Source organism: Melanotaenia boesemani, chromosome 14 (assembly GCF_017639745.1).
Source record: "Melanotaenia boesemani isolate fMelBoe1 chromosome 14, fMelBoe1.pri, whole genome shotgun sequence".
NCBI lineage: Eukaryota > Metazoa > Chordata > Actinopteri > Atheriniformes > Melanotaeniidae > Melanotaenia > Melanotaenia boesemani.
The window spans coordinates 11975807-12081755 of NC_055695.1; the positions used below are offsets into that span (position 1 = coordinate 11975807).

Sequence of the window (105949 nt, forward strand, 5' to 3'; positions counted from 1 at the left end):
CACTGGAAAAACAAAAGGTCACCATGACCATATCATATCAGTTAATTACAGCTGTTATTGATCATCATTCAATGATTCATGCTCTACGGACTGGATGGATTAAACCACTTTTCTGTAAAACTGTCAACCCCTGAACCCGCCGGCTCAGATCCCAATCACCGTGACTCCTGCACAAATAGCCTGTTCCATTTATGGGCTCCCAGTACTGGCTTGGCAGTGCGAGGACAATTCGCCGCCTATTCGTTTCAGTCCCCGCCCTTCGGCGTCCCCCTGCCGTCTCGCGCGGCCACACCTGCATTAAACGGGGGAAGTCCGTCCGGCGAACAGACAGAGAGACGGTGAAGCTGTAAGGAAAGCGGAGGCAAGAGGCTGAACATCCACAGCATCCAAATGCAATACCCCTAACCCTATGAGCCAAAGGGAGTAAAGATATGCGCCGACAGGCGTTTGTGAGACTTTGTGGTCGTGTTCACACGCTGGGGATTAAAAGGAAACGGAGCAGCGCGGTGCGGAACAAGCATCCAGACTGGACAGCTGAGCGCGCAGGTAAGACGCGTTTGACAAGACATCTAGAAAAAAATGCAGCTGCCCCATTATAACTTTTTATTTCTTATTATGTCTTATAATTCAAGCAACTCTGCTTTTAGTTTAGGCCTTTGTATTTTTTTAAGTTAGATGTGAGTTTTCAAGTGCTAAATTATCAATATTCCTTTTATATTTTAAATTGAACGACTATAAAGATGTGAACATTCCTGTATATCTAAAAATCAATAACCGTATGAGTTATTAAACAAATTAAACCTTATTGATCATTCAGCTATACGTGTGTTTGTGTGTGTTTGTTGTTAACTTTCAGCAGCCTTTTCATTTCAGGAAGCAATATATCAAAATATATTAACCTGCAATTTTCCACAGAAAAGGGTTGTGTTAACAGAACTTGATCTGGTATTGTTGCCACTTTGCACAGTGTAGCAGCATACAGTGTCTGTGTGTTCTGGACTTTTCCATTTAAAAAAATCAACTATTTCTTTCCGTTAAAGACAAGGAAGTAAAACACTGTATCACACCCTAACCTTTGTACCTATACTGGGAAGGATTGCATTTACCCCTGAAATAGCTGTAGATCATCACGTCACAGCGTCACTGTCATATCAGTCTTGCTGCATTGTGGAAAATCCATAAAACACACATAAAGGAAGTGTTGCTAAAACTGTTTTCAATATTGTGATTGGAGCAGATCAATACACTGTCCAGGCATGACCTCATATAGATCATCTATAACAGAGACTACAGATAAATCATGACAGGAAATTTGATGTGAGATGCATGCTGCCACTTTCATTACACCATAAACAGTTTTAGGATCTTTTTAGATTAAATCTAACCCTTAAAAACAAGTCAGGCTGAAAACAACATGTGATAGACCTCGTTAAGAAAGAGCCTGAAGTCAACACAGTGCACAGGATGAAAGAAAAGGAAAAAAAAACAAAGTCAGTAATTGAGTCAGCAGTGCAGTTATGAGACCTGTGTAAAGGAGTGTATGTGTTTGCGAGACAGTCACCACACACAGAGAGAAAGATCACTTCAGGAATAAAGTAAGCATATGCACACAGTCCACCATGTAGTGTCAGTGTGTTATAAACTGCAGCTGTATGGAATATATCCACTTGTGTTTCTAGGCATATTGCATATCCACCTATTAGCAGAATCAATTCCATTCAACACTGGGACTCACTGAAATGCTACATTGCCAATTTAAGTTTAAAAATCTTAACTCTAAATTGCTTTTTACATCAATTTTATTTTGCTTAATGTTCCACCACATTACCAATTTCCCAGAAGGTTTTTAGCATAAGTTGGCCAGCTATCATCTCTAGCCTCATATTTAGTATAAAAAACACGAGGGTTTACCTTTTCATCCTTCTTTTGGCAACACAGAAAATAAATGCCAAACTAATAATTTAATTATCCCGATTTTCAACACAACCTCATTTGTGAAACTTGAATATATGATATGTGGATTCATCAAGCGATTGTGTTGATATTACACCGTTCTGTAAGTGTTACCCATAAACACTGTTGGCCAGTAAATTCTGGTGTGCTGACTGAAAACTGTCCTCCCTAAAACATGCCCATGGGTCATATTGTGGTGTAGGAGGAGACAACTAATAATTACATTTGAAAAATATTTGACCTCCAGTGAGTGTGAGAGTTGGTGTAAAGTGAAGTGTAAAAACTGTTTCTGGGAGTGTGATGATTGCATCGTAAAAAGAATGTATTTTAGCCCAGATCATGATTGTTTTCTAATGCTAAGTAAGGTTGTAAATCAATAAGCAGATGATAAAGGTGTTTTGATAAAGCATTATAATATTACACAACTCCACAATCTCAAACTGACCACTCTAAAATGTCAGTTTTATTTTGCTTGTATTGAATGAGTTTTGCCTTTTTTCTTGATGTAATGGTTTGGTCACATGTCCTTGAAGGAGCAGAAAGCCTTGAACAAAATAGTTACATGGTATTCTCGACTGATTGGCAAGTCACTGGTCTCACCAGAAAGACCAGCAGACAGCTTCATCTATTCTGAATGATGACTACCATCCCGTACACAGCGAGTTCCAGCTTCTCCCCTCTGGATGGGGGTTCTTAGTTTTAAAATGTATGAGTAAATGTTATGGAAACAGCTTGTTCCTGCTGCCATTACTGAACAGAACAAGCGGCTGTGTTAGTTTGCACAGATTTGTCAAGCTTGCAAAGACTTTATTTATGTATTTATTCACACTGTGCAGTCTTTATTTTGGTTTTATAAAAAAGTTGTTTTGTCTTTTTAAGGGTTAGAGCTTTGTTTACCTTTTGCTTGTATTTTTCCTTTTGTGTTTTCTTCATTGTGTTGTTCCGTGTTGGATTTCTTGTACTGTATAGACACTGTTATGAGTTTTATTAAAGAGTAAACAAATAGTGTGTTAGAATGTAATGTTGAAACTGTCATGAATATAATTTTGCCTAAACCACAATCTTTTCCTAACTTTAACCATGAAATTGTGTTGCCTAATCCAGTAGTTGCAATATGTAAATGGTGAGTGAAACCGAAGGAAAATGACAATAAATGAGAAGAGGGAAAATAATAAACAGTTGTATTGTGGTATTGAGCAGGAGCCCCATGGCTGAATGTGCTTCACATACTGATGACATTCTGTGGTGGGAGGAGGAGGTGGTTCAACACCTAGGATTGTCATGTATGAGACTAAATTTTATCTTCCATATGGATTGGTACTTTAAAATGCATGTTTGAATCATTAAAAAAACTAAACTTTTGTTTATAATTAGGCATCTAAATCATTTGGTTAAGGTTAGGAAAACATCATGGCTTATTATATTTTTTAACAATGTTGTTGCCTGTTCATCTCCATTTTCTAGTTTACTGGGATGATCCACAAATGACCCAAAATGTGATGTAAGTAAGAAATCACATCTGTGATTCAACACTTTGAAATTTCAACTGGACGTCACAAAAAGTGCAATGAACAATACATGTCAGTTTGCCTCAATATTTGATGGTTTACATTGTGACCAGGCAGAAGCAGGATTTTTTTCATTTCAAAACACAAATATCAACATCATGGCAGGACTAGAAGAAAAGTCAGTGGCTCATCAAAGTTTTGTTCTCTCAAATCACAAGTCATGTAAAAAAGTTCTTCAGGCAGTCACAAGGTGCTGCTGCACTGTAGAGATCTTAGATCAGGTAGTCAACAAATAAGACAGACAGCCATATTCTGAGGCAACCATCTCATTCATTACAATCTTTATCACCAGACAGCCAATATTAAACTAAGATTTGCTCAGCATTACCTCTACATCCACAAGAAGAGGAGAGCAGGGTTAAAGGAAAGAGACAGCCTCTTTCCCATCGTCAGCAGGAGTGAAGCAGAGGGGGACCAGCATGTTAATTGGTGATTTGATTAGTGTTTTAATATTGCAGCTGTGCACAACACAGGAAAGCAACTGGCTGGCCAGAGATTTTTCCTTTTTTTTAAAATTTTTTTTAATCAACAATCACTCTATCACTTCAGGGATTAAGGGGGTTATTACATAGCTGAGACATCATAGAGTTTCATTTTTACAACTTTAAAAGAAAAAAAGTCTTTTTTAGTTTGACATTAGCACAAATATTCAAGTTATTTTGTTGTGCTCAGCATCTAAGAGCCTCATTTGCTTCCTGTTGTACACAGAATGTTGAATAGGACCTGCAGTCTGTGCATAACTGAACTAGACTCTACTGGGCTTCATTTTTGTCAACAGCAGAATCCTCTGGAAAAAAGAAGTTCTGTTTAAAAATATGGAAATATGTACCATAGTAGATAAGATACATTTTTGCATTTTCATAAACTGTGTCTGGACTGTCTTGGCTTTTATTGTTAAAATGTGTTTGTGTCTGGGATTACTGAGGCAGATAAATTTGTGTTATTTTAATGTTGACACTGCAGCACGAAAACAAGTGTATGTATGTGCCTGCATACATTATGCCACAAGGGCATCTGAGTCAGACAGCATCTTACCTGGATTCATAGGAGGATCTGTGGCAAAGACGAGTAATCTCACCCACTTCATACACCGCTCCCTCGCCATAAAACTAAGACACCAGTAGACAGGAGAGATAAGAAGTAGTCACACAAAGAAGAGCTGGTGGTGCGACAGAGAAGTATATGAGCAAAGTAGTGGAAAGGCACCTAAAGCTGGAGAGATAAGCAGGGAAAAACAGATGGAGATGAGTGTTTCTGTGTGGATAAGGTGTCAACTGGCAAGGTCTTGGCTGTTTGTGCCAGTTGGGGTGATGTTGCACTATAAGCTGAGAGGTTAACTTTTTCTGGAATCTACCTGGCTGAGATGGTGAAATAAAATGAAAGTGATGTGTGTTTTTTTTTATCTTAATTATTTAGTTGACCTTCTATACCAAGAGTCAGTAGCTGCACTAGCACCTCTACGAGGCTGGTAAATGAAACAACAGTTTACTAAAATACTGATGTTAATGAGGTGTAATTTTTATCTGATTAACTTCAGTTAATTAGCACCAAAGTGCAGCTGGGGTTGGTGGAAATATCATTAACATGCAGGTATTTGCTGACAACCAAAATAAGCACTGAACTTGAAAAAGATGATGCGTGAAAATTCAATAGAACAACCAAGTGTGTAATATTTTATCTTGTAAGGTCTATGAGTGATTGAACCAAATGTAACAGTCTTCCATTAATATTGGCTGAAGCATTTCAGTATATACTATAAATGAGAAGTTGAGTTTGTGAGATTTTGTTGCATTCAGCCATATATATATACTGTATATATATAGCAGGTAATGATGGTGATCATCCACTTTTCATCATTGTGGCTGTGTACTAAATCTGTTCGCTGAGCATTCATTGATGAGTACTACTGAAACTAACATTCCCTGAGAAAGTGCATTGTCTGCCTTTGGCTTTTCACCTAATTAATGCATGGTTTGTTACTCCATTATGGACATGTGTGTTCAGTTCCCCAAGGACCAGTGTGGGAGATTGTTATCTTCACCCTTCAGTCCACCAAGCTAAGCGACCATGGTTTGGTGCTGGAGTAATCATCTTTTAATCAGAGGACTGGCGACTCGATCTCCATTCACGCCGTATGCCCCATAATCTCTGAGCAAGATACTGAACCCCCACGTCAATCCCAATACCCTGCCATCGTTCAACAGAGAACAGTTGGAAAAGAAGACTTGCATATAAAAAGTTTAAATATGAAAAGCACTGAATGAGGAAGACTTTAAAAAGCACTTAACTGAATTACAATAAGACTTAAAGATGCAACATAAATGTGGACTTGTATCCATTTAAATGTATCTAAAATAGCTGAAAACTGTTAAACATCAACTTTAGAATTCAGTGCAACACCAGTCTTGTATACTAGCCTGTATAAAGTGTATAAAGTGTTTGCATGCAAATGTTGGAATTTGCTTTACTTCAAGAGTGCTTTCTTGTTGCTTCAAATCTAAAGGCAGGTGGATGTGGTTTATGCAGATAAACAAACCCAAAAATGTCCATGTGACAGTGACATCGATATGCATTAAGTCAGAATATAAAAATTTATCTAAAAGCTCTAATAGTTGTAGAAATAATCTAGTCTGAATTTTGTAGTCCAGCCTACTTGCAACAGCGTCATCTTTAGAACTGAACCACCAGCAGATAAAAAGAAATAATTAGTTTGGGAAAAACAAGCTAATCTGTGGTTTCCCTCTCTTAATACTGTATAGTGGCTTGTTGTGCTAAGCTTGGTAATAACGTTACAAAGATTCTCAAAGTCAAAGCGTTTTGGTATTTGTACGAAGTCATACAATCGTGTTGGAAGAAGTCATGGGATAAGAACAAGTAGATTATAAGCTAAGGTGACAAATATGTAAAACTTTGTCTCTCTCTTTGTCTTAGGTTTTCCCATGTGATCCATGACAGTGAGGACAGTGATACTGACTCAACCATTGTCTCCTCTCTGTTTCCGGACAAAGTGAGGCTTCCAGAGTGCCTCGGCTGTCCATTGTGACTGGAAGAAAAAAAAAAAAAAGAAAAATCCAGCTTGTCTGCATAAAGACTTATTCAGCATCATTCCTCTTGACCAGCCAGAGAGCTACCCCAGTGGTGAAATTTCAGCATCATCTTTAGCCCCCCAGCATTTCCCTTATCCCTATCCATCTCCCTCAGCCCCTTGTCTTCTTTTCCCACCTCAACTTCAGTCTCAGCCCCATTCAGAGTCCCACATGACAGCTCAGAAACATCCGTTACCCTCCCACTCTACAAGAGCCTTCTTTCCTTTCCCTCCAGCCCCTGTGGCGCTTGGCACCAGTGCCCATCACATAGACAGATGGAGCCAACCCTGACCCCTCTCCTCGCCTGTGGGGACGCCGAAAGAATCAACGCCTGACTTGGGGAGAGGGGGTGAGTGCGAGCGTGAAGGGAAAGACAGGAAGGGGCGAAGCATTGCTTTGTCACCCCAGCAACACATTTCACTAACTCCCATGTTCTCCTCTTCAGCTGTACCAAAACGCACACAGCAGCAAATTCAGCAGCAAGAGCAAAAAGACATCATGCTTTCCTCCTGACATGTTTTTGTTTTTACTATTTTGCAGAGATATTTTCTTTCGTCTTCTCCACACAGGAATGAAATAGGAAATATAAGAATCACCATTTTAAGGAAACAGGAAACCACAGATGTTGAAAAAAAGCCTGTTGTTCAGTTTAAAGTCTTGAGCTGACGTTTCTCCGAACACCAAAGAAGTTTCACTCTAAATGCACACTTCAGAATCTCTTGTGCATCTGAGACCCAGTTGAAAAGTTGCAGTCACCAGGCAAAAGCAAGTCAACCCTAGAGGGGGATTTTTTTCATCATTGTGCTCCACACACCTGAGAAAAGAAGAAAAAAGACTTCCACAGCAGCAAAAAGGAAATACCTGCGAGACTCCAGTCAAAGCTACCTCAGGTGTGCCTTTAACGTCTATAAACCGCAACGTCCAGCAGTGAACCTTTTCTATCAGTTCGAACGTGCACTTTGTGTCGGGACGTTCAAGACTGAATGTCCCTACATTTGTGTTTTAAACAATAAGCAGGGTTGGAGTTTTTCCTGCTTTCTTTCCTTGGATTTTACCTTCTCTGCTGATAAGCACATAATGCCAATTTTGAAGTAGCCACGCATCAACGATAAAATGAAGCACTAATAGCTGGTGAAATGAATTCAGCTGGCCAACATAACAGAGGGGGGAATACCGGCGTCCCAAAGCTACCCAGGTAATTGGAGTGCCATATACAGTTTTTTTACTCGGAAGCACAGCTCCTCTGGTGACCTTGCAGGCTGAAAACTTAGAAGAGGCAGACACAGCTAAAGAGTGATAGAAAGATACTCTGTGTCTAAGGTTTACAATTACAGTGTCTTAGGGATTTTTCAACATCACTCTTGGTGCATTAGCATAACAGTTTGGACTGTTCTTGTCAGCCTGCTTTTCACTGCAGGGCTGAACGTCTGCAGCACACTTTTTATTCCTACTGCAGCTTTCTAGTATTTCTGTGGGGCTTATTAGACAAATAAATGTGCTGATATGATCATTAATCTTTAATGTGTAAGTAACTGCCAAACCCATAGGTCACAGCAGAAGGTAAGATTGTCAGTCCAAGTTACTTTTGTAGTCAGATACATTAATACATCTAAAGATACATCCTTTAGCTGTATGGTAAAGAGTAAAATATGGATAATGTTCAGATTTTTTATTGTCAATTTGAAGATTAATGTGGTAAACTGGAGTCTCATGAGTCAGTGCCACAACTAGACACACAAGTTTGGAAATAGATTAATATATGAAAGTTTCACACAACCCAGCTCCAAAAGCATATCTCTGAGCTGCACAATGGCCCCGATATTTTGTGTAGCATCTGATGTCGAGTTCAAAAGTATGCGTCACCACTGAGGTTAAGAAAATATCCCTACAGTATTTTGGTCAAATGTCCACCATGAGGTCAAAAATATAGAAATTGAAATGAACTGTTTGCTATTTTTAGTCGCTGTTTTGATATTTTATTGGTTTATTCTCTTTTTATTAACTCTCCAGTGGAGCATGGTTTTCTATCATCAGATGCATTACTATATGAAATATAAATGATCATTACATGTGTGCTGCAATGAATGATAATGAATGAATATAGGCATCACTAATTAATTTAAAAAGAAATGCAGGTGGTGTTTGAATGTGTCACTTTATTCTCATGTCTTTATTTCCATCTTTTAAGCCAAACCTAACCAAATAGTTTGATTCTTAAATGATAAAAAAGCAGGTATTGAGAATTAAGAGGACGACAATGACAACAAAGTACTTATTGTTTATTCCACATAAGCCTTAGCAATGGCACAACATGGCAAGATAAATGTAATAAAGGTAGTAATAGTTAAATGTGGTAAAAATGGTAAATGGCCTAATAATATCTTGGTTGACCACGTTAGACAGTATGAATGATCACAGTGCTGGATTTATAGATTTGTTTTTAGCTTTTATTCATTGTTATCTTTGGGCCCTGCGGTGACTTCCATATGAGCAGAACGCTGTAGTCCCTGGAAAAACTAAATCATGTGTTGTGTAAATAGTTTATGCCTTTATACCAATTTTCTTTTACTTAAAAGAAGGCCAAGGAGAGTAAATTAGCAAGCCAGTGCTTTCCTAGAGATATTTATGAGGCCAATATGACATGGTTGATGTGACAGAGTTTAGAGGTTATATAATTTTTGAAAGTAGAAAGCCAGACACAGTTCAGCAGTTCTGTCTCTGTGTACAAAGATCTGTGTGGATCAGAGTGCAACAAACACAAGACAAAGTAAGATATATTTGTGTCATTAAGGGTTCGATTTCATCCTATAACCTTTGTTGCGTACCACTGCCTTCAGTTCGATCATCCAGTGGTTTCTCTGCTCCATGTTTTTTTTTAAAGATTTTCAGTAAAACAGAAATAACATTTATGGGGAAATTCTGCATGAATCAAGATCATTTACAAATCTTAATAAGATTAAACTTTGGATGATGGTGCAGTTTTTAAGACTGTTGTTGCCTTAACACCTTTCATGCCTCAACCTCTTAAAAGAGATGCACATGCACACACATACATGCCTCAATTACTGCGCTATTTCTGTGCTCCTACCTGTCAGGGATACTGTGCTGAAACCAGCTGAGATTAATTAGTAGCTCACAAACATACACACACAAGTACACCAAATACACGTCTCTGTCTTTTTGCAAGAAACATGCAAGCCATGAATGACAAAACACACATGTTTTGTTCATATCTTCAGTTTTTACTTCTTATTTACACCTGTTTGTTGTTGTAAACACACACAAACATATGCGCGATCCCAATCCCTCACCAGACACAGGATTCAGGACAGCTTGCTACCAATAAACACCCTCCTCCCCTGTTGTAATTACCTCACTCTTCATTTCACACCTTGTGTGTGCACCCTATATCTCCCCATGTCAGGGTGCTACTGGTCTGCCTCAGTGCAAGGCCACACCTGTCCACGCTAACGAGAAATGTGAGCCTGCATTTAGTTTTTTTTTTTTTTTTTTTTAAACAGCAACAAAAATATCTGATTGAAACAGCTTCCAAAGATGCAATAAGTAGAAAAAAAACCCCTCAATCTCAAAACTGGATGTGAGATCATGTTATGTTTGCTCAGAGTGTTATACTTTCTATTTGCCAGCGTGGCGTGTGTGTTTGCAAAATCCACAACCGGTGAGGACAAGCTGTAACTCCTGTCAGCTTGTGTTTGGGTGCTCAGGCTCATGCTGTGCACTGCTGACTTTGATAAAAAATAAAGCAGCTGACAGGTTTTTAAAGAAAAGCTGTTGACTGCCATAACCTTGAGGATGTTTGTGGGTGTGGGTGTACATGTGTGTGCTGTATTCGTTTACATGATTGTGTTAAGGGGTTGTAATGAGGTTACAAACTATAGTGTGGATGGTGAATATGCTGAGGTAAGGATGGGACCAAAGAAGAGAGGAGGAGGGATAGAATATATGTCACACAGAGGGAGACTATACCCAATATGTAACTAAACACAAGACAATAGTATAGTGTTAATAATCTATATAGGAGGGAGAAATGAAGCTTAAGTGAACTCAAAATGTGAGGATTTGTTGTGTGAGTTTGTGTCGGTCTATGTTTGGAAGGATAAAAGAAAAAAAGTTATATTTTCTGTTTGCTCTTAGATGGGAATTGTTTATTCCATCGACAGCTGATGCTTCCTCTTAACAAGGCGCCGCTGTAGTGGCAACTCATTACCATAGTGATAATGAGAAATAAAAAAGGTTGCAAGTGTCAGCAGTATTTTTTTTCTTCTTTTTTTTTAATGCAGTCACAGCAGCAAGTTTGAGATTTAAGAGAAACTGTGTGAATGTATGTGTGTAGGCGTCTTTGATTTGGTGGATTTTTTTTATCCATTACGTACTGCCGGGTTACACAAAGTTAGGATTTTAAAGAACTTCTTCACTCAAAGCCCAAGTGATATTGTTTCTCTGACCTTTTCTGATTTTCTATGGCATCTTGAAGCACATTCAACAGTGATCAGAAAAAAAAAACCTTGCTGGTGAACAACTGGAAGTAGGCACAAACAGGATTTTTTTTGCTTCTGTGATGTTTCAACTCAGTCACGCAGCAGTTGGTGAAACTGTCACAAAACATGACCTATTGATTTGTGTTCTTGAATACAATTGACTTTTTTCATGGTTGTGGATACACAATGTATAACAAAACAGTCCTGCATCATTAATCATGTTTTAACAGACATAAAAGTTGGTATTTGGTATCTGGAGGCCGTTGGACTCATGACACATGTCAGAACAGCCAAGTTTGCCTCCTTTTTGATCAATTTAAATGTCTCTTGCATAAATATAAGCCATGAGGTACCCTTATCACAATTTTAAACTAAGAAATTAGCAATCAAACGTGAAGGTTTGAACAATATTAACTCATGCCTCTTCTTCTACCTGACCTAGCAACAACTCTCGCTCCATCTGGAAAAAAAAAAAACAAAAATGCAGCACAGACTTCAAATAGACCTCCTTATTGTAATACATTATTTTGCATCCTGTGCTGCTTGTCGATAAAATGTACAATTTACTATACAGTTATTTTCTTTTAATACTTTTTACATGATTTACCATTAAAACAATCTGGAAGTTACACTTTAACTCCATTAATGTGCAAAATATAAAGATTTAAACTGCATTGTTGATTCTGAGAGCTTTAAATATTCTAAACCTTCTCAGTGCTTGTGTGAACTAAAACCATTCCTTGTCTCTGTTGGGCTGGGGGGAGTACCTGTAAGTCATTATAGTCTCTTAGTCATCTTAGATCTGGTGATGGAGAGGGGACTCATGAGAAAAAGAGCTACACTGCTGAATAAATGTCTGTCTTATCTTCCAGGTGACTGTTGCCACACTGAAGACCTAAACTGGAAACTCTGCTACCGTTTGGATTTTTAGCTTTGAATACTGATGCAGGAGGAACAATTTGTATCCAGTGAGTGTGAGCTATAAAGATTTTCATTCCTACAGAAGCAACAGACCAGAACTAACTTTGTGGAACCCTTAATACACAGTGGTGCAGATAAAAGCACAAAACACAAAGCTCAATCAAGTCTGTTTGGACATCTGGGGACTGAAGTTATCTGTGGATTCTGCTGTCTCTGTGTTGGCATCATCTTTATTCAGCAAGCTGGGAGAGGCATCAGCATGCCAGAGCTGGACAATTTCCCCCCCCTGAACGAACCCAGAGGTCCTGATGTGGGCCTCAATGCTCCAGCAGACCCAGCTCAGATTCAGCACAGCATCCTGGAGGAGCAGGTGGAGCTGTGGTGGTTCAGAGATCCAGGGAAGTCTTTACTCTGCTATTGTATTGCTGTGCTTCTAATTCTTGGCTGTGGACTGGGTGGCGTCGGCCTTCTCTCCACCACCACCAGTGTTTCAAGTGAATGGCGGCTGGGTGCAGGCACAGCCCTGTGCCTACTAGCCTTGGGGGTCCTGCTGAAACAGCTGCTCAGCTCAGCTGTGCAGGACATGAATTGCATTCGAAGCCGACAGCGGATTGACATGCTAAAGAGTGGCGGTTTGTCCGACCTTGTAGTGGTTTTAATTACGGGACTGTCGCTGTTGATTTGTGGAGGGGTTCTTCTCCGCCTGGCCCTGGCTAACCACATGCCAAAACCTGGCCAAGCCCTTAATGACATGTACATCTCTGGAGTGGTTTTGCTAGCTGGAGGGGGAGCAGCAGTTGTGGGTGTTGCAATATACTTTGTTGTGGTCATCCTGCTTGAGAGGACAAGGCATGGACAAAGGCTTGTGGACCGGGTTTTGAATATCTTTACTGTGTCAGGACACATGAACCAACAAGCTCGCAGAGAGACGACCTCCAGCTTGGCTAACCTTATATGAGACGCAACCACACTGGAGCTGTGTATTTTGCCCCATGGCTCAGCTTAATTAGAACAGGCTTCATGCCCAAATATTTCAAGGAAACTGATTAAAACAATATTCACACCTTACATGCCTCACCAGATGGCTAAACTATGGATGAAACAAAATGAGTGGAATTTGGAACATTTGCTTGGTAGGTGTGTTAGCTGTAGGCAGTTAAATATCGGTCACAGAATGAGGGGAAAAAAAGGTAATTAAAGAATTGATCACAAGGATGATTAAAGTGCTAAAATTCCAACTTCACCTTCATGTAGCCAGCAATTTATGTTCAGAAAATCCTTGAGATGTGGCAAAATTTGTGTCTTTATAACGAGCCTGACCATTCATCCAAGAGTGTGTACCCCACCTCTTCCTGACAGCCATTAACACAAAGGCACAAATAAGACTTTTCTTTTTTTTTAAAGTGGTATTTAAGTACTTCTTGGATATTCAGAAATAAAAAAGCACAGATTTAATCTCAGAAATGATTCAACACACTGTATTAGAACAAAATGAAACTGTGATGGAAGATGAGCCTGTGAGTGAACAATTCATTGCTGTCATGGATTAAACACAATTTTAAAAGAACCTACAACAGATTTATCTTGTCTTAGAGGTGACATGAGGTTGTTAGAGGGCTCGTTTAATTTGGAACGCAGCACATTTCAGATAATGTATGTGTTACATCTATAATCCGTCCTGTCAAAGTGACCTTGTACTACATATCTGACTTTACCGGCTCGATGGCTGCAAGCTGCTGTGGATAAGAGCAGCAGCTGAAATACAAATGGCAAAAATATGGAATGCATTATAGGTGAAACAGTATAAACATGGAAAAAGTCATAATATCAAATGTAATATCCATCTCACTCTCTGTGCCCATGTTTACACAAAGATGCTAGCATATACAGCCGATGTATTTGAGAGCATTTTTGGTCATATGTAAGGCTACATCAATTTATTTCCTCAATTTCATATTAATTTCAATTAACTCAAGCAGTACAACAACAGTTACTGTGACAGACTCTCAGAACATCACTGTAACATTGAGCTGCTTGTACATAGAACAGAAGACAACATGATTGTTGGACAATGAGTCCATCTCATGCCATTTTAGAATGTATTGATAATGTGTGTATTTGCAACACAGTTTTATTTCAACTGTAAATCTTGCAGCATTTTTTTTAATCCAGTGTTAATCAGTGTTTTTGATACTGTCACTGCATGATATTCCTATGTGTGTTGTAAAACGATCATCATGTTGTGAAAGTAGTGAAGAAAGATCAACCAAACATACCTTCATCTCATTGGTTTGACTGTGCGGATCATTTTGTTCTCAACTTTCCTCAAAGTTTTACCATTAAATTTTGGATAAACCCTATGTTGATACACCACAGTGCTGCCAATTTACAGAATTAAAGTAGCAAACATCTGCCCAACTTGAGATCTTACATCTGCAGCTGGTGAGTACTAAAAAAGAATTGAAATCCATCAGAAATCAAACTAAATTGGACAAAATTAAAATATTTTTATGGGTTCTTTGCTGTAGTTCAAAGAAAGTGCATTGCATCTTTATAACTGTCATCCTGCATAAATATTGCATCTAATATAATTAAAATATTATATGCATTAGCTGTCTTTTTATCCATTTATTATACAATTAGCATGTTCAATAAAAGCTGCATTCAGTTATTTGTGTTGTTACAAGTAACAAATCATAAGCATCTACTTATCTTTGCCATATCAATAAATATGCACTTTCTTTGAACACCAAAAATAATGATACATTACCAAAAACATGCAGCTTTTTTATCAAAATAGCTAAAAGATTGAAGCTATTAAGAAATAATTATCCAATACTACACAAGCTAGTTAGCAGGTTACAGCAGTCAGGTCACTACCTATAGTGAGTAAATAATTTTTTTCTTTCTAATTGTGTAAGACAAGCATACTTTTTTTATTAAAAGAAATACTGTCATCTCGAGGTAAATGGGTATGTTGAAGGATCATCTATTCGAAAAAGTAGCTTGTCAGAGTACTGTGAATAATGAAAGAAAAAAAAAAAGAATAATTAGCACTGCCACAATACCTTGTAAATACACATATTGTCTAGAGCAGGGGTGCCCAGGTCCGGTCCTTGAGATCTACCATCCTGCAACTTTTAGACGCAACCCTTCTCCAACACACCTGAATCAAATGACTGGCTTGTTACCAGGCCTCTGCAAAGCGGAATGGCATGCAGATGACATCTGATTCAAGTGTGTTGGAGAAAGGTTGCATCTAAAAGTTGCAGGATGGTAGATCTCGAGGACCGAACTTGGGCACCCCTGGTCTAAAAGGTGTATACAATTTCAACCACATATCCAGCAGCTTGTTTGCTCATAGTTCACCTGATTCATAGCTGAACTATGAGCTGATTGGAGATGCATAATCATCATATCTCCCCTCCTCCATCTTTCTTATCTCCAATAGGTTGGAGCTGTGTTTGCATGAGCATTGTTAAATATGAGATGGAGCTTCTCATCAAGCAAAAAGTGTCTTTGTAATGTTGATTAATTTCTTTAACTTCAAAATAATGATTAGTAATCCAATTTTGGGGCATTGAAAGAGCAAGTAATTTACTACTTAAAATGGAAAACTAGTTTTACCTTACTTTTCACTTCAAAAAGTTAGGTTAAAACTTTGGATTTGTTATGATTTATTCCAAACTGTTCTTCAAAGATTTATTATAATTATTGACTTCTATCAGCCCCTTTGGAGATCAACACTGTCAGTTCCTTAAGGTCTTATATTGTGAAGACCTTTCTTCGTTGATTATAGGACAGATCTGGATTCCTAATGTGTTTACATAAACCTGTCCCAGTGCTGTCCCACAGATCCTACAGTGGTACTCCAGAAGTCCATTTTCCAGAGTGGTTTTTTTTTTCCATCTTAAAAAATCAATATTACTGGCAACCAATCCAGGGTGTGCCCTACTTCCTGCCTATCAGCTGCTGGGAAGACTTCAGCCCCTGTGACCCTGGATTGGAATAAGCAGGTACATACAGTAAAAATGAATGATGAATGAATAATTAAAAGTAAGGTAATTTCTCACAAAGCAGAAAGAAAAATATGTACAATATAAAAACTCAGTTTTTCCCTTCATAGATTTATAGTACACAATACGCTCTGCAGTAGGCTTCAGTCTACTAAAACAATACTACTGAATTATTAAATCTATATGCTGCTAACATTGCAGCCTTTTAATAAATCACTTGTTTCCAGAAATATTTAAGCATTCACTTTGAGACGTAGTTATGTAACTCAGTGCTGGTGAAATGAATTGGTTTTCACTTCATCTCACAGAAAAGCTAAAGTCACACATTGTGTTTCATTTGAGTGTTTATGTAAGTCACGCCTCTTATCTGTCTGCACATTCACAGGCTGTTGACTTGAAACAAAAGAGGTCACACAGTTAACCATTGTTGGTGTGATGACAGGCAGTAAACTGAGGGACAATGCACAAGGCAGTGATCTTTAGGGGCTGGTATTGGCTAGCACCACTTTCTTCCTCTTGACACAAACACATAAAAAAGCTTGCCTCTTGTAGCATTTTTTCTACAGAATCTGAATCAAACTGTAATCTTCACTTACACAAATTTGTCTTCAGACCTAAAGTGCACACAGTAACAACGTCAGGCTGTGTATCAATGCATAACAGCCAGAGGACATGAGCACTGCAAAAGGGGGGCTGGTCGGACACCAAGCAGAGAGGACCGTGTGGGCAGTGGTGGAGTGTAGTTTTTTTTCACCTCCCATAATTTAAACCAGATATTTGACAACTAAGAATATGAAGAAGGTAAAATAAAATTAAAATACTTAAAATGGAGTGGATTGACTATATTAGGATTACTTTATATACAATTCATTGTGTTGTATGGGCATGATGCTCTTATTACAAGCTTTGATGTAGCACTGACGGATGTGGTCTGGTGCACCCTGTTTGCTTTAATTAACTTTTAGATGGGTGGAATTTGAGTAGAGTCCAGCTGTGGTAAAATAAATTGGCTGGGCTGACTTTAGGAGGCACACACCTTGTGTTTATAAGTCTTTATAAGACATTGCCTTTCAGGAAAAAAAAAAGCTGCTAGGTCAAAGGAACTCTCCAGACCTCAGTGACAAAACTGTTGAGTTGTAGTTTTATTTTGGGGCATTTCGGCAGCACACCTTCAATCAGACCTGAACACAGAGCCAAAGGATAGCTTTAAAGAAAATTAGTCAAAAAAATCTAACACTTCGAGCCGTAGAATTATTGCTGTGAAAGTGCTGATCATTCCTTGCGACTGTAGCATGACCCCTAAAATGTAGCATGGTGGTGGTAGTGTTATGATGTGGATGGAAAATGGTACAGAGTCTGATCAGAGCTGAGGTTGGAAGAATGCACAAAACAAAACCAAGTATTGGCTATTTTGTGTGGCCCACCCACTCAGTCCAGTAGAACTCAACGTATTTTTATCTGCCAGGAAAAAAATATAAATTCATTTCCAAATCAGACACAAGGCTATGATTAATGCAAAAGGAGTTTCTAAATTAATGAATTTATAATTCAGATATTTAAACATACTTTAGAATCGAACTTTAGAGTATGTTATGGATGTAGCTTGAAGGAGTCAGAAAAATGCAGTTTTCTTAAAAGTAAAACCACATTTAGAATTTAATGTGCAAAAATTAAATACTACAATATATTTCTGATATACTAAGAGCAGTGAATCTAAGGCTCATCAAAATGGATCACTATCTCCATTCTTTGAAACAGGCCATAAAACAATTGTATAAAAACTATTTCGGCTGTCACACATTTCTCCCATAATTTGAGACCATGCATTGTGAAGTAACTGCATAAAAAGGCACATTAGTATGCCCATTAAGGGTAGTTGAAGAACATTATTTAAATAATGTTTTGTTTTTTCATTGTTTTGCACTCATTACTCAACTCTGAAGCTGGAGTACAGATTTTAGTACCTCTAGGTAATACAAGTTGGCTTTTCCAGTGTTTTATGCAAAGATAAAACTCACACACACTAGAAAGTATTTAGTCTTCTCATCTAACAAGAACATCAAGCAATGATTTAAATTAATATATTCCCCAAAATGTCAAACAAATCCTCTACAAATATTGTACTGTGTAACATAAAAAACCTTTTACCTTTTACAAATTTGCACAAAGTTTACTACAGATCTGTCCTTACATTGCCCATTTATTACAATTTAATGAAACACACCAAAAAGGAACCACATGCAGAAACTTCATCCTTTAATTAAAAAAAATAATAATAAAAAATATTCCCAAAACAAGTTACAAAAAATGTTTATTTCCAAATATATCCCTTTTTTTTCTATGGACAAACAGTAGTAGATAAATTAATAAGAACACATGATAAAATACGTTTAAAAAATCCCCACTGCTGCCTTAACTGGTCTCCACATAAGAAAATGGCATGATTGTAACAGAGGGTTTTAAAAGTGGGCACATCTTAGGCTTGTAAGGTACACCACTGCTGCACAAAGAAAATACAGAAGCCAAATTAAAAAGCTTAAAGAGACTGTTACTTCAACATATTGTAAATGTTCTCAGGTTCTGCAGAAATCACAAGTTATTTGTAGTTCCTCAAAAATTTTATCCATAGTAGAGTAACCAGTGCAATCTAAACAACAGATAAAAACATTAACCAAAAAAAGAGAGCAACAGATCCGCACGATACCCATTCCTTAAGTCTCTGCCTCTAAGCTGATTTTGAGAACAAGGACAAGGTTACAAGACCCACAGGTCTAAGTATTATGTTACACTGTAAATGCCTCGGACAATAATGTGCCTTATTAATCATTGACCTGGATGCTGGTATTCGTTTCAGTGCACTGGGTATTATGTTCACAGTGCTAATAGTGAATAGACATTTTGTAGGGCACTAAACTTTTGTGAAGGTTTTGGCAACATAATGTGTTACTGAGAGCATGAAAAGTTAAAAGGGATCTTACTGATGAAGAGGATATTAAGAAATAAGCATATAAAGAATAAAAACCCTGATTCTTTGAGATACGGAGGGATTTGAATTAGTTATGGTCCAACCTGAAGCAACATATGTTTTTAAAGAAAATAAATCTATGACACAGTTTCAAAAATTTAAAAGAACTAAAATACTTTTTGCGCTTTTAACTATAAAAACCTGCAATAACTCTTTAAAGCTACTGTATGCTGGCATTACATAATGAGCTGAATTACATGTCAGACGATAGATCATGCTTCAAACTATATATATGTTTGGGTTTTGCCTAAAACAAACAAAAAAAAGGTATCATAAACAAAGCTGGATGTATATGACATTAGAAAAGAAGAAAAAACAGAAGATGATGTGTTCATTATTATCACAGTTCATTATTCATATTCTAAGATGTTTTAGTGAAATATGGAGGAATTGTTGAAAGAGATTTCAGGTTAGAAGGGATTCAACACTCTAACCTGTCTGAGTTTAGTAACAGACAAGGGGATGATGTCCAGTTTCCGATCACAGTGGGAAAAAACTTCATATGTCCTGCACCTGTCCTCAGCTGTCAGCTGTAGACAGGAAGCTGAAGAAATGGAGAGAGCGGAGACGAAGACAGACTGAGGGAGAAAATATCCATTTGCCTAGCAGCATCTGTGCCCTTTAGTTTGTCCGGAGCTGGTAATCTGCCAAGAAATTTAACAGCAGAGAATTATCGCACAGCTTTCTTCCCCTCATTGCCCCTGCACATCACATCGGTGCCATTAGAAGCTCTATCACCTTAAATCCCTAAACAGAATTTGCACAAGTTTTAATGGGAATTTAAAGAAATCGTCTCATCAATGGAAACAAATCAAACTGAAGGTTGCTTCTGAAATAAAATCTAAACATGACAATAAATAAACTTTAATGTGTCAGATTCTCAGACTACACGACAAGCATCCTGAAAATCCCCTCACAGCTTGTTCAATAAGGAGTGACAGTTCTTACTTCCTGTAACAAATCAATAAGACGTTTGATACATTATTTACACTGATTTAAGGATTTCTTAAAGATTTTTTTATTCAGAAAACATAGTTTGCAGCTGGTGGTGATATTCAGCCTCATAAAAAAGAAATGCAATACTACTTGTAGGAAAATGTTTTGGCCACAGATTGGATGATAATAACCACAACAGGTACTCCGTCTTTAGTGTCTTGCAGCATGAGGAAGCACAAAATATATGATCATTTAAATCTGCACCATAAATCTCTTTCCTCTGCTTCCCTGCTGATGTTACAACATGTAGAGAGGGACTTAGCATTTGCACAGTGACACCCTGGGAGGCCCCCCCACTCATTGGTATCATTCAGCCTCTGCAGTCCCTAACTCAGACCTGACAAGGCAAGGTAATGAAAATAATGTAATGGAGTTGGGTTTATTCCTGCAGATGGCAGGTATGAAACTTAAGGATTTCTGGCAGTAGACCAGCAGTGGGATTAGGTCCCCATCTCCATTTCATTTCCATTTGTGCCCCCATTGAAACTAGTGAGCTAGAAAGGAAGACACTGTTACAGTGTCATTAATATTCAGCTGCTTTAAAAAATCAGTATTATTAAAATAAATAAAATAAAAAATTAATAAAAAGAGAGAAAAAAAATGTTTAGCAGAAAGATGTTTCAACATATTTAATGATGCTGAAAAGGTAACATCTTAAGTTAGCAGGCTTAAAGCTGACAAGCATGTCTTAGTTATTGCTGTCCTTGGTGTCACCTTTGTGTTTGACAGATATGGGTTCATTCTAAGGCCAGCGACTCATTCTCAAGAACCCAGGTGGGTAGCATTGCTACACAAATTTAACTTCCACTTCGGTTCAAACAAAGACAGCAGTGAAACATTTTAACAAGCCCAAACAAAGCCAGATAGTAATGTTTTTATCCTTGACAACATAAATTTTGTTACTCTAAACTCCTTATGCCACGGCTCGTGGTGTTAGAGTCAGGTAAAAGATATGATGGATGTTAAAAAGGTTGGGTTCATCAAAGGAGCATACAGTGAATATTGATGTAGAAAAAAATGTCTGATGTCTCAGGAAAAACACATTTAAGATCAAGTTAACCTCTGGTTCTCTAATGATTGAGGCTTAAAACCATCCTGCTTTAAGGAACAAAGGCCTAGGACTGAAAAAGCTGAAAAGTTTTTTTATTAAAGTTTTATTATTTTTTTATTATTATTATTATTATTACTATTATTATTATTGCCGTTTTACTTTTGAATATTTACTTTTAATATAGGAACATTCATTTAAAATATCTATCAAACAAGTTTCTGCAAAAGAGCCACATCAAACACAAGCTCTTGTACAAATTTATTATTTAAATTTCCTACCAATAAAACCAGTCCCAAGTGGCTTATTAGCAGTTGTTTTGATTTTACTGTTGAGATGTTTTATATTCAAGTATCATATTTTCTCACCTCCACTTTGTGTTATGTAGCGCACCCATGGCAACGCCTGGTAGCCACTCTTCTCTATGATCTTCAGATAGCGCACCTGGGGAACATCAACATTGTAAATACAATGACTTCATTCACAGACACACACACAATCCCAATTTGTGATTTTCATTCATTGCAGTGGCATTACTCCCAACTGTACATAATATGTCTGCAGTAGCATTACCAGCAGTCTACCTACAGTAGAGCTGATCTCCTGAAATACTGATTCATTTCACCTCTTTGGGATGAGATCTGCTTAAATGTTTTAATCCAAATGGACATACGGATTAATTAGATCTGAAAACTCATGATTCTCTAGATTTTAAAAAAAATCCTCATGAAATCTTTCAGTAACAGGATGGTGACAACAGAGGGGTAAACAGACACATCTTGAGTCTACTGTAGATTTATTGCAAATCATTTACAGCATGGATACACCAACAAAACTGCTTTCAGTTTGCACAACATAAATATCAAGATATTATGATTTCATGGGTTTTGCTGTACTGGATTCAACAAGGCCACAAAACACATATGAGGAAATAAATGCTAAACTCTTGTGTCTGTGAGAAGTCCTCATTATGTATTTGGTCTAGTATTTTATAATCTAATCACTGTGCACCCATGTGTAAAGGCCAAGCAGTGTAATATTTAACTTGCAGTTAAACAAATACAAAGAACAACAGTCTGAGTAAGAGGTGTTAAAAACAGTCCTACCTGAATGCCAGAGACAGTGAAATAAGGGATCTCAAAATTAACTGTGACTGGTCTCTTTGCCTCCAGCTCATCACCCTCCACGCTGGGTAGCCCAAAGTGCGCTCGCATCACATACTCCTTACCCCCCTACAAACAGACAAACAGAGCACAGTGAAAGCAACAACACTCTCACTGGATCTGGTAAACCATTAAATTCAGTGTCTAACCTCAGTTAACACTGGGTAATTTTGTTTGAAAACATGAATATTCATAGCAACACGAGACAACTGCCTTGTCATAACAAGGTGAATCGATTTATTGGACTTCGCGTCTGCCAAACCAACTCCTCCAGAAACACATAAAACAGGTTCATCATTCTCCAGAACATCACCAAGCATTGAATTTATTAGTTTGTACTTTGGATTTATTTGCTGCACATCAGTTACTGACAGTTTTTACTTTAAAGCCTATCAAATCAAGTATTGGGCATTTAATATTCTTGCCTTCTGGAGTCGTCCCCACCCGCACCGTCCTCAAATTAAGACCAACTCCGACAGAAAATTGTGCATTCATGCAGGTCCCCATCTGTCACAATAAGAGGCTGATTTATAGATAAATGATGAGCTTTTAGCGTCTTTGCTAAACTGGAATTTTAAATACAATTTACAAAACCCCCACTGAAGTGCAGTTAAAATAAGTTTTTTAAATGTCATTCCCAACTAATAATGCAAATATGGAAAATCGATTAATTTGTAAAAGTTTTATTCACTGTTCCTTCGATAAGATTGTAATGTTTATAGAGTAAAATTGAATGTAAATGCAAAGAGTTGCAAGTTTGTTTGCTCAAACTACATTATTATTTACTTATTAACCAGTTTCCTGTCGAAATTAGTAATTTCACAGCCTTCAAAAGTAAATAGCGATGGGGAAAAATATCTGCAGTCACGCACAAGCTGGAAAGCAAAATGTCATCAGTAATTCTTGACCCTCCTTAACAGGCTGAATGTGTAATAAATTACGGAGGCGACAGCAGAAGTTGACAGATAAAAGGAACCTGGACTGAATTAATGTGCGAATATTTTTTGTCTTCAGCCAGTCATCCTTTTGTTTAAATAGCCTTTAGAGACTCATACTGAATCTGGAAGAAACAACAGAGCAGAAAGAGGAAATGTAAATGTGTGTGGTTGTGTGTGGGGAAGCCAATTAGGCAGATACATGGCTGCTGTCTAGTATTTGACAAAACTCAATTTTATTTTATCACATTAGGGTTGGTTCAAGCTTACGTGGCTCTGTATCACTGTGATGTTGCTCTGCTTTTTAAACTTCTCATTCAAGTAGGAAGCTAAACATTGAGCAACAAAATTAGAAAGACAAGTAGCATTTGCACCACCTGCTGTGGAAAATGAGCCTAACACACTATGTTACGCTTAAAGTATTGATCTTAAATAATTTAATCTACCCAGGTTTAAAGAAAAAAGAATGGTGGTGGTTAAACAAGTTAACAAGGCTATTTTTGAACACCTAAATGGACTGTGGGTAATCAGCTGTGATGGCGTGTTTGTACGTCACACTAACAGGGAAGGATTTGATGTTCCACTGCACCACGTTCTTCTCGGGAACCCACTTAGCGCTCCCTGTGCTGGTCTTGAACTTGGGTGAGTCAGCGTCACTGGGCACTGGCACCAGAATAGATACATTGTTGGCAGTAGACCGACTTTTAAACTGACTTCGAGCCTGCAGAAGGTGACAGAGGACAGGTTCAGATGTCACTGAATATCTTTATGATAAAAAAGCAAAGATATTGACGTTTGATGAAGTAAATCCTAATAATCATGCAGTAAAAGTTGTACTTGTTACTCTGTATGACCACTGAGACATCAAACATGTTCAACTAGAATCTACTTTAAATAGAAAGATTTGTCATTGCACAAAAAATAATATGCAAAATACATAAGGATAAAATTACAGAGAAGACAGTATATGAATATAATTATTTAAAGGCCTCAGTGCTGTCCAATTTTACTTTCAAATATACTAAATATGTACACTTATAACCTTGCAACTGAGCAGGGCACATAACCCACCAAACACGTCTCAGTGGAGGGACTACTACAGAGAAGGACAAAAGGACATGGAATGCTTTTAAATGTGTGTATAATTATATTGGTGTATCACTCATCATTACCTTTACTTTGATCTCCACACGGCTGTGGGAAAACTTTTCAATAACACTCTCAATCCATATGAGAGGCTTCACCTGTCAGGGACGGATTAGGAGACAAGGTCAGAAACGTGAGCACAGAGCCGAGTACATCAATGCACACATCACTGCAGTGATAAGAGCGGACACAAGAGACAAGAAGATGCTGTTTATACAGCACTTTATTCTGGGCTAAAGGACCATGTTTCTCAATAGCTTGAAAAAAAAAGACTTGGCTAGCCTGATAAGGACGTCCTGGCTTTATTCGTTCAACATCACAGATAAAAGGATTTAGTCAGAAATAAGTGGGGACAGTGGATGTGCAATAATAATAAACATAATATGGATGAAAACTCAAGTTTTTAATCTAACCATGTGTCTTATTTTATACACTACCAGTCAAAAGTTTGGACACATTTTCCTTTAAGATTTAATGGGAAAGTGTGTCCAAACTTTTGACTGATACACACATTTCTACTGAAAGGTGCTGAAGATGAAGTTATACATGTTTTATTCTATTGAGAGTACCGTTTAATACATTTATTTTACTTTTATACCTACTAGGTATTTACTAACTTAAGCTCAGCCATTCAGCCAGACAGCGGACTAAACCCCTGAGAGCCATAAGCATCAATCCTATTTTTTTTTTAGATTTCAAGAGCTCTGTTTTGTGTCAGTAAGACAAATTCAGTGGACCACGTAGGCCTTTTTTTCTTTTATTTATATAGTAAATTTATATATATATATATATAGCTGCTCAATGAGAAGAGTAAATGTTGCATGCTTCACGTCAACTATCACCAGAAAAGGTCTGTAGATTTGCTGCTAGTCGCTTTTTTGGGATAGAAGCTAGAGGGGTGTGAAAACTCTTCTAGGTTCTGGAGACATGGCCTGGTGCTTGTCGCAGCTTTGGCACTTGAGTGTTATATAAACTGAAATGAACTATGAACTAGAAAAAAATGAAAATGGTGAACTTGAACTGTTCATTTTCAACTGAATGAACTGAACTTTGAACTAGTTCATGAAAAGCATGAACTTGCACAACACTGACCCCATCTAACCAAACTTTATAATGAGGAACAACAGCTGTGGAAATCTATAACGCGTATTACCCCAAAATTACCATCTTTCCAAGAATTTTGAGACAGCGATATATGACTGTGTAAATTGTTCCATTTCTCATTATCCTTTTACTTCCCATGATGCATACCAATCTCTGCAGATTTTTATCCAATTATATGAGCTTGTCTTCTCACTCAATGATACATCCTATACATCACTTTAGAAATACCATCCGTCCTAACCCAGGTGTCCGTTTGTTTTTTTCTAATTTATGCATCCTACTGTGTATTCAGTTATTTAATTTTCTTTTCTTTACTATATAATGTTATAGATGTTGGTGTATATGTGACTAATTGCCTTTTTATTTGTTGAAAAACAATACATTTGAAGTTAAAAATAAAACAGAGCACTAATATTTGCAGATCCTAACAGCTCTATGCTACATTAATATTTTCAGGAGATGTGAGCATAAATCCCTGACATATAGATATTTCATATAAATATTCTGAGACGTCCATTACCAGGTGCCTGAATCCCTTCAACTTGTTCCAATTAAATGACTCTGCTCCTCATCCCACCTTCAACTTAGCCCAGACACTGATTTTTGGCAGAGATCCCTTTAGCAATCTTGTTCTTTCAATTAATATGTGCAGCTTGTGTTTATTAACCTGACACACCAGATGGTTTGTTTCACAGAACCATCTGTAAAGTCCTCCACAGGCACCATTTGGAAAAGTGCAGGCACTTTCAGAAATATTTAGCAGGGGAGTGAATAAAGCATCTGTCTTTCAAAGTCATATGTAAACTTCAAACAGTAGTCGACTGTCGTCACAATCAAAATCCACCCTTAGCTGCAGGGCACTGAATGGTCTGAACAACAAACAAACAGCCGTAGAGCAAAAGGACATTTTCACAATACTGCATATTTCTTCAGAAATACCAATAGTAAGCTACCAGCAGAAAACGGTAATGATCAATATTAGGTGAGAAACCATAAACTTTGCAAGTACTTCAAGTTAATAATAAAAAAAAAAAAAAAAAAAACACAAAAACAAACAATCAGAAGATCACTGGTCAACCCCTAACGTCAGCATACAAAATATCCTGAGTTGAAATACTGAATTACACAATCCCCCCATTTGTTCCCCACTTGTGGTCACTTTGGATAACAATGCCTACAAATATGGTTAAATGTATTTATATGACACATCTCCTACAACTTATACTGACAAAAATGCTTTACCATCTAAAATACAAATGAAAAAGTAAAGAGTATTCTAGCAAAATGCCAGTTAAAAAGTATGCAGAGAGCAAGAAGGAGGAGGATAAAAATATTTAACTATAAACAAGTGAAGTTGTGATGCAGGTGTTTGGGACTTACATCCTGTATGAAACAAATAGTTAATGTGTTCTTGGCACGTAGGTGGCCTCGGTATGTGATCTTTAAGAGGACTGATTTGTTTGTGTGCCACTCACTGTTGTGTTGAGGCGGTACGACATGAGCTCGCTCTCGCCATCGGGTGGGATGAAAGAGATGGTGCGGTCATTCTCAAAGCGTGACAGACGGACACACTGATGAAACTTCACATCCTCCAGCTCCACTGTCTTGCTCTTCTCTCCTAGCGCACACAAATACACACACAGACAGAAACACAAAAGATTGAGAGAGTTCCACGCAGCCTTGAGGGAAATCAAGGTCAAGTTAATAATCACTGACAAACATTCACTCAATCTTACACACTCAAATACACTGTACAAGCAGTGTGCTACCACATCCATCTGCTGCCCCCCCCGTCCCCCACTGAACAATTATTTTGCTGCCATACACAAGCCTATACACGGTTTGCCCTCAATACCTGCCGCCATCATCTTCTCCCCCACTGGGGCCCAATCAGCTGGCTCACAAACACAGCCTCACCTGCACTAACACTCACAGACCAAAATTAATGAATATTGTAGGATAACCTAGAAAATACAAAACAAAAACACAGTTCCTGTTGCCAAATATTCCCACTCTTCTCCACTGTTTGATGTTTACCCTGAATATACCAAAGGAGGCCAATAATAATTACATTGCAGGTAATTTAGCTAATTTTGCAAAAATCTTAAATCCACTTATGAATTCTGTGTTTTACCAATTAATCTATTTTGTAAAATATTTAAAGTTTTCTTTTACACTTAGCGCATTCAAACAACTTATTTTGTCTGATCACCTCAGAGCACACACAATTTTCTTAATCTTCCTCTCACAGGCTGAGCAAGACGGTGCACTCTTCCAATAGACATTTGTAAAGACAACCTCTTTAAGGGCTAAATCTGTAGTCTGCTGGAGAAAGTCCAGCGTTCCCCTTCGCTGTGGTTAATGGAAGGTGCTGAGCAGTGGAAAACAGCTGTAATGACTATGGGCCCATGGGCCTTCGCTAAATCTTCCCATTCAACAATCAGCTCAAGTCTGCGTTACCTGCTCTGAATGCAGCCCTGGTCCAGCGCTAAGGCCTTTCAGAGAGTGTCTCTAAGTGTGTGTGCATATTTGTGTCTGCAGCTTCCTGATTCATTGTTCCCTCTAGTGTCTGTACGTGCAAAGGTTTATACATGCCTATAATAAAAGTGGTGGGAAACTTGCTTGTTTGTCTTTTGGTTTTGTGGGTGTTTGCTTGTTTCTGTATGTGTGTGCACATGCATGTGTGCAACATTCCTGAAAGTTGGGACTGGATAAGATGAGGTCTAGAAAAAAAACAGAGCTGCTGTCAGGTAAAGCAAGGAAGCCTTTTAGAAATGTCCCTCTCTTTTCAGTTGGTTTTTAAATACCACAGACACAATAACCTTTGCATATAGCATTATCAACACGAGAGGGTGGGAAGGTCATCAGGGACACTCTGCCAATGCTTGGACCTAAGATGCCAAACAAGGAGGTGTGTGTTTATGCCAAGAGGAAGATTTAAGACAAAGCAGAGTCACCTGAGGCTCGCATATAAGGTCACTCTCACATGTTTCTATGCTTTTAATACACTGCAGTAGTTCACTGGAACTCAATCTGTTCTGTCCATTACATGAAACCAGTTTACAATCGCATTTAATACCTGTCCAAAGCATTTAACGCTTCTTTGTGTTATCATTAAATCTTCCAAAATGGGAATACTTGTTGTAGGCCATTGTGTAAAACTGTAAAAAAAAAAAAAAAAAAAAAAAAAAAAAAAAAAAGAGATATCTGGATGATTTTCATTTAAACACAAGAGGAAATTAGAAAATGTCACATAGTCACTATGGCATTAAATGTCTGGAAAATGACAAACAAATCTAGTCATAGGAGAAGAAACCGTTAGTTGCAGTCCTTGAGTCCTTGCAGCCTGCACACTCTACCATCAAAGTAGCTTTAAAATGTTATTATCATTATCATTTGAAACAGTAAAAAACCAACCACATGAAATTACCTCAGTCTAGTTTACAGACTGGCCATTTCACTTATGGCAGCCTGGAGAAGTCAGTTAGTGTGAAAAATCTACAGTTATTTTACATTATTTGACTTTTAAAAGTGATGCTATGCACCACATCTGAATTAGTACATAATATTACTGGAATGTTATTTATCAAACGTTACTGTGACAGTTCTGGACTTCTGCCAGTGGAGGGCAGCATTAAATGATTTATAATCTCTTTGGCTGCATCCGACTGGAATAAAAAACCTAAACAGTGCAAGTATGATAATTACAAATTACAGGTGACTGATGTGTAAATCCAGTCTAACTGTTCAAGATGAGAAGAATTTCAATTTTTGTATTAACATGCACTGCGAGTGTGTTTGTATCTGCCAGTGTGTTTGATCATTATTTGTGATCAGCATTTCTAGGGATACGTTATTTCCCACACTGCAACACTCAGCAGGGGGGTTGTGGGCTGCAAACACAGGATAGCCACAGACCCTCACCTTTCATCTGCAGGGCTGTTGCCTGGGGTGAGGATTAAATCAGAGGCAAAGAGGCTAGACAGTGATGGAGCCTTTTCCCTTCAGTGAGGAACAGTGAGGGTGGGAGGAGTAGGCTAAGGGGAAGAAGAAGACATGGGGGAGGAGGATGTGAGGGAAAAGGCAAAGGAAGATGTAGCAGTGGGAAAAGCTGATGGAAAAAAATAGAGGGTGGGGTAGAGGAAGGATGAGAGCTGCGCATAGGATTTAGACAGAAAAAGGAGGTAATGTGTGAGGGTGAGTTCAAGGTGAGACTGAGAGGAAGAAAGCTCTGCCAACAATCAGCTAATATTTTTAACAGATTTAGATTTAACAGGAAACATCTTTCTTCAAAATTCAATAAAAGAGGGTACAATTTGCAAGTTCTCTATCAAATCAAATCAAATTATGGAATCTTTAGACCCTTGCATACAAGTTTCCCGCAACTCTCTGATACTGTTTGCTATATGCATGAAAAAAAAGTGTAGTTTTCATTTTATGGACACATCAAATAAACATTTGTAAGGTAAACTCACCTAACTGTGCTTTTTATGCACATCACTGGACTTGGCTAAATAAAGCTTCGCTTTGAAGTGGACATGACAATTCAAGTTATTTAGTTCCTAACCTCTAGTTTGGGGCACTCCAATTAATATCTATGGCTGTAAACAGTATTAAATGATACTTACTGCCTGTGATCTCAAACAGCACTTTGTCATTGAGACCCAGTCTTAGTTCAGGCATCCCTGACAGGACCACTTTGAGCTTGATGCTGCCCACTATTTCACTGCGCAGGACACTGCCGTTGGCACTCACCTGGAGACAAAACCATTACATTTTCACACTGTGTACACGTTTAAAGTGTTGTGATTTTGACTGTTCACCTTGATGTGTGTACATAAAAATAAATTCATGATGTGTCATGTAAAAATATATTCAGTACATATACATAAGAATCAGAACCCTAAATAAATCAAATGAGCCTTTCCGATGCCTTAAGCAGACTAAGAGACAAAACTGGAGGCCTTCTCTGCATACAGTTGGACAATGATGAAAATGTTTTTAAGAAGTCCCTGTTCACAGTAACGGAGGTTGCAACTGCAGCTTTAAATATCTTCCTCTCATTAGTTTCCTCCTGATTGGTAATCACCTGCAGCTGTACGTTGTGTTGTCCCTGAAACATTTCTTCAAGGACAAGACATTTGAGAGAAGAGCTGATTTTAGGTTTAAGACACAGCATGTTCGTGTATATAAATGTGTTTAATTTCTTTTGCTGAAGGACATTTTAGACTTTGAAGAAAACAAAGCATCCCTCTACTAAGCTTGCTGTGTAGCCTAATAACATTATCATACTTCGTCATTGTTTATTATAAGTTTCAGGAGGAGGGAGGGTGACATGTAAAATGAGTAAATGCAGAGGAAACTTAAAGGACAGATTACTATGACAATATATAAAAATGATGCCTTCTGTATTACAGTAAAAACAATTCTAGAGGAGTCCGATTACTCCAAATGACAGTAAAAATATACCATCATCTCACTAGTTAAAGATACTCGGTATTCTGACTTGCAGAAGAAATTATTCCTTGTGTACTCTGACTTTATGCTTTATTTACTTACTACTCACAGAACACTATGGAAAAAAAAGTAATGCTATAATGAAACAGAATGGAGAGTTATTGACATTAGAAGCCATTTCCTCAGCAATTCAATTCAAGGAAATAGGAAAACTGCAGAGGAGTGCAAACAAGCCAGGGCTTTGACACAAACGATTTTACCACCAACACACCCGCTTAGCTTCAAGAAAACAGTTTGAACATGCATTTTAAGACATGACTAAGAAGACAGAAAAAACAGCAGTTACAGATAATTGATGATGAATTGAAAAAAAAAACTACAGCATACAATACTTAAGTGAATGGGAATTTAATTTGAATTGTTTTCTACCTGATGTTTAGTTTCACGTCTTGAGAAATATGAAAATATACATATTTAATTTGCATACTGAAGATATAAAACCGTGCTGGAAATTTAATGCCCTTCCTGTACAGATTTTAATGGGGATTGTAATATTGATAAAGCAAGATTTGCCCTCACCAGAAGATTTACTGACTCTATAACATCCATAAAGACTTCATTTTTCCTGTATTTGATGCCCTCTGACCGCCAAGACACAGCATTAGTGACAGTGGCAGGTGGTCGAGGTGCCCCGACCTCCAGTTTATGGCCCTGCTGGGTGATGTACCTGAAAGAGACAAAGACAGAGAGCAGGTATAAAGCAGCTCGAGATGTGTCCAATGTCAGTTCATAATCCTGCTGAGTGGGACACCTGAACATCAGTGAAGTACATTCATTATCTTAGAACCAAGAGTAATGATCATAGCCTTTATTACTGATTTATTAAGGGGACAAAGTTTCTTAATGTCAAAGGACAATGAAAAAGAACTTTAGGCTTTATTATTTAATTTGTCAAAGACTTAAATAATCGGACAAGTAACACAAATTCTTAACTAAAACTAATCTACATACATGGGAGGGGAACAAAGAGGACATATAGTTATAAAGCAACAAAAAACACAATGTCTCTTGTGGAATTATTTATATTTTGCATCAATCACATCCATGACTTAAAATAAATGAAGTACTCTGGTGTAAATAAATTAAAGGAGAGGTGGGTATTCATTTTGTTGGAAGATTATTCATGGATGTAATTGGAAAGCAGGGATTTACATAAATCCACTGTGACTGTAGTCATGGATAACAGTATGGCACAAGCATTTGTTTGCCTATTATGCATTGCTTGAGTAAATAAACCACAGCAAGTCCTTTTAAGAGTAGCGGGCCATGAAGAAACACTGAAACAGCTTCTGTAATGTTGACATTTTCAAAGATTTAAACATTTAGTGTGATGATCATCCAGTTACAATGTAGACTACTGTGCCAGCAAACCGAAGAAATTCTTTCATTTGCGTTTAACTGTTTTTTTTTGTTTGTTTGTTTTTTGCCCTTTGGAGCCAAAAATGACGTCCAAAGACAGGAATGGTTCTAACAAAGAACATTAATATACTCTGCATGCTATTTAGCTCGACTGTGGTTTCAGGCTGAAAATACCAGCACATGTTGGATAAACCTGTTTGACAAAGTTTATAAGCCACGTTTCCTGCAAGTTATATATGCATCAAACCATCTAGGTTAATTTAAAAATAAAAAAATAAAAATCAGGAGTTGATGTTCACTCACTGCTGCCAACTTGACCAGTTTGTCACTAAGTTTAGCTACTATTTTAGACCCCATCGATAAGCAAGTATGTTTGTTTGTTTGTTCATTCTTCAAGAAGCAAACTAACTGACGGAAACTAGTGACTTGAAGGACAGCCATCCTATATGTTGCCCTGCAAAAATCAGATGCCTGACCTGCTACAGGACAGGGACATGATCACATCAATTGCTGCTTCCTTGCACACACAAGCAGAAGCAGTGTGGTGAACATAAACATACAGTGTTTTCCTTGTGGCAATGTAAGGAGGGTTTGCACTGTGTCAGAAAACAATCAGTTGCTTACAGCTTTCTCTCTGAATGATCACTAAACTGCAAAAGTTGCCTTTAACTTATGGTTATTTTGTGAGATGATGCTACATTTATAAAAGGTTCAAGATATTATCACAGCAAAGAAGCAGTCTTGAATGCTTTGATAGTGACCACAAGTTAACATATAGTTTTAATGGAATACTTTTCAATCATAATTTCAGAGAAATTCCACCATTTAACAATAGAAGGTGATAAATATGCAAATGAGAGCAGTGTTACTGGGTATCTAGTTCTAAGAATTTACAGTATGCGAGTAAAGAGTAGGGGAAGGGGGGGAGGGAACAAACTGTTGTAATGCACTAGCACAAAGCAAACTGAAAATGGGTGACAAATTATCAATATACTAATAGACCTCTGATGTTGCAATTTCAGTTAATTGCTAATTAATAATTGCAATTTCCCTTTGAGATTAATAACATTTTTCATTTCATGTTATGTAGCAACATTTAGTGACTTTTTTGGGGGGATGCTCAGGCAGGAATACTTTGGAAACTGTTGACAAGACTGTATTCATTTAAATGCTGCTTCAGTTTTAGGTGTGCAGAAAGGGAGGACACTTGACAAACTCTCTCCTTTCTTCAGACCTCATTTCCCATGCAAAGAAGACTATGTGAGGGTCAAGATCTGCATGCATATGCAGATTTTAGACAATGCGGGCAATGCTGATGACGTCACAGTTCGCAACTGAGAACAATATTTCTGCCTGTTGGGAAATGCCTTTCCTTTTTTTGAACCATTTTCCATTTTTTTTGTCTGAATGTGCCCGCCTGTTTAAATTAGGTTGGGGAACCTGCACCGTGCTGGAGCCCAGCTGGTGTGAAAGTCCTAACAAACTACCTGATCTTAGCCCAGCCAGCTTTTAAACCTGTTGTGTGCCCAGTCTGGACTCAAGTCGCCTTCTTTAAAACCTGGGTAACCATGTTCTACTAGGCTGAAACCAAGGATGTTGAATGATATTTCACAGGCTTCATTACGACAAGCAAGTTCTTTCTCATTAGCTGCCAACAGTCATTTAATACTTAAGTTATTCAAAAATATTGATTCTGTTATTGTAAATGAGTCTTTAAGTTATTCAGTAATAAGTTTAAGTACACCTCACTCCACATCTTGGATTCACTGTGACAAAGACAGACAGATCTATACATCTTTCAAAACACTGCACATTGGTTTACATAAGTGGTTCCCAACTTATCCTCCCTGGGGACCCCCATCATGCAAATAATAAAAAGCCATAGACCCCCCTGTCCCACCTGGGGCTGAAACAATGCTTGGTTTAATGCTTTCAAAAGTGAGATTCTCACCATAAATAATGTATTCTGGCTAAGTACTGTCCTTCAATAAAACCAAAGTAAAATAAACAACATATAGCCTTACTTTTTTTTTCTTCAAATAGGGACAATGTGTGGGCATTAATCACAATGGCTTTGAAAGTTCAAAGTTTCAAGGAGCCTGTGGGGGACCCCAGGTTGGGAACTACTGGTTTACATCACCTAAGTGAGATGGTTTGGTTTTCCAGTCCTGGCCTACTCCAGGGAGGCATAATGACATCACATGAGAATAAGAAGGAGCTCTAGTTAGATAAACAACATGTGACCGGCACTGTTTTTACACAAATGTCTGCCTCTCATCATTGTTTATTTTCACTGACCTAATTTATTCTTCAAGGCAGCCCTACAATTTCCAAGTATATGTCTGCCATCTGTATGATTTATGCATTTGCCTACATTCTGAAGTGTTTAACTACATTTTTCTGATTATACTGTAAACCGGTCCTTGACAGAGAAGAATACAAACACAGAGGTTTACATTTTACAGTTAATGGCACTTCACAAATCAGCCTGTCATTTCCCATAAACGTAAAATTATGTGGGATGAACAGAGCAAATAATTTAAAAACACAACAAGAAAAAATGTGTATTTCAGTCACCTCATTATAAGTAGTCTAAACCAGGGCTCTCGACCTGTACTTCAACTTACTGTGGCGAATTAGCTAATATTTACAAAAGGATTTGATACAGATGTTGTGCAGCCACATGCCTCAATCTGCTTTAATTGAACTATTAACTTTAAACCCTGTCAGGCATACTAAAAAGACAGACAGTGATCCAAACTGCACGGGTTAAAGCAGTCCCACCTAATCCCCGTGATCTTCTCCTAAGCTACTTTCTGCTTTTCTATTTCTAGCTGTTCCTCGGTTTTTTTTCCTTCTCCCATAATCTGATGATTCTGCCCAGATAAAATTTCACATCGTAGTTCAATCTGCTTTACTAACTCTTTAAGAAAACATTTGGTTGTTTGAGCATTCTGCAATGACAATATTGCTTTAAATGCTAACAGTAACTGCCGTTGGACTGCTAAACAATAAGCTACATCCTCCTGCAAATTTAAACTAAAACTGTCAGCTATAACTGCACTAAACTGACTTAAGTGTTAGAGCATGTGTCAAGTGCAGCTAATAAATGCAATCAAATCCTGCTGAAGAAACAGAAAATATGAGCAACATCTTAAAAGTCTTGTTTTCACTTCGAATGCACAGTTCATTTCAAAATGTCATCAAGAAAAAAGTGCTAAACAAACAAGTTTAAGATTGACAGATTAATGCGAGAGATTTTCCCTTGTTTTCTGTCCTAGTTCCTCCCACCTAAAGGGTCTCGGAAGCGAGCTGACATGTAGGAAAGTCTGCAAGTTCGAAAAGATGAAAAGCTATGACAAGTGGGCTTGGGGTTGATGTGTTGTTTTGCTGCTTTACTGTTTCTGGTTTGCCCTGTTTCTCCTCAGAAATGCTAATGAGGGGACGCGAAAGCGGGTTTGGCAGCAAACGGAAAGATTAGCATAATAATGGCAGTCATAAGAAACACACACACACACACACTGAATAGTGGGTTTATGTCTGTAATATGACCTTACTTGGTACAGTGCCCTGAGAAGACCTTCAATGTAATCCGTCTCTATATAAATAAACAGTAAGTGCAAGTATGTAGATTTATGCTAAGAAACACACATTAATACCCTATTGTGCAAATGTAACAATGCAGTCTCTCTTGCATCCTCCCACTCACACATTAATCCATTTACACTCTCACCTGGTAGGCAGTGGTGAATGTAAGAGAAAAACTGTTTTTTTGTTTTGTTTTGTTTCTTGTAGCTAAGTCATGAAAAGGTTAGATCAGGAATAACCCAATCTGATCCTCAAGGCCCACTGTCCTGCAGACTTTCAATATTTCCCTGCTATAAACACACCTGACTCAAATGAATGGGTCAATAGCAGACTTGTGTAGAGCTTGTCAGAAAAACATTGAATCAGGTGTGTTGCAGCAGAGAAACATCCAAGACCTGTAGTTTAGTGATCCGTGAGGACCAGGGTTGGGTTAGAGAACTAGAATAGCCTCCAGAGACAGACACAGTCAATGTATGTGTACTGTGTGCTGGTGTGGGAGTGGGAGAGTTTGTGCCCACTAGAGAGAAAGAGAGAAAGAGAAAGACGGATAGAAAGATGACAATTGTGTGTCTCCTTGGTGAGATAAGCAGGGCTATTTTGTCTGAGAGTCTTAAGTGTGTCCAGCTGACGGTGTCATTGTATATGAGTGCCAATTGGCGCCTGGTAATTATCAGCACTATTCAGACACTGAACACACTAACTGAACACACACACAGACACACACACACACACAACCAGAGCCAGTCTCAGTGCAAACACAGCAGACATCAATAACATGTCGCTGGACAAAGCCCAATTAAATTTGAAACATGAAAACATTTGACAATTCACTTTGCAAATGTGAACGTTTCAGATACAAAGTTCACTGTTCATAAAAAGCTAAGTGGACCATGTGCTCAGTGAGCCCATGTTACCAGTGGTTGCAAAGTGAAAGCTGAGCTTTTACCAGGAGTCAAATGCCTCTCAAAGGAGGTTAGAAGCAAAACAACACTGCGCACTTATAACACAAAGCGTGGCTGGAACCAAGAGTAGCAGTTGCTTCAGTTCATTTTACTCACTGAGTAAAATTCCATTCATCACAATTATATTCCCCAGATGTATTCTGTTGAATGGAAGAAAAAAAAAAAAATAGGCCGACAGCACTTCAAACTTAAGGATTATGTCTTTTTATTCATCTGTCTGCAGCTCACTTATTGCATGAAATACAAAGCTGTTATCTGACTGAAAAGCTCTTTGATGTTGGATGATACAGGCGCCACTTGATCAAATGAAGTTACATTAGAATCAGACTGGAGTGAAGCAATTACTGCTATTGAGGGTTTTAAACTTTAACCTTATCTGCTCATCAGCTTTATGATGAAAACGCCAAAACACAGAACAACCATAGAAAAGTGAGCCAAGCTTTGTCTAATGTAAAAGATTTACGAAACAAATACCTCAAAACAGCCTCAGCCCGAAGTTTTGTCATGATTTCTGACTCGTCTTTAAAATACCACTTATTTGTACACCTGAACATGGCAACGATTACAGCAGCTAGGGTATGTTGTGCTACTTTTCTTACTCTTGTAGGATCTTGCTCTCAGTTGTCTGGGGAAACCCAAAGTCCATGACTTCATCCATCAGTTCGTACACCGTTACAAAGTTATCACGTATACTTTCCTCCTCAAGCTCCTTAAAGTACTCTTTAAATACCTACAGAGAGAAAACATAACAGATTTCAACATGATTTGTAAGTTGTTCCATTTGTGCTGTGAGTGTGTTAGTATCTATTGACTGTAAAAGTAAAAAAAAAAACTGTAGCTGCATACTTCATTTAAAGGCTTCACTGAGAAAATTGTAGAGGAAAAAAACAATGAAATATGATTTACTGTTACACTTTCCGATGTTGGGTTGACTAGACATAATTATAGACTTCCACAACTTAAAATGTTAAGTTCTGATTGGGTTTCAATAAAGATTTTTATTTAAAGTACAGAAACAACATAAGAGATCACGGTATAAATTGTATATTTATGATAATATGACAACAAACATCTGCAGGTACCAAATAACTTTGATGATGTTTCGATAAAAGTCAAAGTTGTGAATGTAAATCTCACTCTGACTCACCTGTACTATTTTATAAAGGAAAGAGTACACAAGAGCAGCATTAGCATTCTTCTTAGTCATTGCCACCACTGAAAAAAATCACTGTTAAGAAACTATGTCTGAGTGTAAAAAGACAAATGTACATGTAGTCATGTAGTATATTTATCATAAAGAGAGAAATTACAAGATTAATGCAATATAATAGGAAGTTACAAGAATGCATTAAATTAAAAAGCAATTAGGAACATGGCCACAGGGAGGGAAGCAGCTTAGTTGTGTAAGGGAGAACACTGGGAATACTAGTTACTCACAACTGCAAAATGAAACTGAATTAATAATGTGTGGGGAACTCTGCCTGTACTATCTTGCAATGGGAAAGGGTGAATATATTGTACAGTGAATATCACTGATACATGATGTGTTAAAACCGGCAGAGAACCTTTGAAGCTGTCTGCAATCCAAACCTGAAGCACATGACTCCTTGCACTCCTATTTTGTGGCAGAAAGAAGGATTGTCAATCCAATTCATATGAATCTTAAGGGTGGCTACAATGAAGACGTCTGTAGACACAGCAAAGCACATTTTTAAAAATAAACTCTTTTTGGATACGGTAAAGGTTGCTGTGTTTGATCCACAGGAAGTGTGATGAACCGTGGCTGACCAGGGGTGTCATCTCAGCATCTTCCTCCCTCTTCATTAGTATGGGCATGAAGTGGTCAATCTCATTCATGTCCATGTTTCCCATGTAATTACGGCAAATCAGAACCTGGAAAGAAAATATAAAAGAAAAAAAAAACTGAGGCAAAGGGAAATATTATAAAGGCAGTATAAATCATTAAACATTTAGAGCTTTTGGCTCAGACACCAAACCTACACTCCAGCTTCAAGATGCTTCAGGAAACACTGGCAGGCCAAAAACAAACAACAACAACAACAAAAAAAGCTCTGAATATATTCTTTGTAGCTTTATTGGACTGATAGATATCTCATCTTAAATGAGGAATGACCAGTTTCTCAACATAAAAAAATCAGAGCTGACTGGCAACGTTATAAGATTATTTTGTTCCAATTTCTAACAATTGCACCAATTGTCATGGAAAACAAGGGTGAAAAGTTGGGACATAATGATTCTTGATTCTGATGGATTAGGGTGCATACTGTGTAATTTCAACACCTGGTCAAAGACATCGGCCATGTATCCTCCCCCTTGTGGTAAACAGTTAAAAGTCAAAGACAAAACACCAAAAAAATTTTAGCTACAAAGGCAAGGCAAGTTCATTTGTATAGCATATTTACACGATTAAAAACATTACAGATGGTGCATAGAAAGCATTAAAAAGTATTAAAGGCAGCAACAAATAAATCACAATAAAATCATAAATTAAATTAAAATTATTAAAAGCAAAATCTATATTAATAAAAATTTCCACATTTAAATTGAAAAGATGAATTACTGACTTTTCTTAATTATTTTTTTATTTATTTATTTTATTGTCCAACACTTTGGTTTAAGAGTGTACACCTCCAGGCTAATTGATTGTCCATGTCAGGTTAAAAAAATAAAATAAAATAAAGTTCAGTTAAAATGGTTAGTCCTTTCCTCTTTAACCTTTTAGCCGGGGTGTCCATAATTTTCAACATAGTTTGAAATTTTTAACAGGGCACAGGATAGTTTTCTACTTAACCTCAGCTCATCTTAAATGAACTTGCATAAAGTAGATGTGTTTCTAAAGATTAAGAAATATGTTTGTTTCATTGCAAATCAGCTTAAATACAAATTTGCACCACACCACATCATTTGCACCACAAAGTAGAGCCAAACTAGAGTCCAGACAGCATGAACACCTTGTATATGTTTTGCCTTGCCCCTTGCATACACAGATTTGTGTATTGTAGACAATAAAATATATAAAGTCCCTTTAAGTTTTCACTAACAAATGTTAATCTTAGCCTTACTGTATTTAACAGAATGGTAAACCCTTCCCAGTCTTAACTTCAGACTGAGCTAACAAGCTGAGGCTGATATGAGATACAAATATATGAATATTGTTTAAACCATATATTTACTAGAAAAGGGGTTTAAACAATATTCATATATTTGTATCTGATTTTATTTTACATAGACACACATGGTTTTGTCAGTCAGGGATGTGAAAGGTAGATGCTTTTGTCTGATCCATATTACACACTTAAACCAGAAGATAGGGCTAGGACTATTTTAATCAAAAGCAAACTTTTTTAAACTGAGATAAACTAACCCTTCTGCCCTACAAAGCTATGTTGGTGCAAGTATTTTTCTTCATGTTTAACATAACAACATGATAGACAGATTGTGGTTCCTTCCCTTTCAAAAGGTTCACCAGAAAGGCATGAAGACTTGCCTATCTCCCTCCCAACACCACCACGTGAGATCATTATCAAAGTCCGTCTTGACGTTTTAAGACTGTTGGAATTTTTCTAAACAATCCACATTGCTTTTCACAGATGTGACAATCTTCACTTAACAGTTTTTAGGGTAAACAGCTTATCTAAGTTTATCTAAGATAAACTATGTATCTAAAAATACAATTATTAATTTTTATTAGAAACACAGTCACACAAAAATAAACTAAGATGAGTCAGCAGTGCTGCTATATTCTGGAAAGAGTACTACGCTTCAGGGAGCTAGATGACACAGTCTCCCTCTCTCTCTCACTCTTCCTCTCTCTCTTTTACACACACAAAATACTTCCCTCCTTTTAAACAGGAGTCTGTTGTGCAGGGGTCACACAGGGGCAGATGCAACAAAGGCAGGCGGAAATGAGAAATAAAAAAAAGGACATTCCTGAAAGTAAAGTAATCTTGGGAAGAAAAGAGATATGGATAGGCCACTGCACAGCTAGGGTGAGATGAGACAGAAGCAACAGAGCGAATGGTTCAGAGGTCACTGGACAGAAAAAATTAGATATAGACACATCTGTGTATCAAAAAGAGCTGCAATACTGAAAGGTCTTGGAAAGAAAAACAAGTGTCCAGTGAGTCACTTTGTAGGTCTGAAATCAAATCTTGATAGACAATGACGACCTTCAGAGAAACATTCTTCAAACAGCAGGGACCCCCTCCAGCTGTTGCTGTTGTTCTTAAGTTTTGTGTGGAAACATCTTCTTCACATATCTTATACACCAAACGTTGATCAAGTAACAACAAAAGGTCCCCCAATTGGATTTCATCAATAACAAACATCTGATGAAAACTAGAAGTTCTCAAACACCACAAAAACAAGGTCTAACTTCCAGTTAGGATTTACCATGTATACCTGCACAAGAGGACATAACTACTCAGTGCAGATGGGTGCAGTAAGAAGGAAACTTTAGGACATCGTAGATTAAAAAAAAAACAAAACAAAAAAACAGGTATTTACTTATCACACAACTGTCATTCACTCATCAATCAGGTGGGTGCAGATCAAAGTTATGACTAGCCAGAACTTGGTTGTGGGAGAGGTTTGTCAATACTTAGCCTGTTGCTGTTGAAGAAGGCAGAAAAAAACCAAAGCTAAAAAAAAAAAAAAAACACACAGTCAATGGGTGAAATCATGGATTTGACACCCATGTTGGACACTAAAACACCCATCACAGACTCAACATGTTGAATAAACTGAAAAAAAATCAACAAAACCATGGAAAGACCAGAGAGACGGACAGTAGTGATGCACCAGATGTTAAAGCCATTACTGACACCCGACTGATAACATGAGAGACTTGACCAGTACCTACTAATGCAGCGAATATGTATTTTCAGCATCATCAGTATTAAGCTTTATTAAACAGGACACATGCAAATGAACAACTGATCTCACACAAACATTATATTCCAAGGCCCAAAGCAGAACATGGAAACGTATTATCCAGGTCTTAAAATGTAGAGTAAACTTATTCATTTCAAGTTGAGCCACTACACTGTCTATTAAAGACACTGGAACATGGTGGATTCTGTTGGTATGTTCACATACACGTATTATGAGATAACATTTGGGAGTATGATGATGTGCAGATGTATGGAAGCCCAATTTTATGCAACTAAAGCAACCCTCTGATTGTACTGAATGATTATATGTGACATTTACAAATGTCAAATAACTCAAAGCCTTTTCATAAAAAAAAAGGAACAGAAAAGAGGAACATGGACAATGACAGTTTATCTTAAAACTATAAATTGTTTTGGCCAATTTCTTTGTTGATCTATTGCTGCTTAATTCAGTTTCTTTTATTATTGTACCAGAACAGTAAAGCACTATCTTTAAAAACTAATAATGGTCTTTAAAAATCACCAAAACAGAAAAAAAAAATCTCAGCTGGAATACACAATGTTCCTGAGATACACTGGGCATTGACTGACTTTTTCCAGTGTGTAAAATCAATAAGCTCCACTCACTGCTGACCTCTAAAGGCAAACATCAACCAGGAAACCCTCATTAGAGAGTATGACCCGCAGGCAAACAGAACCACAAATTTTTTTTTTAGCAAAGCTAATGTCAGTTGGTATCACCCATCAACACTTTAAAAAACAATCATAGTGAGAATCATGCCAAGTCAGTCCAGTGATAGTATGGGTAAATAATATGAAGCGACAGAGCTGCTGGGATTAATCGTAGCTTATTTGTATAAGAGATAGTGGCACATTGATATATACAAAAAGACTCCTGGTCCATCAATTGCAACCATTTAACATTGCGAACAGTCACAGAGACTCATTTTCTTCACAGCTGAGCTTCAGTGCAGATCAACAAGAGTCTACAATCACAGCAGCAGCACTGCATGGTTGCACTTGGGAGAGGGTGTTAAAATGCCATTATTTATAATGTTCATAGCGTAGCTTTGCTTAAGCAAGGGTGGGCAATCTGCCCAAATTACCAGATGAAGATCTTTTAGGCATTAGTTCTTGACACAGATGTAGACAACTGTGTTGGGCTCTGGACTAACTTTTTCCAGCTTTAGCAATTTTGTTACCCAAGAAGATTTTGAAGGAAGCATCAACACTGTTTTAGGAAAAATCTTAAGTTGACTTTTAATGCAGCCCCAAGGAGGCACAAGCTCTCCTTGTGCCAGTCTCAATACCAGCTCAATGAAGAGGGTTGCGTCAAGAAGGCCATCTGACATAAAACCTTTGCCAAATTAAACATGGGAATCAGCCCGTCTTCCATACCTGATCCTTCAACACAGAGGTTAACAAAGACCACCATTGACACTGTTAACTTACAGGGTGCCAGTGGAAAATGGGCCTAAATCAAATTTAAGTTGAGCTAATATATGTACATTAAATAGTAAAATGTGTAACATTTGCTATGTTTTTTAACATCACTTTGATTAAGATACTGGTTTTATGTGTTATTACTCATCTGAACAACTTCAGCTTGAGGATGTTCACTTATTAAAAATTATATTGTGAAGAACTTTGAACAAATGATGAAACGCTGATTTCAATGTCCCATCATTTAGGTCTATAAAGCAGGTCTCAGCAGCTAATGAAGTGCATTCTGGTGCTTAAGAGGTTTAATGGAAAGGGGTAAGCCTGACAGAGATGGGTAAAGGATGCAAGTGGCTTCTGCAGTAGCCGGGTTTTTAAGTGTGGATTTAAATCCTAAAGTGACCCATCTCCTCAAGAAATATTGGTTTGCAAGACACAGTAATGCAAAAAATGCCTTGTTTAATGCCTAATCAATTATTTTTATATAACTGATCATTTTTCTGTACAAGCAATCAAATTAATATAATTTTAAAATCTACTTTTATTGCGGTAATAACAGTCCTCATCTGGTCAGGACAGAGGAAGAAGCAGGGGGAGAACTGTAGGTGAGGCACTGCCGACATGCCCCCAGGGCAGAGATAAATAGATAGCAAGAGAGAGAAAAAGAAAACCTTTAATCTGTACAATCAGACATCCAGGGAATGAGGGACGGATCCTTCTTCCAGATGGATACTGTTGTCAAGCAGATAAGGCTCCTTCAGCAATTCCTTTTCTTGCCCTCATAGTGACTCCAGGAATGTTTAATCATTGGTTAAACTGACAGATACCTTTGCTTTCAAGCATGAGGGTTTTAAATGTAAGAAGATTTAGAAAATGAATGAACATTCAAGCTTACACAGCTAAATTAAAAAAAAAAAAATCAAAACCATTCAGCTTATAATTAAAGTTAAATCAATTAGTCAGGTTACCTAAATAAATCAACATAACATTTATATACATAAAATCTCTTTGAAGGTGACTTGATAATCAGGTTGTAATACAAAAATATGATGAATACAATCTTTTAAATGTTCTGTTTTTTGTTTTTTTTTTTGTTGTTGTTTTTTTTTTTTTGTTTTTTTTTTGTTTGTTTTTTTGTTGTTGTTGTTTTGTCCCCCCTCTTGTGCTTTACACAATGTACAACAAACAGTGACGGCTTAAAGCTTTTGGCCAAACTGTACTAACTGTAGACACTGAAGAAAGCGGTGGATGTTTTCCACTAATTTCTTACATTTTGCTGTCTGGACTATTAACTTTTACATCAAGAAACCTGCCAAATGACTAGCATAAATAAAAAAAAAAAAAAACAGGAGCAAACAAGAAAGAAAGGAAATAATCTGACACTTAATGAAACAAGTCAATGATCACATATTTGGTTGGTCAATTTCTGTTAATCCTCCATCCTTAAACGTCTCTCTAACCTCTCTAATCTCGATAGAAATGTCCAATTAAATTAATAAAAGCACTGCTCTTTCAATTTGGTAGCTTGTTATGGCCACAAAGAGTAAAGTTATAAACTTTAAAATAGGACACATCACGTACAATAAGGGCTGCATCGCTGCACAAGAACAAGTCCTCTGTGTCTGCTGAATATCGGTAAACGAGTTTGGCAAGTTGAGTTTCTCTTCCTGTCTGCTAAGGGTTTTAGAGCTCATTCAGCACCAAGTTAGCAAGTTACTGCCAGGAAATACAACCATGCGGGCATTTCATGTACAACTGCAGTGTATACAAATAGTAAACGAATTAATATATAAAATAAAAAAATAAAAACAAAAAACAACCCTCAATACTGACGCGGTCTTCATTGTCGCAGGTGTCTTGTTGATTAACTTCCCACCAACAAGTCGTCTCAAACTTACCTTCCCTTTTAGGTCAAGGATGAATATCGCCGACGCCGACATCTTGGCGGAAAAAAAAACCCTCGGGAGCAAGAAGTAGGCTAAATATTATCTGGGTCTACTCTGTGATATAGGTCACACAAATGGGATAAAACTCACTCCCATCATCCTCCTTCCTCCTCTCCTCCTCCTTCATTCGAAACGTTTCGCTGCAACTCGCTGCTTTTCCGGACGGGAGCGTCAAACTCACTACGCTCACGGTAGTGCAACTTCCGGTTTAATTCAAATGGCGTTAAATATCTAAACTAATTTAAAATAAGACGAAAAGAAAAATAATTATTTAATAAAATGTAAAAGTATTTAAATTAAATTAAATTAATATTATTTTGGTTTAGATTTAGTGTTTTATTTAGTTACATTTTTTAATGAGTAAAATGGTTTAGAGGAAACTGTTGTATCTTAACAGTTTTTTTTATAGATTGACTTATATGAAGTCAGTAATTATAAACTAGAGTAGCTAATGTGGATCATATGATGTATTTCTTTTGAAAAGACTACAAGTGGACTGAGTTAAATTGCCAAAATAATCTTTATTTTATTTTTGGTTATTTCGAATTACGCAACATTATTCTGGCCAAGTTAATTTAAGAAAAAAAAAAGAAAGAAAAAAAAGTTAAATTCTTTTTATTATTGTTATTATTTTGACACCAGGATGACTCTCATTTCCGGTTTAGTGTACGCTTAACGCACCGTGTTTCCGGGTGAAGGCTCCCCCTGACAGCTTCGCACAGACCTGTCAGATCGCTCTTATCAGTTGCATCGTCTCTGAGGACCCGAAACGCTCCAGGTCTTCTCCCAAGACGCAGTGTCAGGTTTAATCACTGATGTTTATACCATATATGCAAAGTTTTTAAATAAAGGTGAGATTTGATTTTGTTCTCAATGAGGCGAAGAGAAACCAAGACTACTCGGATTTATTATGGTCCTGAAAAGTTACTTCCAATTTTTAGAAGATTTCACACACACACACACACACGCACACGCACACGCACACACACACACACACACACACATTCACTAAGTGGCACGATTTTACAGTCTGATGAAGTTTAGTTTCATGCCAGAGCTGTTATTTCTGTCTCTGCAGCATTATACACAGACTTTGTAGACAGCAAAAGTGCATCAGCCCTAGCTTGAAAGGGCATTATGTAAAGGAGACTTCAAAAGCAACGAAACATAACAATGCACCATACTGTAACAGTGCATGGACGATCAATTTGAATTGTGTTGATATTTTTGTCTCTTGAAAAGTGTTATTTTTCTATAAGTAAATTGCTGTTGAGAGTTTAACATCCTATTGTTTTATTGTTTAAGAATTTAAATTACAACACAGATTAGTTTTTTATAAGAAACATCAACACATGTACCGCTCAACAACAATGACTTTGCAAAGAAACATATTCCCTTATGGAAACCATGCTTACATGTAGCACGACTATTTTACTGTAACTTGCAACACTATGTAACTCAACAAATCAGTTAGACAGACATCATCCAACTATAGATTTAAGGGTATCTAAAGGTTATAGTCCTTAAAAAATAGCATTTTGTGCTGAAACTATGCTTGTTAGATATACATGTCTGTTTTCAAAACAGAAATTTTATACAACAATTAATTTATTTAATAAAAAATAACACATGAAGATCCTATTGACGTTTTTCACTTGATCATTTTTTAAATAGGTAATATTAACAAATGTGATTCAGCAAACAATTTAATACAAAAATAATTCTCCATAAACTCCACACTTTTATACCAAGTCCTGCTGCTTCCAGTGTACGTAGAAGAACCCCAGGCCTAATTTGTCAAAATCTTTTAATATTTTCCTTGAACTTAATATAGATTAGTTCAGACATTTGTTTCCTCTAGTCTAGTAGAACCTGAGCATAGCAGGTTCTTGAAATCTAATTACATGCATCTGTGGTTTATGTATTTGAAATCTTCTCACGCTGAACATCTGCCTTTTTATTTGCAATGTCATGTAATGACAGCAGTAATTGGGGTTTAGTCAGGAATAGTTATGAACTAAAGAGAAAAGCAAATGTCTTGGTGACAGATACAATTAAAGTGATGGTAGAGGAGAATATGCTCAGTCAACTCATGTTATTCTGCAGATTAAACGGTGAACTAACAAATTCAACGAACTCATGAACAAGGTGGGGCAGGTTGTACAGAATAATGTTGTGGGAAAAGATATATTTTGTTTTTAGTTGTTTGGCCAAAGGAACTGTAAAAATTTTGGGTTCAGAATACAGCCACACATGAGAAGAAACTCAAACTAGCAGTGAAACACGGTGGCAGATGCATTATGGTTTGGTGTTACTTTGCAGCATCTGGGACGGAGCAGCTTGCTGATTCAGTGTTTAAAGTTAATGTGCAGCTCTCAGGCCAGAATTAATTTACCTGTAACAGATCTTTCTGTAGAATGGTAGTAAAAATAAACATAAGCAAATGGAGGAATGTTTTTAAAGAAGACACAGAGTCTCATGGTCAGGTCAAAACCTGAAATCTGAATTTAAAATGAAAGTTTGTTAGAGTATCTGAAGCAGGCAACACAATCAAGAAAACTTACAAACAACTTTCAGCTGAAGAAGAATGATTAAAAGTTTTAGCAAACAGATGATGAATAAGATATTTGTATGTTTTTGTTTCCTGAACGTTGCTATATCCTGGGGTCAAGGGTATTCTTACTCTCCACACCACAGAATCTTATTTATATGATCTGAATATTATTTCTCTGTTAATCCCTTTAAAAAAAGACTTGGACTTTGTGGCTATGTTGAAATGGGTGTGTAGGGCATGTTTAAGGAAAGATTAAGTATTTACTTGTTCAAATGTTTAAAATAAATAAATAAATTCCAATAAATCTGTCTTGCTTTTTCATTTTTTATGTGGCATTCCCATGAGAATATGCTGATTATTTATTATGAGATTTGTTATGGGTATTCAGGCCCACATTGAGAATTACTGCCATAATAATGTAGTAATAAAATTTATTTTACATATATAAAACTGCTGTTCACCAATTGTCTATTCTGTAAAAGAAAACTTTCACAAAAGGAAAAAAAAGGAGTGGTGTTGGTGGCTCAGGGGTTTCCAGCTTCCAATAACTCTTCAGTGGAAGGCAGTGTTTGAAGATGCTGCTATTAAGTGATGGTATATTCAATCTCCTCCATTTCTTCCTCCGTGTCTACATCTATGTCATCTGCTGCTCTCTCAGCCCTGGCTCTCTCATTGGGTGTGATGTAGTTGTCTTCAATGAAGCCATCATCATCATCTTCACTCACAGGTGGGATGCAGTGAGGGTTCATTCCACGTCCCCCACGTATGTCAAACTCCACCTCCAGACCTGAAGGCAACAAAAACAAATAAATATAGTAAAAATAGATAGCATTTAGAAAAAAAAAAACACTTTTTGTGTTTCATTCTATGTTTTCCAGACCACACATGAATGTTAATACTGTAAAACATCATTAATCATGTCAAAATCTAACATGTGGTGCAGATTTGTGGGATCAAATGCAAACCTGATACTCCACTCTGGCTGACAGCATCTGCTTCCCTCAGCCTTGTGTGTCTGTAGCTGGCCAGGTAGCGCCTTATCACCTGGCATTTAGCTAATAGAGCGATGAGAAGGGAGACAGAGATGGCTGTGACCAGGACGGCCACTAAGAAAACCCAGTTGTGACTGGTATGTTTCACTGATGGGGTTGCTGTAGTGTCTGTAAAAGTGTCACAAAAAACATCACATCACATTTTGTGCTGTCATTTTATAGTAGCACATTTGAAGAAAGCACCACGATTCTCAAAGTAAACTTAATTCCGGTGAAAACTGACTGAATGAAAATGAAGTACTCTCACCATTTGTTGTTGTTGGAGGCAAAAAAGTTGTCTCATTTCCTGATGATTCCATCTGGCTTTGATCTTATTTGTGATGCCTTTCTTATGGGGAGTTTTTAAGCTTGCTCCTTCTTAAATTAAATCTTTCTTTTAACTCCTCTTTAACAGACTGCTTGTGTATATCACATATAGCGAATGTCAAGTTCTTCCTACAAGATCCAGAACAATCTTGATTTCATGGTTTTCAGTCTTTTCACCAGCTGGGCTTTGTTATATTCTCTTCAGTGGGTGAAGGTTTAATTGCACTTGCAGGAGATGTTGCAGGGCAGGCATCTCCCCAGATGAGGGAGGTAGTTGTCTGTAAGATTTCTGTTGACCAGAGAGGCGCTGAGCCTTTAGAGCTCCACTAGGCGGCAAGACTGAATAACCGCTCTGTGCCAATACAAAGGTGGTTTCAAGTTGAAATATTAGCCAGTTCCTCTGTAGCAGACAAATTAGGCTGTGCAGAAAATGGAAGAAAGACATAAGAACTTAAGATTTTCATCAGTCTCTACATATCAGACACAAGAAAAGAAAAAAAATCATCTCCAGTTTTTTAGGTTTTCAGCACAAATATAGCACTCCTAGACTTCTCTCTGCCATTACATACATATTTCATTATTTAACCACACAGCAGGAATATTAACAGTCAAATGACCTAAATATTTCACTTGGTGAATTTATGAAAAGTAAGTTTGTCATCATGAAAAGAAGATGCTATGATGATCCCATGATGCCAAACGTCATTATTGATTGTGAGCTGTCAGGAGCTCATCCACAGCAGGAAAAATGTGTTGCAAACAGGAAGTCCCACATACTGGAGAACATTCTTTGTTAGGATAGCTAATGCAAAATACTGGCAAACATTTATGTGCATGTAGTGAGTGTGTAAAAGAATCTGACTGAGCGTTTTTTCCTCTTCCTACAATAGAGACGTGTGATACTAGTAAATAAAGGAAAGCCTGCCAGCGTTATTATTTTGCAGAAAAAAATGCAAAATGTTTTAAATATACACTACCGTTCAAAAGTTTGGGGTCACTTCCCTATTGAATCCCATGGTAAAGTGACCCTAAACTTTTGAACAGTAGTGTACATTTATAGTAAAGTGGTGCAGAGAGAAAAGAGAAGAAAGAAGATACTAGAAACATTACTGTATTATGGGATTTTTCTTTAGTTTGTTTTGCTTAGCACAAACCCTGGAAACAAGAGAACAGCTATATTAGCTTTGATGAAAGATGACAAAACTCCCTTCACTGAAGATCAGAAATGAAAAACATCATCTTGTATCCTGTTTGTCTTATCCATACTGAGCAAATACACACACACACATACAAAATCAAAGCAAAAACAAATCCAAACGTGTATACTAAACCAACAAGACATGAGGGCTTTATTTTCCCAAATAGAGCCAGCACAAAGCCAGGCTATCCTTTGTCCAAATCTAATCTAACCTGCTGACAGATGTAGCATCATTTTTATGGAAAAGAAGCTATTAACTGTTATGAATGGCCGTGGTTTACACAGATCCAACAAGCTGGTGTTGCACTTTCATCTGTTCTGTGTATGAGCTGACACCATAATGTTGATGGTGCTCTAAATGCAAATTTAAACTGGTTTTTCACAGTTGCTCAAACTTGAAAGAGAAAGGACCTTTTTGTAAAGGTATCTACGAATTTGTCAAGGTATTTGCATGCATGAGTCTATAAAACTGCATCCTGGTTTTATTGCACAGCGGAGCTTCAAAATTCAGTCAGACAAGATTATCCATGCTGCTCTCAGTAATGCAGTAAAACTAAGTAGTTTTACTACCTAAATAGAACTTGACATTGAAAGAGAGCAGCATTGAAAACAACAGTCTTGCAGATAAATAACAAGGTACTATTTCATGGAGGTAACACTAAAGCCACTTCTGCCAATACCCACTGAAGTCTGCTTTTTATCTTGTTAAAGATAAAACTAAATAAAAAATAAAGATAAAGAGCAAATTCATAGTTCTGCATCAAATGGTGAAAACAGTTGTGAATGTAAATGTAGGCACATTTCAGACTGTACAGGTCTCGGGACTTGCTGAGGTTTTTGGGGACTGGGGAGTTCAAAGAGGGACACCATAGCTTCATGGGCTTTTTCTCTGGTTTTATGAGAATGTTGAACAGATTAACCATTCAAAATCACATTGTAGTTTATTAGTAACTATTACTACGATGAAACAAACATCCCATATGATGTTTGTTTTATTTATTTTTAATGTACTTGTATATTGGCCATAGTTCCTGTGGTGTACATGAAAATAACTTAGTCATTACAACTATGAAAAGATTTTTCTTCTTGAATCCTGTCATGATACATTGGTAGACACACTAAAAACTGTTGAGATGGCTGCATCTGTGACTGAAAACCTGATACTTTTAAGTACTTTTAAGTATCAGCTTTTCAGTAAACAGTTACTGACCAAAGCTAAGTAACTGACAGGAACATTTACTTGTGGATGAAAAGAGGCAAAAAACAATAGCAATTTCTGTTACCTTTTTTCATTTCAAGAGACCCTGTGGAGCTGTTTCACCATGCTTTACCCCAGCTCTGCAGAATAACACGAGTTGACTGAGCTGGCAGCTCACACTCTTAAAAAACACAAGGGTCTTGTGGGACTTGGCCACTACATAACAAATTTCCTTCAGCTTTTCTTTAGTTTTCTTTAATTACTCAGCTCTGACAGAGGGCTGATGAGAAAAAAGAGAAGAAAAAAAAGTATCAAACTATCTCAAAGTGACTTGTAAAATACTTTTATGTATTTCCTGTCTTTAATTTATGTTTCTTTTTTCAATTCTTACAACGTAGTTGTTGCTTTCTTGGGCATGTTAAAAGATTTCTGCACAACATGCTCACTTTCTTTCTTCCTGAGGTGATTTTTCTCAGCAAGACGGGTCCAGCAGCTCCACGCCTGCCATCAGGCCTTTTCCCCTTCATCTTCTCAAGCTATTCTCTCCAGCACTGTTAACTGTAAACACGCCAAGAAGCCTGCTTTTATCTCTTCCTGTTCTGTCCTCACATAGGCAGAGCATAACAAAATATACACACCAAGCAGAGCAGGATGAGACAGAAATATGCGTTTCAGATGTGGTGCTGTTGTTGTACTGTAGTTTGTGCTTGTATCTGACTCTGGATGTGTAAAAGTCTACATTTGCATATTGTTCTGCATTCGTCCTCTGTTGAATATAATTATCAAAGCTAGAAGGCTGTTTGTCTTACTCATACTTTTTTTCATTGCCCCAAATTGTGAGTCGAGTGCCAGTTTATAGATACTAATGATGGCCAGGGGGTTAAGAAATATTCTCTCTGTCATCAAACTGAAGCTACAATTTTTTGTTGAGATTTTGTTACCTTGTGTTACATAAAACAAGAACATATAACTACTATAACAACTTCTTTTCACATAATGCATTTTTTGTTTATGATTATTTAGCGAGTCACATAAAAAATGTCCCTCTCTTTACCTAGGTGCAATAATTACAGATATCCATATTTTACAGGTACTTTCAAGTAGTCCTGACCCTCAGCCTAACGAGCCAAAGTGCAGCAAGTGAACCTTCTTTCTTCCCTTTAATCCTTCTGCCAAATTCAGTATTTTCTCTTGCTTTGAAAAGTGCGGAGGAGTTGGGCCCTTCCATTGTTTGTCAAGGATAATAGGCATGAGATCTAATTGAGCAGTGGATTACCACAAGCAAAAACATTGTTTCTGAGTGTGATTATTTAAATCAAATAATGTGAGTACTGAAGTATGGGCACTTAGAACACAACCTTGGAAGAAAAACATCAATGTATTGTACTTTTCTTCTTTTCCTTCAGTAGGTTCATGTTATAATATGTAAGGAGCCTTCAAATGTTTGGTTTTTTGCTCTCAACCACAGAGTAATGGCCGTGTCAACAGAGACGGAACAACAAGATGGGGAAAAAAAGCCATGCATGTTAGTGCTAATAAATACACACTTTTTAACATGCATCATGACCACAAGCTAATATTTAAAACTGAGGTTTAGTACATGGCTGTGTTAGATCTTAATGTTTGCTTTTAGGGTACACGATAATGAAAGATTGTGTTCCAGTGTGTATTTGCTAAGTTGTGCTTTTGTTTGGGATGATAACAGTTGGAGGCTGACCTTATGCAAGTCAGTATTTATCACTGGTGATGTGTAATTTATATTAGTTGTAGTCAAAGAAAACTGAATAAGTTCTGTTCCATTTTGTCCTCATTACAAAGCATTTTAAGCTACTAGTTGGTGCAAGAAATGTTAATGATTGTAAAGCTTTATTGGTGTTTCTTTTAGGTGAGCATTTAATCATTGACATAAAACCCACACAATAGCATATAAAAGGACATGTTACACTTTGTCTGTGGTTAATCTTCTGTAGAAATGACCTGCAAACCTTGTTCATATGAACTGATATGAATTGATGTAGCTGCTTTTTATATACATGAGTAAAAGTGGCTTTTCCTAAGGCGGGCTATGTCTGTTTTTAAGCTAGCTTTTACTTCATATAGCATTATGGCTTCAGGTGTAGTCAGGCTTCTTGTTTTTCTATGGCAGTGCAGTACGCTTGCTGATCACCCTCACAACACACAGATTATTTTACAAAACCCAGTTGTGAAAATAACACATCACTTCAGATACAGAATTTGGGGCTGTGGATGCATTTTGCTGTTGCTGCATATTTTATCACAAATGACATATTTCTGTGGTGAAACTATCTCTTGCATTTGTAAGCCAGTTCAGTCACTAAAAAGTAAACACGTCCACTGATTCAGCACTTTGTCACCGCAGTGTAAAAAAAATGGGGAAACAATTTCTACTGTTGTTAAAATTTCTATCAGTTGTAGTTTCAGTAGTAGTCAGGATTTTAGATTTATTTAGCAGCATCATTTTGACACCACCTTTTTCTAATATTGCAAGTAAACCTGAGTATATATTAGTATTAATGTTACAGAGTACAAGTAATAACTTTCTACCACACTGGGATCATATTTTTTTTAACATTAATCTGTAAATATTAGTTATTACTAAGTCTACATTATACTGTCAAACCTCTCAGTAGAAGACTCTTATTCAAGTCTTACCTGGTCACCTGTCTGTTAAAATCCCTGTTGCTTCAGATTTCAATTGCCTTCTTTCTGTCCACACATTTCACACCAACCTTAACATTTTCATTTGTTTTTTCTGTGACGTGAAGAACATGTTGTGCAAAGGTTGAATGAGGTGTGCTCTGCAGCTGCTTCCCAGAAGGGCAAGTTAATGACTAACCTTTGTAACTAAGGTGTGCTCCCTCCCGCCTCCTGTTGCCCGGCCCTGTCCAATGATGCAGCAGACCTGGTCAGAGGCAATGTTCTCAGCAGCACCAAACCAGGAAGAAGGGGGATATATGACTTTTAAACAATAACACTTTTTTGCTTTGTTTTGTAACTGTCTTGTTTATTTAGAAGTGAGGCTACTATCTATTTGTCTAAGCTATTTTGCAAATGTTAATGTAAGTACAAATTTTAGTGACAAATTTTATTAATCTCGTGTGATATTTGTTTTATGTATCTTTAGCATTCTCTAGTGGGCGTGTACATCTGTAGTTTATTTACTGTCCCTGGTGCCAAACCTTTCCCTGTTCATCTGAAATATGAACCTTTTTCTCAACATTTGGTATATGAAACAGGAAATTTGACAAGATAGCATTGCAGCAACAAGGAGTTTTGTTTATGTAAGATTCACAGCCTTGTGGAGAGAAAAGACCCTGAAAGGAAAAGCGAAGTGACCCTGAAAACAATAGGGACACTTCCTGGCCACTCTTCCTCCTTCCCTCCCTTCTTCCCTCTTAATGTTCCAGGATGCTTCAGCTGCATGTCTTGGGGCAAATGGCAGGGACATAGATGGGTTGAAGCAGTAAAATAAAAACTCAGCATCATCTCAAAGATGCAAGAGGGGTTTTCCACAACAGATAAGCTGCTAACAGCTTGTTCTCAACTTTACCTGTGATTTAACCCTTCAGATGATGTATACCTAGTATCTTAAACCCAATCGAACATTTGTATACTCTTTATATTCAAGATATTATTAACAGCACAGAACATAACATGACAAACAGAGTTAATGTTTTCATGTTAAACCCTTATTTACACACTTATTTGGCCATTTCACAGCATCAGAAACAGGTTTACCAACTTTGAGGTTGTTAGAAAATATCTGCTTATTTACTCACCAAGCAGACAAGTAGAAATATCATTTAGAGATATAAAACAAATGAAGTGAAGCATTCATTCAGCTGTTACATATGCTGGCTGTTAGTTTCTACATTAAATACAAAGAATTTATTGCATTTTTCTCATTACAATGTTTAACATTAAACATTACAGAACATCATCTCAGACAAAGATTATCTCCCACAATTCACATCAAATTCAGCGAGGTTATGGTTTGACTAAGTAAATGTCCATATTTCCACTAAGATGAGCTCTTATTTAACAAAAGTCAGGGTTTACAAAACAAGGTTCTCCTCCCTCCTCTTCATCCACTGACAGGTCCATTCATTTCACAGAAGCTGTAAATGGCCCCCAGACCCTTTCACACTCTTCTTGTTTTCATTTTAGTATACAAGTTCATTTTCTGAAGGGAAACATATTAACATTTGCCTGAGCCACTGTGTTACACTTGGGTTTTCAGTCCTTTTCCAGAGTAAAACTCTTTTAGCGTGCAAGACATACATATCCATTAACACCCTTTTCTGTTTTACATACTTTAGGTAAAGTAGTAGTGTGCAATTTAGTAGAGTGCAGAGATGGCACCTTTACTCAAGTTATCCTTGGATATTATTTACTCCAAGTTGGATTTTAATGGTTTTGTTAAACTATTTTTCTGAGACACTCTGACAAATGACTAATTTAGAGATATTTTTTAAAAAGTGTGTATTTACATTGTAAGGAACAACAGTAATTATAATAATACAAACATTTATAGTTGTCACCTTAAATTTGAAAGAAAATACATAACTAACAATATAACTGTTCAATAACTGAGGGTGCATATTTTGTATGTGTGTGTGTGTGTGTGTGTGTGTGTGTAGTGGTGCAGTGCAGTGTTATTTTCAACATACATAAAATCTCAATGTATTGAGAATGAAATTTTTGCCTTTTTGGTTCAATGGGGATTCAAGCAAAGCCAAATCTGTCAATTTCAGTTTCAAGTCTACTGAGACTGTTGTTAGTGTATCTAATGCACATTGTCATAAACCTGGTAGGTTCCTAATGGGAACAGTGGAACTCCTCTTAGACTTTGTACAGGATTTTAGAAGCAGGTTGGGGGACTTTCCCCACTTTTGCTATCATTTGCTATCATGGGACGTTTACTCTTTGTCTAATAAGTGAAGCGCTGGGTCACAGCCATTTCTTTGGGGAAGATGGGAAAATCTTGCAAGGTCCTTTAAGAGAGGGGAAATAACAACACGTGCCAGGCTGAACATAACAATGGACAGTTGCACTTGAGGAGGAAAAGCTATGTGACAAACAAATCTGTGACTGACCATTAGGGATACAGAGGAGACTATCTGAAGCACTCAGGCGGTTGGCTGCAGGGACTGTCTGTTGTTGTATTTTCTTTTCTCACACAAATTTACATGCTGAGAAAGATCTAAGTGTAAATTTTACAAGATGATAGTTTCCCATTTTTCACATTTTAAGAGTCCAGTTGTGGCTTCCATCTGGAACATGATAATGTGAGAGGGGCTTTCGACATGTCTGCTTTAAATCTGTAGATCTACAAATAAAACTGCAGCATTGTTATTCAAACTCTATTCTCATATTCACTCTTACACTTAATGTATTGTTAGAGGCCTAATTTAATATTCAAAGGGGCCTACATAGGCCATTTTGCACTAAATGCTGCTTTGATGACCCATTTTCACTTCAGAGATTGTTTAATTTTCATCTAATTTAACCTAATAAAAGAGTTTCATGACTTTATGTGCTCAGTGGTGTAACATTACATACCTCAGTTACTGGCACCAACATGCAAAGTACAGAGTTTGTTTGACTTGATCTCCTGCCACCTCTTGAAAGTGTAATATACACACAGAGAAATGGATACTATTCGTGTTGATCTTTCAGTTTCTCTCTTTGATGGTTGAATGGGTATTTATTTTATTTTCTTCCAGGTGAATAAATACTGCTTCTTAAAACATTATCTATATGTAAAACATAAAACTGGATACCCTGAAGTTTTTATTTAAGAATTCAGGCCCATGTTACTTACCTAAATTCTTCCTCCTTGAAGAAAGTGGCTTTTCCAAAATGATGTGGCAATCTGTTGCTCTGACTTTACTGTTTGCTTTGGATGGCATAATTGTTTGAATGTGCAACAGTAAAAAAAACAATATATACCCGTATTTTGACTAATAAGTTACGGAGAAAATCTCCCTGGTAGCTCAAAAACACTTACTTTGTGGTTAGACCCCCTAACTTTGGAAAATTTGGATAAAAGTCACCACACTTTTGATAAGCTTCATCTGCATGTTCTAATGCCTTAGAATCGCTCTAGATCTATTAATGTGAAATCTGAGAGTACTGAGAGACTATTTACTATACAGCAATAAACATTTACTACTTTTTTTTTCTGGTTTTGTCTCCAGGGGAGTTTTGTATAACTCGCTCTGTAGGTATCCAAATAGTGGATAGGGGTGCCTTCAGCTAACATGCAAATTTAGTTATTGGTGTTTGTAAAATCTCAAGTACCCATTTTTACACATATATGTTGGATTGAAGTTAAAAGAAATCAAGAAAAAAGCTGTTATGCCAACAAGTGGAGTATTAATCACTGCAGATTGCAGTCTTGTACCTGTTTCATTTTAATCTGTTTAGATTTCTTGAAAAACAACTTTATGTAACACTGTTTTACTATAGAGGAGGACTTCAGGAATCAGTGTCTCTGTTTTAGAAGCATAATACTTTGTTACCATTGGTCTCAGACGTCTTTATTCATGCTTTTCTTTCTCTTCAAGGTTTTAACTGCTGAGACATTTATTTATTTATTTTTAGTTCGAGCTAACTTTCTTTCCCCCCTTTAAAAAAAAAAAACAAAAACAAACAAACAAAAAAAAAACATGTCTTGTGCATTATTATGATAGCAGAAATATGTTCTAGTTGCCTTTTTGTGCTCCACAAATTTGCTTTGCCAATAAGAGCTTAATGGGGGAAATATGGTTCCCCTTGATACTTGATTATTGTTCTTTATTTTGGATATTGCTTAGTTACATTTTAATGGTGGACCTGATGAGGGGAAACAAGGGGAGGGGGAGCAGAGAGGAGAAGAGAAAAGGAGAGAGTGAGAAGGAGAAAAATGAAACAGACAAAAGGCAACTGCAACAACCAAACAGATGCTACACCTGTAGAGAAACTTAACGGCCTCATTAAGAAAACAAAGCAGATAATGATCGGGAGCATCAAGTTAACATTTTAACCAACCAACATTAAGATCAACTTAGCAAAGCACTGTTAGCTTTTTAAAGACTGCATTCAAGCCCATCTGCATTGGTTGAATAAAAACCCACAATTTCTTACTGTCTGTTGGATAAACGCAGCAGAGATGGAAACATGTTATTATGAATCCTGCTTTCTGTTTTGAAACTAAACATCAAGGCCAATACAACAAATGATTTTCTTGGATCTTTTTTGTTGCTTGAAAAACAAAGTCTGCTGCAAGAAATGGATTTCCTATGCAGGCATAATCTGCATTTGGTGCCACCACAACAATATTATTACATGTAATTGAATTAACTTAGACAAACTTCCTTAGCAACTTCAGTTGCACACATGTTTTGGCACCAGCAACCATCCAGCTCAGCCCTGCTGGGTCCCTCCTCCCTCTAGCTGATGGGAACAAGAACCTATGGCCTCCAGAGCAGTGTGACTATGTCTAAGTTTATGTCTGCATGTGTGTGTTTGTCTGCTTTTGTTGAACAAGCTATCAGGCAGGAGCTGAGACCCTCCACTTCCACCCCCACCATCACCTCCACAGGCCTTTTCCTGCCTGTAGGGTGATTCCTGCCCCTGCGCTCCCTCCACTTCCTTTACACACATATCAGCCTCCAGCAGCCGTACCTCTTCCTGAATCTGGCTCAAGTCCTGTGGACACTGTGGACAACGAACAACAGCTCATCCATCTCTTTCTCTTGCTTTCTCTGCTTTCTTAAACTATCACCTACAATTCTCCATGGTCCACTATATCATGTCAGCTCATCATCTTACATCATTTCCCGGTGTAAAACATTGTGAAACTGTGCCTCTGAGGCGTTAGCTACCATATTCCTAGTGCACACTTGCATAAAATCTTTCTTTTCAGCACAGCAGTCTCAGGGTATTATTTAACTTCCTCAAAAATACCTTTAATATTCCAGGGACTTGTTGGCTGGATTTGGTACCACTCCCTTTCCACAATTTCCTTGATACCCTCATTCCAGTGGAACAGATGCAATTTTTAAAGATTGAACTTAATTTAACTGAATTTGGATTTAATTATATTAAATTATATTCAATTTTTATTGAATTGAACTACTCAATTGGACTTTTTTTTGTTTTTTGTTTTACAAAGTGCTCTGACAAAGTTGTTAAAGTTTGTGCAATATAAATAAACTGGATTAGATTGAAACAATAATAGTCATGTAACAAAAACTGCATACTTAGCACCTGATAATGGGTAAGGCAAGTTTATTTGTATAACACGTTTCATGTACAAGACCATTCAAAGTGTTTTATATAAAACATTCAAAGCACAGCGAGGTGCAGGAAACAATAAGAAGGGCATTAAAAACAAACTTTAAAAGAAATAAAAGAAATTAAATAAAAACAGAAGGAAAACAGCTAAAATAAAATAGATAACATGCAGGAAATAAAGTTCCAGTGTGAGGAATTTAACAGCTGTTTTGAGAAAAGGCAGCAAATAGAAATGTTTTAACTCTGATTTAAAGCTGCTGAGAGTTTCATCAGACCTGCAGTTTTCTGGGAGTTTGTTCCACATGTGAGGAGCATAAAAGCTAAACGCTGCCTCTCCATGTTTAGTTCTGACTCTGGGAACAGAAAGTAGATTTGACCCTGACGACCTGAGGGATCTGGTTGGTTCATAAAGAACCAGAAGATCCTAAATGTATTTTGGTCCTAAACCATTCAGTGCTTTCTAACTAACAGCAGGATTTTGAAGTCAGTTCTTTGACAAACGGGAAGCCAGTTTAAAGATCTGAGGACTGGAGTTACAGTATATGATCCACTTTTTGATTTTAGTGAGGACTCGAGCAGCAGCGTTCTGGACTAACTGCAGCTGTCTGATGGACTTTTTAAGGAGACCTGTGAGGACAGCATTACAGTAGTTCACTCTACTAAAGATAAATGCATGGACAGGTTTTTCTAAATCCTGCTGAGTCATCAGGCCTTTAATCCTCAATATGTTCTTTAAATGAAAATAGGTTTACTTCACAACTGTCCTAGTATAACTGCAAAAATTCAGGTCTGAGTCCATGACAACTCCCAGATTTCTGGCTTGGTTGTTTTTTTCTTAACTTAGCTGTTTAAAAGCTGAGTACAGACATTTAATCTTTCCTGCTTGGCTCCAAAAACTATTGTTTCAGTCTTCATTTAACTGAAGACAAATAAAACAAACTCAGGAACAGAGCTGCAGTGTATTTATAATGCCTTCAGATTCTTTACGTTTCTCACATTTTGTTATTCTTCACTCGTATCCAAAGAATGCTAACCTTTCCCTCTTTTTTCCCCCTTTAGCTTTTTGTAGATGTTTTCTACATATCACATCTGCATAAATCCTCTGCCTTGTTTTTACAGCTTGACTGGAGTCATTTGGAAAGGTTCGCAACTGACAATATAAAATCTCTCAGCTAATGATTAATGTCAGAGGCAGGTTGAGCACATTATCCATGCATCCAAAGGACTTAAGGCTCACATTGCTTCTGTCTTTTAACAGCCTGGAAACAATGCAGCTTCCATCTTTTTAAATGAAAATAAATTTGGAAACATCATCTAAGCAGTAATCCAATTGTCATCACAACTGAGATCTACAGTTTTATGAGGAGATGGGAGGACAACTTTTGGAACAGTTTTGGAAGTAGTGGCCAAACAGCCCTATGAGTGTTTGTCTGAATGACCAGGAGGAACAAAATCTTTCAATTTAATGAAACATAAAATGAACTATTTGGAAATCCCCATGATGTGTGTGGAAAAAACTGGATCTCCATCATCTTATTAATATCATGAGTAGAATCAGGCCAATTGATGAGGAAGAACTGGCTTGAAGGACAGAAAAAAGGATGCAGAAAAATAAAGAAGAAGATTAAAAATTTTCCAGAGTACAAAAAAAATCCAACTGGGATAGAGTTTTATATTTTAATGAGAGAAACAAACAAAGCCAAGAAAGTCCAGGAGTTACCTCAGGGAAAATTCTATGAAAATCCTGAAGTGAACCAGCTAGAGTCTGGATGTGAACCCAGTGGATCATCTCCAGAGAGAAGTAAAAAATGTCTGTGCACTGACACTCCCCATGCAGCCTGCTTCTCTGTCGAGAAAAATGAGACAAGGTTATGAATATACTTTTAAATGGGATCTTTCATTGTTTATTCCCAAAAATTAAGAAGCCATGAAACATTCAGAGAAAATTAAAAATTCTCTGTCAAAACATGACTTGATTTATTAACAATAACCAGTTGTTTTTTTCTGATTGGTCAAATTATGACTGAACCAGAAGCAGAGGATAAAGTTTACTTATCTGGGATGTGTTGATGTGCAAAACTAATTGAGACTCACTTTCTCAGTATAATATCCCACATTAGTGTTCATCTTTTTAATAACATAACATTCACACCTTCTCAGACACACACACAGACCTCCATCCTTGCACTAGGATGCACTTTAGCCTCCCTGTAAATATGTATGTCTGCTGTGAATTCTTTTTTATTTTCTACAAATATAGAAATGTTCTTATATCTTTTTAATCTTTATTTTTTACTTATTTATGTGTGTCTGTTATATTTCCATTTCTTATCTATGTGCGGTTTAGCCGAGAGACTCAAAATTTTGTATAAAAATAAGGTTCTTCAGTCTGACTCTGATAGAAAGAAAATCAAATATTTTCTTTAAAATATTACCCCTAAAAAAAATCTAGCTCTGCTTGCAAACTGTCAGATTATCCTGTAGTGTGATCCTTTACTGAACCTTTTAACATGGAGCTCACAAGTTGACTCCATGCAGTTATGATTACAACTTCCTCAGTCTGATCCAGAGGCTTTCCATACCATCATTAATGAGGGTTCCAGCCTATGGGCACACTGCTTCTACCTGTGCAGTATCTGAAACATCAACATCCTGACAACATGGCAGGTTTGTATGGTGTCAGACTGATAGGTCACTGTGTTATACATCTGGGGATGGACCCTAATCCCCCCAGTCCTATTTTCAGTGCCCTAGCCTCACCCCAGCAAACAGACCAGGAAAATGGGGTTGTTTGTGGGTCACTCAGCCTCGGTTCTGGACCATGTTTTCGTTCCAGTGTGGGAGAAATGAATGGACAGCAAACCATGTTAATAGACAACCATATTCCTCCCTGTTAGATTATTTTGTGCATTTTTCTGTGTGTAATTCATGCGCACACAACCAAAAAAAACTTGGACAGGACACAGAGTATGAGTTATATGTAAAACAGGTAACTGATAAAACAAACAAAAAACCTTGTGGTTTTGGAGGGAAATTGTTTGGTTCAATGTGCATTTCTTACACTTATATTTAATCACACATTGTCATAAATCATTAATTAAAAGTGAACCTCTGTCATCCTGTCATACATAGCCTATACATACATCAGCACGTTGTAAATTTCTCAAAATTGATCAGCCAGCTATTTGAGCTTAAATTTTGTCCAGATGTAAACTGTTAAACATTTTCTCAGCCTCATTACCCAGGACTTTGATTGATATGACACTAAAAGCTCCCTGGTTTCATCATTATGAGAAACTCAATGAAAAAAACCCAGCTCACCCATACTGAAGCAAGCTGTAGCTTCAGTGAGGTTTTATAAGGTATGAAAGTTAAGATTCCACTCCAGGCATGTGCTCCTTATTCAAAGTAAGATTTTTGTTAGTTAAAACTTGTCATTTGAAAGATTGGCTCTGAGGAGTAATGCATACATGACCTCCAAATGTATCTAAAAGCAGTTCAAAGATGACAAAGATTTGAAAAGAAAGTAGTCCCACTGGAGCTGCATAAGAGCACATGTTAATTCAATTTATGAAATGCACTGCAACACAGTGCAGTCACAAAGATATAAACTGTCACAAAATGGGATTCGTTGATTCATATCGTGGGATACACACACACACACACACACACACACATATATACAGTTGGCAGCCACTGACCTGTTACTTCTTTAAGACCTGTTACTAACCCTTCTATCTGGTCAATGACCTGAAGAGAGCTGGGTCCAACGCCTGAAGGGTCCCCCTGCTTATGCCAGCACATGTCTACGCCTGTCTAAAGTTTGCCAGTGACCATCTGGATGATCCAGAAGAGGATTGGGAGAAGGTCATGTGGCCAGATGAGACCAAAATAGAACTTTTTGGTATAAACTCCACATCTGTGTTTGGAGGGGGAAGAATGCTGAGTTGCATCCCAAGAACACCATACCCACTGTGAAACATGGGGGTGGAAACATTATGCTTTGGGGCTGCTTTTCTGCAAAGAGGACAAAACGACTGGTCTGTATCGAGGACAGGATGAATGGGGCCATGTATTGTGAAATTTTGGGCAAAAACATCCTTTCATCAATGAGAGCATTGAAGATAAAATGTGGCTGGGTCTTACAGCATGACAATGATCCCAGACACATTGCCTGGGGAACTAAGGAGTGGCTCTATAAGAAGCATTTCAAGGTCGTAGAGTGGCCTAGCCAATCTCCAAACCTCAACCCAATAGAAAATCTGTGGACGGAGTTCAAAGTCCATGTTGCCCAGTGACAGCCCCAAAACATCACAGCCCTAGAGAAGATCTGCATGGAAGAATGGGCCAAAATACCAGCTACAGTGTGTGCAAACCTGGTCAACAACTACAGGAAACGTGTGACCTCTGTCATTGCCAACTGAGTTTATATTACAAAAGTATTGAGTTGAACTTTTGCTGTTGGCCAAATATTTGTTTTCTGCACCATTATACAAATAAATTGTTTAAAACTTATGTATGCAAATGAAAATAATTTCCCATAGGTTTACAGTACCAGTTTATTTTATAGTTTATTTCCACAAAGGTCTGATGATGCATATCAGAATCTGGAAGCTAGAGGGCTTTGGCAATGGAGTTACAGAAAAAAAGTAATAAAAAATAAAATAAATAAAGCAAAAAAAGATTACACAGCATCAAGTAAAAAAAAAAAGAAAAAGAAAAAAATGGAATCAATTTTGTTTTTGAAAAACAACCTGTGGAAGTTTGAATATCAAAGCTCTGTAGTTCAAATTTCAACAAATATTGATGTTGTATGTGCTGATGTCAGATAAAGGGCCAGAGGAGATAGCAGGTATTCGCTCTATGGTGGTGCACATTAAAGCTTTGGACACTTTTCATATTTCCTTGATAGAAGGTTTGTCGATACTGGGTTAATCTTTCAGGATTATAGTTCATGTTGCCACAGAACAACATTTACAACAACATACAAGAGTATCCGCATATTTCTTTAGGAAAGACTCAATGGCATGGTTAGCAAACGGTCCACAAATGCAAAAGCTGAATAAATATTCTGCAAGATTTTGTCAGACTTTGTGATGTATGAAAATAAGCAGTGTTGTGGGTCATTTACAGCCATCACTCCTGGACTTTGTTGCCATAAACTTGTCTATTGATGAAACTATTATTTAAACATGGGCCATGCTCCAATTTAGTCCTTTTATCACTGCTGCTGCATTTAATGATCCAATCTTTCATCTTGATAACAGTCATAACCACTTGAATTCCAAACTAATATCTGGATATTCTTCAGATAGACAACGATGGTGTTTATTCTGAAAGTTAGCACTTCATTTTTTGTGTTTACAGTTCAGATATTTTCTACAAGTGTGTTGAACCTCCTATATTGAGGTTAATAGCCTTATCTTTGCATTGGTTACACTGAAACATGTGGATGGTAATATTATCCCCGCTGTATAATAGTCAGTCTGCTTTATTGCTTGATATTAACTATCAAGTTAATGTCTTTATAACTTCATTATAATGGTGATGAGATTGTCACTAGAACCAGAGGAAATGGGAGGGATGAAAATATGTTTCCTGTCATTGGAAACGTAGACCTGAATCATGAAGCCCTTAAACCTGTCAGTAACATATTGTATTCCTACTTCCTAAGGGACAGGGTCTTCTGAGTGTGTATATGTGAAAATGTAAGGAATAATGATTAACTACACATCTCTGAGTACATGTTCAGGTAAAATTAGCCATATATATATATATATATATATATATATATATATACCCACCATTAACCCATTAACTTTACTCCTTATGCTCGTCCTGTTCACCTTAATTTTACCTTTGTCAAGTAATTTTCTATCACTTCATGTGCTGATCCATCTGTTTGAAATATTTTTCCTTAAGGTTACTTAAATGGCAGCTCTTTTCAGTGAGAAAGTATACAGTGGAAAGTGGCAGGAAACATGTGAGAGAAACGGATGTGACAAGCGAGCAAAGGTTGGGATCTCAGTTGTCATGATCAGAGTACACTTATGCTTTCATGTTTATTGGCCAATGAGCTGAATATCTCCAGACGTTCCTGCAGCTGCACCATACAGACGCATTCATGTAAAGGCATTAACATACTTTAGTTTTCAAGCTTGGAAAGCAATTGGTCGACAGTTAAAAAGTGGGTTGTTATGCAATGTGTTTTTTTGGTATCTCCTGTACAGATACTCACGATGAACACAATTGCCCCTCAATGTATCTGATAAAGAGATGAGCTAAGCTGCTAGCGTTTAAGTGTATTTGCACAGCTGTTGTAGCATACTGACTGTTACTGAGATTAAATTTATCTAATAAGTCTGAAATAAATAATAGTAACAATGATAATAAAGTTTTCAAAATGCTTTCTTTATCCTCATATTCATCACATGCAACTGAAAGCTAATAGTCATGAGAGCATCAGTAGATGTACTCAGTCTGTCATGTGTAATGAAACCTGCAATTCAGTTTAATAAAGAAAACCTTGAAATCGTTATTTTTTCCCTTCTCCAACTGAAGAATTCTTCATTCTGGTGCTCAACCAATCAAAGCTGCAAAGTAGGTTCTTTTTCATTTGCATTTTCTTCAGTGCAGACTTGATTTCAGAAAATCAAAAGTAACATATTGTGCTGAATGAAACCTTTTTTTTAGGGCAGTTAAATATTTACACGTTTCTAAGTGCAGAAGCTGTTTCTATTAGTCTGCCAGGTGTGTGGTAACATTGTCTTGAAGAAAGATGAAACAGTTTTGCCACATCTGTCACCGGTTCTTTCTGGTCCCGTGATGTATTCCCATGGAGATTTTTCGGTTTATATTTTTGTATTTGTGCATTTTGCAAATTAGGCTGGATTCACACATTAAACTAGAAAAGGGAGATTTCTCTCCTGACGTAGAAGCTGTGAGACGGTCTGCTTCTAGCCTTCTGGTGTTAATCTTACCTCAACCAAGTTATTTTTATACCTAAAGCCAATCAATTACTTCAACCGGCAGACAGTAAAAAATAAACTGCTTTGAAAATTTAGTGTTTTATCTGTTTCAAGATGATTTTAGTTTGTGACTTGAGACTGATGTGGGTTTCTTCCAAATATGGACTGTTTCGCCTGTTAAAACTGGTCACAGTAGGAAAAGTTCAGTGATTTTTTTATTAGAAATTTTACTACGGTTTAGATGGTCATAGCTACGTACTTATTACAAACTACGTTTGCAGTTATTTACACAGCTTTTTCACTGTATGACTGAATAAAACTGATCTATAGGATTTACTGAAATTTGTTTAACTGATAAGAAGCCTCTTATGAGCAACTTAAACCAAGATTAGAATCAAAGCCCTATGAAAAGCATTTTTCTGGAAGTGTTTTTCTCCCAAGTAGTGACTCCAACAACAGCTGCCTGAATCCATTCATAATACTTTTATACTCTTATCAAATGCATATATATATATATATATATATATATATATAACACACAACATGTATACTGTATACGCTTGCTTTAGTCCAACAAAGTATCTCTTAAGTATCAAAACTTCACTGAATTGTGAAATCAATTTGTGCACGTGGGAATGTGCAAATTTGTTCTTGATGGGAAATAAAGCTGGGATAATGTGTAAACCTCAGTATGTCACCATGCACTGTTAGGAAATCTTGTTTAAAAAACTGATGACAGATAGATTGTATGAGAGTGTAAACACAATCAAAACTCACAACGAAGGAGCACTGGACAGCTATCAGTCTGTTGTAGCGCTTTATCTATGAGGAAATCCGACTTAGTACGATAGAGGTATCTAAATTCTACTAATAATTTTCACACACATGCTTTATCTCAGAATCTGTCTTTTTGTCTTTCATCGTCATTCATTATTGCTTACGTTTTCTTCATTCTTGTCTAATTGTGCTTTCAAGGACACATGTCCTCTCTCTCTAATGCCCCATAATCCGTAAGTGAAGTTTCTTTATCAGTCAGCATGGGCTATGTTGGGATGGAGGTCAAGGATTTTTAACTGCAGTTGAAGAGTAATCAAAGGGGGGTTGGTTTGGGGCCCTAAGAGGTGTGAGTGACACCTTTGCTTAGACTCCCAGGGCCTAGTAAACTCAGTGCGTGTGGAACCAGGCCAACTCACCACACAATGAAGGGAAATAGGAATTTAATACAAACTTTCTCACAAAGTCTCTTAGACCTCCTGCTTCTGTTGCCAGTCTTACTTCCAGACGCTCTCAGCTACAAACTCAACACCTCCTTCACCACCACAACAACCACAACAAAAAGTCAGAACCACTAAAAACACACCCACAAAAATGCTGCGGTAAATTTATCGCTTCACACAGTTAGAGCGGCATTTCCGCAAAATCTATCAGCTGACCCATAAAAAGGTTTTCTGAATGGAGTAAAATTTTTACTTGAGGATAGCAAAATAAATTGCTTCTAGAGTAATACGGTCAAGGAGAGGCGTGAAGTTCTCTGATGAAATGATGAAGCTGAGGACAATTCTGGTTGTGCTGCAAGTTTTCAAAACCACAGAAAACAACTAAATCTAAACTAACCTAGATGATTTATATATATATATATATATATATATATATATATATATATATATATATATATATATATATATATAAATGTAACATCTGTTTTAAGGTTAAATGAACTGGAGTTGTAACTGGAGGATGCTGCAGTATATATCACACTGTACATTTTTAAAGTAAATAGCAGTCATTCTTTTTCTCCTGCTAAAGAAAAATCTTATGTTTTTATTTCCTCATTTAAACCACTTTGTACACATAACGGTGCATTAATGCATTTCATTGTTTTTGCACTGTTGTGTCTTAGGAAGTAATATTGTTCTTTTTGAACTTGGCCACTGGAGACCTACGGAGCCATGTCTTTGTCTGGTAGTGTCATTAAGCAAATGGCCATCACTTTAACAACAAATACACAGCAAATTGAATAGTGTTAAATTTCCAGAGTTTTCCTTAACAGAGTAGATTTTTAACACTGTAGAGTTGAATGGGTGTACTGCACTCTGTCTGTATGTAAACAGGTGACACTTTGTGGTGTTAATTATTGGTGTGGTGTTGGTGTAGTTTTTGTAGAGTTCATTGTAATCCTACAGTGTGCATTTATTGATTGAGTCTCCTCGGTCCGCATCTCGACAATCCGACGTGATGACGTCGCTGTACGTTACATTTTGCCACACCCAGCTGAGAGCCGTTATTTTTTGGCGGATCGTTGTTGCAAGCTGACGGACACGGAGGACTTTTGCACCGTATACCAAGTAAGAAATTGCTTACTTTTATCACTGTCACTTGCTTGAAATAGTTTAGACAGTCATGAATGCCTATTTTGTACCGTGTTTATTCGGGTATCTGTGTTTTAACTTCGTGCGGTTAATCTGGGTATGGATGACAATGAATTAGCAGTCATCTGGAGGCAAAATATTTAGAGTGAAATTCGATTTTTGAATGCCATAATAAAGCGCGAATAGTTAGTTCTTTCTTTCGTCTATTCAGTCATTAGAAAAAAAGAAAAAAAATCACCGCCATGCCTACAAACACAAGATGGTGCGTCCTAAGCTAGCCTTAGCTATTGAACTCGGGTTAGCTAACCAAGCGGGGTGGATTCACCGCGCGCAAAACCATCTTGGCGCGTGTATGTAGTTCATGCTTCTGCTTTCTACCGTACACCTGTGTTTTATGCGCATGCAGCACCTGAGTGCAGGGAATGTGGCTACCTTCCCTCCTTGCCACAGCGGGCGGAGTAGCAACGCGCTTTGAAAGTAATGTTGTCACTTACTTTGCGACATGTTATTTAGATGCCAAGTTGTGCTTGGATAACAATGATTCGTAATTGCATTCACGTCCCATGGTCTTGCGTAGTAGTGATAGGTAAGGGGGCAGACGCCTTCTTTTGTGTCAGTGCATGTTTTGTGTTTGTCTGGAGGCGCTATTGCTAGCTTAGTTTTGCTAAGCGAAGTGGGTTTGTGTCTGCAACCGACGTGGAGGGATGTCAACTTGCTACTCAGCTTGCTTCCAACTTGCTTCAGACTTGCTCGCCCCACATATAGAAACATGTACGCTTATAAAATAGTGAGTGTTTTCTATGTGTGAGAGTGATGGGTTTAGTGTTTAAGGGAATACTTCACCCTCAGAATGATGTGCCTTCATTTTCTACTCACCCTCATGCTGATTTACACTCTGGAACACTTTCAGTTTTTTTTTTTTTCAGTTCAATGTAATCCATGTGTCCTGAGTGGGTAGCGTCCATAATTTACTCGCAACGACATAATTTAGTATACTTTTATACGATGCAGGCGCGCATGTGCCACGGCGGCCACTGATGCAACCAGCGTCACGCAGCAGTGCACGCGCACCCAGGTAGTAAAACATGCTAACGGTTTGGGCTCCAAAAATTAAAATCACCCGACCAAAGCTAACAGTGTCATGTTAGTTCTAATGCAGGGCAGGGCTGATCAGCTTAGCCTCCTTCGTCGGAGCGCGCCATCTTTGAACGTTCATACGTGTGTGTTGATAGGCGTTCCTGGTACTGAGGCCTCTCTTGTCAAGAACGTGCGATCTAAGCATCATGTATGTGTTTTAGTGGATAAGCAACCGGTGTAGTTTGTGTGAGTCATGTTTACATCGGCCTAAATGGGGAAGATCCCGAACTGCTAGAGAACAAACATCATTCCACACAACAACTACACACTATTATGTAAATTAGATAAATACAATAAGGTATTTCAGTTTAAGTACAAGGTGTATAAGATAAGTAATGTTAACTCTCTGTTGTGATTGTTTTTTATTTTAAAGGAACAAAAACAGCAATGCTCTTCAAAGTTCAGTATCAAAGAAAGAAGAAGTACATCAAACTAAATGGAATCTCTTACTCTGCAATCTTGAAAGAAGGTAATATGTTTTTATTGGTTAAACTAGGGCTGGATAATTAATCTGATTTTAATCATGTTTAAAATATTGCCTTCTCAAAATTATAAACACTGTAATCGAAGAAAAATGATTAATCGGGTATTCAGTTTTTATTGCTATTATTATTTTAATATATTATTAATTTACTTCTTTACTGGTTTCTATTTTTTTTTTCAGTTGTTTACTATGTACTGTTTCACAGTACATAATAAAACAGTGAGACTTGTTAATGGGATGCCATAGCACATCAGTAAAAAGTTTTTAGTGCATTTATATTAATACATTTACAAATGTTCTCAGCTAAGGAGAAGTTTGGGATTCCCAGTGACACCAGCATGTATCTAACGGATGAAACGGGAACAGAGGTTGATGAAGAAGTCTTCAGTGATGTCATAGAAGAAAAATCAGACATTCTCTGGACTATTGTTGATGCCCATTCAGTGATCGGTAAGAAATTGTGCACAAGGTGCTTTTTTTTTGCAGGGATATATACTAAACAATTTATTTCTTTATTTTTGTTTCTCTTGGCCAAACATTGTGCCCCCTGCAGTTTAAAGATTGCTGTTGCCTAGCCCTAGTGAACATATATCAGGGTTTCAGTTTAATGTATAGCTACTAAACTGATATTTGTGTGAATGCTGTTAAGCATTCACACTATAGTTTTCCTGTTTTTCTTTATTATTGTGTGAATGCTGTTAAGCATTCACACTATAGTTTTCCTGTTTTTCTTTATTATTCTTATTATTATTATTATTATTATTATTCTTCCGCTGTTTTTAGTTGTTCCACATCTTGAGCTAGCTTCAGCCGATTTCAACAATTTTGGTATCAAAACGTTCAGCTCGTTCAGGAGATTCCTGCTTCTATTCAACTTTTTGATATCTGTTCAACTTTTCAAGTTATTGATCATTTATTGATTTTCAGCTCCCATTGAAATCAATAGGATTTCAGCACTTCAGCCTTCAACTCCTTCAAAACTTACAGCTCTTTCAGCTCTTAGAACTTCAGCATACTTTCAGCTAGAAACACCATTCAAACTTTAAACAACTCACAAGGGATTGGGCTATAAAACTTCTATTCAACTTTTTGATATCTTTTAGCATTATTGATTTATGGCAGTTTCAAAATCAATAACTTTTAGAATGTTCATTCCACTCTCTCCCACTCTAGCCCTCACTCTAACCTTTCAGCCTGTTCCACTACTCCAAACAAATTCTCATAACTCCTACAACTTTCATCGTAGAGACATAAATTATACATCAAAACGGAGGAATTTTAGTTGGCTTCGAAGAGAACCAAGAATGACAGAGCTGGGATTTACAGATCTCGAGCTATGCCTCTCCAAGCGAGGAAAAGTCTACTTGTGCTCCCATAGACTTCCATTAAAATCTGGATTCTAAGAGGAAAATGCATTTCTCATGTGTTTTTAACTCGTCACCATTTAAATTCTGTCCACATTACAGTAAAATAAACCACAACCCTGCGTTCCCCAGACCCTCCTGGCGCTCACGGTGAAAAAATTATTCGGATAACGCTCATAGTTTTCTCTTAAACAAAAGTTGTTCGGGAGGTGTGCAAAGTGATCGGAACAGTGCAGCTCTGCTCTCTGCTTGTCAGTTAAGTGAGGGGCCGTTGTCATGACGACTCACTGACTGCTCTCAGCTGTGAGCAGGCAGCTGACCTTTCACCTAATTCATTCAGTCCTATTGATCCAGATGATGGACTTTTCACCTGGATTGGTCATCCTAATAAGTCCAGGTATGTCTCTCTGTCCCCCTCTCCTGTCTCCTCCTTCTCCTTCTCATGACAACAGGCCACATGTCCTCCTCTGTCTCTCCTCCTCTGTCTGTACTCTCATTCAGGCCTTTGCTGCTCACTTACATGGACTGTGGTTATGCTGCCAATTCAGCTCTGTTTCAGCTCTTTCTGCCTTTTACAATCATTTGTTCTATATTCAACCAGTTCAGCACCTTTAATATTCACTTTCAGCTGTAAATCCTTTAACTATTGACTTCAGCTTCATGATTACTTCAGCTGGTGCTTAAGGAAGCAGACTTTAGCCATTTTCAGCCATGTTGAACTGTCTTAAGCACATTTCAGTTCAGCTTTCCACCCTTTTAACTAAATTTAAACACCTGCTTGTGCTTTAAATTGTTCAACTCTTCATTTCAGCTTCATATATACTTCTTCAACAACCATATTTCAGCCATCTTCAGCGATCTTAAGCACATTTCAGTTCAGCTTTCCACCTTTTTAACTACATTTAAACACCTGCTTGTGCTTTAAATCCTTCCAACTATTGACTTAAGCTTCATATATACTTCTTCAACAACCATATTTCAGCCCTTTTCAGCCATCTTCAGTAATCTTAAGCACATTTCAGTTCAACTTTCCACCATTTTAACTACATTTAAACACCAGTTTGAGCTTTAAATCCTTCCAACTACTGACTTAAGCTTCATATATACTTCTTCAACAACCATATTTCAGCCATCTTCAGCGATCTTAAGCACATTTCAGTTCAGCTTTCCACCTTTTTAACTACATTTCAACACCTGCTTGTGCTTTAAATCCTTCCAACTATTGACTTAAGCTTCATATATACTGCTTCAACAACCATATTTCAGCCCTTTTCAGCCATCTTCAGTAATCTTAAGCACATTTCAGTTCAACTTTCCACCATTTTAACTACATTTAAACAGCAATTTGTGCTTTAAATTGTTGAACTCTTCATTTCACCTTCATATATACTTCTTCAACAACCATGTTTCAGCTCTTTTCAACCATCTTCAGCAATCTTAAGCACATTTCAGTTCAACCTTTCACCCTTTCAGCACCTTTTAACTCCACTTTGAGCTTTAAATCCTTCAACTTTTCACTTCAGCTTAATAAATACTTATTCAACAAAGACATTTCAGCCTTTTTTAACCATCTTCAGCCACTTTTCAGCATTTTATTTCAATCATTCAGCATGACAGCATTCACACTTGCTGTTATGCAATAACAGCTTTTTCTAGTTCTTATTATTATTATTCTTCCGCCGTTTTTTGACGTTCAACATCTTGAGCTAGCTTCAGCCGATTTCAACAATTTTGGTATCAAAACGTTCAGCTCCTTCAGGAGATTCCTGCTTCTATTCAACTTTTTGATATCTGTTCAACTTTTCAAGTTATTGATCATTTATTGATCTTCAGCTCCCATTGAAATCAATAGGATTTCAGCTCTTCAGCCTTCAACTCCTTCAAAACTTTCAGCTCTTTCAGCTCTTAGAACTTCAGCATACTTTCAGCTAGAAACACCATTCAAACTTTAAACAACTCACAAGGGATTGGGCTATTAAACTTCTATTCAACTTTTTGATATCTTTTAGCGTTATTGATTTATGGCAGTTTAAAAATCAATAACTTTTAGAATGTTCATTCCACTCGCTCCCACTCTAGCCCTCACTCTAACCTTTCAGCCTGTTCCACTACTCCAAACAAATTCTCATAACTCCTACAACTTTCATCGTAGAGACATAAATTATACATCAAAACGGAGGAATTTTAGTTGGCTTCGAAGAGAACCAAGAATGACAGAGCTGGGATTTACAGATCTCGAGCTATGCCTCTCCAAGCAAGGAAAAGTCTACTTTTGCTCCCATAGACTTCCATTCAAATCTGGATTCTAAGAGGAAAATGCATTTCTCATGTGTTTTTAACTTGTCACCATTTAAATTCTGTTCACTTTACAGTAAAATAAACCACATCCCTGCGTTCCCCAGACCCTCCTGGCGCTCACGGTGAAAAAATTATTTGGATAACTTTTATAGTTCTCTTTTAATGAACAGTTGTTCAGGAGGTGCGCAAAGTGATTGGATCAGTGCAGTTCTGCTCTCTGTTTGTCAGCTGAGTGAGGGGCCGTTGTCATGACGACTCACTGACTGCTCTCAGCTGTGAGCAGACAGCTGACCTTTGACCTAATTCATTCAGTTTTATTGATCCAGATTATGGACTTCTCACCTGGTTTTGGCCTCCTATTGAGTCCAGGCATGTCCCTCTGTCCTCTTCTCCTGTCCCCCCCTTGTCCTTCTCATTACAACAGGCCACATGTCCTCCTCTATCTCTCCTCCTCTGTCTGTCCTCTAATCATGTCCTTTGCTGCTCACTTACATGGACTGTGGTTATGCTGCCAATTCAACTCTGTTTCAGCTCTTTCTGTCTTTTACAATGATTTATTCTACATTAAACCAGTTCAGCACCTTTTAACTCCACTTTGAGCTTTAAATACTTTAACTTTTCACTTCAGCTTAATAAATACTTATTCAACAGACATTTCAGCCTTTTTTAACCATCTTCAGCCACTTTTCAGCCACTTTTCAGCATTTTATTCCAATCATTCAGCATGACAGCATTCACACATGCTGTTATGCAATAACAGCTTTTTCTAGTCAGGAATGGGTTAGCAAACATGAAAATATTTGCTAGAAAGAACAGAATATGCAAACTACAGTGACCACAACGGCTAGATATTAACAATTAACCAAAGCAGTGCTATTCTTGATCTATATCACAATAGATTATGAATTACATAATATATTTCCTTCTCAGAGTCCCCTGCACAGTCTTCCTGTACAGACACCCTGTCTCTCTCATCACAGTCATCTGAGACTGAGGAGTCCCTCACATCACCAAAGAGGCTGCGTATTGATGACAGCATAGAGGCGAAAGAGGTAATACCACAATTTAAGCTGTTGAGGTATATTTTTTGCACAATGTTAAATTGTTTTAGTGTAGTTGGTTATTGGGCTTCATTGTTGTTTGACATTTGTGTCTGCTTTGCTCCTTGCCAAGCTTATCAGAACAGTCCTGGAAACAAAGGCAGGAGGGGAGAAGATACTCAAAGAATACAGCAAGACAAGGGAAATTACAGACCAAGTACGACGGAAGCTCGTCAACATTGTTGTTGCTGATATGGTTGAGAAGTACGGGTAAGTATTTCACTGTATGAGAAAACAAGTCATGTGCTCCCCATCATTTCAGTTACAACATAGGTCAAATTTGTCATAGGCAGATTGTTATTACAGTGTGTCTTGAGAAGAGTTTGAAACCTCTCTGTAGTATATAGCAAATCTCCACCAACATTGAAACTGGCACAAAGATAAAATGACATTTTTCCTCTGGTATCATTTGAGTTTTTAAAGTTCTGATAAATAGCTTTGAATTGGAATGAATATTCTAAAATGTGTTCCCATACCCCCATTCAGGAATGCTCCACCCATGGACATCAGGACCCGTTATGCTATGGGGATTGTTGGACTTTTCCCATCACTTAAAGATCCTTTCTCTCAAAAAGGATATGTGAGTATACAGTTACATTAAATACAAAAGTAACGTTGTGTTTGTTTGTCTTACTAGAGTTTTCACTAGAGGCCTATGTGCCTTTAACGAGATTTATGATTGTGTTTAGGAGCATTTTTTTGATGCCAGCAGTAATGAGGGCTACATTGCTTGGAAGTTAAAAAACATGCAGCGAGAATTTAGCCTTGGCAGGAGGAGCAGCAGCAGCAGCAGCAGCTCCACCACCAGTAGGGAAACAAAAGAAAGAGGACCAGAGTTTGAAAGAGAGGTGACTACTGCTCATCAGTTGGATGGAGACCAGTGTAGGGAGGCCATTTCTCTACTGAAGCACAGCACAGATGTTGAGCAGACCTTCATGAAAATGAGACAAACCTTCCAGTACAGACAGAAATTGATTCATAATCCTGAGAAATCCAGCACGGTGTTTACTGTCTTCCCAAGATTCCTGAACACAAAAGGACTGGTGAGTTTAGTAACAAAATGATGTGTGTAAGATAAATAATGCTAGTATTCAAACATCATGATGCATATACTGCAAATGCACGTTTTTCACCATAACTGGCAAATGTACTATGTGTTGTGTCTTCATCTACAGGTCCTGCAAGACTTTCAGATGTTGTTTGGAGAGGAGACCTCTTCAAAGCTCCTGGAGAAGTGGGGAACATTCCTTAAGACAAAAATCATAAAAGAAGCACGGAACCTCACCAAGACACCCACACTTGATTCTCTTATCCATGCTGCAGAGGAGAACCCAGATGAAGATGTCCCAAGTAACTTTCAGTTATTGTTGTCTTTTTAAATAACAAGTTTTAAGTTGCTTTTGGCTCCCACATGAGCTTTACACCCAGTGCTATTTTTCCCCTTTCTTAAGGCTGGGATAGTGACATGGCCTCACTGCTGCTCTTGGTTTATCTCCTGCCTCCACCACCTGGTGGGAAAAAGAGACCTGTGAAGATCAGCGTCCGGGAAGCAGTGGATCACGTTGTCAAGTTTCACAAGGTCAGTGAGCTTGGAATTTTGATAGTAATATTCCAAAAAATCATTTGCAATTGAGTTTAGTCATACAGGAATATGATGGGTGCAAATACACATACTGACACAAATACTCATTCTGCCTAATTTTGGCAAGGTTGAAGTTGGCTTCAGATTTGCAATCTGCCATTTCCCATATGCGTTAATTGTAATTCCACAGAATTTTGGAGACACAGCCCGCTTTATAGCAGGTCCAATTGAAAAACTACAGCACTTAAACTATTTAAACCTGGACTCAAATTTTCTAAACTGTAAGGAGATTTATAAAAACAGTTTCTTATTTGTGAAGCCTTTTTATTCTATTTGTGAAAATGAAATGGAAAATTAACCTAATTTCTTGTTATTTTCCTGCATCAAGACCACATAAGACCTGGTCCTGTTGGAAAACAGGGAAGGGGGGGTGACCATGTGGAAAGCACGTCAAGTCTCCAAAATTCTGTGGAATTATCCTTTACACATTTTGCGAATCGGAAACTGCAAATCGGAAGACAACTTAAGCTTTGTCTGTTTTCGCAAGTTTACATATGACCTTTCCTAGTTTACCTATGCTGCTACCATAATTACCACATACTGTTATTATATTCTGTTGATTATTATTCCATCACTTTATCTGCCAACCCACTCTATATTCATATGTTATTTATTTCTATTTTTATTCCACTCTGGATTTATATTTTATTGCTATTTTTATTCCACTTATATTGTATATTTTACTTCTATTTTCATTCCTAGTTTATGCCACTGGACTACTGTAACAACCCAGTTTCCCTTTGGGGATAAATAAATAATGTCTGTCTGTCAACACCAATATCTTTCCTTTGAGACTCCAGGGTTTAGCACATTGAAAACCTTTTTTTTTTTGTTTAATCTATTTGTTATTAATATAATATTATTGAAGTTCCCTCTGGGTGAACAAAGTCTTTCATTAAATTTTTCTTTTAATTTCAATTTTTGGCATATTGCTCCACTCACTCAGCAATTAACTGCTTTTTGTTGGGCGCGTTTTTTTTTTTTGTTTTTTTTTCCCCTTCTTTTTCTTCTTTCTGTTATCATTCACTATGCTAACCTTCTACTGCACACACACAATTTAGGATGCAATGAGGATACTGTACATGGAGCTGCTGTTCTGTATCCACTAAGTGGTCTATAAGAGTAGGGTTGAATTAGTCAGGCAATGGATGCTGTTAATGTTTGCTTTTTTTTCCTAAACAGTCTTGCCGTAGCCTTCAAGAGGTGACCAGCTCAGACAAGGGGAGACAGCCCTACATCCTGGCAGTTGGGACATCAAAAAGCAGTATTCATGACTACTACATCGTGGTGGATGGGCAACTCCTTCCCTGCAAGGCTAAGTCTTCCCTGTCTGCCTTTGATGAACTTTTCAAAACACATTATGTTTTCGGCATCTCTTATGACCAGGCCCTTAACAACATGTACACATTTGTACAGACCACCATTTACAACATCGATGTGGGCCTCTGTCATGAAAGTCCAAGGGTGAAGGACATGAGATCTAAACTCCTCAACTGAGTTAATGTTAAGGTGTTTTGTGTGCAAGTCCATATTCAGCAATGTTAAAGAGTTGGTTCGGCACCTAAAGTTCACACATGCATTTTATCCTGGTAAGAAGTTTCAACTAACATGTGATCAAGGTGGATGCCACCAGAAATTTTTGACCTATTCAGGCTTTAGAAAGCATCTGTATATGAAGCATGGAAACAATACTCCAGCTGACAGTTATGATGAGCCACTCTCCCCTCCACTTCAACTGTCTGATCAACAAAGTGTAGCCTCTGGTTGTCCAGTAGAGCAATCAGAGTGTTCAACAAGTAGTAATGCCAACAGGCGAAACACTAAAGAAATGTGTGCATCCATTATTGCTAAACTTGAAAGCAGTGGAGTGGCAACTACCACTGTCAAATCAGTTGTTGAGAGCTTGGAAGAGCTGGTACACGAACTACATTCAAATGTAAAAGAAGATGTTGCAAACTTACTCCCTGATGATGAGAACATACAGGATGAGTTTCATGATTACTTTAAGAGCATTGAAAATCCATTTACCGATTTGAATACAGAGGCAAAGTGGAAAAAATACTTCCACGACAAGTGGGGTGTGGTAGATCCCATTGAGATCCCCCTAGGTGTGAGGTATGACACCAGAAGGAATCGAGCTTCAGGCACATATGACCAGGTTCCTGTAACTGACAAATTTGTGTATGTGCCCTTATTGGAAACTTTAAAATTTATATTTTCCAATAAAGCAATCTGTAACCATATAGTCCAGCCTTGCAAAGAGAGTGGGGTCTACAAAGATTTTTGTGATGGCACCTATTTTAAAAATCACCCCCTCTTCTCGCAAAAACAAAATTCTCTCCAAATACAGTTATTTTATGATGAATTTGAAATGGCAAATCCTCTCGGGTCCAAGCATGGTATCCACAAGGTTGGGAGTATTTATTTTATTTTAAGAAACCTGTCACCAAAGATAAATTCTGCTCTCATGAATATTCATCTTCTTTCACTTTTTCATAGTGAGGATGTCAGAAAATATGGATTCAGTGCAATATTGGAGCCTCTTGTGCATGATCTTAAAATCCTCGAGTCCCAAGGAATTCATGTTCCCTTCTTGAATGAACCATTACATGGGACAATAGCACAAGTAACTGGGGACAACTTGGGTTTACACACACTTCTTGGATACGTTGAATCTTTCAGTGCAAACTATTTCTGCCGCTTTTGTTTGGCAGACAAGGAAATGTGTCAAACTATTTTCAGTGATGATGATTCAAACATAACATTACGCAGTAAAGATCTACATGGTCTGCACTGCAAGGATGTTGTAGAAAACCCTACATTGACCTCACTTTTTGGAGTTAAGCAAACATGCTTACTCAATGATTTGGAGTACTTCAATGTATCTGACAATTACGCAGTTGATATCATGCACGATGTGCTGGAGGGAGTGGCACAATTGGAGATAAAACTGCTTTTTGGATACTTCTCAGAGAACAACATCCTATGTCACCAGGACATAAGTAATAGGATATACTCATATAACTATGGTTATCTTGAGCGGAAGAACCGCCCAACTAGAGTAAACCTAGAACAGACTGGCAATGGAATAGGTCTCAATGCTATTCAGACTCTTTGTTTGATCCGGAATGTGCCCTTGATGTTTGGAGATGTTGTGGAAGAAGGAAATGCACACTGGCGACTGCTACTGCTGTTGTTGCAAATTATTAATATCATATTTTCTCCAGTCATTAGTGAAGGCATGACCATATGTCTGAAACACCTCATTATTGATCATCATCGTCTTTTCAAAGTACTGTACCCAAATCGCAGGTTAATCCCCAAACACCACTTCATGATCCATTATGCAAGATCAATTCGAAAAATAGGCCCCATTCTGCATTTTTGGGCAATGAGATTTGAGGCAAAACATAAATTTTTCAAAAACACTGTCAAAAATTTCAAAAACATAACAAAATCTCTTGCCCAAAAACATCAAATGGCTATAGCATTCCACTGGGAATCATTACCTTTTAAAAGTATTGAGTGTGGACCTGTGAAAACAGTGAAACTTGCAAACTTTGCAAATGGTGAAATGATTGCAGAAAGTTTGACGCATGATAACATTGACTCAGAAGTAGATGTGGCCTCTTGGATCACTTGTTATGGTACAGAATATCGCCCAGGTCTCTTGGTTTGTTCAAAAATAGAGGAGGGGATGCCGACATTTAGTCAAATAAAAAACATTGTTGGGTTTGGCGGACAATATTTTCTGGTAACTGAAGATTTTGAAACACTTGGCTTCGCAGAGCATTTTCATTCCTACCATGTCTTGGAGGGAGATGGGGGAAATCTATCTTTGCTGAAAGTCGAGCAGCTTAAGTTCTTTAAACCATTTGACCTGCAGACAACTTATGGCTTTGACAGAGATGATCACTATATCGTTCCTGTTCATGTGTTTATGTGAAGAGACCGATTCTTTAGGTCACTGTAATGTAATACAATTTGCAAATATGAATATTATGTTATGAATTATAACAACTGTGTTTGCATATGCCAGGATGTTAATAAAATGTGAGGTGCCCTGCATTTATACTGTCATTGTTTTTTTTAATGCGCTGAATTTCTTTTATATTAGATTTTTACCCTTTTTATAGTGACCAAAATGCACTGGGTTTTATTAGATTTTTACTCTTTATAGTGAATAAAATACACTGGGTTGTATTAGATTTTTACTCTTTATAGTGAACAACATACACTGGGTTGTATTAGATTTTTACTCTTTATAGTGAACAACATACACTGGGTTGTATTAGATTTTTACTCTTTATAGTGAACAACATACACTGGGTTGTATTAGATTTTTACTCTTTATAGTGAACAACATACACTGGGTTATATTAGATTTTTACTCTTTGTAGTGAACAACATACACTGGGTTATATTAGATTTTTACTCTTTATAGTGACCAAAAAACACTGGGTTGTATTAGATTTTTACTCTTTATAGTGACCAAAAAACACTGAAATATATTTAGAATATATGCTCTGAGAGTTAATTTTTACTCTCATAGTGTTGGTCAGTTAACTCTAGATTAGTGTTGATAAAAAACTCTGCAAACAGTGTAGAATGTACACTGACACTTTGGACCCAAATAAACACCGAAATTGGTGTACAATATACTCCTAAAGTGTTAAATATACACTGCTAAATTTGCAGTGTACATTTCATAATTACAGCAGAACAACAAAGACTATTGGATACAATGGTCAAGTCTGAGGAGTACAGATAGACGCCTCCACCCTGCATGTCCACCCTGCCAGAGGTATTTCCTTTGCATTTACACACACACAGAGAGAAAGAGAGAGAGAGAGAGAGAGAGAGAGAGAGAGAGAGACATACAATATTCTGCTTACACGTAAAGTTATAGTATGCATGCTTGCAGTGAATTACTTGGCTCGCCTTTCAAGGGGCAGCCACATACAGACACACATGCAATATTTATGTACAGATGTACACACTCACACCAAGAACACTCATAACTGGGTTTTGGCGCTTAAGAATCTGAAGCATCTGTGTTGACCTAGCCTTCTGCCTTTTTCCCGTTTGGCTTCCTATGCTGGCTCCACCAAACTGTGTCTGCAACATGCAACTATTCTGCCTTTACTCTCCAGATTTTGCAAAACCTGTTAATAGTTTTCAGAGAAGCATTTCACTTCAGTGCACAAAACAAGACAGAAGAAATATTTTATTGAAAATTGTTATATTTGACATATTTAGGTTAAAATCATACACTTTGTGGTCTGCCCATTAATCTGTTCGAAATCATTGTTCTTATTGCCAAGGCCAGTTTTGTCAGTGGATGTTTTTGAAGTGTGTGCAAAGGAAATAAGTCTTTTGAGAGAAGCTGTTCTACTTTCTGAAGTACACAGGTCACAATAACAGGTCAAAAGTACCACACAGACCTGGGTACACTATGAATGTCAAGAACCTTTGTTTGCAAAAGAGAAAAATAGAAACACTATCGTTTGAAGACAAAACATTTTCAACCAGGATGCATTCATTTCAAATTTTGAGATCCCGTCTCTTTTCATTGACCTTAGCTTACTGAACACTGGAACATCTCCTTGCTCTGATTATGTTTTTAAGTCTGTTATCTATGCAATATTTGAGGTTAAACTAGCTAATATTTTACTTGATTTACTTCTGTACTTTAGACATCATATTATTTTAGTCCTTGTTATTCCATTTGTTTTGTTTTTGTTTTTTTTTTTTGTTTTTTTTTTTTAAGAAGTTTACAATAGAATGTGCCTTGGATAAGGAAGCCCATGTGGGCTCCCAAAATCGAAAACAGGAAATCTTGAACAATAAGAAGTTGTGTCAGCTTCAAGTCAATTGTCTGACGCCTCAAGGAAACGTAGAGAAAACATCAAATCAGTCCAGCAATATTTGGAGAGAAAATTGCAAAATGGGCAGTTGTTCTAACTACACTTCTTAGAGTGGAACGGTGCTGCACTTTGAAAAGTTAGAGCAAGAAATAGACACAACAAGCACATTGTTTATCGTTTCCTCAGACTGACTGATTATGAGGGAAGAGGGGTTCTGGCTGACCATAAAAGCTAAGAAGCTCATCGAAGTGAAAGAACAAAGCTGTTGCATTTGGCAAAACTTGACACTGGCTGCTGCAGCACTTTGTGCTCTACAATATCTCCACAGCTGATATCAAGGACAGCACTAATGCTGTCTTGAGGGACACACTGGGGAATGTAGGGTGTGTGTTTTATATAAACCAATGCATGCCATATATAGTTAAATATAGTTAGTGTGGAGTGAGTCAATGACCAATTTTACTATAATAACATTGAATGAAATCACTATTAATGATTTTTTTTAAGTCTGTAAAGTGCAAAATTAATGTGATTGTTGAATCAATATTGTGCAGTAATTTGGGGGGGGGGGGGGGGGGGGGGGGGGTTATATTCATATCCCATTATATCACAAGATCCTTCAGATTAAATTGTATGTATGTCCAAAAACAATTGGAAAGATATAAAAGAGATAAAGTTTAAACTCATAACTACATGAGTCAGATCTGGGAGGTCCGGAGCGCCAGCAGTCCTCCGATGTCTGCTTACGCTCTTCCTTCCTTTCCCACCCAGAGACTTACCGCAACTTTGCCTGCGTTTAGTGTGGCGACACTGCAATTCTACCTGTTCATCAACTACTTTCTGAGGCAATTTTACACATTAAGAGAGCGTTGGAGGACGTTATGAGTAAAAAAGCGCATCGTCGTGACGCAGCGTCACCGTTTTGGATGTAGAGGTCGGAAAGTCGAAGCTGTCAGCTGATTTAATGAAAAGTTTTCCCAATGAGGATTAAACAAATCACGATGATTTTGTGGGGGGTTTTATTTTGTTTTTTTCATTCATCAGGTAAGAGTTTTTAAATCCGTTTGCGTCACCTGTACGCTAAACAACTTTTTGGTTTGTTGTAAAAAGGGACTGAAATTGTTTATATCGATGTTCGAGCTCACACCATCCTTTCTTCTTCCATCTTTTTTAACAACGTTTTATGTTTTATCAAAGCCACAAATACCCTTTTAGTTAAGAGCATTGGTTTCTGAACCCTTAGGGGAAAAAGGGCTCATCCATGTTTCCTCCCATTGTTCTTTGGATCTGGTGTTGAAAACAGGGAGAAGGAATGTTTGTCATACTGTGTTTAGTGTGTTTGGCACTTTTAATCAGATAACTACATTCATGAAAACTTTTGTGTTTCAACTAAAATCTCAGTATATACATATACAATGAGATTGTTAAAGGATGGTGTGGAACCTACCTATACTTTTTTTCTAATGATTTTGGAAAGTTTGCTGCAGTTAATCTGTTTTATAAACAAATAGTGACATTTTGAACAAACATTTCAGAATACTAACATGATTACACATAATTAGTTTTATTTTTTAAGAAAAGACTATAACAACAGAGCCATAAAAGACCTGATAGAAATAAAAAAAAATTAAATGTTAACATTATAAATTACACCTTTTAAATGGATCAGTATCATGGTCATAAAATATAGTCTTTGACAACTTTAATGACTTCTAACCACCAGAAACACACTAAGATCAGACATCTCTTTAACTATGGTTTTGATGGTAAACAAAGATAATTTCTTATTTATCATTACATTTTTTTATTTATTTATTTTACTTTGTATGAATGAGTTGAAAAGGTTTGTTTTTTTTATTTTTATCCAATTTTGTTATTATGTATATTTTAACTCAGTGTAATGTCATAGTACAATGCATCATGTGAGAAAATCACTTCTGTCCTGTCCTGCAGATTCCATGATCGACTTGACCATGATCTCCCCAGCTGAGGTCTCCCACGTCAATCAGTTCAACATAACATGTATCAGTGGAGAGCGCAGTCCTGCCCAGCTGGACATCAAAAGAGACAACAAAATCCTCATTTTACCCAAAAGTCCACGTTTTAATGTGCATAAGCCAAAGAACACAGAGGCTTTGGCCACCAACTTTCGTGATTTAGAGAATATTGGTATCTTCTACTGTGAATCTACTCGGGAAGTTCCACATGCATTTGAGACAGTTACAATGATTAACAATATTGGTGGAGGTGTGCACAGTTTTCATACATCCTTTTTCCCCACTACAAGCAGTTTTGATGGAGTGTTTAATAAAAAATTAACTGTGTATCATTGATTTTTTTTTTACAGCTAATTTTATTCCAAACTCCCTTACACTGACTGCTAGCAAAGGAGAGACAGTTCACCTCAGCATGAAGCTTCTTTGGTCTGAAAAGAGAGACGTAACCTGGAAGTACAATGGTAAGGCAGCACACATAGCTCAACCTATAAGAGAGCAGAGAAAATTTTAAACCACATTAAGAACTATCCAGGAAAATGAACATCTTTTAATGATGAAAAGAGAGACTGAAACTGTCAATAATATATTTACTTGTTTTGTGTAGGAAACTACTATTATATGACTCACTGGATTGATGTGGTTAATTCCACGGCTGTACTGATGGTGGAGAATGTAGATCTTGCTAATGAAGGCATCTACAGTGCTAGCTATGTTGGAGACAGCCCCCTCAAAGGTGCTTGGATGAGACTCATTGTTAGAGGTTTGTTAAATTCATACATTAACATACACACACACACATAACAAAAACACCCACATGGGGGTTTGTAACAGACAAACTACACTTGTAAGAGAGCGCCATTAACATCTTCACAAGGTCTATTTTTCTGTCTCCTCTCCATAATGACGTACCCAAAAATAAAGTAGAAAAGGGCCTATATAGCTTCACGACTACAAGACTTGTATTTACAGTCTTGGTCTCAAAGAAAAGCCAAGACATTTGAAGGTACAGAAGTATTGGAATCAGGATGTGTTTAACTGTAACAATTCTTCTGGAAAACAGTAAAGAAAGAAAATTTAAAAAGTTATCTCTGCCTATAAAAATATTACTTTCAGTGAAAATCAGAAGATAGTTGACCAAAGTATCTAGCTATTAGTACAGTAATGTCTGATGAGTAATTACAAAATTAGAAGCTAAAAAGAAGCGAACTTGAGCAGTTTTACAGATGTTTCATGGAAGGCTTTCTCAGCAACCCGTTGGCCGATTTTGTTAATCAACACCTCTATAAATTGTCATAGTCAGGAGAATTGAGGATAGCACCCAAATCCCCCTTAAAAATAACATGGGGATCCAGAGAGAAGTAAACCTTAAGATAATTATCGTAAATACTTCACAATAAAGCCCCTTTCATCTTCACCAGGGCTCTTGTGGTTCATTTAAAAAGCAGAATCATAGGAGCATTTTTTAGTTTTGTTTTTTTAAGGTAGAATAAGACCTTTGACTATAAAACAGCAAAGGTAAGGGTGCTTTATGCTTCTGTGACTTTTGCTGTAGTTGTTTTGTTTCTGGCTACTAGCTAATAGAGTTTTTGTCATACAGTGATGAGGTGAACATTGTTTTAATCAGCAAAGTTTGTTTGTGTGGTTTGCTTGAAATAAAGAAATTAGCAGAAGCACGGAAAAGGACAGTGCTGTTCTCATGTTTTTGTTACATTCCCATATAATCGATTGGAGTTTAAATTGTGTTTCATTTGGATAGTAATGCTCTGTAGAGTCTTTAAGCTTAGTTTCCCCCACTGATTTTATTATGCTACATCATAGGTTTGGTGCTTCCTCGTGTGTGCAAAGATCTTCTGCACTGCATGCATCTCATGCTGCCCCCCATGCAGGGGCACTTTGATGAAAAGGTTAAGTGGATGACGACAAAAATTATTTTACATGATATTTAGTTTAAAAGATTTGATTTGATTTGAATTAAAAGGTAAAAATATAGAAATGGAATAGAAAATAGCAATATAATAAAAATGTCCACAATCAAAATAAATGGGAAGAAGCCATACTTATTTAATCCCACCCTTTCTTCATACCTTATTAAGTCATAACAAATGCCATATTTGTTATAGTTACTATGTATATAGTTGCTTTTAATGCAAAAACATAAAACATGTTATAAAATGTATGTTTCAGATTATTACACTTTATGTAACTGTATGCAGTTCTAAGAAATGTGTGTCTCTGTAGCCTGTCCTAGTAAGAAGTGGGGCACTAACTGTGACAAGGACTGTCCAGATTGTCTCAATGGTGGAGTTTGTCATGATATGGTTGGAGACTGTATCTGCCCTCCAGGATTCATGGGGACACGCTGTGAGACAGGTTTGTATTTTACTTGCTTTGATGACCTATGCAGTGGGATATCTTTGGTGTGTGAGTGAATGAGTGAGAAAGACAAATGGGCAGAAGAAGAGAAAAATGAAGAAAACATGTGCTGTGTTTTGCTAAAGTCAGGTCATTCAAAGTTTAGAAGTAGCCTATATCTAAACAGGACATGTCAGTAGTTTTTGACTCACTGTAAAAGCTAAATTTGCAGAAATACATAATGATACTCAACTAACATCTGACTTTATATAAATAGCACCCCAACAGACACTCATGCTTACAGACATTTTGAACAGAAAGAATATTTAATAATAAATCATTAATATGTGCAATAAAAGATTTTTCCCTCACTGGACTGCCTGATAGTGTAACCATACAAACTGTGTAACTGAATATTAATTGTTCCCCGGGGTGTTCAGGTTTTACTGCTGGCTGTATCTCTTCCAAAATCTTCATTTCTCTTGAAGCCTTCCTATTAAATGAAGGACTGTGCTCTCCTCAGCTGTTTTTCAACCTAAATTACCCAATACTTTTAATTCCAGGCAGGAAAGGCCTGTGAAAATTTGGGAAATGATGCTGCTAATGTACAAACCTACATGGTTTCTTCTTTCTGTATCAGTTTGAAATCAGCTGAGGAAAAACCACAACACAATGGGGATGTTTTCATCAAGTCGGGTCGTAACACTTCCCTTTAATCACATTCACACAAAACATGGCCATGTGGCACCTTCCCACATTGCTGTGCGGGTTTATTTGTACTCTAGAAAATGAACACTAATTAAACTTTTCTATTACACTGCTTTTTTTTTTTTATTATATCTGAGCATCAATCTGTGACCTTTTAAAACGGGGATCCACCTGTTGCACTCTGATGAAATCCTTTAACACAAGTTAAATAGCAGATTGAGAATATAAACCAAACTAGGTGGATAAAATGTTGTGGACACAATAATTCAACAAGTTGTATATTTGTTTAAGAAATATCACAGGCTTTTGTACAGTAAGTTTAGTTAATTTAATCCATCCAACATTGCAAGAAATATCAACATCATGTAGATGCTAAATGAAATGACATTTGCATTAACACTGAATCAAAATTATTCATTATTCTGGCATTGACAGGTGACCCAGTGGTTACTGGGAAAAAATAAATGGGTCTCTTTAGTTGCAGTGATAAGTAATTGACACTAACGGAAATTGGACACTAAATTAGATCTTTATTTCTGCATTTAAAGATACTAAAGACTAACTGTTTTCTGCTCTTTTACAAATCTGTTTCTAAATGTGGTCTATGCTAATTCCATGATCTGTCATGTATATCCAGGTTCTACATGACCAAATTTTGCTATATTTTTTAGTTACCTTACTAGATACACTGGCAGATTGTTGAAGCTGGTGGTGATTTGCCAGGTAGATTATGACATGATGCAGCAAAAGTTGAGGAATTTAGATAAACACATTTGTGAATTTGTCTTTCTCTGCTGGATGACAGCCTGCAGAGAAGGAATGTTCGGTCGAAACTGCCAGGAGTCATGTGGCTCCCAGATGAACTGCAAGGGGCTTCGCTTCTGCCTATCCGACCCTTACGGTTGCTCCTGTGCCAGTGGTTGGTTTGGGAATCACTGTGAGAGAGGTTAGCACAACAGCACTCAATTTCTATAAGCAGTACATCTCAATCAAATGTAATAAAAATTTTTCTGTTTGTGTTTTTGGTCTTGCCAGCTTGCCATAATAACATGTATGGACCAGACTGCAGGTTGAGGTGTAAATGCCAGAATGGAGGAGTCTGTAACCGTTTTAGTGGATGCCAGTGCCCTCCAGGGTGCAGAGGGCAACACTGTGAGAAGTCTGGTGGGCATCAACACATACCCATTAATTCTTTGCTTCCACCTTCTCTGTGTCATCAACATGTGTTAATATGCATCATTACTTCTATATATTTCATCATTCTACACAGTGGACACAGTGACACAAATTAAGAAATGCCATTTTAAATTTTATAAAAATGTTTTGTTTTACAACATTTCTGAGAAGACATCAAGGAAACTAATCATGTCAGCATATGTGGTGACGTCTTCATTGGTTTAATAAGATTCTATGTAATCCTTGAGCATTTTGAAAGCTTAAATGACCCTTGTATTTCCACTTGAAGTTGCCAAGAATGACCTACCTCTTAAATAAAAACAAAATAGTTGGAAAACTTTTAAATCTGAGGTTTTGCAATGTGCTGATGCTACCCTGGAAAACACTGTCCTCTGCCACTCTCCTCTGACATTTCATTTTCTTCCTTAACCTGTTTTTTCATAGTCCCTTTCCCATGCCTCTCTCACACTCTTCAGATCAGGCTCCTGAGATTTTGGACTTGGATGGCAGCATGGAGTGGAATCTGAACTCTAGTCCTGAGATCTCATGTTCAGCTACAGGCAACCCCCCACCCAGTCACGATAGCATTGAGCTTCGAAGATTTGACAGCACTGTGTTCAAGGTAGGAAGACCAGCTGTAGCAGGTAACACTTCTGCAGAAATAATGTTTAGTAATCCTAAACTGGAATGAGTATAATACAGCAGTAGGATGAAATGTAATTCTATATAGAAAACTACCAGGACACACAATGAAAGGGTTATAAAAGTAGTAGAGACCATGTTTTTTGTGTTCAGGTGTCCAAATTAATTTTAAGATGAGGATGATGTTAAAGCTAACAACACACACACACAGAACACAGTTCGGTCAACATTTTATGAAGAATAACAAAAATAAACACTATAAATCAATCATTTGTCCTATATGTGGGCAGAGTGTTTCTCTTATCTATTGGTTGGGCCTTTTATATTGCTACACATGGTTCATATTGCATATCAAAGTTGTGCCAGAAATGTTGCACATCAACAACATAATAATCATCATAATAATTAATATTTTTTTAATGAACTTTTGCACTTGTGCATGTTTTAAGCCTGAGAAAATTTCCACCTTTAGAATAACTAATACTCCCACATAACTTTGCAAGATAAATAAATAAATAAATACATACATACATACATATATACATAATTAACCATTTTACCAAACAGAATAAAAAGAGCAAAAATCAGACTTCAGCGATGCCTTTAAGTCTTTACTGATTTCAAGGCTGGGTCACGTTTTGAGGAAGTCAACAGCACAATGTTCCGACCAGATAAGGCTGTATCACTCTACAGTGGAGCAGTTACCATGTATTGCCTAAAAGTGATATGTTCATTTTCTGTGTTATTGTTTCTGTTCTGTTTACTTGATTATGGAAACAATCTGATAAAGAACTGTACCAGTATTTCCCACAGGAACAAAGAAATTTCTCAGTGTGAAGACATTTTGGGGGAAATTTGCAGCACAAATAGGCACAGTATATTAAATCTGGTTTTCACCGTGTGTCCACTGCTCTGCCATGTTCCATATTTTCCTCTTAGCCCTTAAGAACCATCATGGACTCAAATAAGAGCACAGCTTTGTTTAAGATCCCTCCCCTGAGTATGCAGCTTGGAGGACTATGGGAATGCAGGGTGTCCACTAATGGAGGTCAGGACTCTCGCAAGTTCAACATCACCATTAAAGGTCTGAGTGGGTGGTTTCTGTTGAGCAAGAGTTTAAATTATGCAAAGAGGGTAGATTTTTCTAATGTTTGTGGTAAAAATCTATTTTGATTCCGACACAGAGCCTCCAGTGCCCACTACAGCGCCAAAATTGCTGGAAAAGCGGAGTAAGCAACTTCTGGTGATGCCAGCAGAGTCACACAGAGGAGATGCCCCAATCATCTCAACCAGACTCCTCTACAAGCCTGTGGAAAATGGAGACTCCTGGTCTTCCATCATAGGTAACAGACAAAAACACAGTTGTGTAGTTAGTTTTTTATTTTTTCGTCATTTTATACTTTTATTATATTGTAGAACAGAAGAAGAGGAAAGGCAATCAACACAAAGCAGGCTGCTAAAGCAAGAATAACCATCAGGGCAACAAGTCATCATACAGATTCATAAAAAAGCTGATATTTAAAGGGAAATGACAGATCAGCATGATTACATCATACAGGCAGTTACATCCTTTATATGATACCCTGCAGGTTTAAGAGAGAACTCAAGAAAAAAAAAAATCAGCATGAAAGGTGACGTCTGCAGTTTATGTAGCTTTACTTTCAATAACTTTGATTTGTTTATGTTAAAAGGATTCAAACATAATGACAATATCTGGTGATATTCAACCCCTCTTCTGTTTCAGTTTATAGTGATAAAGAGCCTATCACTCTGATGAACCTGGAGCCCTCAACACGCTACCGTGTCCGTGTCCAGTTGAGTCGACCTGGACTAGGAGGAGAAGGCGCGCCAGGGCCAGAAGCTGTGATGGAGACAGACTGTCCTGGTAAGTGTGTTGCGGGTTCTCAGAGACCACACATACAGTATATCGTGTGGAAGCATATTTGTCTGTAAAACATGTCTTGGAGCAATGGTCCATCATCACAAAAACCTAAAACAAGTGGAGATCTGGTGTTTGACCAGTAACACAGCTTTCCTTTCCCCAGTGATGAAATCAAGTTTTGGGGCATAAACAGAAACATCCCAGTGGCCTCAAATGACTCAAATGGGTACTACTCCTATAAAAATACATGATTGTATTGAGACTAATATAGATTAAACAAAGCAACAACAACAACAAAAGCAAAACACAGTTTGCCTTCAGTTAGCCATGAATATCAAAACCAGTCAAGAGTAATGACAACCTGTGTTCAAATGCTGCTGGTAGGATCCTCAGTGACTGTGGTGCAGGGGGAGAGAGCACATCTGTGCATGAACGCAAGGAAAATCAAGAAAGGAAAAGTACACATTCTAAAATGTGCCTGTTTTGGATTGCACTAGTAAAAAGGTTACAGGTTATGAATAAAATAAAGGAATGCTGGTCTCTTGCACAAGCACGATCTGGTTATAATAGTGTATGTGTGGGAAAGGAGATGGGTTTGATTGTCTTAGGAATTGGATTCAAGATGTTGGATTTATGTGGGAGCACACCTTAAATTTCCTGCAGACACAGAGACAGAAAAAGTATTGAAATCCTGTAAATATTAGTACCATTACAGCACTGTGAAAATACCACAATGGGCTGCAAACTTTATGTAAAGTACAGGTTTGGTTTCATTGACTGATCCTGTATATATTTTTCATTATTAGATAATTACTGCAAGTGGCGTGTTATGTGTTGTAGCCACTGCTGGTGAAGCCACTTTGAATAACTGGACTATATGATTTCTAATAGTAACGTCAGATAAACATTAAATGTACTGAGATTGATAGAATGACATCCTCAACCTGGTCAAGGGGATAAAAAGAGTAAGACACCTTCAGAAGGTGAAAGTGAGTAGACAGTCTTAACAGTTTACCTTTCATTCACTGTTTAACATATTTTTTGAGAAAGGCATCATCACTGCAGAATGAGCCATGGTCAAGAAAACAAACAAAATATTCTTAACTATAAATAAAAGAAGAACAACAACAACCTACAAGCGAACCCTCTAGAGTCAACATAAATAGAATAAAACGATTTACAAGGAAACAGAAATATAAAGCTCAGAGAAACTAAAACTTACAAGGAGAAAAAAAAAAAAAAAAACACATCCAAAAGCCTAACCAGTTATCTAAAGCCTACAAAGAGCCATAGTGTAATTGCAAAGTGGCCAAAAAGGCCCAGAAGTACAGCCCCGTTGTCCTCTTTTAGGCTTCTTTTGAGAATTAATTGGCTGGAAGATGCCAGCCGATCCATTCTCAAATAGCAATTGATTATGAAAAGTTTAGAAAATCTCTGTTTGGTGAAGCTGTTAAGAACTCAAAGGCAAGTAAAATGTTACTTTAACTACTGATTTATACAGAGGATGAAAGTGTTTCAAATGATAGGTTTACTCTATAACATATTATGTTTGTAAAGATTATATTTCAGATGTTCATCTTAACAATCAGTAGAAACTAAAACTAATCAGATTTAGTGAAATAGAAATAAAAGTATGTCCCTATGAAATGTGTTAAAATGAAAAAATAAAGCATCGTGAAACTGAAATGCTCAGGTAAAGTTAAAGTATCCCAACACTAATTAAAGTGCAAAATTGCTGTACATATATTTAGCAACTTTTCACTGCAGCAGGCATCAATATGAGTTGAGGTAGAGGTGTTTACATCAAAGTGGAAGAAAGTCCTGATTAAATGTGGCTTTTTATTCATTATATTTTGCCATTTAATCTCAAATTTGAAGCTCATGCATGTAGGAAATGGCAGTAGGCAGTTGTATCAAGATTTTAAGCCATTACTTCCTTGTTGTGAGCCAACTTTTCAAATCTTTACTGCCCTCTTGTTTCATGCAGTTCCCTGCTAAAATAAACAAACCAAATGAAAACAAGCTAAATCAAGCCTTTGGTGCAACTCAAAACAATTTCAGAGAGCTGATTATATGAGCAGAAATGCACATGGAGCTGATAGTCCCCTCAGCTCATCTTGTGTTCTCTGTCACTGCAGAGCCCACAATTCAACCTAAGATTGACATCTGCTTGGTGGAGGGCCGCAATACTACCTTGCACTGGCAACTGCCCACCAACGGTGGCCTTGCAGCTGGCACAGCAAGTGGTTTTTTAGTGCAGCTCTTCGCACCACCATCCTACACTGAGAAACTGCTGGAGGAAACCACCCTTCTCAATGTGCTCTCCACTAAGTTCCACAACCTGAAGTATCATCAAGACTACTCTGTAGTGGTGCGCCTCATCAACTGTGGCAGCCAGGGACCACCTTCCAAACCATACCACTTCCGCATCAACAGCCAGGGTAACTGAAACCTCTGATAATTAGAAACAAGCAGCAAACATGGCTCCTTTTAAAAACTGAGGTTTATGTACAAAATGGTGATGGTGGTTTGTAAAAAATAAGGGATTGAATGCAATATGTCAGCTGTAATGTTTTTGAAAACAATAGTGCAGCTTGAATGATAATAGATTCTTTACTCTTAAAGAAAAAGAGAACTTCTTTTGTCTCTCCCTCTGCCCACAAATGTTTGCTAAATTGAGGAAAGAAGATGAACAGCTAATAGGCTTGAAAGAATGTTACTTTGCACCAAAATGAACAATGATTAACACTCTTGCTCTTTTATTAATCATGGTAAATCAGTTTTATTGCAAACATTATGGTTGGACCAGAATATAATGTGACAGAGGAACCTTTTTATGGCTCTTACAACAGAAGTGTTTCTGTGTCTCAGGTCCATCATCCCCACTCAGCATCCAGGCCCATCCACTGTCCTTGTCAGCCATCCAGGTGAGGTGGCAGCCCCCAGAAGATCCAAATGGAGGGATCACTAAATACATCATAGAGTACCAACCACTTGGTCAAGGAAGCCCTCATGCTTGGGTGGACACAGACGATGGGAACAAGACAGCCAAAGATGTAACAGCACTCAACAGCAGTACGCTCTACCAGTTCAGAGTGAGGGCGTTCTCTAAAGTGCCAGGAGAGTGGAGCAATTTTGCACGGGCAATGACCCAAGGGGATGGTGAGATGGAGTTCAGTTTCTGTTCAATTGCTCTTACACAGTATTACTACAGCAGGACATACATGTTGCCAGTGTGTAGTAGGAGAATGATGAGACTTAACATAAACTTGGCAGAATTTGAACTGAAAATTGTTCAATCATGAAATATTCCAGACTGAAATATGGAATTGTTCTCAGCCTTTCCATTGTGGCAGTGTTACTCTAGATTCAATAACATAGAATCTAAAAAACAAGTAATCTTTCCGCATGAAATATACTAAGTTTTTTTAAAAAAAGGCATTTCAGAGCACTTAGAGGGAAGCTTTATGATTATTTTGGTGGGATGTCTTTTTAAACTTCGAGATCAAATAGTTTGGGATACTGATATAAATTAAGTTTAAATTTTCCATTTATGTCATGTTTATTTTCTCTCCAAGCTAAAGATAGTTGCAAGTGGAAAATCTCTTCACTGCCATGCTTGTGGCTTTTCCAAGGTGGAATTAAACCAGACCACCCACACTGAGACATGGATTCACTTATGATAATAAGTCTACAATAAAACAGCATATCTATCTCCACTGACTGAAAATCATCTCCATTTCTCTTCTTGGTTTTTCTTACCAACTTGCCCCCATCCCCCTATGTTTTCCTTTTTATCTTCTCCCTTCTGCTGATGTAGATCGTGTGCCAACCACACAGAGTGTGACTGGGAAGCCTGTTGGGGACAGCTACCAGCTGCTGGTGGCAGTGGTGGGCTCAGTGACTGTTACCTGTGTGACTATACTGCTAGCGCTGCTGGCTCTTTTCTTCATTAGGAAGACACTGCTCAACCGTCGGCGGACGTTTACCTACCAGTCCGGATCGGTGGGGGATCAGCTAGTGTTGTCATCAGAATTTAGGAAAACTCATTATGCATTTATATTTTTTGCTGATTGCTTGATTATATCACCAGGGTGAAGAAACTATTCTACAGTTTAACTCAGGAACTCTGACGCTCACTCGAAGGCCCAAGCCAACACCAGAACCTCTCACCTATCCAATTCTTGAGTGGGAGGACATAAAGTTTGAAGATGTTATAGGAGAAGGCAACTTTGGCCAGGTTTGCCCAAATATGCCTTCAGTTCTGGCTTTTTTCTTTTTTTTTTTTGCATACAGTTAAACATTTAATCTAACAGCAGTTTTGTAACAGGTCATCAAAGCTATGATCAAAAAAGATGGCAGTAAAATGAGCGCAGCCATCAAGATGCTAAAGGGTAACTACACTTTCAGACATATATGGTATAGAAATATGCTCATTCATGGATATAATTTAATGTCATTGTTGTGGATTGTCTGATGTGAAAACCTGCTTTGCTTGCACTTTAATGATGTTGTTCATTTAGCAGAGTTTGCCTCAGAGAATGACCACAGAGACTTTGCAGGAGAGCTTGAGGTGTTGTGCAAACTAGGCCATCATCCCAACATCATCAACTTGATAGGAGCCTGTGAGAACAGAGGTGAGTGAGCGACATCTAGTGGTCTGTATGGATATTAATCTGAAATTATTTGAAAATATATTGTGATATATATATATATATATATCACCATCATCATTCAATACAATTTTACATCACATTTACCTATTCTTACACATACAACTTCTTAGGCTGCACGATACTACACAGCCACACTAATGACTACAAGTCGTTCCTAGTGTTCCCAAATTGTTTTGCAACATAACTAAGACTAGAATAAAATATCTATATATAAAATGGCATTTTAAACAAAACTTTTCCAGGGTTTTTAACAGTTGTCATGTGAAAATATCACAAATATAGCAGAGGTAATCATCTCATCAATAGTCTGTATAGATGTTTTACGGTTATAATCAGTTTAAATTTCATGATAAATGTAATATATAGCATCTACCCTAATTTGGTTTCTCCCCAGCACATAGCACTGTACCAGAAAAGTTTAGCTTCTACTTTAAGATGAAATTTGAGCCCCTCCAGTTGTCTGTCATCTACACCTGGAATGCACCTAGGTGTGTTCACCCTAAATGATATATGCCTGATAGAAAAATTTGGATCATCATATTTGTTTGATTGATCCAGTTTCTTTGGTACCAGTTCTTAACATGAAGAATCAGTTTCTATCCAGTGCATGTGAGGGCTTTTTAATTAAATAATTCTGTAGTTTTTGTTTAATCAAAGAGGAAATCTATTATTGTAATGGCCTTGAAATATAAGGAACTGACTAACTCATTGTGTCTGCTAACTAGTGAGGCCTTCATTCTACTCTGTTTACATTTGTTTTTAATTCATGTTTCGTTAATGAAAGGAGTACAAAAAATAGATATTATGTCCCTCAGGTAGCAGCTATTTTCTTGGACCAATACCTGTGACTAGCATAGTTTTAAACAATCTAGAACATGCATACAATTATATAATAATACAACTACTCAAGCAAATTAAAATGTCAGAGGATGACAATAAAAAGAAAAGTTGCTAAACATTTTCTGGAAGTAATATTTCTTTTAAATTGCATCTGTGTTGGTCTTGTGCTGCCTCTCATTTCTCTTGTGGAAACTGGTAAAAAAATATTTCATCGTAAGAGCCACTGACTGGAAGAGGTAACATGACATGGTGTAGATTATAGCCCATTCACATTTTCATCTTACTGAGATCTGGAACAAATTTACTCTCATAGCAACATGCTGGAAGAATTAGATGTGTCCAGGAGGAATTCAGCACTGTAGGAAAGGAAGGCCAGTTTGACAGAAGATATTTTATTGATTCAAATGCCAAGAGGAAGATAAATAATCTGTATTAGATCTCATTATGCAATCTTTCTCCTTTTCCTGTGACTGTGCTGATGTGTTGATAGAATACAAATATGTAGTATTTATAGATTTTATTTTATTTTATTTTTAAAGAAGCTGATAATGAGGAAAGAGACATTCATGTAAAGATCTAAAGATTCTTGGAGGAGTCAGCAAATAGTCTTAAACTGTTTTGTATTTCCTGGTATAAAACAGGAGGAAGAACACAAGTCCATACAGTATCGTATTTGATTTATTTCATTTAGTAAATTTGTGAATAAATCATTTCTAAATTATTTGTCCTGATAAAGAACCTTGTAACAGGTCCCTTTTAAACTGGACTGAAACCAACTTCTGCAAGTAACACAGTACATTCTATGCTTAAGTTATTGCACCAGTCTAACCATTCTTTCTTTCCACATACAGTGCTCGCTAATTGCATTGCACTTCCCCAGGTCCTGGTGAAATCAAAACATTTCACAAAGTGGCCACAAATGCCTAATGGCCCATGGAACCTCTGACTTTGGCTGAAAGATGTTATCTATAGACAAACACTAAGCCTTCTGGTTGAATTTTGTGAGGTTTTATATGGAAGGTTTGGTCTAGTTCTGCTGTGTCAAGTTCAGGTTGTTCAAAGCAAGGCCTCTTAACATGTTTAGCTAGCTCTCCCATTGGACTGATGCAAGGCCCACCAAGGCCACAGAACAAACAAATGTTATAAAGCATGCTGAGCTTGTTCAAATTACAATGTTTATTAGCAGCAGCCATGACCTTTTCTAATGACTTCAAAGAGGATTTAGTTCATGAGCGCAAAAGTAAAACACTGAAACTGATCAAAAAGACACAATGTCCATATAAAGGATGGTAAATTTCAACTTCTGTTCTTTTGTTTTCTTTAGGCTACCTTTACATAGCCATAGAATACGCTCCCTTCGGAAACTTGCTTGACTTCTTGAGGAAGAGTCGAGTGTTAGAGACGGACCCTGCCTTTGCAAAAGAGCACGGTACAGCTTCTACCCTCACCTCACAGCAGCTGCTGCAGTTTGCTGTGGATGTGGCAACTGGGATGCATTACCTCAGCGACAAACAGGTGGGAGGAGAAAATATGTGTGAATGTGGTTTCTGATTCATGGGTTCTTTCTGATTGTTGGTCACAATTGTCAGGTTTTCATTAGGTTGTGCTACGGTTGCTGATGATGTCAGCAAAATATTAAAAATTGTTATCATTAAGTTACATTTCATTACAATTTCATTGTTGGTGAGAACTACTGAAACTCTTAACTGCACAAAAATAGTTGAAAAGGAGAAGATGAACAGACCACAAATTAGTCCTGGCTTTTATCGTAGTGTAGATAAATCTCCTGATGCTGGGAGGCATAGCATTTGAAGATACAACAAACATTAGAGTTTGCATTACTGAGACTAAACTTCTACAAAAGATTATAGTGAAGCAGGTCATTAATTGTGTCCTATATTCAGGAATGTTAGTTCTTGTTCTAAATGTATAGAAAAAAAATCTTGTAATGACACTTTCTCTTCTCTCTTCCACTCTCCTGGCACCAGTTCATCCACAGGGATTTGGCAGCAAGGAATGTTCTTGTAGGGGACAACCTTGTGGCAAAGATAGCAGACTTTGGTTTGTCCCGTGGTGAGGAAGTTTATGTCAAGAAGACAATGGTGAGTACTTTGAATATGCAGCCAGCAGAGGGTGCAAATAATTGTTGCAAATGATATACATTACAAAGTTCCTTGTTAAATAGACAGTTTATTAAAAAATCTATTGTAGTCTGTGGTCGGCAACACACTCTGATTATCCATTCATTAAAGTGTGTTGTACTTACTGCACCTAAGATTTATAACCTCATGATTTCAAAGTTACCTGATAAAATATTCAAACAGGAAAGTTTTCTATTGTTACTTTATGGTAGGCAAATTTGGTTTTATTAAAATTAACTATTATTGCAGCTCATTTGAACCAGTGTAAATGATTTTATTTAAGCCTTATTGCACACCCAACAATCGGACTGAGACCCATAAACAGTCACAGTTCACCTGAGATATTACTGCAGCACAGCACACAACACCTGAGCTTACAGTATTTGCTTTTTGGAATTTAAGCTTCACTGCACCTATTTTCTTGCAGCAGTCTGCAGCTTGTGTGCACCTCAAATGAAATCCTACCACTTTTTTGTCTCCTATATTTATGTGTTAAGATCTACAGCACATCTCAGTAGGTATAAAATATATCAATATAAACTACACAAACCCAACATGTGCATTTAACCAGAAACACAGCACTGATTCAGAAATTTGGAAGTTCCATTGGCAAAAACACACATAGAGAAACTATCTAGTCATTTAAAGGACATTTCTGCTTGGGTACTGATCTTATTACATACTGTACACTATCCACAAAAAGTTAGGGATATTCAACTTTCTTTACAGAAGAAGTACTGTATATGAACAGTATGATGAAGAGGAATGTTTAAATACAAGTTGAACATTTAGCAATCGATTCATGGTTTAGACACTTCTTCTTTTTTTCTTCTTCTTTTGGTGGTTAATCACCTTGTTAGAGAACAGCATGTTAGGAAACAACATATTATACAATAAGTAAACACAGAACTGTTGTACATGTGCATTCAGAAGTTTAGAGAAGGTCAAGGCCACCTGTAAAGGTAACTTAGATGACTAAATCTTACTTTTTGTGAGTAGTGTATGTAAACATGCCCTGATACTGGGTTTGCTCTCCAATACAATTCAGACAGTGAAGTATTTAACAGTAGAGGGCAGTCATGTGGAAAAAACAAACAACAAACAACATTATAGTGTGAAGGGGTAACACAGCTGTGTACCAAATTGCTATATTGAAATGCACATATGTTTATTTAAACATATTTAATCCATTTTCATAGATTCTTACTACAGTTCTTACAAATTATCACATGAATCAAATCAATCCATTACTTGGCTTTCAGGGGAGGTTGCCAGTACGCTGGATGGCCATCGAGTCCCTGAATTACAGCGTATATACAACCAAGAGTGATGTGTGAGTTACTGAGTAAATTAATTTATCCTTTTATCGTTGATACCAACTTTGACTCTCTGACATACAGTATTGCAACAGGTGGAGTTTTTTTTTTTTTTTTTTTTTTTTTTTTTTTGGTCAAGTCAGCCTAACAAGGTTTTGACATAGCTGTTTTATTTCTTCTTTAAAAATAAATATTTAAGCCTAAAGGGAAGTTTTGACTATGTACCCCATTAAGTTCATTGCCACAGAAAACAACAAATCATCCCACTGTCACTGTTAGACTGATAACAGTGTGCTGTGTAACTGATAAGCAAAACCAGGAAGCCTTGGGTGCAACTTAGCGGACAGACAGAGACGTTGCGATGTCAACTGGAGCCTATTTATATACAGCAGAGAATATAGACCAGAGGAGCGCAGGACAGCTAACGGAAGGAGTGTAAAGGCTTCCTGTGGGGTCAGAAAGAGTTGTAAACAGTAAGAAAAAGGGACACCTTGCAAGTTTGCAAGACATAGAAAAAGTAAGATAGTACAAAACATAATGTTGATGAGAGATTAGGTAGGACAAAAAATAAGAACAAATAACACTTGTCTGCAAATGTAATCTACCACACGAGTTTGTGATATATGAAACTGGTGGTATTTCTCTGCGAGAATTCACTTATCAGATTACAGGAAAGGTTGTGGTTTGATGTTGTTGAGAGTCTCAGCGGTTCAGTTTCCATGTTCGTTTTAAGAAAAATCTCTATTTTACCAATTAAAATGTAAAGATATTTGTGTCGCATATTTATTAAAAGTTTCAGTTGGTTCATGTTTTCTTTTTTCTAGTTGTTTTATCTATGAAATATAACAATACAAATGTTTCAGATTATTTGACTATTTCTCATCTCTACTTTAGGATCACTCGGTTTCTCTTTCAAAGGCACCAAATATGATCAACAAAACTTTTGTACATTCTACTTGACTTTCATTTTACAAACCTTTTTGTCTAATCGTCACATTCTCCTCCCAGGTGGTCTTTTGGTGTTCTTCTTTGGGAGATTGTAAGCTTAGGTATGTAAACACGCTACATGACATGGAGCCATACTTTTACCCAAGAAGCTTAATGCTTTAGTGAAATGAAATTCTGAACACAGATTAAAAAGCCGTAGTTGCAGGCTACGCACTGTCAAGCCCTGCAAAGCTACAATTTGTAACTTGTGCTGTATTTCAGCATTTATTTAACAAAAAAGGATGATTGCCGTGTTTTTAGGGGATGCTACTACATTTATTCTCAGCCATACCTGCATTATTTTCTGTGTATTTCTGTAGTTAAGCAGGTGGCAAAATGATGATATGGATCCTTATAACTACTGAACACATTCACCATCATCACCTGTCACTTGCTAGACATGGAAAAGCTAGATTTCTTCAGATCTTTGGAGAAAATGAAGATGAAAAAACCTTGAAGTGCATCGCTTATATGACAATAATTTAAAATGAATGGGGAAAAATACACAAATACAGTTCTTTAACATTTTGTTACGTTGACCTTTTTGTAATAGCACTTTTTTACTGTTCAAAACTACTTTTCTGGAAGGGTTTCTTGTCATTAGGTACACTTTGCCAAAATAATCCATAACCTAGCTGCCTTTAAAACTTTATAAAATGACCTTTGAATATCAAATGACTCCATGAAACTTTCATCATGTTAGATATTATCAGTATGTCAAATAGTGCAGTCTCACCATAGTTTCCTCTATTTCCTTATAATCACTTGCATAGTTTTGCAATGCTGGCTCACCAACCGAAGTTAAATTTAAAAGGCAGTTCAGTTTAAGCAGTTCACCACAATCAAATGGAAATATGTCAGACAATAGATAAATAATTAGTACATTAATGAAGGTATTTGGCATGATGACCCCATCTACATTACCACTGCACATTACATTTAGGTCTACATCCAAGAATTTATCACTGAGCCAATAACATGAAGTAAGAGTGCAATGTTGTTAATGCTTGTAAAAAATTATTTCCTTGTAGTTTGTTTAAAACCACATACAGTAGTTTGGATAAGACATTTAAAAGACTGACCTCAGCCTCACTTGAACATCAACCACAGCAAGCCAGCTTGCATTATCTAATTATTTGATGGTGAAATAGCTTCTCGTGGGTCGAACTAATGTGGACTAAGGATTTTCTCTGTGTATGTGCCTCAGGTGGCACGCCATACTGTGGGATGACGTGTGCTGAGCTTTATGAAAAACTTCCCCAAGGCTACAGGATGGAGAAACCCAAAAACTGTGATGATGAGGTGTAAGTATTCTGTATCTTAATGGTAATGATTTCTTTAATCTTTCACTACTATTTTATAATATTCCCAAAACAACATACAATAGACCCTATGCTTATTCAAACACCCTGCATACATATTGTCTTTCCAGTTATGAGTTAATGAAGCAGTGCTGGAGGGATCGTCCCTATGAGAGACCCCCCTTCTCCCAAATCTCTGTCCAACTCAGCAGGATGCAGGAGGCCAGAAAGGTAATATATCAGATATTGTAGTTTTGCATCACTTTGGATACACCCCAAATTTTGGTATCAGAAATTTCTCCCAGCAAATGATTTTCCAAAATTTCATTTTAAACCATAACTCTCTGTCCATCTTTCAGGCCTATGTGAACATGGCTCTCTTTGAGAACTTCACCTACGCTGGGATAGATGCCACTGCTGAGGAGGCCTGACTACCAGCTCCCCCAGACCCTAACACGTCACGTAGCTCCAAGAGGAAGTCACATGGGAGGTTGCCGCGTTACTGCCACCACCCTGCCACTCAACGACAAAACAGGAGGACTGGACACTCTGCCACCACCCAGCTATAGATGTAAGACTGTGAAAGGACACTGTGGGCAGGTATCACAGGCATGAAGAGATGTGGAGATGCGGCTGGGCCTTCAAAGGAGAGGTGTTACTTCCACTACTTCCACCACCTTTTGGAAAATACAACCCCTGTCACTAAAAGTAAAATAAAAAATATATACATGAAGTATTTACAGGGGGGAAGAAGGCACAAAGTGTGCATCCTGATTTTACAAAGGTCACAATGCTGGATCTTATTCTTTGAGCATTGTGTGGGCCTCCCAATATGGCGCTATGTGACTTGCTGAAACACCACAGGGTCTGTGGGGTATCAATGCTGGAATTTTCACTCCTTTGGAAGAGGAGATCTTTTCATTAACATGAAATTAAAGGACACAGTGTGGATCAAACTTTCTTCTCAAGTTCTCAAACTTTTTGAAAGGGACTTAAGACTTACAGACTTTTACCAGTGTAGCACTTAAAAGCAGCCTCATTTGTACCATTTTGTCTGTAATTGTAATTATCACTGCCAGATGACTGTAGCCACTACTGTATGTATATTAACACATTTTATAGGATGCATAGAAGTATCATAACTTCATAGTAACTATTGTAAGAGACTGATTAAATCCAACCAAGGTGGGTCATTTTGATGCATCCAAAGTTACACCACCCAAGGAGTTATTTAGGAAATGCCAACGGAATAAAGCCCATTTCTGAAGCAGGTTTGATTTCAACAAAATGTCAAATTCACAATGATTTCTAAATATAAATAGTCCCGCATACCTTTTTATGGACCTGTCTTGCCCAGGATCATGACAGCAGAATTATGATCTGGCTGCCGTGTTATGCCAAACAAGAGAAGCTTTTATGGATATGAGGCTCCACTTGAATCCTAAATGTTATTCTTTATTGTTATTTTCTTTTTTTTTTTCATTTGTTTATTTCCAAATAACTGATGGACCGGACCAGAGCCATGACAGAAGGGATAGGATGAACAGAAAAGAGAGAGAAGAGGAAAGCGAGAAAAAATTAGAAATGGGAAATGCTACACCTGAAAAGAAAGAAATAGACATCCTAAGGTCTTTAAGAAAATACACCAGACAATCATCAGGAGCACCTGCAGGATGAAAAATTGTAAAAACCATCAACAACAATGAATACAACAAGTATATGTGTGTGCATGTGTGTGCATGTGTGTAAAAAATATTACACAAGAAGTTTTCAAAACAATGTCTCTTTTGGTCTGTTTGTCCTCCTCTTAAACAGTGCGCCAAACCAAACACTGCACATTGCATTTCACTGTGTGTGAAAGGCTTATAAAGTAACACAGATGCACAGTCAATCTGCCTTTAACATTAACATAGTTAATGTTGTTGTTTATCTTTGTTGTTTATCCAGTCTAATAATGATGCGAATGTTGCCACTGTACAAGAGTGTATTGTAAATGTGTTCATATTTACTGGTTTCTTCAATACAAGTTTTGTGTGGTGACTGGATTCACCACCACAGCTGGTTCAGTTAAAGTCAAAGTTTATGTGACACTGAAGTGTACTTTTTCTGATTTTAGCAAGTATCGTTGTGATGTAACTGTGGTGGCTTGTTCAGTTGTTGAGAAACTAGATGCCTGGCTACTGCCTTGGAGATCTCAGGAACACTAGTGGGACAAGCTGCACTGAGCTGATCTGCCGCTGCGGTTCCCCGAAAATCAACCACAAGCTCGGACCTGTCTGTCAAATATTGTTTCAGTGGGCCTGCTTCCTGACATCTCCCTTACATGTGTGGTGAGGAAACAAGTGTGCCATTAAATTTATTTTTATCCTATGTCATTTGAAGATCTATGTTTTTGAAGTAAAGAGTTAGCTTAAGACCCTTATGTGGCCTTAGCACAGGGCAGGAGATGGAATCTTAGATTTAGCTCTAACAAGGAAGTTATGTTTTTGTTGCCATTTGTTTTATATTGCAAAATTACATAACAGCTATTATGCTGTCTTCCATGAATATTAAAGTTAGTGTCTTCTCCTTAAGAACTACAGGGTCACCAATTGGTTAAAAGTGTGCTTTAAACTAGCTTTAGAAAGATGAACCCAATTTTGACAAATGAGGTTATATGGTCAATTCCTTCAATCAAGCAAAATTTTAACCATGATGCCAATTTGTTCTGCATTTGATTTATGGAAGGGTCTCATTAAATATTCATGCTTCTAAAATTTGAAATCTTTGATCTTTAGACTTGTTCGCATGAAATCATCAACTTCATGTAAATGATGGAAGTAGCCACTTATTGGTTTGCAAGTTATTTACATTTTAAGTTAAGTTTTTAAGTGCATATGGGTTTTCTGCTTGACAGGTTGCACTAAAC

General features: G+C 37.3%; 5 protein-coding genes across 12 annotated transcripts; 3 read left to right on the plus strand and 2 right to left on the minus strand.

Moving 5' to 3' along the window:
- Positions 1-275: 275 nt before the first annotated feature.
- Positions 276-14387, plus strand: LOC121653777 (transmembrane protein 125). 2 transcript variants are annotated; one of them, XM_042007448.1, is made up of 3 exons: positions 276-546; positions 6453-7802; positions 11979-14387. In XM_042007448.1, exon 3 carries the CDS (start codon positions 12287-12289, stop codon positions 12983-12985), a length of 699 nt encoding a protein of 232 aa, XP_041863382.1. In that variant the 5' UTR covers positions 276-546; positions 6453-7802; positions 11979-12286; the 3' UTR covers positions 12986-14387. The 2 variants fall into 2 exon arrangements, with proteins under 2 accessions (XP_041863382.1, XP_041863383.1); XM_042007449.1 differs by having other exon boundaries at positions 6453-6956.
- A 3950-nt stretch (positions 14388-18337) lies between these two features.
- Positions 18338-45363, minus strand: ap1m3 (adaptor related protein complex 1 subunit mu 3). The gene is made up of 12 exons (XM_042007194.1): positions 45138-45363; positions 38623-38779; positions 38034-38101; positions 37486-37616; positions 31497-31644; positions 30089-30215; positions 26936-27078; positions 24383-24454; positions 23773-23931; positions 22219-22344; positions 21481-21556; positions 18338-19712 (listed from the first exon to the last, which is right to left on the minus strand). Exons 1-12 carry the CDS (start codon positions 45177-45179, stop codon positions 19690-19692), a joined length of 1272 nt encoding a protein of 423 aa, XP_041863128.1. The 5' UTR covers positions 45180-45363; the 3' UTR covers positions 18338-19689.
- Positions 45364-46465: 1102 nt separating this feature from the next.
- Positions 46466-54316, minus strand: c14h1orf210 (chromosome 14 C1orf210 homolog). Of its 2 annotated transcripts, XM_042006827.1 has the most exons (5): positions 54167-54316; positions 51940-52051; positions 49039-49516; positions 48705-48899; positions 46466-48526 (listed from the first exon to the last, which is right to left on the minus strand). In XM_042006827.1, exons 3-5 carry the CDS (start codon positions 49088-49090, stop codon positions 48324-48326), a joined length of 450 nt encoding a protein of 149 aa, XP_041862761.1. In that variant the 5' UTR covers positions 49091-49516; positions 51940-52051; positions 54167-54316; the 3' UTR covers positions 46466-48323. The 2 variants fall into 2 exon arrangements, with proteins under 2 accessions (XP_041862761.1, XP_041862760.1); XM_042006826.1 differs by lacking the exon at positions 51940-52051.
- A 14452-nt stretch (positions 54317-68768) lies between these two features.
- On the plus strand, positions 68769-78653 carry LOC121653604. Of its 3 annotated transcripts, XM_042007184.1 has the most exons (10): positions 68769-69107; positions 70642-70737; positions 71056-71202; positions 75345-75466; positions 75588-75724; positions 76001-76094; positions 76204-76557; positions 76690-76864; positions 76966-77093; positions 78339-78653. In XM_042007184.1, the coding sequence occupies exons 2-10, from the start codon at positions 70656-70658 to the stop codon at positions 78651-78653; spliced, it is 1554 nt and encodes a 517-aa protein (XP_041863118.1). In that variant the 5' UTR covers positions 68769-69107; positions 70642-70655. The 3 variants fall into 3 exon arrangements, with proteins under 3 accessions (XP_041863118.1, XP_041863120.1, XP_041863119.1); XM_042007186.1 differs by lacking the exon at positions 76204-76557; XM_042007185.1 differs by lacking the exon at positions 68769-69107 and having other exon boundaries at positions 69880-70737.
- A 5186-nt stretch (positions 78654-83839) lies between these two features.
- tie1 (tyrosine kinase with immunoglobulin-like and EGF-like domains 1) lies at positions 83840-104820 on the plus strand. Of its 4 annotated transcripts, none has more exons than XM_042006558.1 (24): positions 83840-84067; positions 84977-85270; positions 85371-85481; positions 85625-85780; positions 87259-87390; positions 88886-89026; positions 89116-89244; positions 89733-89878; positions 90838-90982; positions 91083-91241; positions 91643-91783; positions 93919-94221; positions 94652-94942; positions 95601-95785; positions 95874-96020; positions 96111-96174; positions 96304-96417; positions 98621-98811; positions 99285-99398; positions 100700-100770; positions 101762-101802; positions 102948-103044; positions 103173-103272; positions 103401-104820. In XM_042006558.1, exons 1-24 carry the CDS (start codon positions 84004-84006, stop codon positions 103470-103472), a joined length of 3408 nt encoding a protein of 1135 aa, XP_041862492.1. In that variant the 5' UTR covers positions 83840-84003; the 3' UTR covers positions 103473-104820. The 4 variants fall into 4 exon arrangements, with proteins under 4 accessions (XP_041862492.1, XP_041862493.1, XP_041862494.1 ...); XM_042006559.1 differs by having other exon boundaries at positions 96307-96417; XM_042006560.1 differs by lacking the exon at positions 93919-94221.
- Positions 104821-105949: the final 1129 nt, after the last annotated feature.

Excerpts from the sequence above, each read along its gene's own strand:
- LOC121653777 (XM_042007448.1), top strand. The coding sequence starts at position 12,287 with ATGCCAGAGCTGGACAATTTCCCCCCCCTGAACGAACCCAGAGGTCCT.
- ap1m3 (XM_042007194.1), bottom strand. The coding sequence starts at position 45,179 with ATGTCGGCGTCGGCGATATTCATCCTTGACCTAAAAGGGAAG. Across the intron at positions 38,780-45,137 it reads TCCTTGACCTAAAAGGGAAG|GTTCTGATTTGCCGTAATTA; the intron begins GTAAGTTTGAGA and ends TTTTCTTTCCAG. Across the intron at positions 22,345-23,772 it reads GGAACATCAAATCCTTCCCT|GGGGGTAAGGAGTATGTGAT; the intron begins GTTAGTGTGACG and ends GTCTGTTTGTAG.
- c14h1orf210 (XM_042006826.1), bottom strand. The coding sequence starts at position 49,090 with ATGGAATCATCAGGAAATGAGACAACTTTTTTGCCTCCAACAACAACA. Across the intron at positions 48,900-49,038 it reads GCCTCCAACAACAACAAATG|ACACTACAGCAACCCCATCA; the intron begins GTGAGAGTACTT and ends ACACTTTTACAG. Across the intron at positions 48,527-48,704 it reads CAGCCAGAGTGGAGTATCAG|GTCTGGAGGTGGAGTTTGAC; the intron begins GTTTGCATTTGA and ends TGTTGCCTTCAG.
- LOC121653604 (XM_042007184.1), top strand. The coding sequence starts at position 70,656 with ATGCTCTTCAAAGTTCAGTATCAAAGAAAGAAGAAGTACATCAAACTA. Across the intron at positions 76,095-76,203 it reads CTTTCTCTCAAAAAGGATAT|GAGCATTTTTTTGATGCCAG; the intron begins GTGAGTATACAG and ends GATTGTGTTTAG. Across the intron at positions 76,865-76,965 it reads CCCAGATGAAGATGTCCCAA|GCTGGGATAGTGACATGGCC; the intron begins GTAACTTTCAGT and ends CCCTTTCTTAAG.
- tie1 (XM_042006558.1), top strand. The coding sequence starts at position 84,004 with ATGAGGATTAAACAAATCACGATGATTTTGTGGGGGGTTTTATTTTGT. Across the intron at positions 87,391-88,885 it reads GGGGACACGCTGTGAGACAG|CCTGCAGAGAAGGAATGTTC; the intron begins GTTTGTATTTTA and ends GCTGGATGACAG. Across the intron at positions 94,943-95,600 it reads GGCAATGACCCAAGGGGATG|ATCGTGTGCCAACCACACAG; the intron begins GTGAGATGGAGT and ends CTGCTGATGTAG.